General features: G+C 44.9%; 1 protein-coding gene across 3 annotated transcripts; it reads right to left on the bottom strand.

Annotated features, from left to right (window-relative positions):
* Nucleotides 1-36,083: 36,083 nt before the first annotated feature.
* Nucleotides 36,084-115,063, bottom strand: LOC309547115 (cell adhesion molecule CEACAM2-like). Of its 3 annotated transcripts, none has more exons than XM_082246903.1 (8): nucleotides 114,973-115,063; nucleotides 99,843-100,160; nucleotides 98,081-98,332; nucleotides 75,304-75,540; nucleotides 73,152-73,415; nucleotides 53,563-53,826; nucleotides 46,345-46,596; nucleotides 36,084-36,574 (listed from the first exon to the last, which is right to left on the bottom strand). In XM_082246903.1, the coding sequence occupies exons 1-8, from the start codon at nucleotides 115,037-115,039 to the stop codon at nucleotides 36,447-36,449; spliced, it is 1,782 nt and encodes a 593-aa protein (XP_082103029.1). In that variant the 5' UTR covers nucleotides 115,040-115,063; the 3' UTR covers nucleotides 36,084-36,446. The 3 variants fall into 3 exon arrangements, with proteins under 3 accessions (XP_082103029.1, XP_082103030.1, XP_082103031.1); XM_082246904.1 differs by lacking the exon at nucleotides 114,973-115,063 and adding an exon at nucleotides 112,400-112,459; XM_082246905.1 differs by lacking the exon at nucleotides 46,345-46,596.
* Nucleotides 115,064-144,179: the final 29,116 nt, after the last annotated feature.

Below are 144,179 nucleotides of genomic sequence, written 5' to 3'. Positions count from 1 at the left end.
AGTGTATGGAGTACTGCCATGGGGGACATGTATCAATGCAAAACATTTTTTTTAAAACAATTGTTTTTACAGGAGCAGTGATTTTAATAATGCCTAAAGTGAAACAGTAAAAATGAAAAATTCCTTTAAATATCGTGCCTGGGGGGTCCCCTTAATGTGCCTGTAAAGTGTTGCATCTGTATGATGTATGGAGCCTGCTGCAGCAATACTGACATTTCTAAAGGAAAAAATGTCATTTAAACTTGCTTGCTGCTGAAATGTATTGTCGGCTCCCTACAGATAAAAAAACATTAAAAAAACGGCGTGGGGTCCCCCCCCCCCCGCAGTCCATACCAGGCCCTTTGGGTCTGATACAGTTTTTAGGGGGTACTTCACGCCCAAATTAAAAAACAAAAAGCAGTGTGGGGTCCCCCCAAAATCCATACCAGACCCTTATCCGAGCATGCAGCCTGGATGGGGGGGGCGAGCAGCCCCCCCTCCTGAACCATACCAGGCTGCTTGCCCTCAACATGGGGAGGGTGCTTTGGGGTGCCCCCCTTAGCACCTTGTCCCCATGTTGATGGGGACAAGGGCCTCTTCCCGTCAACCCTGGGTTGTGGTTGTGGGGTTCTGCAGGTGGGGGGGCTTATTAGAATCTGGAAGCTTTAACAAGAGGGCCCCCAGATCCCAGCCCCCCTATGTGAATGGGTACACCGTACACCTACCCATTCACCAAAAAAGTGTAAAAAAGAAAAAAACCACAGAACACAGTTTTTGACAAGTTCTTTATTAAAAAAAAAAAATGTATCCTCTGATGTAAATCCATCATCGCCCACCGACCTGAAAAATAGAAAACATTGAAAAAAATGTTCGCCTCTTCTGAGGCGTCTCGCCGTATGCCGTTCTTCAGCTTTGACAGCTGTTTTATAGGCAAGGGGTGGACCACCCGGTTACGTCACCCATTGGCATCGCCCCCTTCTGGCATCACATGATCTCATGTGTAGCACCACCCCCGTAGGAGCTGCTGATTATGTTATTGGGTCTACACCCTGCCTAACAACCCAGAGAATTGGCTCGAACCCTCCCTAGGCACAACTGACCCAGAATAGGACTGGAACACCAAATGACTACAGGAGAACACGACTTAGAATATTACACTTCAGCAAGTAATAATGACTTGTTACCTTTCTTCAATTGCAGTACTTCTGGATGACACAATGGGACAACACACAGGATTGCGTTAAGTTAAAGCTTAATTTACTATGTATCAGAAGGAACAAGTGAGATACAATGAAATATGGCTCCTTAAGAAGTTACTTGTACCAACTTAGAAAGATAAAAAAAAATACCCCCACACTCATGTATAATAAATGCTAGACACAGTACCAGACAGGTAGGCCTATCTGAGTCCCACATGCGGTTCCGCTGTTTCTTCTCTATATCTTCGCTAGCAAAGTTGGTGCACATGCGATTTGTAATCCATATTGAGGATGGATGATCAATAGAGAGAATAGCAGCAAACAGTTAGTAAACACCACAGGGTGTCTGTGCAGGCTTGGCGGTAAAACTTCTGTGGGAGATGTACTGGGCCACTCGGTATATTGCCTCCTACTACTCTAATGCCTCATACACACGCACCGATTGTCGGCCGAACGATCGGCCGTCTTTTGTCCAGTGCTGTCGTGTTGGTTGAAAAGTGCTCTAGACTGCACACAAATTTTGTCGGCCAACAACAACCAACTTCAGAAGTAATGTCATGTGATGGTTTACTTTCAGTGTGTTTTTTCTTCTCTGAGCATGCCCAGTCTTGCTCATCTGGCTTTTGTCGGCCGAAATCTGTACTGACTGACGAACAATCGGCCGTTCTGGTGTTGGCCTACAAAAATTTTATAGCATGCAGACCAGATTTTGTTCGGCCGAAAAGTCGCAGTCGGTTGTCGGAAGCATCATACTAACAAGCCGACAATCGGCCGATCGGACGTTGGCCGAACATTTACGGCCGACAATCGGTACGTGTGTACGAGGCATAAGGCTAACCCTGACTAAAGTTACTTCTTTGATAGATAGAGTCAGTTTTGGGCAGGTTCCCTTTCACCAACAGGATTTTCCCTCTGGAACTCTCCACTGCTGTCTTAGTCTCTGATCTCTGTCACCAGCCGTGCTAGGTGTTAGTGGTGGACGACTCCGGTCTCTGTCAAAGCATCGATGGGACCTCCAGGAAGGGTCTTCTACTGAAGATGAAACGTTTCCACTTAGTCACTTCAGGCCCAGGAGTTTTGGCCTAACATACAGCTTCAGTCCACAGCGCTGGCTTCTTGCTTGGCTCAGAGTGCAGTCCAGAGAGAGCGAGCCTGGCTCCTCCCTTCCTTTATAAAGCTTCCCCCAGAAGGCTGTGCGGTGAGGCAGTGCACCCTGGTACTCCCAGAGCATTATGGACGATGTAGTCTGTTAAACTTCCTGACAGGAAATCACATCACAGGAAAACCAAGAGCAGCTGCTGCAATGTGTCAATTTGGCCACTAGATGGAGCCGAGTTCCTTCCAAATGTCAAACAGTCATCTTTATGCATATGAACCACCGCAACACATGTGACATCAGAGGGGGCGGTGCCATCTGCCTCGCAGACCCCCACAACCACAGCCCAGGGTTGTCAGACAGAGGCCCTTGTCCCCATCAACATGGGGAAAAGGTGCTTTGGGGGGAACCCCAAAGAACCTTCCCCATGTTGAGGGCAAGCGGCCTGTAATGGTTAAGCAGCTGGGGGCGCTCGCTCGCCCCCCCCCCCCCCATCCTGGCCTGCCAGGCTGCATGCTTGGATAAGGGTCTGGCATAGATTTTGGGGGGGGGCCCAAGCCGTTTTCTTTTAAATTCTATCATAGGGTTCCCCTAACCATTTAAATGCTTAAATACAGGGCACTTTCACTCTCTTCCTGCCTAGACCAATTTTCAGCTTTCAGTGATCATTGGCATCTATGGGAAATATTGGTCAGTTTGGCATGACATTGCTTCCTGTCTTTAACATTGGCATCTATGGGAAATCTTGGTCAGCTTGGCATGGCACTGCTCACAAAATATAAATGACAGGGACACAAAACTTAGGGAGAATCGAGAGGGGACCCATGACCACAACATATCTATACATTTTAAAAGTGGGGTATTCCTTTACACTACACTGACTGTACTAAAATAACCCAACACACTATCCACTACCTACCTGCCTAACCTCTTTTGTCACACACTGTACACGGCTGCCATGTAAGCCCCCTTATATAGTGTGGGGTGTGGACTTAGCCCCTGAGCCATGGTTGGCTAAAGGCACCCTGCCTTTGGCCAATCATGGCTCTCACAGGACATTGTGCTGTGATTGGCCAAAGCATACAGGTCAGGTGTATGCTTTGGCCAATTACAAGCACTGAATGCACTGCAATCGCGCAGTGCATTATGGGGCACTCATTGCCGGGCGAACTTCCCGCCGAGTGCCCCAGGTGTTCGTGTGTTCAGCGAACACACAAACACCCGATGTTCTTGTCGAACTTACATTCGACTTGAACATCAAGCCCATCTCTACCTATTATTGGTATCTCTACTGCCTGCAGGGAGACACCTGCTGGTGGATGCCAGAACTACAACCTTCCAGGTCCTGACAGTTTATTTTTTTACCTACTATTGATTGATCACACGTTGTGTCTGCAGTTGGTAGTGTCATGACTGATCGATTACCCTATGTCCATGTATTTATTCACGTGTGAGTGATAATGTGTTGAAACACATCTATTCCCTTCATTGCTCTGCTTGCTTCTGTCTGTGTCAGATCTAACTACTGTGTAGTTCTCAACTGCAGAGCACAAGACTGAGCGTTCAGAGGATTGTGGGATATATAGTTTCTTCACAGGAAGTTTCAGTTCTCACACTACAGCCAGAAGTCATGCATTAACTTGTCATGCCTCATGTCTTATGTCTAAAGACAGACAGACAGACAGAAACTTCTGACATCAGAATTTGATTTACTTTACTATAGGCGGTGTGTACAGGACAACACATGACACCATAAAACTAGAGGGCAACACATGACACCATGCGCCAAAGTACATCTTATGAATGACACCATGAAACTACATAATCAATGCACCTTTTATAGTGAAAGGGCTGGGGCATACATAAGCCCTGATTAGTGGCCATTCTTACCCTGCCAACCAGAGTTCAAAGGTCAGGCATGGCATTATGGAAACTTTAAAATTTGGGTCAGGTAAATTTCCACATAATTTCCCCGGAACTACAAACATTGAACCTGCAGGATTCTCTGTGAACTTACTGGAGCCTCTAATCCAAACCTCATCCCTGCCCATGATGCTGAGAAAAACTTGAATCCAATATAGACCATGACAGCAGCATGTTAGTAGGACAGCAGATTACCCCTGGAGAAGAATGGGAGGAAGAGGACCTTTCTTTTTTTTTTTTTAATTCTTTATTGAAATATTCAAAGTTAACAAAAACAAATGTCATATATGGCAACATTAGATAGTGCAGTATAACAGAAACATAACTGACTGCAGGTCAGTGAGAAAAGCAGTATCGAACAAAGGACGTAGACAATCAGCATTTCAAAGGAGAAACAGTAAAAGGAGGACTTATGTAAACAAACATAGTGCGGTTACAATTCCCATCATCACAGAAAAAGAGGAAGAGGACCTTTCATCACAAGCATATTTGAGATGTTGAGAGGTGTGAGGATTGTGGTTTGATTGACTCACCAGATTTCATGTTGTTTTTGTCTATAAAATTCAGAGGAAACACGTCTTGTGGTGAAAAATCTTCTTCCTCTTTGAGTTCTTTATAACTTTCGTTCTCCTCACACAGACCTCACACGGACTGCAGCGATGTGTCTCCTCCATGTCTTCCTACTGTGAGCTCTTCTATATCCAGGCAGAGGTATGTATGAACATTTTAAAGAGGTGATAATACAGTATTAATATCAGAGTACATATCATGGATACCCCGACTGCAGCAATGTGCCCCCTCTGTGTCCTCCTCCTGTGGGCTCTTCTCTGCCCAGGCAGAGGGATGGATAAAACTCTAATTGATGAATGGAGGAGGATGGAAGGTGACAATGCTATCAATAGGGATGATCGAACGGTTCGGTTCGACCCGAACATTGGCTGTTCGAGGTTGGGCCGAATTACGAACTTTTTGCTGAAAAAGTTCGGAATTCGGCAACCAGAACCGACCAAAATGCAATGGTTCAGGAAATGGGCTTTAAAAGCCCGTGATTGGACCAGAACCATTAGTAAAAGCCAATTGAGGGGGCAGGAGAATGCTAGGAATGTGATTGGAGTGACTAGGGGGTCCCTAGGCCAATCATTAGTGAATACGCCCCCCAGTATATAAGATAGCCCCCGCCAAATTCCTAGCATTCTTATACAGGGACATGGAAGAGAGTGGAAGCAGTTCTGTGACTTCTGTTACAAAGTGTCATTTAGCAATTTTTAGTGTGAGGAAAGGGATATCTAGTGTAGTTAGGGTGCTATTTTTCACTATAGCTAGATTTAATTATTCCGCTTCTGTAGGGAAAGTGTTAAGTGTAAGGGGACCATAGTGTAGTGTAGGGTTAACTGACTGTGACTGCTATGGCAGGGTGACAAAACCCTTCCATAGCAGGGTGACCGCTATAGAGAAAAGATCGTTTCTCTTGTGTCACATTCAGTGCACTAATATGGCTTCGCCCCTGTCAGCATTCTTTTTGCTGCAGGCGTTGATAGTGCTTTTTTGAGGACATGTTTGGAGTCAGGCATGACATCTGAACATGTGTATAGGGGTATATATACACACACATGTATGTATATATACACCTGCACATATATAGGTGTGAAAGGAGCAGAACACTATACTTTCGCTAATAATTAACACTAATATGGCTCCGCTCCTAACACACCTATATATGTGTAAGTGTAAAATACATATAAGTGTGTATATATATATACCCCTATACAGAAGTTCAGATGTTTTGCCTGCCTCCAAAGAACCCAAAAAAATGCCCAAAAAAACACCTGCAAGAACAAACCTGGGCATTTTTTTTTTGGCGCTGCCATTTTTTTGGGTTCTTTGGAGGCAGGCAAAACATCTGAACTTTTGTATAGGGGTATATATATATATACACACACACTGATATGTATTTTACACTTACACATATATAGGTGTGTTAGGAGCGGAGCCATATTAGTGCTAATTATTTCATTAGCAAAAGTATAGTGTTCTGCTACTTTCACACCTATATATGTGTAGGTGTGTATATATACCCCTATACAGAAGTTCAGATGTCATGCCTGCCTCCAAAGAACCCAAAAAAATGCCCAAAAAAACGCCTGCAAGAACAAACCTGGGCATTTTTTTTTGGCGCTGGCATTTTTTTGGGTTCTTTGGAGGCAGGCAAAACATCTGAACTTCTGTATAGGGGTATATATACACACACACTGATATGTATATATACACATACACATATATAGGTGTGAAAGTAGCAGAACACTATACTTGCGCTAATTAAATAATTAACACCAATATGGCTCCGCTCCTATCACACCTATATATGTGTAAGTGTAAAATACATATCAGTGTGTGTATATATATACCCCTATACAGAAGTTCAGATGTTTTGCCTGCCTCCAAAGAACCCCAAAAAAATGCCAGCGCCAAAAAAAAAATGCCCAGGTTTGTTCTTGCAGGCATTTTTTGGGGCATTTTTTGGGGTTCTTTGGAGGCAGGCAAAACATCTGAACTTCTGTATAGGGGTATATATATATATACACACACACTTATATGTATTTTACACTTACACATATATAGGTGTGTTAGGAGCGGAGCCATATTAGTGCAAATGATTTCATTAGCAAAAGCATAGTGTTCTGCTACTTTCACACCTATATATGTGTATGGGTATATATACATATAAGTATGTGTGTATATATATATATATATACCCCTACACAGAAGTTCTGATGTTTTGCCTGCCTCTAATAACCCCCAAAAAATGCCCAAAAAAATGCTTGATACTAAACCGGCAAGGTGTGAAAATAGCGGAGCCATATCCCTGTTCTATAAGTGACAAAATACAAATGATCTTTTTTTCTGGTTCTGGACATGCTACAGAGCTGAAACTTCACAGGTACACTTTTTAGACCCCCAAGACACTAAATCCAAAGTCAAAATTAAAAAATCTCATTTTTTTTTTATCAATAATTGGCTCTCTATCAAAAATGACAATTTTTAAGAACTTTTTTTTTGTGTGATTAATAGTCCCTGGGGCATGACCCAGAACCCTAGGCACTTTTTAGGGGCATTTATTGGGTTTTAGGGCTTTAAAATGGTGTTTTTTTATTACCGAAGTTCGGGTCCCATTGATTTCAATGGGGTTCTGAAATCCGGGCCGAACTTTTGGGAAGTTCGGATGTTCTGGCCGAACCGAACTTTCGATCATCCCTAGTTATCAACACAGATGGGCAGTTGTATCCGCTCCTGCAGGGTGCTGCTAATTTCTTTAGTAGGAAAGATTTTACATTTGGAGCTCTACCATCCCCCGGCTATTCTGAGGATAGGACTTACAAACCTTCCCTTACATGGCTCCCCATCCATGGGGCATTTAGATGGGATTTCAGTCCATGCAGATATTAGACGTTAACTCAGACAAGAAAACATATGAAGTCATTGCCATGTGCTCAGTCTTAGTACATCCTATCTCCAGGCTTGGCCTGGGGGTGGGAATGCTCAGGTGCAGGAAAGGTTGGACCAGACCTCAAGCCTGGTTTATATAATTTTATAAATAAATGTCTTCTTGCAAACTAAGTTGTTGCAATATGAAGATAAAATTGACAGAAAACAGGAAATATGAAGTCACGTCCCCAATGTCGTATTTTTAAAATAATAGTGAATTATGTTTGCTACTTTTTTACCAAAAGTACTGAATTTTTCAGGATATATTTGAATAAATTGCGTTTTGTATTGTGTGAGGTTTCAGGATTGGTATAAAATAGTTACATCAGAATAACTTTTTTTAGGTTCTATCAAACCACCTGAAATTTTCATAATATGTTGGCATAGACAGAGTCTTGTATTGTGTGAAGTTTGGGGGAAATTGGTTACCGTTGAAGGTTTTTTTGTGCATTAAGCCACATTAAGCTTCCAAAAAATCAAGCCTAATGTCACTCCTTAGGCTTATGGGAAATCAAAATCCATGAAACTTCCAGGACAGGTTTGGGAAACTCAGAAGAGGGTTGTGCAAAGGTTAAAGACAAATGATTGAGGTTCAGGCACATTATGATACATTAAGCCAAATGTTTTAGGATTATAAAAAAAAATGGTTAAATATGAATAAAGTTTGATATGTTTTATCAAACAACCTGAATTTTTTGAAATATGTTAGAATAGACAGAGTCTTGTATTGTATGAAGTTTGGGGTAAATTGTTTAGCATCTAAGTTCTTTTTTGTATGTTAAACCACATTAAGCTCCCCAAAAAGCAAACTTAATATCAATAATTTTCCTTGAGGAAAAAAACAAATTCCAAACAACTGGAAGTTTTCACAATATGTTGTTATATGTGGAGTCTTCCATTGTCTGAAGTTTGGAGGAAATTGGTTAATAATTAACATTCTTTTGTGTACGTTAAACCACATTAAAGCGGTAGTGTCCCGCTTTTTTTGACTTTTACCTACAGGTAAGCCTATAATAAGGATTACCTGTAGGTACAATTAATATCTCCTAAACCGGCACGGTTTAGGAAATATTTGCAGTGCATGCAGCCACTCACGAGAGCGGCGCATGCGCTCTGAAGGTCCGGCGGACCTTCAGCTTCCCTTGCCGGGAGCTTGCCGGAAAATGACTCCCGCAAGCATGCACGGGAGTGATGTCATCGCGGCTCCGGCCAATCACAGCGCCGGAGCCGCCGAACCCGGAAGAGACGGCGAGGGATCATGGCAGCGCCCGCAGCGATGTCTGGGGGTCCGTGTCGGGGCTTCGTTCTGAGGTAAGTAATACATAATGAGCTAGTATGCGATGCCTTTGTCTTGCAGGTTTTTTTTTTTGTGTGTGTTTTTGGGTTTACAACCGCTTTAAGCTCCCAAAAAAAAAAAAAAAAAAACAAGTTTAACCACTTTACCCCCGGAGGATTTTGCTGTCTTACGTCCGGGCCACTTTTTGCGATTCGGCGCTGTGCGACTTTAACTGACAATTGCGCGGTCGTGGGACACCGTACCCAAACGAAATTTACGTCCTTTTTTTCCCACAAACAGAGCTTTCTTTTGGTGGTATTTGATCACCTGTGCGATTTTTACTTTTTGCGCTATAAACAAAAAAAGAGCGTTAATTTTGAAAAAAATAATAATATTTTTAACATTTTTTTATATGATATTCCCCCCCAAAAAAATGTAAAAATCTAAATTTTTTTACATTTTTGGCCAATTTGTTTTCTGCGACCTATGTTTGATAAAAAAAATCACAATAAGCGTATTTTGATTGGTTTGCGCAAAAGTTATTGCGTTTACTAACTAAGGGAAAGATTTCTGTCATTTTTGGTGGGTTTTTTTTAACGAGTTATGGCGGCGATCTGCGATTTTTTTGCGGGACTGCGACATTGCGGTGGACAGATCGGACCCCTAACTGACATTTTTGACACTTTTGGGGGTACCAGTGACATTACTGCAGTAATCAGTGCTATAAATATGCACTGTTACTGTAAAAATGACACTGGCAGGGAAGGGGTTAATTTTATTGGAGAGGGAGGGGTTAATGTATGCCTGGTGCTTACTGACCTGTGTGGGGGGAGGTGACTGAGTGACACAGGGACAGATCGCAGGTTCAGCTATGCTGAATCCTGCAATCTGTCACTCCTTGTCACTTAGGAGATCTGCCCGCTCTGTTTACACAAGCAGGCGGATCTCCACACTAGATTCCCTGACGATCGGGGAAGAGCAGCGGCGATCGCCGCCGCTCCTCCCCTGGCCCGACTCCCGCTGTGACTGAAAACAGCGGGAGCGCGCCTCCGGCGGTGAGCGAGCGCCGCCTACAGGGGGAGGAGTCCAGCGGCGTCGCTGGACGGGATCGTGCCACATTGCCGCAGTAGTGTCAATGTGGGCGGTCGTAAAGTGGTTAATGTCCCTCATATTTTTTGTGGGAAACCAAAATCCATGAAACTTCTAGGATAGGTTGGGGAAGTTGAGAATTGAGGTTGTGAAAAGTGTAAAGACGATTGATTGAGGTTTAGGCACATTATGATACATTAGGCTCTTGTTACATTAAGCTGTTCACATTTTAGGATTGTAAAAACTGGATGTGCGCGGGACGGATGGCAGCTTAGGCAAAGAGCTCCGCTCACCTCGGCCGAGATCACGGCGATAGGGGCCATATAAACTCCACATAATCTTCTTCTTCAATCACCCCCCGCCAGCGGAAGCATCTGTGCATGTCGTCCAGCAGAAAAAAGACTCCTCAAAAGTCCCGGAGAGCCCGGGAGAAGTTCAATATGGAGCAAGATGGCGCCGCCCTCCCCCCTGCACATGTTGGAAGCATTTCTCAATCATCAGTTCCTGCAACATCCTCAGCATCCACTCAAAACATTGAGTACCCTATTCATCTAACAAAGCATGATTTAGACAATAGCCTGGAGGCTATGTATACTAAACTCATTGCTAAATTCCAGACTGAGCTGCAGAAAACTGCAAACACTCTTCCACAGGAAATATCTGCACTAGAAGACAGAACCGACGGGCTAGAAACGAAACATGATGAGCTTTGCCTGGCATACAAAGAATTAAGCAGAGATCATGAAAAGTTAAATACAGAGTTTAATCAGTTGCAAGCCCACGTTGAGGATTTAGATAACCGCAACAGGCGGAACAATTTGAAGCTGAAAGGGATCCCAGAGTTCTATACAGAGCTCATACCCACAGCTAACCGGCTATTTAAATCCTTATTGCCTAATGTGAATGAATCCCAATTCGCATGCGACTGGATCCATCGAGCTCCACGTCCCAAACCCCCTGCTGATAAACCCCCAAGGGATATAATATTATGCATGAAAGACTTCATCACTAAGAAGGAAATTCTCAGGGCTGCAAGGAATAACCTAAACATTCTCATAGATGGCCATAAATTGCAAATCTTCCCAGATATCTCACAGGCGACACTGGAGAGGAGACGCAACCTGAAAGAAATCACCACTATATTGCAAATGGCCCATTTGCGCTATAAATGGGGGTTCCCCTTCAAGCTAATCATCTCCCATAATGGATCCACATATGTGATCACCAACATCCAGGAAGGTCGCGAAACCCTCATCAAATTGGGTCTGATGGATCTTTCCGCAATCCCCTCACCCCCCGACACCCAGACCTTCACCACTATGGCAAACCCCTGCCTCGAGGAAGGGACGCAGAAGAGGGCGTAATGACGTGGTCTAAAGATTCCTGATCAGACCTTCCATTATTGCTCCTCATAAGTTCTGAATCCTATCCACCACATCATTTAAAACCTGCTTTTTGATTTACTTTTTTCTAATTTTATATTTCTTCCTTCGCTACGAATGCTTTGCGGATGTTAAGCTCTCCTTGGAAAGCCTCTAAGACATTACTTATTTAAATCTTTCTCTTCTACCACATCGCCTTTTTCTTTTTTGATTGTTTCCTTTTGCAGAATGGCTATACATCATAACTCTCTAATCCATGGACGGTTGGCGACATCTTCTGGCCAATTTCAGTATGGCAAGGAACTCAACTCTCTTGTAGAAAATCTGTATCGTCTCTTCTACTCCTAAAATTATCTGCTGACACCTAGTGGCCTTTTTCAAATCTGCAAGTATAATTCACTTCACTGTAATGTATATGTGTATATGTGTATAAGTGCTGCCTGCTCTCAACCCTTTTTTTTTTTTTTTCTTTTTTTGAGAGTTCTCAGGAGTATCACATTGTGGTTATAGAAATCATACAACATAAGTCTGAATGTGTACCATTTTTATGCCACAATTGGGAGTAGTAGGGAAGAACCCCTCATAATTAATATTGTTCTGGGATACTTCCCCCCCCCCCTTTTTTTTTTTTTTCCCCCTCCTCCCCTTCTGTAAACATTCAGGTTTTCCAAGGTAATTTTATAACCAGACATTGCACTAAATTTAGTTCTCCGTGTTTTATATCCGAAATTACCAGTGGCCCTTAGAAACATAGAAACATAGAATGTGTCGGCAGATAAGAACCATTTGGCCCATCTAGTCTGCCCAATATATCTGAATCCTATGAATAGTCCCTGGCCCTATCTTATATGAAGGATAGCCTTATGCCTATCCCATGCATGCTTAAACTCCTTCACTGTATTTGCAGCTACCACTTCTGCAGGAAGGTTATTCCATGCATCCACTACTCTCTCAGTAAAGTAATACTTCCTCATATTACTTTTAAACCTTTGCCCCTCTAATTTAAAACTGTGTCCTCTTGTGGTAGTTTTTCTTCTTTTAAATATGCTCTCCTCCTTTACCGAGTTGATTCCCTTTATGTATTTAAAAGTTTCTATCATATCCCCTCTGTCTCTTCTTTCTTCCAAGCTATACATGTTAAGGTCCTTTAACCTTTCCTGGTAAGTTTTTTCCTGCAATCCATGTACTAGTTTAGTGGCTCTTCTCTGAACTCTCTCTAGAGTATCTATATCCTTCTGGAGATATGGCCTCCAGTACTGCGCACAAGTTAGAGTGGTCCTGCGCTTGTACATGTTGTACCCACTCAGTCGATTGACAGTCACCAGCCTTGATGGAAAGGTCTCCCCCTTGCTGGCTCCTGTGTGGAGACCTCTTCTTTTCCTCTTGTGCTGCTGGCTCTCGATCGCCTGTTTAGGAGGAATCTATCCTCCATTTTGGTTCATTTGTTATCAGTACCTTAATGTTTCACTGATCCATGATTCACTTAACTTGTTTAATTGTTTTTTCTATTGTATTTTTTTTTTTGTTTCAAGTTTGACTTCACATGCTCATACATGTCTTTATATCCTTTTATATCTAGAATGTGCATCTCGGTCGTGTGCTCAGGAAAGCCTCACCTGGTCACATGCGCTATTTACGCAGCACGACCGTGACCTCTGTTCTCATGATGCGCCCTTACTGGCTATGCAGCCCCTAGAAATTCTGACCATCCCTATTAGTATACTAAACATTTCTATCACCCTGAGTATTGTTAATATCAAAAACCCCACTTCAAAATGACCATTAGATTGATCTTGCATAATGTACAGGGATTTAATTCCCCCAATAAACGTAGGAAAGCTTTTCACCAGTATAAACGCCTTAATGCCAAAATTCTATTACTCCAAGAAACTCATTTTGCTGAAAACAATCACCCAAAATTTTTTTATAAAGCCTTCAATCAAGCCTTCTATACCACACATTCATCTAAAAATAGAGGCGTGGCAATATTTATTCATAATTCATTTCCATTTGAAGTCCAAGAGGTATGCAAGGACACCGAGAGTCGTTTTATGATTATTAAGGGCCGCATCATGGGAAAGGAGCTAACTATAGCTAAAGTTTATGCTCCTAACGGAGCCACTGTGCAATTCCTCTTGGATTTTTTTAATGAATTAGAAAAATACCACTCCTCCCACATAATTCTAACATTTTTCCCACAAACAGAGCTTTCTTTTGGTGGTATTTGATCACCTGTGTGATTTTTTGATCACGCGCTATAAACAAAAAAATAGCGTAAATTTTGCAAAAATAACAATATTTTTCACATTTTTTTATATGAAATTCTCCAAAAAAAATGTAAAAATCAAAATTTTTTAACATTTTAGGCCAATTTGTTTTATGCTACATATGTTTGGTAAAAAAAATTGCAAAAAGCGCATTTTGATTGGTTTGCGCAAAAGTTATTGCGTTTACTAACTAAGGGAAAGATTTTTGTCATTTTTGTTGTTTTTTTTTTAACGAGTAATGGCGGCGATCTGCGATTCTTTTTGCGGGACTGCGACATTGCGGCGGACAGATCGGACCCTTGACTGACATTTTTGACACTTTTGGGGTTACCAGTGACATTACTACAGTAATCAGTGCTATACATATGCACTGTTACTGTAAAAATGACACTGGCAGGGAAGGAGTTAACTTTATTTGAGAAGGAGGGGTTAAGTGTGTCCCTAGGGGCGTGCTTCTAACTGTGATTGGATGTGGCTACTGGTGTAAGAACAGAGATCAACGGTCCTACATAGTAGAACCGTATGATCTCCATTCTTACACAGGGGAGAATGACAGGCGGCTGTGTTTACATTAGCCGCCTGCCTTTTTCCCGCTCTAACGGACAATCGCGAGTGCCTGGCGGACATCGGGTCCACCGGGCACATGCGCAGGGGGTGGGCGTGCGCCTCCAGCGGGAGCGGGCGCGCTCCCTAGAGCCTCACAGGCTAGCGACGTAGACCTAGTCAGCCTTGTGAGGGGCTGACTGCCGACGTAAATCATCATTAGGCAGTCGGCAAGTGGATAAACGGCTTTGCAGCCCTATATGAAAATCCTAAAACAAGAATAAATATTCCAGGTTGCAATTCGTCTTTCTTCCAACTAGGTAGGGGAACCCGGCAAGGATGCCCCTTGTTGCCTCTTCTATTCGCCCTAGCTATCGAACCACTTTCTATAGCTATTAAAAGACACTCTGGAATTACAGGTTACAGTAAGGGCTCTGAAACATATAAACTGAGTCTATATGCCGATGACGCGTTAATGTATATACCAGACCCTTTCAGTTCAATACCCAATTTACTGACTGTATTAGACAATTTCGCAGCAGTCTCTGGACTTAACATTAATATGTCAAAATCTGTAGCATTACCAATCAACCTCTCTGAGTTAGACACCTTAAATCTGAAGCACCTTTTCCCGTTTGTCTGGGCCTCGGAAAAAATCTCTTATCTTGGAATTCAATTAAAGCGGAGTTCCGGGCACAGAAATCATTTTTCAATAAACATACCCCCGGGACAGTCAGGGTTGGTACATTCCACAATGGATAGCCTCTGATCTGTCCCGGTTTGCACTTACCTGCAAGAAGAAATACTCACTTATAAAATTTCTTCCACAGCGTTTCCATCTCTCTTGTGGGCAGCTGAAGCCGGCGCGGTCCTCTTCCGCGTCTTCTTCCGCGTCTTCTTCTCCCAGAATGCGCCTGCACCGGCCCCTCTCGTCACTTCCGATGCGGCGCCGCATTCCTACACAGCTTCTGGGCATGCCCAGAAGCTGTTTAGCAGGGGAATGTGGCGTCGCCCGGAAGTGACGAGCGGGGCCGGTGCCGTCGCATTGATTCCTGGGAGCGATGACGTTCAGCTCCCAGGAATCATCGCAAGCCCAGAAGTGACGGCGGAGCCGCGGCACAGAGGGAGGAAGTGAAGACTAGTTGAGTATATTCGATCTTCAATTACAAGGTGAGTAAATAAAAAAAAAACCTAACTATCCAATTCCTTTTCAGGTGAAGGGGAACAAGCGGACGGGCACAAAAAAAAATATCGATTTTGTGCCCGGAACTCCGCTTTGAGTACAATTCCCTTTTCCAGTCTAATTTTCCCCCTCTATTTACCAAAATACGTAATATGCTTCAAATATGGTCTTCCTATCAACTATCTTTTCTTGGCAAGATAACGACTATAAAAATGACCATACTCCCTAAATTCATATATCTATTCTGTGCACTACCCAATTTTCTCACCAAAGCTTATATTACCAAACTTCAGTCCGCTATAAATAAATTTATCTGGGGCAACAAGAAACCCAGATACGCTGCCAACATTTTATACCACCATCAACACTCTGGAGGTCTAGGCCTCCCTCATATTTGGACTTACTATATTTGCAGTAGACTGGCTCAAACTGCACATTGGCACAGTTGTTCCTCGAACCTGCCCTGGATAAACTTCGAGCAGAACTCAGTGACCCCTTATCACTTAGCAGGTCTATTATAGGACTCTTTGATCCCACTGCGCAAAATTTCCTCCAGAAACTCAATAGTTACAGACACCCTCAAATTTTGGAGATTTATTATCAAAAATGGCCTCTCATATCTTGTCCTCCTCCAGGCACTTCATTCCTAGGTGACCCCAGACTTCAGGAAGCATTTAACACCCCCGAAAGATTCACATGGTGGTCAGACAATAAATTGACCTCGATATATGACCTATATGATGGCGGTGTTTTCCACTCCTTTGATAAACTATTAAACATGAAAAGCATCCCTCTTTCTGAAAAAGCAAACTACGAACTGATTAAAAATTACTTTGAATCGTGTCACTCTAAGCCATCAGGATCTCCCCTTAACACTTTTGAACATTTATGTCTAAAAGATATCACAGGCAGGAGACATATCTCCACACTCTACACTTCTCTTAATGCAAGCGACACGAATGCAAAATTGAGTTATATGATCAAATGGGAATTGCAACTGCAAATTTCCCTGTCAACGGGGGACTGGCTAGCTATGTGGCTAAACCTACGTAAGGCCATTAAATCTCTAGGAGGTAGAGAAACTGCTATTAAAATATTTACGAGATGGTACTATACCCCCGAAAAATTAAATAGGTTCTACCCTGAGGTCTCCCCCAATTGTTTTAGGGGTTGTGACACTATAGGCTCTCTGAAACACATTTTTTGGGACTGCCCCAAAATCCAAAACACCTGGTCCGAGGTATTCCTTTTGATAGAGAAAGTAACAGGGGAAAAATTTCCCTTAAATTATATTCAATGCTTACTTTTTAACAATATCCCGGAAATCTCAACACAACTCACACGTCTGACACATACCATCTGTATTGCGATGTTATCACTAAACATTGGAAAGAAGTGGTAGTTCCTTTTCCTCGGGTTTTGGGTAGAATAGAGGATATCAGATTGATAGAGCAGTATCATCATTCTATCACAAACTCAAAGAAAATATTTGACCAAAAATGGTCCCCCTGGTACTTATATAAATGCTCCTTGATCACATAAACAAAATATTCTGTAATATCTGTCCGGTCAATAAGTAAGGGGTCACACCCACCTAATTAATAAATCCATCACCACTATAAACTCATGAGATGCTATGTACGGACACCTCCTCTTGAGTCGGAGGATCTGCCCGTAACAATAATTAATTCACGGATATTCCTATATATCCTTCCCTTAATTTTGATAATTATCTATTTTCTGAAATAATATATGTTGAGCAACAACTACTATATGCTTACTGTTACTGTTTGTTTTATGTATGTTTATTGTCTGTAAAATCTGTAAAATTGTACCTTCAAAATTATGTTACACCTTTTTTTTTTGCACTTGAGTATACTTTTAATAAACGTTTATAATAAAAAAAAAAAAAAGGATTGTAAAAACTGGTTTAATGTGAATAACCTTTGGATTGATTTACCAAATGACCTGAAATTGGCACAGACATTCTATGGAGGAGGAGTCTTCTATTGTGTGATGTTTGGGGGAAATTGATTTACATCTACATTTTATTTGTACATTAAGCCACATTAAGTTTCCCAAAAAAACAAGCTTAATGTCACTGATTTGCCTCATAGAAGACCAAAATCCAGGATAGGTTTTGGAAGTTGAAAACTTGGGTTATGCAAAGTTTCAAGGCAATTGATTATGGTTTAGGCACTTTATTACACATTCAGCTACATTAGGCCATTTTCACATGATATATTTTAGGATGTTCCGGACAGAGGGCTGGGGGGACAGAGGGCTGGGGGGGACAGAGGGCAGGGGGGGACAGAGGGCAGGGGGGACCAAGGGCTGGGGGGACCGAGGGCTGGGGGGACAGAGGGCTGGGGGGACAGAGGGCTGGGGGGACAGAGAGCTGGGGGGACAGAGGGCTGGGTGGACAGAGGGCTGGGGGAGACAGTGGACTGGGGGGGGGCAGAGGGCTTGGGGGGATCATCATTCCAACCTCTCCAGACATTTCTGGGATTTACTTAACCATTTCTGGACCAGAAGATTTTCCCCCTTAACCACTTCAGCCCCGGAAGATTTTACCCCCTTCCTGACCAGACCCCTTTTTTCAACTTGGCACTTCGTGACTTTAACTGACAATTGCGTGGTCATGCAATGTGGTACCCAAACAAAATTTATGTCCCTTTTTTCCCACAAACAGAGCTTTCTTTTGGTGGTATTTGATCACTTCTGAGCTTTTTATTTTTTGTGAAATTAATAAAAAAAAGCGAAAATTTTGAGAAAAAATTACATTTTCAACTTTGTCTTTTAAAAAATATCCAATATACTCAATTTATGTCATATATTTTGGCCAAAATGTATTTAGCTACATGTCTTTGACAAAAAAAATCTCAATGAGCGTATTTTTATTGGTTTGCGCAAAAGTTATACCGTCTACAAACTATGGTGTAAATACTGGAATTTACGCAGCTTTAATTTCTGACTGCCTATCTCATTTCATGAAGTGCTAAAATGGCAGGGCAGTACAACTCCCCCCCCCCCCAAATTTTTTTGAAAGTAAACATCCTAAGGAATTTCCTGAGAGGCATGTTGAGCTCATTGAATATTTCATTTTTTTTGTCACAGGTATTTGAAAAATGACAAAAAAAAAATAAAATTTTTTTTACACAAACTTGTCAATGAAATGATATATTGCTCACACATGCCATGAGTATATGTGTAATTACACCCCAAAATATATTCTGCTGCTTCTCCTGAGTACAGGGATACCGCATATGTGAGACTTCTTGAGAGCCTAGCTGTGTACGGGACCCCGAAAACCAATCCCCACCATCAGAATTTCAAAGGGCGTAAATTGCTCATTGCATTTTCTCACTACCTATACCACAAACCCCCCCCCCCCCACAAATTACCCCATTTTGCAAAGAAGACACCCCAAGATGTTTGCTGAGAGGCATGGTGAGTCCATGGAATATTTTATATTTTGCCACAAGTTTTGGGAAAATTGCAATTTTTTTTCATTTTTTTTAACACAATGTTGTCACTAAAAGATAAATTACTCACACATGACATGGGTATATGTAGAATGACACCCCAAAATACATTATCCTGCTTCTCCTGAGTATGGGAATACCCCATGTGTGAGACTTTTTGGGAGCCTAGCTGTGTACGGGACCCCGAAAACCAATCACCATCTTCAGGTTTTCTAATGGCGTACATTTTTGATTTTACTCCTCACTACCCATCACAGTTTCGAAGGCCCTGAAATTTCAAGATAGCACAACCCCCCCCCCCCCAAATGACCCCATTTTGGAAAGTAGACACCCCGAGCTATTTGCTGAGAGGCACCGGGAGTCCATGGAATATTTTATATTTTGCCACAAATTTCGGGAAAATTTAATTTTTTTTCTTTTATTTTTTTTTTTAACACAAAGTTGTCACTAAATGATAAATTGCTCACACTTGCCATGGGAATATGTGTAATGACACCCCAAAATACATTCTACTGCTTCCCCTGAGTACAGGGATACCCCATGTGTGAGACTTTATGGGAGCCTAGCTGTGTACAGGACCCCGAAAACCAATCAACACTCTCAGGTTTTCTAATGGCGTAAATTGTTCATGTCACCTCTGCACTACCTGTCACAGTTTCGGAGGCCCTAAAATTCCAAGATAGCCCAAAACCCCCCTCCAAATGACCCCATTTTGGAAAGTAGACACCCCAAGCTATTTGCTGAGAGGCATGGTGAGTCCATGGAATATTTTATATTTTGCCACAAGTTCTGGGAAAAAGATATATATATATTTTTTTTTTTTAAACAAAGTTGTCAGTAAATGATATATTGCTCACACATGCCATGGGTATATGTGAAATGACACCCCAAAATACATTTTACTGCTTCTCCTGAGTACAGGGATACCCCCATGTGTGAGACTTTTTTGCAGTGTAGCCGAGTACAGGACCCCGAAATCCAACCCCCACTTTCAGGCTTTCCAAGGGCGTAAATTGTTGATTTCACTCCTGACTACCTATCACAGTTTCCGAGGCCATGAAATGCCAAGACAGAACAACCCCCCCCCCCTCCCCCCAAATGACCCCTTTTCGGAACGTAGACACCCTAAGCTATTTGCAGAGAGGCATGTTGAGTGTTTTGCAGATCTCACTTTTTGTCACAAAGTTTTGAAAATTGAAAAAAAGAGGAAATAAAATGCATTTTCCTGTTTTTTCTTCATTTTCCCAAAAAAAATGAGAGCTGCAAAATACTCACCATGCCTCTCAGCAAATAGATTGGAGTGTCTACTTTGCAAAATGGGGTCATTTGGTGGGGGGGGGGGGGTTGTGCCATCTTGGCATTTCATGGACTTCAAAAGTGTGATAGGTAGTAAGGAGTGAGATCAACAATTTACGCCCTTAGAAAGCCAGAAGGTGCGGATTGGATTTCGGGGTCCTGTACGCGGCTAGACTGCCAAAAAGTCTCACACATGGGGTATCCCTGTACTTAGGAGAAGCAGCAGAATGTATTTTGGGGTGTCATTTCACATATACCCATGGCATGTGTGAGCAATACATCATTTACTGACAACTTTGTGTAAAAAAAAATAAATAATAATTTTCCCGAAACTTGTGGCAAAATATAAAATATTTCATGGACTCACCATGCCTCTCAGCTAATAGCTTGGAGTGTCTACTTTGCAAAATGGGGTCAATTGGGGGGGTTTTGTGCTATCTTGAAATTTCAGGGCCTCTGAAACTGTGACAGGTAGTCAGGGGTACAATCAGCAATTTACGTTATTAGAAAACCTGAAGTTGTGGATTGGTTTTCGGGGTCGCGTACACAGCTAGGCTGCCAAAAAGTCTCACATGTGGTATCCCTGTACTCAGGAGAAGCAACAGAATGTATTTTGGGGTGTCATTTCACATATTCCCATGGCATGCGTGAGCAATATATCATTTAGTGACAACTTTGTGTAAAAAAAAAAAAAACAAAAAAAAAAACAAATTGTCATCTTCCCGAAACTTAGGGCTAAATATAAAATACTCCATGGACTCAATATGCCTCTCAGCAAATAGCTTTGGGTGTCTACTTTCCAAAAAGGGGTCATTTGGGGGGGTGTTTGAACTGTCCCGGCATTTTATGCTCAATCTTAGCCACACATCACCCACTCTTCTAACCACTTGAAAACCAAGCCTTTTCTGTGAGTTTTTGTTTTCATGAAAAAACATTTTTTTTACTAGAAAATTACTTTGAACCCCCAAACATTATATATTTCTTGAAAGCAGAGGCCCTATAGAATAAAATGGTGGATGTTGCAAATTTATTTGTCACACAGTATTTGCGCACAGATTTTCCAAACGCAATTTCTGCGAAAAAAATAATTTTTTTTAAATTTATTGCACAAATACACTATATAATTCCAAATTGTTTGGTAAAATTTAAAAGATGATCTTATGCCGAGTACATAGATACCAAACATGACATGCTTTAAAAATTGTGCACGTCTGTGCAGCGGCAACAATCTACGTACATTTTTAAAAGCCTTTAAAAGTCTCTACAGGTTACCACTTTAGACTTACAGAGGAGGTCTACTGCAAGAATTACTGCACTCGAACTGGCGTTTGCGGCGATACCTCACATGCATGCTGCAATTGCTGTTTACATATGACACTAGACCAACGCTTGCGTGCGCCATTGCGCGCAAGCACGGGGGGACAGGGGGGGCTTGATTTTTTTTATTTATTTTTTATTTTGCTTTTTTATGTTATTTTGACACCTTTCATTTTTTTTTAAATCATTTTTATTGTTATCATAGTGAATTTAAATATCCCCTATGATAGCAATCTGTAGTGACAGGTACTCTTTTTTTAAAAAAAATTGGGGTCTTTTAGACTCTAGATCTCTCCTCTGACCTTAACACATCTGACCACACCAAAATTGGTGTTTTATAAAATACTTTCCCAATTTCCCAATGGCCCTGTTTATTTCTGGCAAAACAGAAGTCATGAAATGCTCGTAGCTTCCGGTATCTTAGGCCATAGAGATGATTGGAGCCATTCTCATCTCCAATCAGCTCTATGGTTAGATAATTGAACCACCGGCTGCACTCTCGGGTTAACCGGTGGGACAGGAGAGCCCGAGAAAAACCACGGAAGGCTGCGGAAGGCGGCGGTGGGGGGGGTGGCCCCTCCCACTGCATGTAAAAGCAGTCTAGCGGCCAATTACCTGCTAGGATTGCTTTTACATGTAAGCCGACCGCTGGCTGTAAAAAACGATACCAAGATGATGCCTAAATCTGCAGGCATCATCCTGGTATAACCACTCAAAGTCCAGCAACGTACCAGTACATTTCTGGTCCTTGTTTGGCATATAGTGTAGGTTTTTTTTTTTTTTTCATGCAGTCTGTGGGCTGAACAAAAAAAAGAGAACCTAACAGAAATCTCCGCAGGAAAATTGTGTAGTATTACACACCATTAACCGCCCAACAGCCAAACCCACTTCTTAATGATGGGTATACATGACAAAATTCCTTGTATACCTAATGGTTTTTTAACTGCAGTGGTGAAATCAGCTGATCACCACAGTGCTGCCATCAGAAGTATCCATATATGCTGAGCGCAAATGCTGTTTGTGTCAGAATATATAAAATCAGTGTGGCAGGTGATGAGTGTACCTGCAAGGCAAACTGGTTAACAATAGAATGAAAAACAATAACAAAGTACAGTAAAAGTACAGTAGGAAGAGTATAAGAACAGAAAAGTAACTCAAACAACAACTATTTTTGGCTTTTTTATTTTTATATTTTTTTTGTAATTTTTTTAACTTTTTATATATTTTTTTTAATTTTTTGTAATTTTTTTTGTAATTTTTTTTACACTTTTTTTTTTTGGAACTGCAACTTTCCAGGTTAGGGTCTCTCAAAATGTCGATAGCCATCAAACATCTTTCGATACCCTGTGTTAGTGAGTCCTAAACTGTGTCGTGCTGTACCCTACGCTAATACTCCACTAGTGTGTAGTAGCGTCAGAAACTTTCCCTGATGCAGAGACCAAGTTGGTCAGGACAGAAGGGACAATAAATCACACCTAAATCCGCACCTGCTACAGACACGACATCTTCTTTGGGGTCGTCTTTGGGTAGGGGTACTCGGGAGGACATGTGAAAAATGCCTCTCATGCAGCCGGCTCACTGCATCTGGAAGGGAAAGTTGGGCAGGAACACCTCCTGGATACAGGTAGGCATTGATGATCGCTTCCTGGAATTCTAGAAAGGATCCAGGTAATCCTGAAGCTTTGTATAGCACAAAGGCGTTCAGCATAGCCAATTGGAATAAATAAACAGATACTTTTTTGTACCAGCGTCTGGTTTACGGGCAACTAAATACGACACCAAAAGCTGGTCGTTAAGGTTGTAGTCGTGGACACAGAGGGGTTTCTCCATAACGCCAGTTGCCGTAGTAATTTGGACCGTCGTGTCTGCGTGAAGGGAGGACAGAGCGAAAACATTCCATGTATCCCTCCACTTCACTGCAAGCAATTTGTCCGTCTCCCCCCGACTAAGACGGGAATTTACAAGCCGTTGGGAAAGCCCCGGCAATTAGATCGCACAGTGCCACATGCGCCAATTTGTAATTCAAGAAGGTGACTAAATAGTGACACGCTTGTGTAAAAGTTGTCCACGTACAATTGGTACCCCTTTCCGGATAAGGGTGACACCAAGTCCCAAACTATCTTGCCGCTGCTCCCTATGTAGTCTGGGCAGTTGGGGGGCTCCACAGAGCTATCTTTTCCCTCATAAACCTGGAAACTAACTGTATAGCCTGTGGCCCTGTCACACAGCTTGTACAGCTTGACCCCATATCTGGCACGCTTGCAGGGGAGGTACTGTTTCAAGCCGGCCAGTAAACTTAATCAGGGACTCGTCAACGCAGACAACTTGTTGGGGGGTAAACAAGGCTGCAAACCGCTGATTGAAGTGGTCTATGAGGGGCCGAATTTTGTGGAGCCGATAATATTCATGGTCTCCCCTAGGACGACAGATTTCATTGTCGTTGAAATCCATAAATCGCAGAATTTGCTCGTACCTCGCCCTTGACATGGAGGCAGAGTACACGTGCATATGGTGAAGTGGGCTAGTGGACCAATATAGCCGCAATTCACTCTTTTTGGTTATGCCCATGTTGAGGGAAAGGCCCAGAAAGATTTTAAAATCGGGAACCATTAAAGGTTTCCAGCCAAATGGTCTGGCAAGGGGCGAATTTGGGTTGGCGGCGATAAATTGTTGTGCATATAAATTTGATTGATCCACAATAGATCTGAAAAGATCTTCCGTGAAGAACAGCTCATAAAAATTCAGGGGCATAAACTTGGCTGTTTCCAAATGGATTCCAGGTTGGGCAGTGAATGGGGGAAGTACGGGCACTGTAGTATCAGTGGGTTGCCAATTGGGATATGCCAGCGCATCAGGGAGGGCACTATGGGCTCTATGGGCCTGTCTTCGAATATGTGGTGGCTGCGGCCCACTACTTGTGCTAGCCACCGCACCAGCTTCAACTGCACTTATGGGACTCGCAACGTAACCAAGTGTTACTGCAGTGTTGGTTGTACTAGGCCCAGGGTGTACTAGGCCGCTGGCACTTGCCAGGCCACCAGAAGGCTGAGCGGCACTAGTACTGGCACTCTGCTCCATATGAGCACACTGCGATCTCTGCATCTCAACAACTCCAGAATGGGGTCGGGTACGCCTGGTTCTAACAGGGACCCATCCGTCGTCAGAGCTGTCTGTCATCGAGCTTTCTTCAGGTTCATATACTGACCCTGATTCTGCCAGTGAGGCTTCCCCATCGCTCTCATCTGACATGGTCAGTATCCTGTAGGCCTCTGCACTACCGTACCACCGTTTGGACATTTTGGTAACTAAATTTACCGGTACAGTAGTGTGACTCACAGGTAAAAAAAGCACCTGGTTGTCAAGGACTATTTCAACCGCTACCAAAAAAAAACTGCTAATGCTAGCAGGGATCAGGCCTGACTCTTCTAACACAGCGGTTTTTTGTGTTGTGTTTTTTTGTAAGTGATAGTAATCTATTGATTACTACACTTACCTAGGTGGGGTGGGCAGGGCAGAGGGGTTAAACGCAGGTGCTGGCAGGAATCAGTGCTGATCGTGCAAACACCGCGTTTTGGGAACCCTAAACTATGGGGACGCTAGTATAGTTCTGATCAGATCAGATATTGATCTGTTCAAACACTATACTAGTAATGAAAGTGTATGTGTGCGTATGTGTGTGGTAATCAAGGGGTTATTTCTAACTATGCCCCGGGGATCTGCGCTATCTTAGACTGACGCTAACACTAGCTAATGTCACCTGTGTCACTAATAATAGTGATCAGAAAAAAAAACTGTACACTATAAAAGTGACACTGTGACAGGGCAATGAAGGGGTTAACTGGGGGTGATCAGGGGGTTAAATCTTTATTGGGGGGGTGGCGGGGACCCTAAACCTCCTTGGGACAGAAAATAATTTGCTAGCGCTAACTCAAGTCACAATCACACTAATACAAAAATACAGTAAACCACTATATACCTGTATATAGTGTGCAATGTGACAGGGGGGAAGGGGTTAACTGGGGGTGATCAGGGGGTTAAATCTTTACTGGGGGGGTGTTGGTTATCCAAACCCTAAAAGGAAGGGCTGCAAGCGCTAAACCTGGTCACAAATCACACTGATACAGGTATATAGGAAATTGCTATATACTGTATGCAGTGTGTGTTGTGACAGGGGGTGTAGGGGTTAACTGTGGGTGATCAGGGGGTTAAATCTTTATTGGGGGGTTGGCAGGGACCCTAAACACCCTTGGGACAGAAACGAACTCGCTAGCGCTAACTCAAGTCACAATCACACTAATACAAAATACAGTAAAACACTATATTACCTGTATATTAGTGTGCAATATGACAGGGGGGAGGTGTTAACTGGGGGTGATCAGGGGGGGATCTGGGGGTTAAATCTTTATTGGGGGTGGCGGGTATCCTAAGTATAAAAGGAAGGGCTGCAAGAGCTAAACCTGGTCACAAGTCACACTTATACGGGTATATAGGAAACTGCTATATATTGTATACAGTGTGTGTTGTGACAGGGGGTGTAGGGGTTAACTGGGGGGGGGCATTGGGGGTTAAATGTGCCTATCTAAGTGTGTGTGGGTGTGCTTGGTGCAGTACTCACAGTTTAGATCCGCTCTCTCCTCTCGATGAATTCAAAAAGGATTTGGGGAGGGGAGAGCTGGTCTTTTCTGTGCCTGTGTTTACATTTCACAGATCAGTATCTGATTGGGCAGGACCGATCAACAGGTCCAGGCCAAAAATCATTGGCCTGGACCTGATGACTGATCGGTTCTGAACCCAATCAGACCATCAGCGGTGCCGGGGGCACGTGGGAGCGCGCCCCAGAGCGGCAGGAACGAGCGACGTAGACCTACGTCGGTTTGCCTGTAGGGGGCTGACTGGCGCAGTAAATAGTCGTGCGGCGGTCGGCAAGTGGTTAATAAAACCCCACTTACAGTCCGCAGCAAATGGCAACAACTTATCCCTGATTTGTCAGATGAGGATTGGGAGGAGACGTGCTCCTCTCATCTCTCATTTTCCCCAGCAGTTTACAATACACTGATTCATCTCTACATGTTACATCAATCCTATTTGGCTCCGGTTCGGCTGCACGCCATGCACCGACTGCCAGTGTTCTGTCAGAAAACCCTACCCCATCAGATTTCCCTACCTACGTCATTTCCGGTGCGGGTTCGTCATGCACCAGCTGTAGCCGCATCACACGTCCTACTGCGCATGCGCGGAATAAGTAGGGAATTTTGACATTATTGTAAGGAGTGAGGCACAAGTCCTACTGCACATGAGCGGGCGCATGCGCACCAACGGATCCGGCAGCGGCATCTCTTATAACAAACATACATCTGATCTCCATGGCCCACACTGCGCCGAGCTGACAATGGGACAATCCTATTCCCTATGCACACGCCCACTGTCTCATTGTCGGGTCGGCGCAGTGTGGGGCATGGAGATCGGATTGTCGGGTCAGTTTTTTTTTTTCGGCGCTCCTGTTGAGTGGCTTGTTTAATTGTACCACAAGTTTTATCTCCTTTAAGAAAAAGAGTTTAACCGCTTGCCGACCGCCGCACAACTATATACTGCGGCGGTCAGCCCCTCACAGGCAGGGGTAGGGGTACGTCACTAGCCTGTGAGGCTCTGGGGAGCGAGAGCGCGCCCCCGGCGGCGGCACGCTCCCGCGCGGTCACGGACCCCCCCGTGCGTGTGACCGACGGACCCGATGTCCGCCGGTCACTCAGCGATCGTCGGGGGAGAGGGAGAAAGTCAGGCGGCTAGTGTAAACAAGCCGCCTGTCATTCTCCCCTGTGTAGAAACTGTGATCACACGGTTCTACTATGTAGGACCGTTGATCACTGTTTCTACAGCTCAACAGACAGCCATTCACAGTAGAAAGCACGCCCCTAGGGGCACACACAGCCCCTCCCTCTCCAATAAAGTTAACCCCTTCACTGCCAGTGTATTTTTACAGTAACAGTGCCTATGTATAGCACTGATTACTGTAGAAATGTCACTGGTAACCCCAAAAGTGTCAAAAATGTCAGTCAAGGGTCCGATCTGTCCGCCGCAATGTAGCAGTACCGCAAAAAAAATCGCAGATCGCCGCCATTATGCGTTAAAAAAAAACACCAAAAATGACAGAAATCTTTCCCTTTGTTAGTAAACGCGATAACTTTTGCGCAAACCAATAAAAATACGCTTTTTGTGATTTTTTTTACCAAACATATGTAGCATAAAACAAATTTTTGCCGAAAATGTTAAAAAATTTAGATTTTTACATTTTTTGGGGGGAATTTCATATAAAAAAATGTGAAAAATATTGTTATTTTTGCAAAATTGACGCTGTTTTTTTGTTTATAGCGCATGATCAAAAAATCGCACAGGTGATCAAATACCACCAACAGAAAGCTCTGTTTGTGGGAAAAAAAGGACGTCAAATTTGTTTAGGTACAGCGTCGCACGACCGCGCAATTGTCCGTTAAAGTCACGCAGTGCCGAATCGCAAAATACCCCCTGGTCTTTTAGCAGCCAAATCCTCCGGGGCTTAAGTGGTTAAAAAAAAAAAAAGAAAAGAATAGAAAATAAAAAAACATTAGAATACAATAAAATAGAAAGCATATAACCGTCTTCCAAAATTCGAATGTCGAAAAAAATAACTTAAATTCTAATAGAATAGAAATTAATAGAATATAAAAGAAAAGAAAAGAATGGAATGGAATAAAAAAACAACAATAGAATTGAATAAAATAGAAAGAATATAACCTTTTTCTGAAAATTGAATTCTGAATAGAATAAATTGGAATTTAAAAAAAAAATAGATTATAATAGAATAGAAAAGCTTAGAATAGTAAATAAAAGAACAGAACAGAATAAAACAATAGAACAGAAAGAATAGAATAGAATAGAAAAAAACAACAGAACAGAATAGAAAAAATAGAAAGAATATAACATAGAAAGAATATAACATCTTCAGAAATCAAATTTCAAATCGAATAGAAAAATAAGAATAGAGTAAAATAGAGAAAATAAAGGGATAGAATATTAAAAAAAATAGAATAGAATAGAAAATAAAAAAAAGGAATAGCATAGAAAAGAACAGAATAGAAAAAAAATAGAATAGAATAAAATTGAAAGATAACCGTCTTCCAAAATTTGCATGTCGAATAGAATAAATTTAAATAGAATAGATTAGAAAAGAATAGCATAAAAATGAATAGAATAGAAAATAAAAGGGCAGAATGGAATAGAAAAAAACAACAAAATAAAAATGAAATAGAAAGAAAATAACCGTCTTCTGAAATTCAAATAGAATACATTTGAATTTGAATAGAATAGATTAGAATAGAATAGAAAAGCTTAGAAAATAAAAGAATAGAATAGAATAGAAAAAGAATAACAGAACAAAAAGAATATAACAGTCTTCCAAAATTGTAATTTTTAATAGAATACATTTGAATTTGAATAGAATAGATTAGAATAGAATAGAAGAAAAGAATTGAATAGAAAATAAAAAAATAGAATAGAAAAAAACAACAGAATATAAAGAAATATAAAGAATATAATGTCTTCTGAAATTTGAATTTCGAATAGAATAAAATTGAATTTGAATAGAATAGATTATAATAGAATACAAAAGCTTAGAATAGAAAAGAAAATAATATAATAGAAAAAAAAACAGAACACAAATAATCAGAATACAACTATTTCCTGAAATTTGATTTTAGAATATAATAAATTTGAGTTTGAATAGAATAGATTATAATAGAATAGAAAAGCTTAGAATAGAAAAGAGAAGAATAGAGAAGAAAAACAATAGAATAGAATAAAACACAAAGAATGTAACCATCTTCTGAAATTCAAATTTAGAATAGAATAAATTTGAATTCAAATTTAATTCAAATTTTCTGAATTTTTTTATTAAATGTGACTGAATTTTGAAAATTTGATTCAAAGTCAAAAGGAAATAAACTAAATTACGAAAATGAATTGAGCACCAGTAAGCAGAGGTCCAGTCACCGACTTACCCATGTATGGCAGCAGTGGTAAGTGGTCTGTGATGCTGAGGCTAGAGGGGGGCTGGGAGCATCAGTTTGCTGGTCCAGCAGACTACCAGCCTTGTCCATTCTATCCTCCAGGTCAGGCTCCTCCTACTCCAAAGGTGCAAAGCGGTGGCAGGAAAATATAGTGTAGAGTGCGGTGGGTGGGAGTACAGACGCTGCATACTATGCTGATAATCTGTCACTGTGACCCCCACTGGGCCCAATAACAGTGGAGGGATCCATCAGCCAGCCCCGCCTCTGACTAGTACTACACTGACAGTAGTGCAGATCACTCCGCCACACACAGGTCGCTGTGCTGCCATTTGCTCTGAGGCGGCACCCCTGTGCACAGCAGCAGGGCAGTGACACTTCATATTTTAACAGGAATCTCTTGAGGCGTTCAGAACCCCCTGACCCCCCCTTATCTACACCCCTGAATGTAGTAAAAATGGGCTATACATAAAACTCCTTGCTTTTTGTACATTGGGCACCTTAAACCTTTAGCGTTCTGGTGACGATATGACCGGGGGCAGATCTTGGTGGGTGTAATACCCTCCTAGCACAGGAGGCAAGGTCAATTTAGTTGAATGTTTATTCTGGTCTGTTCAGGGTTTCACCGGCTGGAAGTTTGGTTGTTTCCCCCTGCCATTGGGAGAAGCTTCCAGAGCTTAGGGAGGGAGATTGAAATGACTGGCCTGAATATTTATCATGGCCTGGCCAATCCTTAGAGAGGAGTGTCCAGAAGGTGGCTGGGGTGGTCAGATAGTCTGAAGCCCTGGAAAGATTGTTCTCATTCCTCAGGAGGGTTCCAAGCCTTGGGGGGGGCTGCCCCTCTGAGGCAGCCTGAGGACTGTATAGCTGTTCTTTGAGATCTCAGCTGCTTCAGGGCTGAGGGCCTGGATTGATCTTCTGTGGAGCTAGATGTAGGGCTTCACCTTAAGGGATCTGGTGTGGAGAAGGATTGTCTACCATGTCTGGAGGTAGCTGGAAGGCGGCAGCTGTCCTAGGGGCTTGTAACCCTAAATTGATTCCTGGTGTCTGTGTGTGTTTGGGATATACTGTAAGTTCCAGAGATAGCTTGGACTGGGACGGCTCTCATAGGGTCTCAAAGTATTTGTCATTCCCCTGTCCATAGCAGAATTTGGGAGTGTCAGCCTAGAGAAGAGTGTCTTCCTGTTGCTTTACAGCATTTTGGAGTATCCCATGCCTTAACCCTTCTCCTATTTAAAGTTCTTCAAGCAATACATTTCAAAAAGAATTCTCCTAGACTGAGTTATCGGAGCCAAAGTGTATGGACCGGTGCTTGTGGTGGTGGGCGGCCTCTGTACTATTAGGGAAGGGCCAGCTATTACCAGCGGCCCCCAAGGGGGTAGCGCTAAACTCTTTCCCAAGTCCTCCCCGAGGACGAGGTGCTCCTTGTCTTCCTATATCTAGGCTGAAGTTCTGTCCTACCCCGGCCAGTCTCTGATTGGATGAAGTCAGACCAGTACAAAATACAATCCAATAGATGAACACAATAATGAGAACTCTTAATTTATTGAACTATTGAATTCATGTTTCTCATACTTTCCTGTACAAGCCATTGAAAAGAAAATCCACAGAAAGCAATTATATAAAACAAATAAAAAACAATATATATCGCAAAGCTTTATAAAATACATAAAATAAAATCTTCTGATTATTCAAACAAATAGCATAAAATTTAACCAAAAAATAACAATATTTATATTCCAAAGAAGCAGGAACTCCTAGTTACAGTGTAAATCCAGGAAGGGGGGGGGCAGTAGTCTAGGTGGGATACAATTAGAGGGATCACCAGAATTTCATCTGTGACGCATCGGAGATGTCATACAAGAAGATGGCAGGTAGTATGGGAGGAAGAAGGAGGGATTGTAAGACATGTAACCAATGCTGGGCGTCATACAAGAAGATGGCCGGTATTACTGGGGAACATGGAGAAATTGTAGGAAATGTAGACATGCTGAGAGCATACAAGAAGATGGTGGATAGTAGTAGGGAACATAGAGGGACTGAATAAAATACATACACCCTGAGGTCATACAAGAAGATGGTGGAGAACTGTAAGACATGTAGACTTGCTGAGGTCATACAAGAAGATGGTGGGTAGTATAGGGCAGTGGTCCTCAACCCTGGTTCTCAGGGCCCACTAACAGGCCAGGTTTGCAAGATAACTGAAATAAATCTCAGGTGATATAATTTGCTGCTCAGTGATTGCAGTACTCTAGTCTGCATCTCCCCAAGGTAATACTTAAAATCTGGCCTCTTAGTGGGTCCTCAGGACCGGAGTTGAGGACCACTGGTATAGGGCAAAAAAGGAAGGATAGTAGGAAATGTAGACATGCTAAGGGGGTACAAGAAGATGGTGGAGAACTGAAAGCTGAGGTCATACAAGAAGATGGTGGGCAGTATTGGAGGAAGAAGGAGGGATTGGAGGAAATGTAGACTTGCTGAGGTCATACAAGAAGACGGTGGGTAGTATAGGGCAAAAAAGGAAGGATTATAGGAAATGTAGACATGCTAAAGGGGGTACAAGAAGATGGTGGATAGTAGAGGAGAATATAGAGGGACTGAATAAAATGCATACACGTTGAGGTCATACAAGATGATGGTGGAGAACTGTAAGCTGAGGTCATACAAGAAGATGGCGGGTAGTATGGGAGGTAGAAGGAGGGATTGTAAGACATGTAACCAATGCTAGGGGTCATACAAGAAGATGGCGGGTAGTATGGGAGGAAGAAGGAGGGATTGTAAGACATGTAACCAATGCTGGGGGTCATACAAGAAGATGGCCGGTATTACTGGGGAACATGGAGAGATTGCAGGAATCGCAGGCATGCTGAGAGCATACAAGAAGATGGTGGATAGTAGTAGGGAACATAGAGGGACTGGATAAAATGCATACACCTTGAGGTCATACAAGAAGATGGTGGAGAACTGTAAGAAATGTAGACTTGCTAAGGTCATACTAGAAGACTCCGAAAAAGTAACTGAGTTAGTGACTGAGTTACATCAGTAAAAAGGTAACTAATTACCAGGGAAAGTAACTACTGCATTACTTTAAAAAAAATAATCAAATATGTCAAATAACTTATATGCCCCTTGTATGTGTGGTACCTGAGTGGTATTTGCTGGTGTATAGGGTGGGTGGGTAGGTGTATTTGGGGGTCAGCAGGTGTATAGGGTGGGTGGGTGGGTAGGTGTATATAGGGGTCAGTCAGTAAATAGGGTGGGTGCATAGGTGTATATAGGGGTCAGTGGGTGTATAGGGTGGGTAGGTGGTGGTGGCTGGTGGTGGTGTGGGGCACTGTGGGGGTCTGAGTCTTGAGTCCTCCTGTCTTGACTGTCTGTGAGTGAATTTTTTTTTTTTTTTTTGTTTTTTGGTACCTGTTGTGTTGCTGCTGCTGCTGCTGCAGTGCTGCCTGGCTTCTGGTGGTGGTGGTGGCTGGCTGCTGGTGGTGGTGGTGGCTGGCTGCTGGTGGTGGTGGTGGCTTGCTGCTGGTGGTGGTGCGTGGCCTGCCCAGGCACACTGGGGTCCGTCTGGCTCTGTCCTTCTCCTCCAGGCCTGTGCTCCTGCCTCTCTCTCTCATCGACTGAGGCCAGTGCTGCGGACAGCACCGGCCTCAGTCATAGAGGAGAGGAGGAATTACACTACTGCCATCTAGTGGCGGTAGATGTAATTGCGGTAACGCGGCCGAAGTAATTTCAACGGGATTACCATGAGGTAATAACGCCGTTTACTTAAACGCAGTTACTTCCATCACTGAAATTTAAAGGGTTAAAATCCACAAATGTTGCCCGTCATTTCAATGGCCAACATGGGGGTGGCTTACCTCTGGTTTTAGTGCAGGTTCTAGAGAGGGTCCGCGGTCCGTACACCATTTTTGGGGGGGGGGGGAGATGCTTTTCGACTCCTTTGCAAGAGGGAGGTGTTTTGGATTTTTAAGCTCTGAACCAGGCTGCCAAAGGAGTTACATTTTGAATGGGACGTCACACATTTTTATGAGTGACTTATTCTCAATTTTTTACATTTTTTACACAATTTATATACCCCCCCCCCCCTTTTGGGAGTCTTATTTCATCTAATTTCATCTACTTTTCTTTACCAACTTTCGTTCAATGTCCTGTCTGATCATCATTTTGATATTACTTTGATTAAAATTTCCTTTGGCTAGACTTTGAAGGATTCATGTATATTAGTTTGGCATTTACATATGTTCCTTTTACTACATATGTTCTGTTTATAATTTTAAAATGAATGTCTCAACCTACTTTTTAGGGACAAATGTGGGATATTTATAACTATATTTACATGTGTATCTAAGGATATACATGATTTGTGGCCTGTAACATTGATATAAACAATAATTATTAATTTTCCATTGCCATTGGAATGGGATCCTGTGCACAGCCGTGCTCTTGCCTATATTGGGTTATAGGGTGGTGTGCGTTGGCCCTCCCTGTGGAGATGTATATATATATATCCACAGTATATGTCGTTTAAAGTCTTTTCAGTGTTTTATGATTTGGGTCCGAAGGTTCTTTTTTTTTTTTTTCCTCTTTTTTTCTTCACATTTTGTGGCTATTTTTCTCTACTATATTACACATTTTGTGGTCATAGAGGATCTTTTGTCTGAGAGGCTTATGCATCTATTACGATGCCCAAAAATGTTTGTACGTTGTTTAACATTGTTGGGTTTATATGTATCGATTTATTTATGCAGTTCTCTAACTAGATTAAGACACGTGACATTTTGATTTTAATAGGCTGTTAGTTGATCCACTGTGGTCGGGGGGTGGGGGGGGGGTGGTGGTATAGCGGCAAAGATGTAGATCTTGGTGATTTCACTAATGATCTTCAGCTGCTGTTCCCCTTTATTAGCAGTTTTTCCATTCAGCCTATTTGGGGTTATGAGTAAGCGAGTGTAAACTCGGGAAACGCGTCAACCTTTTGTCCTTGTCCATGATGTTTTGATGTCCAGTTTTGGATCTACATTGGTGAATAAACTTCACATGTTCACTTATATCGGTGTGCGGTCATCACTTTGTGTTTGAGGGTAGTATTGGGGAACATGGAGGGACTGAATACAATGCATACACCCTGCAGTGATACAAGAATATGGAGGGTATTAGGGGGCAAAGAAGGAGGAATTGTAGGAAATGTAGACATGCTGAGGGCATACAAGAAGATGGTGGGTAGTATTGGGTAACATGGAGGGACTGAATACATTGCATACACCCTGAAGTCATACAAGAATATGGAGGGTATTAGAGGGCAAAGAAGGAGGAATTGTAGGAAATGTAGACATGCTGAGGGCATACAAGAAGATGGTGGGTAGTATTGGGGAATAATGAGGAATTGTAGGAAATGTAGACATGCTGAGGGCTTAGAAGAAGGTGTTGGGCAGTATTGGGGAATAATGAGGGATTGTAGGAAATGTAGACATGCTGAGATCATACAAGAAAATGTCAAATATTATTTGGGGAAAAAAAAGCACTGTAGGAAGTGTAGTCATGCTGAGGTCATACAAGAAGATCGCAGGGACCAAAAAGATCATGTAGGAAGTGTAGCCACGCTGAGGTCATACAAGTAGATGGCAGGTAGTATGGGGGAGCCAGGAGGGAATGTCGGAAATGCTAAAATCCTACAAGTAGGTGGATGAGAGTATTAAAGGGAGGGATTGTAGGGAAGGTAGATGCACTGAGATCATACAAGAAGTTGTTGGGTGGTATTGGAGAACAAGGGGGGATTATTGGAAATGTAGACACGCTGTGGTCATACAAGATAATGGCGGGGAAACAAGAAAGGATTGTAGGAAATGTAGACACGATGAGGTCATAGAAGAAGATGGTGGGTGGTATTGGAGAAAAAGGAGAGTTTGTGGGAAATGTAGACACACTGAGGTCCTTCAAGATAATGGTCGTATAGTACAGTAGTATTTAGGAAAGAGGAGAGATTGAAGGAAATTTAGACACTATGAGGTCATAGAAGAAGATGTGGGTAGAAGTAGGAGGGATTGGGGGAAATGTTGACACGCTGCAGTCAGACAAGAAGATGATGGGTAGTATTGGGGACAGAGGAGGGATTGAAGGAACTATAGACACACTGAGGTCATACAAGAAGGTGACGGGTAGTACTGGGGACAGAGGAGTGATTGAAGGAAATGTAGACACTATGAGGTCATAGAAGAAGATGTGGATAGAAGTAGGAGGGATTGGGGGAAATGTTGACACGCTGCAGTCATACAAGAAGATGAAGGGTAGTATTGGGGAAAGAGGAGTGATTGAAGGAACTATAGACACACTGAGGTCATACAAGAAGATGACGGGTAGTATTGGGGAAAGAGGAGTGATTGAAGGAACTATAGACACACTGAGGTCATACAAGAAGATGACGGGTAGTATTGGGGAAAGAGGAGTGATTGAAGGAACTATAGACACACTGAGGTCATACAAGAAGATGACGGGTAGTATTGGGGACAGAGGAGTGATTGAAGGAACTAGAGACACACTGAGGTCATACAAGAAGATGACAGGTAGTATTGTGGAAAGAGGTGGGTTTAAAGGAAATGTAGACATGTTGAGGTCATAGAAGAAGATGTGGGTAGAAGTAGGAGGGATTGTGGGAAATGTAGACACTCTGTGGTCATAGAAGAAGATGGTGGGTAGTATCGGGGAACTTGGAAGGGTTGTAGGAAACATTTATGTCTTCCATAGCCAGACGGAGGTGATAAAGGGATCGTTCTACGGTAGAAGTCTGTTCTGAAGACCCAGATCATTTTATATAAATCAAACACAGTTCTTGTGTCCTTGTTGTCTCGTGTTGGAAGTCTGATTGTCCCCCTGTGTCCTATGTGGAGACAGTCTAGGATTTCTTTTTCATACCACGTAGTATGTACCAATGGGCGATGAAGATGGGGGGCATTGTCACTAACAGAGCCACAGCGCCCCCAATTAGGGAATTCCTCAAACAGATGAAACACAAAGGCTTATCTACAAGAGACGGGAGAAATCGGAGTGTGAGATATTTTCAAAAGGTAATGTTTGTTCAGCTTCTATCTGTATTAGATGGACAATGACACCAGTCAGAACATGTTACATGTAGACTCACAATGAAGAAACACAAACTGGAAATTATGGACATTTATTTTATTAATCCATGGCAAGCTGGCACTCAGACTCCTTTTGTGCCAAGGCCAGCAATGTGAACCTTACATCCACTTCCCATTATATAACAACCTTCATTTTATCACACTCACCCCCTTTTCAATCCAGTGCTGACTCTACTGTTTGGTGGGTGTCCACCAGAACTTCTAGGGTTTCACCTGGAGTGCCAGTGCCACAACCCAACAGGACACAGCTCCAGTCTTCTGTGTCCCCTGAGCTTCTTAAGCTGCCAAGTGTTCACTGTACTGCCCCTCTGGTGACTCCACTGTAGCTATTTTTGCCCCATGACTCCAGTGATCCTGGAGCATTCTAGAGAGACCTCCATGACACCTGTGTCTCCACATAGAATCTGTTTTGCTCTACAGTTGTCTGGCTTACTACCTTTAGTACCATCTGGATAATCTACCCTCAAACCCATTCCTGAAATCACCAGGACTGCCTCCTCTCAATTAATATGGAACCCCACCCATGAAAAATTTACATCACAATTTCTGTTAAGTGATTGTAAAGTCTAAATGTTTTAGTTTAAATAAAAAAGAGGGTAAACTTACCTGCTTTGTTTATTAGTATTGCACAAGAGCGGTGTCTTACCTCCTCTTCTGTAGTCCCCCGCTGGCACTGTCTGCTCCTCTCCTCCTACAGGGGACCCCATAGCAAGCCGTGCAAAAACAGTCATGGCGAGGACAAAGGACGAGTGGCCAGTATTTCCTGTGGTCTCCCTACAGCTAAACATTTCCTCATTATTGGCCTATCATGCCTTGTTCTGCACTGTGTTGCTGTATGGAGGTGACCATCTTGGTACAGGCAGGGCTTTGCTTCCTCATTTCAAAACTGCCCCCAGATGTCCTCATGACTGGTGGGGAAATGATAGAGATGGAGGAAACAGAGACCCATAGAATGGATGAACCAGAACACATTGGCCCCCTAAAAGACGACGAAGGAAATTTGGCCGCAGAGGACAGAGAAAAGGCACAATTGTTAAATAATTTCTTCTCTTCAGTCTTCACAAAAGAATGGGGGGGGGGGCTACACTAACCCAGCTTGTAAGGCCAAACTAAACAACACACCTCAGGAAGTACCGCCATGGCTAACAGAAGATAGACTTAGAACTAAACTAGAGAAACTTAACATAAATAAATCACCGGGACCGGATGGCTTGCACCCGAGGGTTCTTAAAGAGCTCAGCCGGGTGATTGCCAGACCATTATTCTTGATCTTTAAGGATAGTTTACAGACGGGTATGGTGCCAGCTGATTGGAAAAAAGCCAATGTGGTACCAATATTTAAAAAAGGGGCCGAGATATATCCCGGGTAACTATAGGCCGGTCAGCCTAACATCTGTAGTCTGCAAGATTTTGGAGGGGATGTTAAGGGACCACATACAAGACTTTAGTAATAAAAATGGTATTATTAGTAATAATCGGCATGGATTCATGAAAAATCGTTCTTGTCAAACCAATCTATAAACCTTCTATGATGAAGTGAGCTGCCACCTAGATAAAGGTAAGCCTGTGGATGTGGTGTATCTGGATAAAGGAAGGTCTGTGGATGTGGTGTATCTGGATAAAGGAAGGTCTGTGGATGTGGTGTATCTGGATAAAGGAAGGTCTGTGGATGTGGTGTATCTGGATAAAGGAAAGCCTGTGGATGTGGTGTATCTGGACTTTGCAAAGGCCTTTGACACCGTTCCCCACAAACGCTTACTGTACAAACTAAGGAAGGTAGGTATGGACCATAAGGTGAGTACCTGGATAGAGAACTGGCTCCAGGGGAAAGTCCAGAGGGTGGTGATAAATGGGGAGTACTCAGATTGGGCGGATGTGGAAAGTGGGGTCCCCCAAGGTTCTGTCCTGGGACCAATCCTGTTTAATTTATTCATAAATGATCTAGAGGAGGGGATATCTAGTAAAATCTCAGTATTTGCGGATGATACTAAATTAAGCATGCCAATATCTTCTATGCAGGATGTGGAAACCTTACAAGCGGACCTAAACAAAAATAATGGGGTGGGCAACTACATGGCAGATGAGGTTTAATGTTGAAAAATGTAAAGTAATGGGCATCAGAAACACGAAAGCAAGCTACTCACTTGGGGGGTAACCTCTGGGTGAGTCTAGGATGGAAAAGGACCTGGGGGTACTGGTAGACAACAGGCTTGGCAGTGGCATGCAATGCCAAGCCGCTGTAAGCAAAGCCAACAGAATACTGGGATGTATAAAAAAGGGGATTCACTCCAGAAATAAAGAGATTATTCTCCCTCTCTACAAGACTCTGGTCCGGCCACATCTGGAGTATGCTGTCCAGTTCTGGGCACCGGTCCTCAGGAAGGATGTGCTGGAACTGGAGAGAGTCCAGAGAAGGGCAACAAAAATAATTAGGGGAATGGAGGACATCAGCTATGAGGAAAGACTACAAGCACTGAACTTATTCTCTCTGGAGAAGAGACGATTGAGGGGGGATATGATATCAATGTACAAATACTGTACTGGTGACCCGAGCATAGGGAACAAACTATTCAGAGAAAGGGAATACAATAAGACACGTGGCCACTCACTAAAACTAGAGGAAAGGCGGTTTAACCTTAAAATACGCAGGGGGTTCTTCACTGTGAGAGCGGTAAGGATGTGGAATTCTCTTCCACAAGCAGTCGTATCAGCAGGGAGCATTGATAGTTTCAAAAAACTATTAGATGGGCACCTTAAAGCGGAGTTCCAGCCATTTACTCACCTGTCCAACGGTCCAGCGATGCGGCCACCGGAAGCCTCGATCCTCTCCCTCGGCGCCGGCATCACTGCTGTGGGCACCCGGCTGTTACAGTTTGCGGCTTCACAGCCGGGTACCCACTGCGCATGCGCGAGTCGCGCTGCGCGCCGTGATTGGCCGGCAATCTTCTGGGACCTCTGACGTGTCCCAGAAGATTGCAGGGAGGGAGGGGGAGAGAAGAAATTCCGCTCAGGGCGCCGCGGCGCTCCGAGCGGAAGTGGGAGCGGGTACCTGTCAAAACGAGGTACCCGCTCCCCCCCCCCAAAAAATGACATGCCAAATGTGGCATGTCGGGGGGTCAGGACTCCCTAAAGCGGAAGTTCCACTTTTGGGTGGAACTCCGCTTTAAAGACCACAACATACAGGGGGTATACAATGTACAACATACAGGGGGTATACAATGTACAACATACAGGGGGTATACAATGTACAACATACAGGGGGTACACAATGTACAACATACAGGGGTATACAATGTACAAGATACAGGGGTATACAATGTACAACATACAGGGGTATACAATGTACAACATACAGGGGGTATACAATGTACAACATACAGGGGGTATACAATGTACAACATACAGGGGGTACACAATGTACAACTTACAGGGGTATACAATGTACAACATACAGGGGTATACAATGTACAACATACAGGGGGTATACAATGTACAACATACAGGGGGTATACAATGTACAACATACAGGGGTATACAATGTACAACATACAGGGGTATTCAATGTATGATTAACAGTAGACACACACACACATCATAGGTTTAACTGGATGGACTGATGTCTTTTTTCAACCTCACAAGCTATGTAACTATGTAAGAAGCACTGAGATCCTTGCATGTGTAGCACCCTTGTCTTAATGCAAGGCTGCTGTTAAATTTAGTTTGCTGAGCCTTAACTAGCTTGGCTGTAATTATTCTGTGGTTAATTGGACTTCCCTTCTTAATCTGGTTTGACTGCGTTTCTCCCTTCTGTCAGTAGGTGGCACTGTTGCCTCTGACACTAGTGTGAGAATTACAGTTAAACAAACTGTTAATGTCCATGTGTCTCTCAGCCAATTACAGTGTCACTATGGCATTCTGGGAGATCTTATTTAAAGGATGGGAGGTCCAATAATCGCTCTCTTCCCGCCCGGACCCCCTTGGGGGAGGGTGTGTGCTGCTGTTTGCTGCTGACTAGGCCTGAAGCCTGAGGCCTGGTCAGATACCTGGGATTCTGCTGAGGAGAGCCAGCGACCCACATGGGAAAGATCATCCACAGACATCCAGTAACCTGTGTGAGTAACCTGCTTGTTTCTTATGGAGGACAGCTGTCCAGACAGTACAGACCACAAAAAGGGATTGTGTCTAGTGGAGAGAAGATGTCTCCCAGATCAATCTGAAGCTCATGGATACCTAATGATTCTCAAGGTCTGCTATCCTGTACTGCTTTCTGAATACCTGTCTTTTGCAATGGGAGTCTGCCTAATAGACTGTTCTTAAAGGGTGTCCTGGACCCTACCCCTCTCTCCCCCTGTTTATTCTTGTCCTGTTGAGAAGAAATAAACTATTCCTTTACTTCAGCATAAAAGTGACTGGCGCCCAGCATTTATTTTACCTGCATCACTACCCACCATGCCTGACAATCCACACCCACAGGAGGTATGTAGCCCCTCTCTGCCTCTGAAGGTCATCACTAGGCCCTAGGGGGTTCTGGGGGTCCGCTACACATGGTAGGGCCTCAGGTACAGCTTCCTCTCCAGAAATGAAAACAGTGAGCAGCACAGTAGTGATATCATCAAATCTCACTCCGAATCTAGAGATACCAACAGTCAGAGTCGGCACTGCCTTAGATGATATCACACTGCAGATATACATTGATAAAGCTCAGGGTACAGGAATGTCTAGGCCCAGGAAGTGACCTGATACAAAGAGTGCCTAGGCACAAGAAGTAACCAGCTAGTTCTCAGGAGTATTTGTAGACAAAATGTAGACTTTTTAGGGTACAGCTTGGACACAATTAACATTCCTAAATGTTCCTTATCAAATACCAAATCATCAGTTCAGGTTTACTTATCACAATGTGCATCAAACTTCATCATGGTAACTGCAACACTGACTGTGTATAAGAAATATCACTTCTCACAATCATGGGATACACCCCATTCAAAATGTAAGCTGAATAGGATAGGGTGAGTGTGGAGAAGGACGGGGAGCAGAGTGTGAGTGTGGGGAAGGACGGGGAGCAGAGTATGAGTGTGAGGAAGGACGGGGAGCAGAGTGTGAGTGTGAGGAAGGACGGGGAGCAGAGTGTGAGTGTGGGGAAGGACGGGGAGCAGAGTGTGAGTGTGGGGAAGGACGGGGAGCAGAGTGTGAGTGTGAGGAAGGACAGGGAGCAGAGTGTGAGTGTGGAGAAGGACGGGGAGCAGAGTGTGAGTGTGGGGAAGGACAGGGAGCAGAGTATGAGTGTGAGGAAGGACGGGGAGCAGAGTGTGAGTGTGAGGAAGGACAGGGAGCAGAGTGTGAGTGTGGGGAAGGTCGGGGAGCAGAGTGTGAGTGTGGGGAAGGACGGGGAGCAGAGTGTGAGTGTGAGGAAGGACGGGGAGCAGAGTGTGAGTGTGAGGAAGGACGGGGAGCAGAGTGTGAGTGTGGGGAAGGACGGGGAGCAGAGTGTGAGTGTGGAGAAGGACGGGGAGCAGAGTGTGAGTGTGGGGAAGGACAGGGAGCAGAGTATGAGTGTGAGGAAGGACGGGGAGCAGAGTGTGAGTGTGAGGAAGGACGGGGAGCAGAGTGTGAGTGTGGGGAAGGACAGGGAGCAGAGTGTGAGTGTGGGGAAGGACGGGGAGCAGAGTGTGAGTGTGGGGAAGGACGGGGAGCAGAGTGTGAGTGTGAGGAAGGACGGGGAGCAGAGTGTGAGTGTGAGGAAGGACGGGGAGCAGAGTGTGAGTGTGAGGAAGGACGGGGAGCAGAGTGTGAGTGTGAGGAAGGACGGGGAGCAGAGTGTGAGTGTGGGGAAGGACGGGGAGCAGAGTGTGAGTGTGAGGAAGGACGGGGAGCAGAGTGTGAGTGTAGGGAAGGTCGGGGAGCAGAGTGTATGTGTGGGGAAGGACGGGGAGCAGAGTGTGGGGAAGGACAGGGAGCAGAGTGTGAGTGTGGGGAAGGACGGGGAGCAGAGTGTGAGTGTGAGGAAGGACGGGGAGCAGAGTGTGAGTGTGGGGAAGGACGGGGAGCAGAGTGTGAGTATGGGGAAGGTCGGGGAGCAGAGTATGAGTGTGAGGAAGGACAGGGAGCAGAGTGTGAGTGTGGGGAAGGTCGGGGAGCAGAGTATGAGTGTGAGGAAGGACAGGGAGCAGAGTGTGAGTGTGGGGAAGGACGGGGAGCAGAGTGTGAGTGTGAGGAAGGACAGGGAGCAGAGTGTGAGTGTGGGGAAGGTCGGGGAGCAGAGTATGAGTGTGAGGAAGGACAGGGAGCAGAGTGTGAGTGTGGGGAAGGTCGGGGAGCAGAGTATGAGTGTGAGGAAGGACAGGGAGCAGGGTGTGAGTGTGGGGAAGGTCGGGGAGCAGAGTATGAGTGTGAGGAAGGACAGGGAGCAGAGTGTGAGTGTGGGGAAGGTCGGGGAGCAGAGTATGAGTGTGAGGAAGGACAGGGAGCAGAGTGTGAGTGTGGGGAAGGTCGGGGAGCAGAGTATGAGTGTGAGGAAGGACAGGGAGCAGAGTGTGAGTGTGGGGAAGGACGGGGAGCAGAGTGTGAGTGTGAGGAAGGACAGGGAGCAGAGTGTGAGTGTGGGGAAGGTCGGGGAGCAGAGTATGAGTGTGAGGAAGGACAGGGAGCAGAGTGTGAGTGTGGGGAAGGACGGGGAGCAGAGTGTGAGTGTGAGGAAGGACAGGGAGCAGAGTGTGAGTGTGGGGAAGGTCGGGGAGCAGAGTATGAGTGTGAGGAAGGACGGGGAGCAGAGTGTGAGTGTGGGGAAGGTCGGGGAGCAGAGTATGAGTGTGAGGAAGGACAGGGAGCAGAGTGTGAGTGTGGGGAAGGTCGGGGAGCAGAGTATGAGTGTGAGGAAGGACAGGGAGCAGAGTGTGAGTGTGGGGAAGGACGGGGAGCAGAGTGTGAGTGTGAGGAAGGACAGGGAGCAGAGTGTGAGTGTGGGGAAGGTCGGGGAGCAGAGTATGAGTGTGAGGAAGGACAGGGAGCAGAGTGTGAGTGTGGGGAAGGACGGGGAGCAGAGTGTGAGTGTGAGGAAGGACGGGGAGCAGAGTGTGAGTGTAGGGAAGGTCGGGGAGCAGAGTGTGAGTGTGGGGAAGGACGGGGAGCAGAGTGTGAGTGTGGGGAAGGACGGCGAGCAGAGTGTGAGTGTGGGGAAGGTCGGGGAGCAGAGTGTGAGTGTGGGGAAGGACGGGGAGCAGAGTGTGAGTGTGGGGAATGACGGGGAGCAGAGTGTGAGTGTGGGGAAGGACGGGGAGCAGAGTGTGAGCGTGAGGAAAGACGGGGAGCAGAGTGTGAGCGTGGGGAAGGACGGGGAGCAGAGTGTGAGTGTGGGGAAGGACGGGGAGCAGAGTGTGAGTGTGAGGAAGGACGGGGAGCAGAGTGTGAGTGTGGGGAAGGACGGGGAGCAGAGTGTGAGTTTGGGGAAGGACAGGGAGCAGAGTGTGAGGAAGGACGGGGAGCAGAGTGTGAGTGTGGGGAAGGATGGGGAGCAGAGTGTGAGTGTGGGGAAGGACGGGGAGCAGAGTGTGAGTGTGGGGAAGTACAGGGAGCAGAGTGTGAGTGTGGGGAAGGACAGGGAGCAGAGTGTGAGTGTGGGGAAGGACGGGGAGCAGAGTGTGAGTGTGGGGAAGGACAGGGAGCAGAGTGTGAGTGTGGGGAAGTACGGGGAGCAGAGTGTGAGTGTGGGGAAGGACGGGGAGCAGAGTGTGAGTGTGGGGAAGGACGGGGAGCAGAGTGTGAGTGTGGAGAAGGACGGGGAGCAGAGTGTGAGTGTGTGTTAGGACTGGGAGCAGAGTGTGAGTGTGGAGAAGGACGGGGAGCAGAGTGTGAGTGTGGGGAATGACGGGTAGCAGAGTGTGAGTGTGGAGAAGGACGGGGAGCAGAGTGTGAGTGTGGGGAAGGACGGGGAGCAGAGTGTGAGTGTGGAGAAGGACGGAGAGCAGAGTGTGAGTGTGGGGAAGGACTGGGAGCAGAGTGTGAGTGTGGGGAATGACGGGGAGCAGAGTGTGAGTGTGGAGAAGGACGGGGAGCAGAGTGTGAGTGTGAGGAAGGACAGGGAGCAGAGTGTGAGTGTGGGGAAGGTCGGGGAGCAGAGTATGAGTGTGAGGAAGGACAGGGAGCAGAGTGTGAGTGTGGGGAAGGACGGGGAGCAGAGTGTGAGTGTGAGGAAGGACAGGGAGCAGAGTGTGAGTGTAGGGAAGGTCGGGGAGCAGAGTGTGAGTGTGGGGAAGGACGGGGAGCAGAGTGTGAGTGTGGGGAAGGACGGGGAGCAGAGTGTGAGTGTGGGGAAGGTCGGGGAGCAGAGTGTGAGTGTGGGGAAGGACGGGGAGCAGAGTGTGAGTGTGGGGAAGGACGGGGAGCAGAGTGTGAGTGTGGGGAAGGACGGGGAGCAGAGTGTGAGCGTGAGGAAAGACGGGGAGCAGAGTGTGAGCGTGGGGAAGGACGGGGAGCAGAGTGTGAGTGTGGGGAAGGACGGGGAGCAGAGTGTGAGTGTGAGGAAGGACGGGGAGCAGAGTGTGAGTGTGGGGAAGGACGGGGAGCAGAGTGTGAGTTTGGGGAAGGACAGGGAGCAGAGTGTGAGGAAGGACGGGGAGCAGAGTGTGAGTGTGGGGAAGGATGGGGAGCAGAGTGTGAGTGTGGGGAAGGACGGGGAGCAGAGTGTGAGTGTGGGGAAGTACAGGGAGCAGAGTGTGAGTGTGGGGAAGGACAGGGAGCAGAGTGTGAGTGTGGGGAAGGACGGGGAGCAGAGTGTGAGTGTGGGGAAGGACAGGGAGCAGAGTGTGAGTGTGGGGAAGTACGGGGAGCAGAGTGTGAGTGTGGGGAAGGACGGGGAGCAGAGTGTGAGTGTGGGGAAGGACGGGGAGCAGAGTGTGAGTGTGGAGAAGGACGGGGAGCAGAGTGTGAGTGTGTGTTAGGACTGGGAGCAGAGTGTGAGTGTGGAGAAGGACGGGGAGCAGAGTGTGAGTGTGGGGAATGACGGGGAGCAGAGTGTGAGTGTGGAGAAGGACGGGGAGCAGAGTGTGAGTGTGGGGAAGGACTGGGAGCAGAGTGTGAGTGTGGAGAAGGACGGAGAGCAGAGTGTGAGTGTGGGGAAGGACAGGGAGCAGAGTGTGAGTGTGGAGAAGGACGGGGAGCAGAGTGTGAGTGTGTGTTAGGACTGGGAGCAGAGTGTGAGTGTGGAGAAGGACGGAGAGCAGAGTGTGAGTGTGGAGAAGGACGGGGAATAGAGTGTGAGTGTGGGGAAGGACGGGGAGCAGAGTGTGAGTGTGGAGAAGGACGGAGAGCAGAGTGTGAGTGTGGGGAAGGACTGGGAGCAGAGTGTGAGTGTGGAGAAGGACAAGGAGCAAAGTGTGAGTGTGGGGAAGGACTGGGAGCAGAGTGTGAGTGTGGAGAAGGACGGAGAGCAGAGTGTGAGTGTGGGGAAGGACTGGGAGCAGAGTGTGAGTGTGGAGAAGGACAAGGAGCAAAGTGTGAGTGTGGGGAAGGACTGGGAGCAGAGTGTGAGTGTGGGGAAGGACAGGGAGCAGAGTGTGAGTGTGGGGAAGGACGGGGAGCAGAGTGTGAGTGTGGGGAAGGACAGAGATCACAGTATGTGTGGGGAAGGACAGGGAGGAGAGGTCACTCTCTACTCACCTGGGCAGGAGATTTGGGTGATGTTACTCTTTTTGATACTCAGTGAGTTTTGTACAGAACAGCTGACATTCATTGGGACAGTCTTGAAATCTTCTTTAGTGAAGGAGATATTACGGGAGTGATTTCCATTAAATAATTTCCCATTCACTGTCCAGTTATAAGTGACTTCCTGACCCTTCTCTACCACACAGGAGGCACTGGCACTTCCAGTATTTTGGCAAGAGAAGATCACCATGGGTGTAGAGGGTGGAGCTGAAAAGAAATTGAGGAAACTTACAAAAGGGGAGATGATGAGAAAAGAGAAGAGGAGAAGAAAGGAAATAAAGGTAAAAACAGAAGAGTGCAGAGGCGAGGAGAGGGGAAGAAAGGGGTGAGAGGAGCAAAGTATTGGGAAGGATGAGCAATAATAATGTTACTGCTAGGAAGAAGACAAATTATGCAGTGAGAATGGGGAAGGACAGGGATTAGAGTGTGAATGTGAATAAGGATAAGAGATAGGGCTCAGGTTTTTTGCATTGCATGGTTTGCATGGTATGGGCTTGCTCAGTGTTCATGGATATGCCAAACTATTTGGCTCTTTCACCCACCCAAACCTTTTGATGGAAGCAGCAATTGATTTATTTGTGGTATTACTACCGCGAATAAATGACAAGTTTCTGCTATGCAGGCTGATAGCGTTGTTGGTTGCCAAGGTGCAGGCGGCTGCTGGTGTCCTAACAACCGCTATCCATCTACATGCTGATGGGCATCCCGGGTGAGGTAAGTGTCCATATATGGTCAAGAGCATATTTGTACATAGACATCTGCCAGCTTGTAGTCCCTATGTTGATGTTCAGCTTTGGAGGAGTTTGTCAGGATATGTACCCCTTTTTCATTCATGTAAAAGTCAGCTGAAAATCTGGGATCCCCTTTATTTTATGATTCCCCCCCCCCCCCACATAGCCCTACATCCAGCCAGGGATGTGGGGAAGAATCCCTTATCCTCAGAAACATGGGGACAAGGTGCTATGCTGGGGGGCCCCCCTACCAAGGAACCCTTCATATGAGTGAAGAAATGTCACCAGCACATCACAAAGCTTTATTTTCATTGTCACATGGTAAACATAAGGCAATGTTTTGGAGCCATGCAAGGCCCCTTTATCAGGCAAGTCACTTGCCTGGCGAACTGGGCCCTACGGGGCCCTGAAATTTTGCCTTATGTTTACTACGTGACTTTGAAAATAAAATCTTTGGACCCATTTTGAGGAATCCTTGGTGTGCTGGTAACATTTTTTTACTGGGACTGTCTACGGTTCCTAGCTTGTGGTCAATACAGCACCCAGTAATACTGAATAGCCATTCCCAGGAATGTGTGCATGGGGAATATTATGTTTATTTCTCTATGTTGAGGGCATTTGGCCTTGAATTGTTCAGGGGGAGCACACTCACTGCTGCTCCCTTTCTTAGTCAGCCAGGCTACATGCTTGGATAAGGATTTTGTGTGGTGCTTATTTTTTAGCTGAGGGTATTTTGGGTTTTCAGTGAGATTCTTCCAGTTTTAACTGCTACTGATTTGTTCTGGTCAAATCCTCAGGTCCACTATATTCTGGACTTCTTACAGATCACCCTGAATATTGAACTGAACGTCATCTCTCTGAAAGCACAGATCTCTGCACTCCTCAAAATCTTTGGGTCTGGTATAGGATTTAAGGGGTCCCCACTCTATTTTCCACTTAATTTCCTGATCCTCATCAATAAGGGTCTGGAATTGTATGGAATTTTAGGGGAAACTCTAGGATAAAGGTCTTGTATGGATGTTAAATGATGTCATGGCAGCTTCGTTTACCTAGCGAATGAAGTGACCGGGCTATGTCAATTAATGGTAATTTAGATGGTACTTGCGGAATAACCCAATTGCAGCATGCAGGGGGGTAGTCTCTGCCCTTGCCTTTACCCCAGAGGACCCTACTCTCAGAAACTTGAGGCTGACCCAGGTCATGTGATCTATTTTGTGCTCCTCATAGAACCTAAAAAAGATGTTCTACAGTATGCAAGCAACTTCCCTTAACTTGCTGCTGAAAAGTTGTAGCAATTCCACCTGTTGACTGAACAAGCCTTGGTTCTCTCTTCTTCTCCATCTCAGGATTAGGGATGATCGAACGGTTCGGGTCGACCATCGGTTCGACCCGAACATTGACTGTTCGAGGTTCAGCCAAATTCCGAACTTTTTGCGGAAAAAGTTCGGAATTCGGCAACCAGAACCGACCAAAATGCAATGGGACAGGAACTGGGCTTTAAAAGCCCGTGATTGGACTAGAAACATTAGTAAAAGCCAATTGAGGGGGCAGGAGGATGCTAGGAATGTGATTGGAGTGACTAGGGGGTCCAGAGGCCAATCATTAGTGAATACGCCCCCCCAGTATATAAGATAGCCCCGCCAAATCTCTAACACTGTAAGACAGGGGCCGTGGAAGAGAGTGGAAGCAGTTCTGTTACTCCTGCTGCTCCAGTATCATTTAGTAATTATTAGTGTGAGGAAAGGGATATCTAGTGTAGTTAGGGTACTATATACCACTATAGTTAGATTCAATAGTCTAGTTTCTGTAGGGAAAGTGTTACATGTCAGGGTGACCGTAGTGTAGTGTAGGGTGAACTGACTCTGACTGCTATGCCAGGGTGACCGAACTCATCCATGTCAGGGTGACCGCCATAGAAAAAAGATTTTTTGTATTAGAATTGCAGTAGAGCAGGGTAGTGGCTCCGCTACTTTTACACCTGGCCGTTTTTGTTGCAGGCGTTTATTATGCATTTTTTGGACGTCTTTGGAGGCAGGCATAACATCTGAACTTCTGTATAGGGGTATATACACACACACACATATATGTATATATACACATACACACATATAGGTGTAATAGGAGCGGAGCCACATTCCTTCAAATGATTTAATTAGCGCATGGATAGGATTTCGCTCCTTTCACACCTATATGTGAGTATGTGTATATATACATATATGTGTGTGTGTATATATACCCCTACACAGAAGTTCAGATGTCATGCCTGCCTCCAAAGACACCCAAAAAATGCCCAATGAATGCCTGAAACAAAAACGCCCAAGTGTGAAAATAGCGGAGCCACATCCCTGCTCTACTAAAAATTCTAATAAAAAATATCTTTCTTTTCTGGTTCTGGACATGCTACAGAGCTGAAACTTCACAGGTACACTTTTTAGACCCCCCAGACACTAAATCCAAAGAAATCTCATTTTTTTTTTCAATAATTTTTTCAATAATTGGCTCTCTATCAAAAACGACAATTTTTAAGAACTTTTTTTGTGTGATTAATAGTCCCTGGGGCATGACCCAGAACCCTAGGCACTTTTTAGGGGCATTTATTGGGTTTTAGGGCTTCAAAAAGGTGTTTTTTGATTACCGAAGTTCGGGTCCCATTGACTTCAATGGGGTTCTGGAATCCGGACCCGAACTTTCGGGAAGTTCGGGTGTTCTGGTCGAACTGAACTTTTCAAAAGTTCGATCATCCCTACTCAGGATTAGCGCCTCTATCTCTTAGACAAGATCTTTTGCTGCAGGGTACAATACTGCCCACTTGTATATCTTGCTTTTAGTTAATGGTATAGTCCTTGAGAGGGAAAGGCTAACTAGTCTTGGCTGTTTCTCTAAACTGATATCTATACTCCCAGATGATTGAGCAACCAGCCTAGTTTACTTTGGGTTTTCAGTGAGATTCTTCCAGTTTTAACTGCTACTGATTTGTTCTGGTCAAATCCTCAGGTCCACTACATTCTGGACTTCTTACAGATCACCCTGAATATTGAACTGAACTTCATCTCTCTGAAAGTACAGATCTCTGCACTCCCGGCCTTCTTCAATGTCTTGCTAGGGATTCGCCCAATTCCTTAACGAGGAACTGCATCTTATTGGGATTTATCACTCATTGTGAAGTTCCTTTTCCAGCTCCAGATTGCATTTCTTTCAGTCTAGTATAAGAAAAGACTGATCTCTGAAGACGGCCTTTCTAATGGCTATCACCTCAGCCAGGAAGTTTGCTGAGCTCAGTATTGGGTTACGAGGGAGCTGTGTTTTTAAGTTCAGCCCAGTCTGAGAAGGGCTCATTCCCTTGCTGGGATGTAATCCAAAGTGGTTTAAGCATCCCTTAAAGCGGAGTTCCACCCATTTTTAATACATTGGATTACATCGATGTATGTAATCCCCTTTAAAACGAATTTTACCAATGCAAACTTTTTTCTTTTTTTTTTTGCTAGTAAATACCTTATTTTCTTGTTTATTCCTCCTCTCCTCACTTCCGGGTCCGATCGGCGATTACGTCATTCGGCGATTCGCAGTGTGTGCTGGGATGTATTCCATGCCAGAAATCTTGCAGTATTACCCAGGAGCTGAGCTGTACTGTGTGTATTGAGGCCGTTCTCTTCCCCGCCTTCGCCCCGCCTCCTCTCAGTGAGTTGTACTTTATGTATTGTATTCAGGCCGTTCTCTGCCCCGCCTCCTCTCGGGGTGGAGGCGGGGCAGGTCACGGCATCAATACACACAGTACAGCTCAGCTCCTGGGTAATACTGCGAGATTTCTGGCATGGAATACATCCCTGCACACACTGCGAATCGCCGAATGACGTCATCGCTGATCGGACCCGGAAGTGAGGAGAGGAGGAATAAACAAGAAAATAAGGTATTTACTAGCAAAAAAAAAAAAAGTTTCCATTGGTAAAAGTCATTTTAAAGGGGATTACATACATTTAAAGTTACGAAAATGGGTGGAACTCCACTTTAAGAAAGAAATGCACACGTGGAAAGACTAAGGGTGACCTGTTCCATCTGCTGGATGTCAGGAGGTTACTTTCAATGTACTCAGAAGCTTCATCTTCTATTAGGGATTTAGACCATCTCTTTCACCTTCCCTGGCAGAATAAGAGAGAAGAAAACATCATGTAGAATCATCTCTGGATGGATCATGCTGGTTTGCTAATGAGCTTATAGGACTAAAGGCTTGACTTCTCCAGAAGCAATGACAACAAACTTAACCAAAAGTGTGTGGACTTTGTAGACTCCTTGTCATGGAGCACCAGAAGTAACTGTAGGGTGATGGCATGGTCTTTCACTTGTACCTTTATGGCTCACTAGACACTTTCTCTTTTCTGCATCCCACTCTTGTCTGTGGTGACTTATTGCCCATTCATGAGCTGCCATGGAATTAGTCAGGATAATGGAAATTCCTAGTCAAATACTTACCTCAATTTTCCTTTCTTTATTAACTCAATGGCAACCTAGGATCTCTCCCAGTTTGAAAAGTAGGCTAGTTATTGAACATGTGGTCTGTACCAGTCTCAAATGTATGAGAGTGGGGTGCTACGGAGCAGGAGCCAGGGTAGAGACTACCCATTCATATGCTGCCATTGAGTTAATCAGGGAACAAAAATTACAAAAGAGAATTTTCCATTTTATTTACTTTGTAAATGTCACCTATGCTGCAGAACATTTTGCAGATGAGCCACTTCACAGGCAGGTTTAAAGGTACCCCTCCAAGCATGTTATTTAAAGGAATTTTGTATCTTTAAAATGTTGCACCTTAATCCTAATAGGAACTGTTGAACAGTATTTTTTTTTTTTTTTACATTGCCACATGCCCCCCTGGCAGGGCCCTTTGTTTGACAACCCCTTGCCTATTAACCCTGAAAATGTAAAGAATTAATTTTCAAGACTCACCCCCCATTGACCTCAATGAGGTTCATATCAAATTTTACTTAGACGTGTTGGCTGGACCTGCCCCTGAATCAATTCCAAGCAGATTGCCATGGTCCAGGGTCAGGCTCGGAGATCAGAAGCTATGCCAGTAGAGAGGCTCCCACCAACCAGCAGGATAAGTACACAAGCAGATCACCCTGGTGGATGCCGTGCCCCCCCCCCCCAAGGTGTGGGGCCTGTGCACTAACTGGTGTTCACCAGACCTCCCGATGGTGGAGATCAGTTTAGCTGTGTGTTTGTGTGTTAGTACCAGGTCGTGATCCTCAAGATCGCCGCACCAGGAGGTGAGCAACCCAGGGTCCAGTAGCAGATATAGCAGGTAGGGTCAAGCAGAAGAGTAGTCAGTAAACAAGCCAAAGGTCAGTAAAAAGTAGTTGAAGGTTGGGATCAAGCGGGAGTATATTTTTAGGAACAAGCCAAAAGTCAGTAACAAATAGAAGTGGAGATAAGGACAGCTGCATGTACGGGAAGGAGCAAGATATCAGCTGGAGAGAGCACAATAATCTGGCCATCAGGAAGGGCAGAGACATGGCTTAAGTGTAGAAGTTCAAGAGGGGAGCAAAGAGTTCAAGGTTCACAGAAACAAGAGACAAGGCCAGATTGTCCAAAAAGATGAGACAGGGAGCTGTCCAGCGAAAAGTGCTATGGCCAGACACCACAGAGTTTGCAGGTTCACATCTGGACCTGATACAGATTCACCCATTACTAGTAAGGATAGGGTAAAAAGTGTGAGTATGGAAAAGGACAGTTATCATCCTTTGAGCATGGGGAAGAACAGAGAGTAAGAGGAAAAATGTGACTGTAAGGATGAATAGGGAAGAGTGTGGGGAAGGACAGGGAACCAAGGGAAAGGGTGGGGAAGGACAGGGAACTGAGGGGGAGGGTGGAGAAGGACAGGGAACTGTTGAAGAGCATGGGGAAGGAAAGGGAATTGATGAAGAGCATGGGGAAGGACAGAAAACTGATGAAGAGCATGGGGAAGGAAAGGGAACTGAGGGAGAGTGTGAGGAAGGACAGGGAACTGAGGGAGAATGTGAGGAAAGACAGGGAACTGAGGGAGAGCGTGGTGAAGGACATGTAACTAAAGAAGAGGGTGAGGAAGGTCAGGGAACTGAGCAAAAGTATAGGGAAGGACAAGGAACTGAGGAAGATCATAGGAAAGGACAGGGAATGGAGGGAGAGAGTGGGGAAGGACAGGGAACTGTGGAAGAGTGTGGGGAAAGACAGGGAACTGATGAAGAGAGTGGGGAAGGATAGGGAACTGAGGGAGAGTGTGGGGAAGGACAGGGAACTGAGGGAGACCATGGGGAAGGACTGGGAACCGTGGTAGAGTGTGAGGAAGGACAGGGAACTGAGGGAGAGTGTGAGGAAGGACAGGGAACCGTGGTATAGTGTGGGGAAGGACAGGGAACACAGTGTGAGTGTGGGGAAGGACAGGGAACAGAGGTCACTCTCTACTCACCTAGGCAGAAAATGTTGGTGTTGTTGCTCTCTTTCTTGCTCATTGAGTTATTTACAGAACAGCTGACATTCACAGGGCCAGAGATGAATTCTTCATTAATAATGGTGATATTACGGGAGTGATTTCCATGAAGAAATTTCCCATTTACTGTCCAGTTATAAGATAAATCCTCATTCTCCTCCTCATTCTCCTCTAACACACAGTAGACACTGGCACTTCCATTATCATTGCAAGAGGCATTCACACGGAGTGCAGAGAGGGGATCTGAGGAGACATCCAACACATTTACCTTACAGGCTGCATCCTATAAACACATTATATGTCCATCACCTGCTGTCTGGATCTTAGTATGTGATAACCAGTACCTGGCTTGTTGGATCGGAGCCAAGGTCACATATGGATAGAGCTCTTTAATGATTGGCACAGTTTCTCCATCATCAATGCTATCACATGTTGTCCAAAGGCTTGTGGATCGGGAGTCTGTACTACTGGACCTTGGGAAGTTTGATGATATTTCAGACTTAATCCCACCTCTAATTGTGGAGACTTGGGTGGCAATGTATTGAAAAATCTCCTGATATCTTGCCTGAGAGAGGTTCAGACTCGACTTCAGGCTTCCTGGGTTCCAATGATTTGTAGTCTCACTTAGCAACATCATATAACGATATTCTTTAAACCAAAACTCCTAACCATGTGATCAGAGTAAGTCACCACACTGAATTGTCCCCAAAATCTATAGAGGATCAGTAGCTCTTTTTTTGCAGTAAAATCGCCATCATCCATCCTCTATAGCAGGAGGCTCCAAACTTTTTAAACAAAGGGCCAGTTTATTGTCCTTCAGATTTTAGGGGGGCCGGACTGGGTAGTAGCAAATTGGGGGTAGAAATTGTCCTGGTATTAGGGGAAGGAATATCACACCCGTCGTGGGTGGCCCAATCCTAAGATTTAGTGGGAGCAATAGTGTCCCATCATTGGTGTCAGTGGGGGGAATAGTGCCCCATCGCTGGAGTCAGTGGGAGGAATAGTGCCCCATCATTGGTGTCAGTGGGAGGAATAGTGACCCCATCATTGGTGTCAGTGGGAGAAATAGTGAACCATCATTTGTCAGTTTGAGGAATAGTGCCCCATCACTGGAGTCAGTGGGAGGACTAGTGACCCATCATTGGTGTCAGTGGGAGGAATAGTGCCCCATCACTGGTGTCAGTGGGAGGACAAGTGTCCCATCATTGGTGTCAGTGGGAAGAATAGTGCCCCATCATTGGTGTCAGTGGAAGGAATAATTCCCCATCGCTGGAGTCAGTGGGAGGACTAGTGACCCATCATTAGTGTCAGTGGGAGGAATAGTGTCCCATCACTGGTGTCAGTGGGAGGACAAGTGTCCCATCATTGGTGTCAGTGGGAAGAATAGTGCCCCATCATTGGTGTCAGTGGGAGGAATAGTGCCCCATCATTCAGCTTCGGGTGTGGCTGCAGGAAGGTTCTCTGGCTGTGTGTCTGGAGCTGCTCCAGGTGATTTCTGTGAGAGGGGAGTTCGGTAAAATCTCTCCCAGCCCTGCTGGCCCCTATCTGGGGAGGCCATGCAGGCCAGCAGGGCCTCTCCTGCTGGAAGCTCTGAACCATCCCCTGGGCAGCTGGATGACATACCTGCTCCTGGACAAGCCATGGCTGGGGATCTCTCTGCCCCTGGTGAGGATGAGGATACCGAGTCCATTCGGGAGCGAGTGGTGGCCGGGATCAAGGTCCTGAATAGGGAGAGAGACCAGCTCTACAAACTGAGAGCGGAGTTGAAGCGTCTGCGAAAGCAACGTGAAGGTTTGCACAGCCGCAGCCGTGGATCTATGGATTCGGAAATCCAGTTGGCAAAGGTCCGGGTTCAACACCAGGAAACCATTGTGGCCATGATGGAAGGTAAAGAGGGGCCCTTTAAGGAAAAGTTTTGCAATGACCGGAGATTTGCAAGGATGGCAAAGATGGAGGTGGAGGAGGAGACCCCCAGTTCTGACCCCCTGACCCCCCAAGGTGAGGTAAGCAACCCGTTGCCTTCTCAGGGCTCAGGAGGCATGCTGACAGTGATCCAGGCAGTGGAGTCTCCATTACGGGCGGATCAGCTGGTGTTTGGTGAGGAGAACTTTCCTGATAATGTGCCTGATAAGGTAAAGCCTAGCAAGTCCCAAGTGACTGATAACACTATTTTTGTGCCATTTAACACCTTGGCTAATGCTGATGTTTTGCCCAATGACACCCAGGCTGGTAATTTCATATCCAGCAATATTTCAGCAGCTGATGTTTCCTTGCAGGAAAAACTGCGTTTAAAAAATGACATTGCAGCAAAGGAACTACAAGAGCCAGAGAAACCAATTAACCCCCCTTTTGCTGAGTCAAAGGCTGTTTGTCCAGTCACAGCTGCTGTCTCTATACTGCAGCATCAGGCCACCTGTGGTACTACAGCAGAAACTGTGATAGTGAATACTGATTGTTCTGACATTTCTTCCAACACAGGTGTTCTGAATAATCCTACTAATGTGTGTTTAATGGACAATCCTGCTGGCTCAGTACAAGAAGTTAATAATAAGGATAATAATAATAATGTACCAGCTAAAGTTACATCAGTGTGGGGTCTTGGCCCTGATAAGCCCTCTTTTGCTCAGGTGGTACGCTCTGCTCCTGGTAATATTATTAGGCCAGGGATGCAGCCAATGAGGAACCCTGCTTCCAGGCAGAGATTAACACCACAAACTGCCACTTTGAGCACCCCTGGTTCCGGTCTTGGGTCTCTGGCTTCTGCTGGGGGTCCAAGACGTAATGTCGTTATACTTAAATGGGAAGGTGGTGCAGTCTCTCCAGCACGGCGTGTGGTGGTGGATATGATTTTGGAGATGGGCTTTGGGGCGAATGACCTTTATGCCCTAATACACGTAGCTGGGAGCCGGGAGTACACAATCAGCTTCACCAGGCCAGAGGGTCTTGACCTGTTCTGGGAACGATATGAAGCTCGGTGCAGGTCAAGACCCGAATGGGAAGATCTGGCACCAGTTGCTGTTTCGCAGAGATCAACGGTTAAAAAAATAACCATCATTCTCACTAACGAGAGTGTTCCTGCTCGGGACTTAGAGGTCTGGTTAAGGAACTATGGTGAGGTTTTGACAACACCAAATAAAATTCTTGATGAACGTGGTATATGGACTGGGGGTTGGTCAGTAACGGTCAGGTTGGCCAGGGATGGGAATGTTGTCCGTCACCTGCCCTCCTCGGCTTTCATAGGAAGGGATAGGATGACTGTTTTTTATCCTGGTCAGCCAAAGCTATGTCACCGCTGTGGAGAAAAGGGGCATTTTAGCTCCTCCTGTTCAGCCTTAATATGTTCGGTATGTCGGGGACAGGGTCATGTGGCCAGGGACTGCACCCAGGCGATAAGGTGCAACCTGTGCCTGCGCCTTGGCCACCCCTACAGCCGATGTCCGGAGGCCTGGCACAATATGGAGAAGGAGGTAGTAGATGATCTGTTGAGGCTGGACGGGATGGAGGATGAGGCCCCTGGTGTACCATCTTCCCCTGCGGTGACTGACTCCCCTGGTCCTGTTCAGGATCCCTCCCCAGTTTCTGTGGCAAACCCTCCTGTGTCTGTAGGTATTCCTTCTGTGGCTGTCTCTGTGTCCCCCCAGCCTACTGTACCCGCTCCTCTTGTGTCAGAACCTTCCAAGTCTGTGCCCCCTGAGTCAGTCTTGCCCCATGAGTCTCCTAGGTCTGACTTAAAGGAAGGTCCCCCCCCACCCGGAGTGGTGGGATGTGCCAAAAAGGGTGCTGCTGCTTCTTCTGTAAAGAAGTCTTCTGCAAAGACTTTGAAGAAGAAAACAAGAGATGAAAACATCTTGGAGTCTGACCTGCAGTACCTGGAGGAGAGAAGGAAGGTTGTGAGGCGGAAGAGACAGGCGGTGAGGACGGAGCAGGAAGCCCCAGTGTCTGTCCCCAACCGTTCTAGGGCTTCTGCATGGGATATTTCCTCATCTGGAGCTTCCTCTGAACAAAATTCAGACTCAGAAATGGAGTTGGAGGAGGCCTCAAGAAAGAGAGAGGCTTCTGGTGATGAGCAGCAGAGGGGAGCTAAGAAGCAATCCACCCAATAACCCAAATGGCGGTTCCCCCTCCGTTAAAAGTGGTGACAATAAATGTCGCCAGTATTAAGTCAGTAAGAGCTCGTTCTATGGCCTTCTTTTTGTTCAGCCAATTAGATGCTGAAATTTTATTTTTGCAAGAGACTAGGCTCACCTCCTTGGCAGATATTCATATGGCCAAGAGAGAGTGGAGGTATGGTCCATCTTACTGGTCTCTTGCGGCCGAGCCTTACGGCGGGGTGGCGGTGTTGTTTAAAACCGGCATGGTAACTGTCCGGCGGGTTATTGAGGTGGAGATTGGGAGATGTATGGTCTTAGACGTTCTTGTGGGAGGGCAGGACCTGCGCCTAATTAATATATATGGGCCGCACACAAAGTGGGACAGGAAATGCCTTTTTACAAGGATCAAGCCATTTCTTTTTACATCCCGGCAAGTGGTTTTTGGAGGTGACTTTAATACTGTGACTAGGCCCAAGGACAGGAAGGACTTCAATGACAGGCTGGGATATGATAGCGTTTTTTTAAATAGTATGGTTAGGGATGCTGGTCTTGTGGATGTGCACATTAAGCACCTTCCGGATGACACAGGGTTCACCTTTCATCGAGGTAATAGTCAGAGTAGGATAGATAGGTTTTTTTTGAAGGAGGCCTCTGCTTTCTCACCCCCAGTGGTGCAGGCAGTGGAGTTCTCTGATCACTGTATGCTATCTGTGGTCTTGAATGCTTCAGACTTCCCTCAGAGGGGCAAAGGCATCTGGAGATTAAATTCGACTCTCCTTGAGGAAGAACATGTTAGACAATCCTTTGAGGAATTCTTTCAGGCACAGGTGACCATCCTGGACTTTTGTAGCAGCAAGGCTGAGTGGTGGGAGCTGACCAAAAAGAGGATTGCTGGATTCTTCAGGGGCCTAGCCAATAAAAAACAGTTTAATAGATACATGACCTACCAACGTTTGCGGAGGAAGCTGGATATTCTTGTCTCGAGAGGAGGAGATCCTGGGGCAATCTCTGAAGTGAAAATCCTCCTCAGGAAGTATCAATATGACCGGCATACCTCTTTGGTTCTGGAGAGGGACTATGGGAAATACCACTCGCCTGACCCTTACCAGAACTGCAAACAGGGTGTAGCTGTTAAGATGGTCGTTGGCCTTAAGGATAGTACAGGTTCCTTGACAAAGTCCAGGTCAGGGATCCTGGAGGTCGTGAGGTCTTTTTATGCTGAACTTCTTGGGAGGAAAGAGCTTGATCGGGACAAGATGGAAAGCTTTTTGGACTCTACTCCAGGTCTAAATGGTGGAGATGTCCCTTTGATGAATTTGACCGAAGAGATCACAGTTGAAGAGGTGACGAGGGCAATTGAACAGCTTGCCATCAAGAAGTCACCTGGATGGTCTGACGGCTGAGTTTTACAAAGCCTTTAAGTCTATTCTGGCCCCACATTTGGTAGAGGTTTTTAACAGTTGTCTTGCTGAGGGGGTGCTTCCCCCTTCCATGAGACACTCAGCTGTGATTCTTCTTTCAAAAGGTAAAGATCCTTCGATGATTGAGAATTGGCGCCCCATCAGCCTTCTCAATGTCGATAGAAAGGTGCTGGCGAAGATACTTTTCTGGCGCCTATCGGCAGTAGCAGAGTCTTTGCTTTCTCGCCATCAGCACTGTTCGATCCAGGGTAGGAGCACCTTCACAGCGGTTTTAGCTGTCCGGGAGGCCTTGGAGCAGTGCAGGGCTGCAGGCTGGGGAAAGTATCTACTGGCATTGGATCAGGCAAAGGCTTTCGATCGTGTCAATCATGAGTACCTGTGGTTGCTCTTTAGTAAGTACGGTCTGCCGGGTGGTTTTGTCAATTGGTTAAAAGTTTTGTATAAGGGGGCAGAAAGCTTCCCTCTTGTTAATGGTTGGGTTGGACAGTCCTTTGAGGTTGGTTCTGGGGTGCGCCAGGGTTGTCCCCTGAGTCCCCTGCTCTATGTTTTTGCAATCGACCCCTTCATCAGGAGGCTAGAGTGCAGCATGTTGTGTGGGGTACCAGTGGGAATCCCGGGTGAGCCGCCTTTGAGGGTTGTTGCCTATGCGGATGATGTGTCAGTGATTGTCACTGGGACAGATGAAGCGGAGGAGGTGGTCTCTTTGACATCACGGTACTCTGAAGCATCAGGCTCCAAGATCAATCAGGAAAAGAGTGAAGTTTTTTGGATGGGAAAGGAAGGTGAGGGGTTTGATCTCCCGGACACCTTTCCAGTGCCCCAGGAAAAAATTAAGATATTAGGCATTGAATTTGGACCTGGCGATTATGGCCTCAAAAACTGGGAAGGCAGGCTGGAAGTTGCCAATACTAAAGTGGTCAGCTGGAAGAGATGGAAGTTATCTCTGAGGGAAAGGGTTGATCTGATTAAGACTTACCTGATACCGATCTTCTTGTATGTCAGCCCTGTCTGCATCTTGCCAGTGTCTCTCTATGCTAGGATCTATAGTGTGTTCTTCCAGATGCTCTGGGGGAACAGACTGAACCCCATCAAGAGGAATGTCACCTATCTATCCAGGAGGGAGGGTGGCTTAGGTATGGTCAACCCCGTTCTTTTCTTTTCACTGCTATTTCTTAAGTTTAATATTGGTAGTATGCTTGCAGTGGAACCTCCTGGATGGGCAGGCTTGTTTAGATCTTGGTTTAGGCCTTTTCTGCGACTTTGGGAAGAAGGTGGCCAAGTGAAGAATCTCAGGGGTCATCGTGGTCAGCTTCCAGCCTATGTCGCTCCCTGTCTGAAGTTGCTGCGGCAGTGGCGACTGTCGGCTGAAGATCTCAGATCCGCTCCGAGGAAAGTCCTTATGAGCCGAGTCTTGAGCGAAGTCTTTCATGACCCACTGGCCTTAAGGGATTGCCCAGGCCCAATTTTGAGGGAAGGGTTAAGATTGATTAATTTGGCTAGAGTCCCCCTTAAATTCAGGGATCTGGCCTGGTTGTGCTTCCACGGGAGGCTCTATGTTCGGGGCAATTTGAAATTCCGCAGTGGGGTGGATCGTGGTTGTCCTCGGGAGGAATGTACAGGTGAGGAGGAGACTATGGACCATTTTCTGCTTCGTTGCCCTTTTAACATAGAGGTATACAAACAGGTGGGGCGGGCCCTCTGTGTTCCTTTCCTCTCCAGGCTGGGTTATGCTGAGTGGGTGTATGGAGCATTCAATACTGGTGGGGGATTTGGTTTGGATACACTTTTTTTAGTTAGTTTAGTAGTCCGTTATTACACATGGAACGCACGGTGTCAGGTCACCCTTCGGCGTAAAATCCTTCCTGTTCAGGTGGTGGTGTGTGACATTCTGCATGAGGTGGGGAAGATTCGGGCGCTTGAGAGAGACAAGTGGGGTCAGAGGGCTTGGTTGAAGGCGTGGAGGGGTTTCAAACCTCCCTGACTGCCAGGAGTCTCTTTCCCGGGTGTGGCTTTCTGTCTCTTATCACCCTAGATTTTTTCTTAATGCTTAGTTTTTGATAAATGGCTGCATACATAGGTGATGGGTTGTGCCTCTTAGGCCCTCTCTGCTGCTTTATGTAAATAGTTTTCTAAAAATGTTGGAAGTGGATTATGTATATATTGTATATATTCTGCACATGGATGTGTATTCCTTTGTTTTCGGTTGGAATATTGTACTATAGTTCTGTTTTTTACTTTTGTATAAAATATGTTGCTTGATTCTTTTCAATAAAAGATCAATAGTGCCCCATCATTGGTGTCAGTGGGAGGAATAGTGCCTCATCATTGGTGTCAGTGGGAGGAATAGTGTCCCATCATTGGTATCAGTGGGAGGAATAGTGCCCCATCATTGGTATCAGTGGTAGAAATAATGCCCCATCATTGGTGTCAGTGGGAGGAATAGTGCCCCATCATTGGTGTCAGTGGGAGGAATAGTGTCCCATCATTGGTATCAGTGGGAGGAATAGTGCCCCATCATTGGTATCAGTGGTAGAAATAATGCCCCATCATTGGTGTCAGTGGTAGAAATAGTGCCTCATTGTTGATGTCAGTGGGCGGAATAGATCCCCATAGTTGATGTCAGTTTAAACAATAGTGCTCCATTATTGGTGTCAATGGGAGAAATAATGCCCCGTTGTTGATGTCACCACCAGGAATTATGCCCCACTGTTGGTGTCAGTGGAAACAAATAGTGTCTTGTATCATTGGGAGGAAAAGTAACCCAAGGGCCAGATAAAGGCGAGCAAAGGCCGCATCCAGCCCCCGGGCCACAATTTGGCAACCACTGCTCTATAGAGATGAGCTTCAGGTTCATTCCGAACACACTGGGATCACATGACATAATTGACTAAAAATGGTCAACCCACGTCATCCAGAAGACTTTGTTTATAAAAGCTGTCCTCCACTGGACCTGTCATTCGGAGGGAGTGAAGTAAGGGGTACAGAAGTGTGTCGTTGGTCAGGGTTTTTTCTTTCAGTGGGTTGGCAGGAATCGGGCACCATGGGTGACATGGATCTACATCATTGGACAATGTGATTGACATTGTAGGACTTTATTTTGATTAAAGGTCAAACACTGTGCCTGTTATACACTTTACTATGGACCACTTACTCATTCACATAGGAGAAAAGGTGGTTTCTGGATGGTCCTTATTGTTAACCACTTGCCGACCAGCCATCACAGATATATACGGCAGCAGGTCGACAGGATCCCACAAAACGCCGTACCTGTAGGTACCTTGCCCACCCTATTTCCAGTCTGTACTTCTTTCCTTAATAAGGTCTACCTTATCCAGAGCGCCCTATCACCAACAATTTATTCTGTCTGCTAGAATGTCTGTGAAGGGTTCTCATTTATCCAGGTCACGGTATATCTAGTAGTAGGTAGTCACAATCAAATGCTGTGATGTTGGAGATGTTTCTTCAGTTTTACTGAAAGATCAACAACTGCCATGACACATTTTATGGTGGTTAAATTAAGGTGTCTTTGTACCTAATATAGATATAAATACTGGGGTTGGTTCTTGACACTCATTTGAACTGAAGAAGTGGTTTGGAAAAGCTATGAAATGTCTTCAACATTACAGAATAAGTCCCCTTAGATGTGACCAACTACCACTACTGTAGATATAGGAGCTAGAAGTTTTCTGATAAATTTATTTCCAGGAAATTTTTAGGCCAGCAATGACCAACCTAGGAGGAGTGAATGCAATGTGACAGTTACAGCTGCTGAACCCAACCCCACTTTCAGGAACATCATGTCAACCATCAGACATCACAGTGTACATGCACCTCCACCTCAAACATTGACTCAAAGCAGACTATTTAAAGTCCAGCATGACTTGTGATCTGAGATGCTGAACTCGTGTTTGATCTTTGTTACTGATCCAGCTTCTGTTGGACCTGCTTTGGATTTGTCTGCCAACGGTTGCTGAATGGTTCCTGTTATATTCTCTGTGTTGTGAGAGACACAGGACTCTGATCTGGAACAACGGATGTTTATTCAGGACTCTCTGTACACTCCAGCATGCATTACAGGACAGCTCTACATATCAATACATCTCTACATGTGTCTCCAAGATGGCCACTCTGCCCCTTGACCCTTGTCATCACTCCTGGGTGGAGCCAGCCTTAATGTGACAGTACATGTGAAACCCTTCAGGTATAACATCTTCCATCCATCCCTAAAAAAACAAAAAAAAAAAAAAAACACAACAAAACGAGAACAGGCATAAAGCAGTAACTCATCATTGTCCCATACAGTCCTCAAACTCAGGAGATTTCCATGGCTTCTTCCGCGTCCGGATGTGAGAACAACTTCCAGGGACGCTACGGGGAGAACATGGCAGCGGATCACTTTCGGTGGGCCCGTCGAAAGTCTCGTAACCGCTCTTGCATTTGAAACCAGTCAGGAGGGCGACAGTGTCGTTGAGGACGGACACCCAGGGCCTCGGGGCCGGAGGAAGCAGGGCTGGCCGGAATGGACACCGGCGGGGCCAAGAGGGGATCCCCTATCTCAGAGGGTGAACAGACCTCTGGACCAGGGCTGGAGGGCTCTGTTGGAGCTGAGTTCAAAAGTTCAGAGTCTCCCCAAGCATCAGTCTCAATGCCTCCTGATCCGGTAGGAGCAGATCCTTGAGACACTGGAGGTGCAGCCGATGTCAGGGATTCGGGCAGCTGAGAACGAGGACGCAATTGGTCCGCATGCCTTCTGCAAATGGAACCATCTTCCAGGCAGACACTATACATTTTGGGTCCCAAAGTCTCTGCGACGATAGCAGGAAGCCAAGGAGTGTTGGAAGCGCCATAAGATCAAGCCCATACCTTTTGCTGGGCTGCCGTACATGTTCCTGGACCGTTTGAGGGCGGAGCATATCCAAAACAGTCCATGGCTGCCGACCCAAAAGAAGTTCAGCTGGAGTTTTCCCAGTAGTTGCATGTGGTGTGTTTCTGTAAGCAGAAAGGAAGGAGTCCAGCTGCTGGGGTGACAGGGACTGTTGTTTACTTGTAGCCACAGTAGCTTTGAAATAGCGTTTGAAGGTCTGTACAAACATTTCTGCTTGACCATTTGTAGCCGGGTGGTAAGGTGCGGTCAACTTGTGTTTGATGTTGTGGGCAGTCAGGAAACTCTGAAACTCCTGGCTTGTGAACTGTGCACCGTTGTCTGTGACAATTTCTCTGGGGTATCCAAACGTAGCAGCGAGATGTAACAGTATGGAAATCGTCGCCTTAGTCGTTGGCTGGGTAACAGGAATGACCTCAGGCCACTTTGAATGGGCATCAATAATGATCAAAAAGGTGTGTCCTCTGATCGGGCCTGCAAAGTCCAAGTGTAGGCGAAACCAGGGGACCGTGGGCCAAGTCCAGGGCTGGACGCACCCTCGAGGAGGGTCTCTTGCAGTTTGTGCACATCCAGCACACGCATTCACATATGTCGTGATATCTGAGTCTAGGTTCTGCCACCACACATAGCCTCGGGCCTTTTGTTTCATACATGTGCCCCCGGGATGACCAGTATGTAGCAAGTCCAGAATGTGTCTCCGGAGGGTCTGTGGAATGATCACTCGGTCTCCCCATAAAACACAGTTGCCAGCCACAGTTAATTCCAGACGCCTACGGAAGTAAGGTTCATAATCCTGTGTGACAGTTGCAGGCCAACCGTACCGTACCCAGGAGAGTATTGTCTGAAGGAAGGTATCCTTGGCTGTATGGGTTGCTACTTCCCCGGAAGACAGAAAGGACAGGCTGGTGTAACGACAGGTGGAGAAGAGTCTGTTAATGTCCTTGTCAGCCGGGACATGGGGTCCGCATTAGCATTGGCATCATGGCTGCGATACTGGATTTTGTAGCTATATGCTCCCAAGAATAGGGCATAGCTTTGAAGACGGGCCACAGTCATCTGGGAGATGCCTTTGTCAGGGCTAAAGATCTGAAGGAGTGGTTTATGATCAGTCAGTATGGTGAATTCCCTACCATACAGGTAAAGATGAAACTTCTTAATTGCCCATATGAGCGCCAGAGCCTCTTTGTCAATGTGAGAGTAATTGCTTTCTGCTTTTGTCAAGGACCTGGAGGCGAATGCCACAGGTTTCTCTGACCCATCTGGTAAAACGTGAGATAGTACAGCCCCTAGACCATAGGGTGAGGCATCACAAGCCAAGGTGAGAGGCCTTTGGAGGTCATAGTGCACGAGCATGCATGATGCCAACAGCTTTCGCTTAGAAACTTCAAAAGCACGTTGGCATGCAGCCAACCAGTTCCATCTGGAGTGTTTCTCCAAAAGCTTGTTCAACGAAAACAAAGTGTGTGCTAGATTCAGCAGGAATTTGTGGTAATAGTTCAGCAAGCCCAGGTATGATCGCAGCTGTTGGACGTTGGTTGGGGCTGGAGCTTTTACTAAAGCATCAACTTTGGCTCTTGGAGTCTGGCCAACACAAGCTCCACGTTACGCTTGTGTTCCTGGTCCGTCAGGCCCGTGATGAGCATGTCATCTAACAGGCACTGTGTGAAAGGAATGTCCACCAAAATCTCATCCATTTTGCGTTGCCAAATGGCTGGGGCGGAGGCTACACCAAACACCATCCGATTGTATTCATACAGTCCCTTGTGAGTGTTGATGGTTAGAAACTTACGGGACGAAGGGTCGACCTCAAACTGTAAATAAGCTTGCCTGAGATCAAGCTTGGTGAACTTTTGACCTCCTGCAAGAGAGGCAAAAATGTCATCTACTCTGGGTAGGGGATACTGGTCTATCTCCAGTTGAGAATTTAGTGCCATGCGGAAATCGCCACAAATGCGTAAGTCCCCATTCGCTTTCTTTACTGGTACAACTGGTGATGCCCACTCGCTGTGCTCTACCTTTGAGATGACACCTTGTTCCTCCAGTTAGTTCAGCTTCCACACCTGCTCGGAGTGCGAAAGGTAGCGTCCGAGCTTTGAAGAACCTAGGCTGGGCATTGGGTTTCAGCCTGAGTCTCACACAGTCATGCTTTATTTTTCCCAAATGGTGATCAAAGACTTGCGGGAATCGCTGTTTCAGGGATTCCACCCATCCCTCGTTATCTCTTGATGTGATGGTCACAGTGTTGCAGGGGTTAATGGCGATGTCTGGCATGCCAAAGTGAGCAATCCAGTCTCTCCCAAAGAGAGGGGGCCCCCCATGTTCTAGGATATATAATGGCATTCTCTTCGTCTGACCCTTGTAGGATACCTGTACTTTCACGTAACCCAGTGGGTGGAGTATCTGCTTTGAGTATGTCTGCAGTTTAATTGGTGTTGGACGGACAGTTGTTCGGATCAGAAGTTTTCTCCATTGTTTCTGGGTGATAACTGAAACTGCTGCTCCTATGTCTACATCAATCTTGAGTTTCTTTCCTTCCACGGTTACCTCTACAGTCATTGCTGAGGGTGCTGAATGCATATGATGTATGTCCAATCTGTGGAGCACTTCCTCATCCTCTGATTCAGATGATGATTTATATCTTCCCACCATATATGCCTTTGTCCTGGTGTTCAGAGGTTGTTTATTTCGCACCTTCTTACTACGGCAGACTCGTTTCAGATGGCCTGCCTTTCCACAATTATGACAGAGCTGATCCTTAAACCGGCAGACTTTGTGATCATGGTCTGTATTCCCACAACGGTAGCAAGCTGACTCCCGGCTTGGTGAGAGTCTATATTTACCGTTAGCTGCAGTTGGCTTGACTGCTGTTCTGAAAACTTCCTCTTTAACCTCTTCCCTTCTGCTCTGGGGGTTCAATGCCTCTGTATCTTTCACAGCCATTTCCATCACTGAAGCTATCTCAATTGCCTTTGTAAGGGTAAGATCTTTCTCTGTTAACAGTCTCTTTTGGCTAGACTCACTACTTAGTCCCATGACAAACTTATCCCTCAGTACAGTCGGTAAATACTCCCCAAAAGAACAGGTTGAGGCTAGTCTGCGAAGGGCGAGCACATAAGCCTTAATATCTTCACCCGGCTGCTGCTGCCGCTGATAGAACCTGAATCTTTCTGCAATCTCAAGTGGTTTAGGCTGGAAGTGATTTCCTAACAGTGTCAGGAGCTCTGCCAAAGTCTTAGTTGCTGGTTTTTCAGGGAAAAGGAGATCCCTAAGCTTGTCATATGTCCTAGCACCAACCAGTGTCAGAAATACTGCTACTTGCCTGTCGCCTGGGATGGCATTTGCACAGAAATATTGTTCTAATCTTTCAATCCAGGAGCTCCACGATGTCTGTTCTCCATCAAATTCACTTAATGTCCCGATCAATGACATTTTCCTGCTGGGCTCTGTGGGTGTTTGTATCCAGCTGACAATCCAGAGTTTTTTTTCTTCCTTTCCTTTCTCACACGGATAGTAACCTTGTAAATCCCATCCTCGTCGCCACTGTTATAGTCTCCGTGTTGTGAGAGACACAGGACTCTGGTCTGGAACAACGGTTGTTTATTCCGGACTCTCTGTACAGCATTACAGGACAGCTCTGCATATCAATACATCTCTACATGTGTCTCCAAGATGGCCACTCTGCCCCTTGACCCTTGTCATCACTCCTGGGTGGAGCCAGCCTTAAAGTGACAGTACATGTGAAACCCTTCAGGTATAACAGTTCCTCAGTAGAAGTCTGTGCCGACGAAACGCGTCAGCGCGTGAGCACGCGGCCATTCTGTCGATACCGAGGACATCCCAGGAGTTCCCTTGATAACGCCATTTTGAGTCCGGGCAATATCGCGAGTAGGTGGCTGGATCACCCGTACCGTGCGGCTCAGTGGGGACAACGTTAGCAGTGGGAGGACCGGGATATTGTCCTTGGATATGGTTTCTGCCTAACTACATCTTATCCCATGTGAGTGTGATTTTATTATTATCAATAAAGTTTGGTGTGTACATATTACGCTATGGGTCCCTGTCGTTCTCTTTCTATGTGAGAGGAGAGGAGGTGCTGTCCATTATTCTACCAGCTGGAGTTGAGTCCTAAGGGGATCGCCATCAGAGAGTGGAGGATCACTGGTTGAATAAAGCGCTATACCCAAGCGTTAAGGGTACGTGTTCACTCTAAAGATGGGGAGCACAGCGGTGTGGTGAAGGATCTTGGTGGTTGCTGTGTGATCAGTAAAGAAGACCCTGTAGTATACGTCTTGTCTTTACTACATACATCAAGTTTCCCATGCACCCTGGTCTCTGCATGACTCCACCTTGAGAACTTTATGGACTTTAATGAACATTTTGTCCTTTAGAATCCACTTGCTCAATATATTGTGCCTAATATATTAATAGCCATATATTCGTAGCCTTTGATAAAGAGGCTGTATTTAGCGCTGCTAGTGCTTATATGGGCCGTTGCTCTTGTACGCACCTGTTTTTGGATATTGATAAAATATAGCGGCTGCTTGTTGAGGATATTGGCTTATGAGATCCCACACCTTGCAGAGTTGCCAGGTGTTGAGTGTTTAATCCATTGAGCATTGTATAACACATAAGCGCTGAGTGGGTGGGATAAGGAATTGCTGTTTCTTTCTTACTCTGTTTGTGAACGGTTGCTGAATGTTTCCAATATTGGTCATTAAAGGTAATCCAAGGGTCCCACACCTTCAGGAACTTGGAGTGGGTATCTATGAGAATAGACACAAGCTTTTTAATGCACCATGATTCCCACAAGACGCTGTTTACCCTCAGAAAATTAGCGCCTTAGCTATAATTTGCCATGCTGCCAGAAGACAAACTCCACCAGCTTCCTCTGGGCTTTAGTTAAGGATGGAATGGACTTATGTACCCTCTTCCAAGCACTGAAACATAGTGATACCTTCATAATCTGCTCCATCAGTTGTTTCCAACATATTCCTCCTTTCTACAAAATGTGCAACCTAAGAAGACCAAACGGCACTGGGCACTGACTTTTCATCAAAAGTCATCAGCTTAGCTTTTCACTCCATCTCTAACCACTCCCCCTGGTCACTGACTTATGCAGAGTGCAGTGGCACATGACTGTCACAGGAAGGACAAAGGGTTCTTTGAGTCAAGGGCTGTGATTGACTTCCTGACTTCAACTTCGCTATGTAGTGCGAGAAGCAAAATTTGGGCACCCAATGGAGGAATATTGGGATCTCTGGGGATGGACTATAGTAGAGTTTTTGTTCACTTGAAGAGGAAGAGTTCATATTTCACATCCATTTCTGTAAACATTGGCGAAGGAAAGTGTCTATTTTACCCACTTAAGCCCCGGAGGATTTGGCTGCTCAAAGACCAGGGCCTATTTTGCGATTCGGCACTGCGTGACTTAAACGGACAATTGGGCGGTCGTGCGATGCTGTACCCAAATGAAATCGACTTACTTTTTTTCCCACAAACAGAGCTTTCTTTTGGTGGTATTTAGTCACCTGTGCGATTTTTACTTTTTGCGCTATAAACAAAAAAGGAGCGACAATTTTGAAAAAATAACAATATTTTTCACATTTTTTTTATATGAAATTCTTAAAAAAATGTAAAAATCAAAATTTTTTAACATTTTAGGCCAATTTGTTTTCTGCTACATATTTTTGGTAAAAAAAAAAAAATCGCAATAAGCGTATTTTGATTGGTTTGCGCAAACGTTATTGCGTTTACTAACTACAGGAAAGATTTATGTCATTTTTATTGTTTTTTTTTTTTTTAATTAGTAATGGCGGCGATCTGCGATTTTTTTTTTGCGGACTGCGATATTGCGGCGGACAGATCGAACCCCTGACTGACATTTTCAACACTTTTGGGAGTACCAGTGACATTACTACAGTAATCAGTGCTATAAATATGCACTGTTACTGTAAAAATGACACTGGCAGGGAAGGGGTTAACTTTATTAGTGATCAAGGGGTTAAGTGTGTCCCTAGGGGCGTGATTCTAACTGTCAAGGGGCGTGGCTTGTGATGTAACCAAAGAGACATACGATCCTACATAGCAGGATCGTATAGTCTCTGCAGTTACACCAGGGAGAATGACAGGCGGCTTTGTTTACATCACCCGCTTGCCTTTCTCCCTCTCCAGCAGGAGATCGCGAGTGACGGCGGACATCGGAGCCGCCGGTCACTCGCGCGGGGATGTCAGGGAACGAGTGGGGGCGGGAGCGCGCCTCCGGCGGTGCGTGCTTGCCCCCTAGAGGCTTGTGGGCGAGTAACGTACCGGTACGTCACTTTGCCCAGGAGGGGCTGACCGCCGCAGTATATGTACTTGCGGCGGTCGGCAAGTGGTTAAAGCCCAACTTGTGCTGCATTGGCTATGTGGGTGATTTTTTTTTTATAGCTTATATATAAGTGAATTGTTAAATTTTAGTGACATGTGTTGTTTTTAGAAGCTAGGTCTCCCTCATTGATATGCTAATGAACCTGTTGGGTTGCATCGTGGAAGTGAGGGAAAGCACTTTTAACAAGCCGTGTGCTCAGAAACAAAGGAGGGACAGTTTTTTTGGAGGACTTTGGAGACACAAGCAGTCTGGAAGATCCTGGATTCTGGAAGATAACTCCATCACCAGGAAGAAAGACTCAAGTTAGGTAGATGTTTAGTATGTCTATCACAGACAGTCCATTGTACATGCTTGTTTTGTAGAAAGGATAGTCAGCTTGTGTATGTGTATATTTTGTAATTTTTTGTATTTGTAAGGTAAACCAGATTTCTACCACCAAAAGGCCAGTGCTGACTTGTGCTCATACTTGTGCACTTTGCACACATGCTAATATTTAGCCCAGTGAAAGACCAATTGTCACTTCGGCATTACCAGTTCATCGTGCACATATTTGTGCGCGACCGCGAATGCGTGCGCACACACGTGCACATACCAATTAGCACTTGGCGCCCAGTGGCCTATTTAAACTGCTCTATTACTGTGAGGAGTTGATGAATGGTCTTCAGCTTGTTCCTGTGTTCCTGAGACCTGATTTGTTGTTTCTCCTTATCCGTGTATGACCCGACTTGCCTTTGCCTCTGCCTGTGCTCCAGCTCTGTTACCCACTACTCCGACCTTGGCTTGCTTACTGAATCTGATCTGCCTGCTGACCTTGTACCGCACTGCCCGGCTGTTAACGGCCTTGGCCTATCTTCTGGACTTGCTTGCCTGCTGATTCGGTACCTCACTGCCGCTGACTGCTGTTTGTCTCCCGGTTGTACTCGCATCCCACACTCTGGTGCCAAGCTGCTACTGCATCTAATAGCAGCTTGGATGCTACTGGATGCACTGGAATATGTTGGAAACAACTGATGGAGAAGATGCGACTATCAACTCTACCCACCTACAGAGTGGACATCACCAGCCAGCTGCTACGGCACTCGTGCCACTCCTTGCCTTTACACACTCTGTTCCTACCTTCAGGAGTGTTAGGCGGGAGGTGCAAGAGAGGCCTCCACAACATTCCAGTCTTCACCAGGTACGTGATAGTATGCTATGAATTGTTTTCCCTGCAGTTGCATGTGCAGACTTGTTGTTTCGTAAAGCATAATAACATATTACAGAGGTTTTTAGGCTTCCTTAGGTTTACGGTAAGAACCAATAAAATACAAACTCAAAACACATCTCCAGACAAATATTTATACCCTCCTTCCCCCTAACTCACATGTATCAAACACAAGGCCCGTAGGCTGAATTCTCCCCCCAGGCCATTTCATGCAGCCCTCGCACCTCCCCTGCAGCTGCGGCACCCCCTTGTCTCTGACCCCACCGTGTCTCAGTAGTTGGCAGCAAAGAGGACAGAACTCCTTTGCCAGATCCTGCTCTTCTCTGTGCAGCTGCAGAAAGGCTCATCTCCCCCCCCCCACCTTTCCAGCAGTTCACAGCAGAGAGGAGAGCAACACCACCTTGCCTCTGCCTCCCCTGGTCTCAGCATTCAGCAGACTCTGGAAGCTGACTCAAGCCCTCCCCTGGTCCTCTTCCAGACCCTGCATTTTTTTCTTCCCAGATCCACCCGCTTCTTCTCTAGCAGCACAAGGTAAGCTGGCGCATTGTGAATAAGGAAGGGTGGGTGACTCTTGACTTCTGATGGAAGGGGGGGGGGGTCTTGACATCTCATGTAAGGGTGTAAGGGGGCGTGGGGTGTTCTGGACATCTAATCTTACAAATATAACCGAACCCTTGAGGGCAACCATAATGCCCGCAATGAAATAGAGTTTGAGACCCCTGCCCGAACCTATCTCACAGGCTTTTTACTTTTTCGTGTAAGGCAAAATACTGCATACTCACCTTATTAGGCTTTTCCACTGGATGGAACTGAACGGTTCGGCTCGCTTTTGAGCTTTTCCACTGTTGGTACCACATGGTATGGTGTAGGTACGGTACGGTACGGCGGCGCTTTTCCACTACATGTAACCGAACGGTACGGCTCTCTAAAACGGTACCACCTCGATTGTGGTTCCAAGAGGTACCATACTGGTACCATATCCCACAATCCTTTGCATGCAGTCACTACTAGCCACTGATTGGTCAGAGAATCGTTGTTATCCCGAGCCGGTACTTGCAGTGGAAAAGTGCCATTAGTCTGCTGACTCGTCTCTCATCAGCATTGATTCCAGGTGCGACCGCTAGCCCAGCACTGCAGACGTGCCCACACCATCCAGTTCCCAACGATCCGCTCAAACTATCATCACTCCTATTCTGGATCCTGAGAGGACAGCCAATGGGAAGTGTCCAGGTAATGCAGGTAGTGACGTGGACACCTGGAAAGGGACCCCACTTCTTGAAAACTGAATAACAGAGAAGACTCAGGACTGGAATGCCATTGGACTTTATCTTTGGGTGAGTAAAAAGGGCATTTAGATATTTTTTTTTCTAATGCCATCAATGAGGAAGAAGGGAATGGTGGGGGGAGTGGGGGGGCTTATACTTACCAGGAGATTATCTTTCACCCTAATTTAACCTTCACCCAAAACCCAACCCAACCATATCCTGGAACCTAACTCAGTCCTGAGCCTGCAAGCCGAGACAATGAAACCTCAGTACTGTGCAATAACGATGAGGAACAGCACACTGATATATCCGGGGTAAAGGACACACACAGCTCTCACCTGGACAAGGGTCTTGCGTCTCATTGGTGTATCTCTCACTGATGTTGTTCTTTGCTGTACAGTTGATACTCCAGGAATCGGGAGGTGACACCCAAGGTACAGTGACACGGACGGTCCGCTCTGAGCTGGTGACATTATATATCTCCAATTCTCCATTCACAGTCAGGTAGATGGAGGTGTCAGTCCCCTTCTCCACCTCGCAGGAGATCTCAGCACTGCCATTCCGGAAACACCTAACATCCAGGACAGGTTTTGATACCGGAACTGAGAGGCACAGAGATGGGGGAGAAGTCAGTATCTTTGTCAGAAACTAAGAACTGATTTTAGGTTTCTCACATCATAATATGAATAAGGCACACTCAGAGACAGATAAACTGGATCCACCAAACTGGAACTGGCCAATCTGGTGAATCCATGGAGGCTGGATGTCCAGTTCCATCCACTTCATGAACTGAACAAAGATCTGCTCAGTAAAGGTGCCGGCTCTCCCTCCCACTCAGTGATGGTCACATCTATACCATCATGGCACGGACCACCCATAAGGCCATGCACTAGATCTATATATCCTAGGCGTGGCTATTGTCCAACCACTAAGTGGAGGAGGAACAGTGAAGGAAAACCTAATGGTCACCATTGATTTTCACTGAACAAATCACCAAGCTGTCCATTTATTTGAATTTTAGAAGACAGCTATATTCTTTATATTTTATTCTATTCTCTTTAAAATGTTATGTTTGAAATGTAAACATTCTATTCTGTTCTAAACCAGAATTTCGGAAGACAGCTATATTCTTTCTATTTTATTTTATTCTATAAAAAAATCCAAATTTCAAAATTCAAACTTCTGTAGACGGCTATATTCTTTCTTTTTAATTCTATTCTATTTCAAATTTGAATTTTGGGAAGACAGCTATATTCTTTCTATTTTATTCTATTTAATTCAAAATTTGAATTAAAAAAATCAAATTTCAAAAGATGGCTATATCTTTTCTATTTTTTTTATTCTATTCTATTCCAAATTAAAACTTGGCTATATTCTTTCTCTTTTATTCTATTCTATTCTATTTGAAATTAAAATTTCGGAAGATGGATTTATTCTTTCTATTTTATCCAATTTTATACAAAATTCAAATTTTTGAAGACAGCTATATTCTTTCTGTTTGATTCTATTCTATTTGAAATTTGAATTTCAGAAGACGGTTACATTATTTCTACTTTATTCTATTCAAAATTCGAATTTTGAAATGTAAATTTCAAAATTCAAATTTCAGAAGATTGCTATATTTTTTCTTTTCTATGCTGTTAAAAATTAGAATTTTGGAAGATGGCATATTCTTTCTATTTTATTCTCTTCTATTAAAAATTTGAATTTTGCAAGATGGCTATATTCTTTCTATTTTATTCTATTTTATTAAAAATTTGAATTTGGGAAAAATGGCTATATTCTTTCTATTTTATTCTATTTTATTAAAAATTAGAATTTTGGAAGATGGCATATTCTTTCTATTTTATTCTCTTCTATTAAAAATTAAAATTTTGCAAGATGGCTATATTCTTTCTATTTTATTCTATTCCATTCAAAATTTGAATTTTGGAAGATGGCTATATTCTTTCTATTTTATTCTATTCCATTCAAAATTTGAATTTAAAAAATCTAATTTCAGAAGATGGCTATATTCTTTTTATTTTTTACTATTTTATTCAATATTCAAATTTCGGAAAACAGATATATTCTTACTATTTGATTCTATTCCATTTGAAATTTGAATTTCAGAAGATGGGAGTGAAAGACAGATACTTAAGGGACACTGAGAATATGATTTGGATTACTTCAAATGGGAGAGTAATATTTATCAACAATATCTCTGAATAACTATGAAGATTTAATCTCACTTTACACTGTGAGACCTATAGCCTGTTGCAATGAAGTCTGTGACTCCTAAATAATCATAGCAATGCTCAGATGTGTATTCCATGTACTTCAATGTAGGAGGTGGACAGACTGTCACTGGCATTTGGAATCATTGAAGTTCGTTACTATTGTGATTCGGAAATGTGGATACACCTGAATCCATTTTTATTGAAAATTCTGTCTGAATTTCGATTTGTAACTAAATGAATGGCACCTGTCCCGTCTCTGTCTCTCACTCACCTGCACAGGAGATGTTGATGGGTTTAGTTAGATTACTGATCCCATTGGTGACATTACAGCGGAGGGTTCCGGAGACCGGAGGAGGAAGAGCTACCCAGCTGTATGAGGACTTTAATGACTTTAATTCTCCATTTAAATACCAAGAATAACGCGGATCCGATCCTTTCACCGAACATTCAACCAATGCGCTGCCATTCGGGTGACAGGTGTAGTTCACAGCGATGTCAGAGAGGGGGGCTGGGGGAACAGAATTCAGGAATATGATTGGTCAGAGTAATGACATAGAAACTGAGACATCACAATAGTCCTAAGGAAATATGGAGGCTTCCAGGGTTACCCTCTCCTTATGAAAGTACCAGTTATCAGTCATACATGCGGGAATCATCTCCACATCCAAGGTTGGATTCAACTTCTGTGTCTTATGGAAGAGTTAAGCTGCCTGTGGATGGTGCAAAGTCAGCAGATGACCACACTGTCTAAATAGTCTGGGTCTGAGGAGGTGTGTCCATACATTTCACACAATTATAGTGGCAACGTTTGAAATGTTTGCACCATCAGTATAGGTGAGGGGTGATCAAAGTTCTGTTCTCAGAAGATTTGGCAATACCCATTCAATAATCCGCTAAACCTGAGCATATTGTTGAACCCTGAAGGAGCCAAATCTGGGACCTGGGAACTGGGCAATGGGATGAGGGACCCAATGCAAAAAACATTTTTTTTTTAAATTAACGTTCAGTGGGGAGAAGGACCTTCCAAGTGACATAAATACTGAAATACACAATTCCAACAAGTTGTGCACCTGTGCAATGTGTGACATTTAAAACAAAAGCAGCCGAATGACAGATCCTTCCTCTGCTGGGTTCTGATTGTAAACAAAGCATCCTCAGGATCCCAGGTGATGTCACTGACCACAATTCGGACAATGATATCCCGGACAATGATATCCCGGACAATGATATCCCGGACAGTGATATCCCGGACAGTGATATCCCAGACAATGATATCCCAGACAATGATATCCCAGACAATGATATCCAGGACTAGTGTTGAGCGAACACGGACTGTATTATTCGTGTTCGTACCGAATAATTGGATTTTTTGTACCCGAACACGGACACGGACACTTTACTGTATGTTCGGGTAAAAATCCGTGTTCGGTCGTTTTATTTCCGGGTTTTGCATGCTTTGGCGCTCTTTTCATGGCGGGCTTTCAACAGCCAATCAACAATCGTTTAACTGGTGTGCCTTAAGCCATCCCAGCCATGCCTGCAAATGTCTCAGTAGCTGTGATTGGCCGTCTGAAGCATGTGACCAAGTCTTTATAAGTTCGAGGCAGCCGCAGCGGCGTCATTATGCTGCTTAGATTCAGGGACAGAGCACACATCAACGTGCTGGCTGCTGATTAGGGAAAGATAGGCAGGAAAAAACCATTTGTGTCCGGATAGAATTGAGGGACAGGTCGGAGTGTTTAGGCAGGGCGAGTTGTAGGCATTTTAGGGATAGAGTCTGCTGAATTATATAGGGTCAGTGTCTTCTACAAACTACAATCGATATTGCTGTGTGGGGGGTGGGGTCTGCACTCAATCCTGATCTACGATCTCTTCTCAATCCTGTTAGGGACAGAGTCTGCTGAATTTTAGGGAAACTGTGTTCTACAAACTACAATCGATATTGCTGTGTGGTGTGGGATTGGAGATAGGCAGGTGTCAGTGATCCACATCCATTTTTCTGTGTGTGAGCTGCAGTGAACACAATCTTTTTGGGCTGCAGTGAACACAATCTTTTTGGGCTGCAGTGAACACAATCTTTTTGGGCTGCAGTGAACACAATCTTTTTGGGCTGCAGTGAACACAATCTTTTTGGGCTGCAGTGAACACAATCTTTTTGGGGTGCAGTGAACAAAATCTTTTTGGGGTGCAGTGAACACAATCCTTTTTGGTGTGCAGTGAACACAATCTTTGTGGGGTGCAGTGAACAAAATCCTTTGTGGGGTGCAGTGAACACAATCTTTTTGGGGTGCAGTGAACAAAATCCTTTTTGGGGTGCAGTGAACAACATCCTTTTTGGGGTGCAGTGAACACAATCTTTTTGGGGTGCAGTGAACAAAATCCTTTGTGGGGTGCAGTGAACACAATCTTTTTGGGGTGCAGTGAACACAATCTTTTTGGGGTGGAGTGAACAACATCCTTTTTGGGGTGCAGTGAACAAAATCCTTTTTGGGGTGCAGTGAACAAAATCATTTTTGGGGTGCAGTGAACACAATCTTTTTGGGGTGCAGTGAACACAATCTTTGTGGGGTGCAGTGAACACAATCTTTTTGGGGTGGAGTGAACAACATCCTTTTTGGGGTGCAGTGAACAACATCCTTTTTGGGGTGCAGTGAACACAATCTTTTTGGGGTGCAGTGAACACAATCTTTGTGGGGTACAGTGAACAGAATCTTTGTGGGGTGCAGTGAACACAATCTTTGGGGGGTACAGTGAACACAATCTTTGTGAGGTGCAGTGAACACAATCTTTGTGGGGTGCAGTGAACACAATCATTGTGGGGTGCAGTGAACTCAATCTTTGTGGGGTACAGTGAACACAATCTCATACTGAAGGTTTGAGGGTGCTGCCTGTTCCATACTCCCCCTACTCCTCATCTAGCCTTTTAGGGGTACAAACAATAGTAATTGGGGCCTAGTGTGGTTGTGTACGTGTGATATACATACACTTTTTTGGGATCATATTTTCTATTCCGCTATTTAATCAAAAACCTCTGGGGATCAGTTAAATTGGGGGATAGTCTGTGTTGGTACGTGTGAGAGAGATCCACCTTTCCAAGTTGTTGGGGTTCATCTCATACTTCTGAAGGTTTGAGGGTGCTGCCTGTTCCATACCCCCCCTACTCCTCATCTAGCCTTTTAGGGGTACAAACAATAGTAATTGGGGCCTAGTGTGGTTGTGTACGTGTGATATACATACACTTTTTTGGGATCATATTTTCTATTCCGCTATTTAATCAAAAACCTTTGGGGATCAGTTAAATTGGGGGATAGTCTGTGTTGGTACGTGTGAGAGAGATCCACCTTTCCAAGTTGTTGGGGTTCATCTCATACTTCTGAAGGTTTGAGGGTGCTGCCTGTTCCATACTCCCCCTACTCCTAGCCTTTTAGGGGTACAAACAATAGTAATTGGGGCCTAGTGTGGTTGTGTACGTGTGATATACATACACTTTTTTTGGATCATATTTTCTATTCCGCTATTTAATCAAAAACCTTTGGGGATCAGTTAAATTGGGGGATAGTCTGTGTTGGTACGTGTGAGAGAGATCCACCTTTCCAAGTTGTTGGGGTTCATCTCATACTTCTGAAGGTTTGAGGGTGCTGCCTGTTCCATACTCCCCCTACTCCTCATCTAGCCTTTTAGGGGTACAAACAATAGTAATTGGGGCCCAGTGTGGTTGTGTACGTGTGATATACATACACTTTTTTGGGATCATATTTTCTATTCCGCTATTTAATCAAAAACCTTTGGGGATCAGTTAAATTGGGGGATAGTCTGTGTCGGTACGTGTGAGAGAGATCCACCTTTCCAAGTTGTTGGGGTTCATCTCATACTTCTGAAGGTTTGAGGGTGCTGCCTGTTCCATACCCCCCCTACTCCTCATCTAGCCTTTTAGGGGTACAAACAATAGTAATTGGGGCCTAGTGTGGTTGTGTACGTGCGAGATACATACACTTTTTTTGATCATATTTCCTACTCCGCTATTCAATAAAAACCTTTGAGGATCAATTGAATTGCGGGATAGTCTGTGTCGGTACGTGTGAGAGAGATCCACCTTTCCAAGTTGTTGGGGTTCATCTCATACTTCTGAAGGTTTGAGGGTGCTGCCTGTTCCATACTCCCCCTACTCCTCATCTAGCCTTTTAGGGGTACAAACAATAGTAATTGGGGCCCAGTGTGGTTGTGTACGTGTGATATACATACACTTTTTTGGGATCATATTTTCTATTCCGCTATTTAATCAAAAACCTTTGGGGATCAGTTAAATTGGGGGATAGTCTGTGTCGGTACGTGTGAGAGAGATCCACCTTTCCAAGTTGTTGGGGTTCATCTCATACTTCTGAAGGTTTGAGGGTGCTGCCTGTTCCATACCCCCCCTACTCCTCATCTAGCCTTTTAGGGGTACAAACAATAGTAATTGGGGCCTAGTGTGGTTGTGTACGTGCGAGATACATACACTTTTTTTGATCATATTTCCTATTCCGCTATTCAATAAAAACCTTTGAGGATCAATTGAATTGCGGGATAGTCTGTGTCGGTACGTGTGAGAGAGATCCACCTTTCCAAGTTGTTGGGGTTCATCTCATACTTCTGAAGGTTTGAGGGTGCTGCCTGTTCCATACTCCCCCTACTCCTCATCTAGCCTTTTAGGGGTACAAACAATAGTAATTGGGGCCCAGTGTGGTTGTGTACGTGTGATATACATACACTTTTTTTGGATCATATTTTCTATTCCGCTATTTAATTTAACTGGGCCTCCATGCGAGACCTGTGTGCCTTGTTGCGCTGTTTTGAGTACTCCACCAACATGGCCAGTGGCAATGACGCCGTTCTCAGCTTAACTATCCCACTTCCATGCCTCCTTGAAAAAACAATTCGGGCGATGATGGAAGAGGATGTGGCACAGGATGAGGAGGAGGAGGAGGATGAAGAGGTAACATTTCCAAGGCTTTCAGGGCAGTCATTCGCAAGGGGCTCCGAGGGTGGGTTCCTGCACACGCAAACGCCAGGGACGCAATTGTCCAGCAGGGGCACAGTTCTGGAGGATGAGGAGGATGAGGAGGAGGAGGAGCTGGAGGAGGAGATGGAACCATGTTCACAGCAGGGTGGCACCCAGGCCAGCTCATGGCCATCACTGGTGCGTGGCTGGGGGGATACAGAGGACACGGACGATACACCTCCCACAGAGGACAGCCTTTCGTTGCCTCTGGGCAGCCTGGCACACATGAGCGATTACATGCTGCAGTGTCTCCACAACGACCGCCGAGTTGCCCACATTCTAACTTGTGCTGATTACTGGGTGGCCACGCTGCTGGATCCCCGTTACAAGGACAACGTACCGTCCTTAATTCACTCACTGGAGCGCGATCGCAAGATGCGCGAGTACAAGCGCACGCTGGTAGACGCCATGCTGCTGGCATTCCCATCTGACAGCGGGGCCACAGTGGAAGCACAAGGCAGAGGAGGAGGAGGAGGAGGTCGCCAACGCAACCAGGGCACCGCCAGCACCTCAGAAGGCAGGGTTAGCATGGCCGAAATGTGGAAAAGCTTTGTCAGCACGCCACAACAAACAGCAGCACCAGCAGCTCAGATGGAACGTCTTAGCAGGAGGCAGCATTTTACCAACATGGTGGAGCAGTATGTGTGCACACGCCTACATGTAGTGAATGACGGGTCTGCCCCCTTCAACTTCTGGGTCTCCAAATTGGGCACATGGCTTGAGCTTGCCCTTTACGCCTTGGAGGTGCTGGCGTGCCCTGCAGCCAGTGTATTATCTGAACGGGTATTTAGCACGGCTGGGGGCGTTATAACAGACAAGCGCAGCCGCCTGTCCAGAGACAATGTGGACAAGCTCACGTTCATTAAAATGAACCAGGCATGGATCCCACGGGACTTTTCCGTACCTTATGCAGAATAGCAATGGATACCGACCTTACCCACCCATTGTTCCATTTTTGCTCTTTCTCACTCTTTTGGGGTGTACCCTCATTTAAAATTTTTGAAAAGAAGCAGTGTTGGCTACCTCGTCCTCCTCCTCAGGGCCAGATTAATGTAGGGGCTATTGGAGCTGCAGCTCCAGGCCCCTACCTTTTATATAGGCCCCGGGTTGGCCATATTCACTGTTACCGCTCTTCTGTCACTTGTAAACACAGAAGTCTGGCTTCTATGCTCGCTTCCCCAGGCAGCACCCTCAGAACCTCCCCACACAGCGTGAAGGCCGGACAAGGAGGGACAGTTGGCGATGCATGGATGTGTTTATGGGCTTCAGAGACAGCATCCCATGTTGAATTAGGCATGCATGGCTGCACCCTTCCTCCTCTGGGTGCATGGCAAGGCACGGCCCTTAAGGCCCTTCAAAATCCTCAGCACCAAGCCCATGATGCTGTTAATCCGGCCCTGGTCCTCCTCCACCGCCGCTTCCACCTACACCGCCCATAGGTGTGCGCAGCCTATTGCATTAAGGTGTGCACCCCAAAGTTGAAATACACATGCATGTGTTTGCCAGCAGGGAGAGTAATGTATCGGGGCCATGTACCTGTAGGCAAGGAGAAATAGAGCAGAGCAGGTCCCAGGGAGATCTTTCCCATCTCCTCACTGGCAATGCTATGTGCCCTAGGTGATTAGGGTGTGCCCAGGCACACCCAGCACACCCTGTGCGCACGCCTATGTCACCGCTAGGCTTGTGACGGTATCAGATTTTCATGCTGCGATTAATTGATTAAGGTTTTGCCACGGTATACGGTATTATCACGGTATTCTATTATTAAATTTAAATTATTAAATTTCCACCTCACTTCAATTTCATTGCTGAATTTAGGGGCTTTGGTTCACTTATGCACATTATTATATAGTCAGTCAGTACAGACTCTGTGAACCAGGCCTAAAATAGGTCATCAAGCAGTGTCTGGCCTAACTGGTGATAACTGGTCCTGGCGCTCGGCTCCGATCCGATGGCCTGGTCATTAAGAGGGCAAATCCTTGTGGTCAAGAAGTGGTTAAACCTGAAGGAGGTGTTGTTTATAAATTACTTTACTATTGCTTTAGGCCTGGTTCACATGTATGCGGGTTGGTGGTTCACATTTGCACAGGCATAGCAGCCCATTGATTTGAATGGGCTGCTATGCCCTCATTTTCCGCAGAAAAAAGGTGCATGCAGCATTTTTTTAAAATTCAGTGGCCTTGAAATCCATCCTGCTTTTGCACCATGCGACTAACCTGCAGTTCCTGCTCTGGCAAGCTTTCTGCATTTTTTGTATACGTGGGCACGGCATTTAAAAATAAACAGTTTGCGTGTGCAGCAACGGCAGGTAAGTCGCATGGTGCAAAAGAAGGATGGATTTCATGGCCACTGCATTTTTTTAAATTCTGCATGCACCTTTTTTCAGCTGAAAACGCAGGCATAGCAGCTCAAGCCCATTCACATCAATGGGCTGCTATGCCTGTGCAAATGTGGGCCCCCAACCCGCATACATGTGAACCAGGCCTAAAGCAATAGTAAAGTCATTAATTGGTTAAACCTGCAGGAGGACCGGTGTTTTTATCTATTAATGACTTTACTATTGCTTTAGGCCTGGTTCACATGTATGCGACTTGGGGGCCCACATTTGCACAGGCATAGCAGCCCATTGATGTGAATGGGCTTGAGCTGCTATGCCTGCGTTTTCAGCTGAAAAAAGGTGCATGCAGAATTTAAAAAAATGCAGTGGCCATGAAATCCATCCTTCTTTTGCACCATGCGACTTACCTGCCGTTGCTGCACACGCAAACTGTTTATTTTTAAATGCCGTGCCCACGTATACAAAAAATGCAGAAAGCTTGCCAGAGCAGGAACTGCAGGTTAGTCGCATGGTGCAAAAGCAGGATGGATTTCAAGGCCACTGAATTTAAAAAAAATGCTGCATGCACCTTTTTTCTGCGGAAAATGAGGGCATAGCAGCCCGTTCAAATCAATGGGCTGCTATGCCTGTGCAAATGTGGGCCGCCAACCCGCATACATGTGAACCGCCAACCCGCATACATGTGAACCACCAACCCGCATACATGTGAACCAGGCCTAAAGCAATAGTAAAGTCATTAATAGATAAAAACACCGGTCCTCCTGCAGGTTTAACCACTTCTGGATCGCAAGGATTTGCCCCTTTAAAGACCAGGCCATCGGATCAGAGCGCCAGGACCAGTCATCACCAGGTAGGCCAGACACTGCTTGATGGCTATATAATAATGTAATGTGGGCTGCTAGGCGTGTGTGTGTGTATATATATATTTATTAGAGCTGCACGATTCTGGCCAAAATGAGAATCACGATTTTTTAGCTTGGAATAAAGATCACGATTCTCTCACGATTCTCTGTGTAACAAAAAAAAAAAAAATTGGGATAACTTTACTGTTACGTTTTTTTTTTTTTTTTTATTCATTAAAGTCTAATCATTGCGTTTGAAAGACTGCTGCGCAAATACAGTGTGACATAAAATATTACAACAATCGCCATTTTATTCTGTAGGGTCTCTGCTAAAAAAATATATAAAATGTTTGGGGGTTCTAAGTACTTTTCTAGCAAAAAAAAAACTGATTTTAACTTGCAAGCTGCAAGTGTCAGAAAAAGATCCAGTCTTTAAGAGGTTAAACTTCCTTTCTCCCTGGCAGAGGGAAGGAAAAGATACAAATGTAATCATTTTTGTTTATAGTTAGGAGACTTAATGCTGAAAGGTGTTAGCTGAGTGAGTGAATGAGTCATCCAGCTCACTGAAATGTATCAATTCACAAGTCAGGCAGACTTGACAGAGAAACTCGGTATTTTAAAAATGCCACAATAACAATACCGTGGCTATGCAATACCGCGATATATCGAATTACCGAAAACCGGCATATGTCTAGTCACCGCCACATCCACCACCACCTCAACCTCCCTCCTACTCCATATGGGCCTCGTCCTTCAGAGATGAAGAAGAACATTGTTTTATTTTTCTGTTTTTTTTTGTTGTTTTAAGTTATTTCCCTATCCACATTTGTTTGCAGAGCACTTGCCATGCTCTTAATTACGTTTTGCTGCCATTTGCAGCACTCTAGCCCTTTCCTTTGGTGTTTTAGAGCCATTTTAGTGCCTTAAAGTTCGGGTCCCCATTGACTTCAATGGGGTTCGGTGTCCGGGAAAAGTTCGGTAAAAGTCCGGGACACGGACCCGGACTTTCTTTTAAAGTTCGGCCGAACCCGTCGAACACGGACATCTAGGTGTTCGCTCAACCCTATCCAGGACAATGATATCCCGGACAATGATATCCCGGACAATGATATCCCGGATAATGATATTCCGGACAATGATATCCCGGACAATGATATCCGGGACAATGATATCCCGGACAGTGATATCCCGGACAATCAGTGGCGGCCGGTGCATAGGGGGCGCCAGGGCGCCGCCCCCCCTGAAAAAAGGAAGAAAAAAAAAAAAAGATAAAAAAAAAAAAAAAGATTGCAAAACGAGCAATAAAGTTTGAAAAAAAAAAAAAAATTGCGTTCGCCGCCGCCGCCGCCAGCCGATGTGGAGGGGGTGGGGGGGTGGGGTTACCACCCAGAAGAGGCGCCGATTGGCTGCCTTCTGGGGGGCGTGGGGGGCGTAACCTGGGCGCAAGGCAGATTCCTTGGAAACCCCCACTTCGTGGATTCCTGGCTGTGATTGGTCCAGCCTCCAGCCTGGACCAATCACAGCATCCAGGACATCCAACGCTGACCCCGCTGACGTCACTCGCAGCAGTGGACCGGACCGCGGGCGATGGAATCGGGTGGACACCGGACGGGAGTGACGGCGGCACCGGAGAGGAGACCAGACCACCGGAGGTCATCTGCTGGAAGAAGACATCACCACCGGTGAGTCCTCGTGGTCCTCCTGTCAGTCCTCCATGACCATCCATCCAGCTTTTCCACCGCCATCCCCCTATGCTCTGCCTCATCCCATGAGTCATGGGATGAGGCAGAGCAGAGGGGGATGGTGGTGGAAAGGCTGGATGGATGGATGGTCATGGGATGAGGCAGAGCAGAGGGGGATGGCGGTGGAAAGGCTGGATGGATGGTCATCATGGGCCATGACCATCCATCCATCCATCCATCCAGCCTTTCCACCGCCATCCCCCTCTGCTCTGCCTCATCCCATGACCATCCATCCCACCGCCATCCCTTTGCCTGATCCCATCTCTCCCACTGCCATACCTCTGCAGGGGGCATGTATGCTGGTCACTACATTGAAAGGGGGCATGTACGCTGGTCACTACATTGAAAGGGGGCATGTACGCTGGTCACTACATTGAAAGGGGGCATGTACGCTGGTCACTGCATTGAAAGGGGGCATGTACGCTGGTCACTACATTGAAAGGGGGCATGTACGCTGGTCACTGCATTGAAAGGGGGCATGTACGCTGGTCACTGCATTGAAAGGGGGCATGTACGCTGGTCACTACATTGAAAGGGGGCATGTACGCTGGTCACTGCATTGAAAGGGGGCATGTACGCTGGTCACTGCATTGAAAGGGGGCATGTACGCTGGGCACTGCATTGAAAGGGGGCATGTACGCTGGTCACTGCATTGAAAGGGGGCATGTACGCTGGTCACTGCATTGAAAGGGGGCATGTACGCTGGTCACTGCATTGAAAGGGGGCATGTACGCTGGTCACTGCATTGAAAGGGGGCATGTACGCTGGTCACTACATTGAAAGGGGGCATGTACGCTGGTCACTGCATTGAAAGGGGGCATGTACGCTGGTCACTGCATTGAAAGGGGGCATGTACGCTGGTCACTGCATTGAAAGGGGGCATGTACGCTGGTCACTACATTGAAAGGGGGCATGTACGCTGGTCACTACATTGAAAGGGGGCATGTACGCTGGTCACTGCATTGAAAGGGGGCATGTACTGTGTGGTCTGTGCTAGGGGGTCTGTACTGTGGGGTTTGTACAAGGGGCCTGTACTGTGGGGTTTGTGCCACTCTGTCAGTGTATCCCATAATAGGGCCCCTGCTCCCTATTATGGGATATACTAGTACTGATGGAGCCCTTAATATGTGATATATTGGGAGAATTGGTTCACGCAAGCAAAATACAGGGGACAAAATGGGTGGGGTCTATAAGGGGTGTGGCTTCTGAGAAATGGGAGGGGCCAAAATAGAAGGGCGGGGTCTTGCGCCCCCCCATCTTAAAACTTCACCAGCCGCCACTGCGGACAATCATATCCCAGACAACGATATCCCGGACAACGATATCCCGGACAGTGATATCCCGGACAATGATATCCCGGACTATGACATCTGGGACAATGATATCCCGGACAATGATATCCCGGACAATGATATCCGGGATAATGATATCCCGGACAATGATATCCGGGATGATGATATCCCGGACAATGATATCCCGGACAATGATATCCCGGACAATGATATCCCGGACAGTGATATCCCGGACAGTGATATCCCGGACAGTGATATCCCGGACAATGATATCCCGGACAATGATATCCCGGACAAAGATATCCCGGACAGTGATATCCCAGACAATGATAACCCGGACAATGATATCCCGGACAATAATAACCCGGACAATGATATCCCGGACAATGATAACCCGGACAATGATATCCCGGACAGTGATATCCTGGACAATGATATCCCGGACAATGATATCCCAGACAATGATATCCGGGACAATGATATCCCAGACAATGATATCCCGGACAATGATATCCCAGACAGTGATATCTGGGACAATGATATCCCAGACAGTGATATCCGAGACAAGTGATATCCCAGACAATGATATACCAGACAATGATATCCGGGACAATGATATCCCAAACAATGATATCCCAGACAATGATATTCGGACAATGATATCCGGGACAATGATATCTGGGACAATGATATCCGGGACAATGATATCCCAGACAATGATATTCCAGACAATGATATTCGGACAATGATATCCAGGACAATTATATGCGGGACAATGATATCCCGGACAGTGATATCCCGGACAATGATATCCCAGACAGTGATATCCCGGACAATGATATCCGGGACAATGATATCTCGGGATAATGATATCCCGGACAATGATATCCCAGACAGTGATATCCCGGACAATGATATCCGGGACAATGATATCCCGGACAATGATATCCCAGACAATGATATCCCCTAGGTTCCTTGGCATTGTGTTTTACATTTCTGCAGCTCCGGGGAGCTTTCATTTGCAACAAAGTAATGGTGGGGCTGAAATGTTGCGACAGCCCTCATCATCATGGCGGATCATGATTGGAACTGGATCTACATCTTCATCGCTGGACAATGTGTTTGGCATAAGATTTTTCATTTATTTTTTCTTCTTTAGATTAAGCCCTTTTTCCTGCGGTGTGTATATTTATTCACTATTTCCATTTTCTGTGAATGAGGAACAATGTGTACTAATTTGGGATCGAACGATTATCAGCAATGCCAATATATCAGGGGCCGATATGCACTTTCCCCGATATATCGGAATCGGCCCCGGAGGTTACCGATATTGTCGATATTTGGGGAAAGTGCTTGTACCGGAGTGATGGCTGCAGCTAGAGGCATCACCCCGGTACCGGCGTTCATAGCCAACGGTCGGCTGTCTTGTAACGATATTTGATGTGGCTGAGAAGCCGCTCGGCTGTCATTACAAGGAGCGGGAGGGGACGTCCCCCCCCCTCCCACTGCTTTCTGCGGCTTGTCCAGGTCTCCCTGCATGGCTGCCGAAGACCCAATCAAAGCCGCATTTGGCTCTGATCGGGTCTCCGTGTAAAAACCCGGGAAGTGATGTCATGACCGGCGTCCATAGCTGATGTCATGACCTCACTTCCGGGTACTCGGCGCCAGATTAAAAAAAACTGGCAGCATTCAAAACAGCCAAACTCTACGTTTTGAATGCTTAAGTGCAAAGGAGGGGTTTGGAGTCTTTTAGACCCCCAGATCCCTCAACAACAGTACCTGTCAAGTAAAAAAAATAATTTTTTAAATGTACGAAAATATCGGCCGATACCAATATGCATTGGCCAAAATATCGGTATCGGCAACGAAAAAACGATATCGGTCGATCTCTAGTACTAATTACCTCTTACCCTTTCACATCGGAGTGCAGATATCTGTGGGCTGCCATAATTTATAGAGGGCTTCCAGGTACCAATAATTCCCCCCCCCCTCTCAGATCCCTACATCTACTACCATGACAATGATATCCCGGACAATGATATCCCGGACAGTGATATCCCGGACAATGATATCTCAGACAATGATATCTCAGACAATGATATCTCAGACAATGATATCCCGGACAATGATATCCTGGACAGTGATATCCCGGACAGTGATATCCCGGACAGTGATATCTGGGACAATGATATCCCAGACAGTGATATCCGGGACAGTGATATCCCGGACAATGACATCCGGGACAATGATATCCCGGACAATGATATCCCGGACAATGACATCTGGGACAATGATATCCCGGACAATGATATCCCGGACAATGATATCCAGGATAATGATATCCCGGACAATGATATCCGGGATAATGATATCCTGGACAATGATATCCCGGACAGTGATATCCCGGACAATGATATCCCGGACAGTGATATCCCGGACAATGATATCCCGGACAATGATATCTCGGGATAATGATATCCCGGACAATGATATCCCGGACAATGATATCCTGGACAGTGATATCCCGGACAAAGATATCCCGGACAGTGATAACCCAGACAATGATATCCCGGACATTGATATCTCGGGATAATGATATCCCGGACAATGATATCCCGGACAGTGATATCCCGGACAAAGATATCCCGGACAGTGATATCCCAGACAATGATATCCCAGACAGTGATATCCCGGACAATGATATCCCAGACAGTGATATCCGGGTCAATGATATCCCGGACAGTGATATCCCGGACAATGATATCCCAGACAGTGATATCCGGGACAAGTGATATCCCGGACAATGATATACCAGACAATGATATCCCAGACAATGATATCCCGGACAATGATATCCCGGACAATGATATCCCGGACAATGATATCCCGGACAATGATATCCCGGACAATGATATCCCAGACAGTGATATCCGGGACAATGATATCCCAGACAATGATATCCCGGACAATGATATCCCAGACAGTGATATCTGGGACAATGATATCCCAGACAATGATATCCCGGACAATGATATCCCGGACAGTGATATCCCGGACAATGATATCCCGGACAATGATATCCCAGACAGTGATATCCGGGACAATGATATCCCAGACAATGATATCCCGGACAATGATATCCCGGACAGTGATATCCCGGACAATGATATCCCGGACAATGATATCCCAGACAGTGATATCCGGGACAATGATATCCCAGACAATGATATCCCGGACAATGATATCCCAGACAGTGATATCTGGGACAATGATATCCCAGACAGTGATATCCGGGACAAGTGATATCCCGGACAATGATATACCGGACAATGATATCCGGGACAATGATATCCGGGACAATGATATCCCAAACAATGATATCCCAGACAATGATATTCGGACAATGATATCCAGGACAATGATATGCGGGACAATGATATCCCGGACAGTGATATCCCGGACAATGATATCCCGGACAATGATATCCCGGACAATGATATCCCCTAGGTTCCTTGGCATTGTGTTTTACATTCCTGCAGCTCCGGGGAGCTTTCATTTGCAACAAAGTAATGGTGGGGCTGAAATGTTGCGACAGCCCTCATCATCATGGCGGATCATGATTGGAACTGGATCTACATCTTCATCGCTGGACAATGTGTTTGGCATAGGATTTATTTCATTTATTTTTTCTTCTTTAGATTAAGCCCTTTTTCCTGCGGTGTGTATATTTATTCACTATTTCCATTTTCTGTGAATGAGGAACAATGTGTACTAATTTGTGATCGAACGATTATCAGCAATGCCAATATATCAGGGGCTGATATGCACTTTCCCCGATATATCGGAATCGGCCCCGGAGGTTACCGATATTGTCGATATTTGGGGAAAGTGCTTGTACCGGAGTGATGGCTGCAGCTAGAGGCATCACCCCGGTACCGGCGTTCATAGCCAACGGTCGGCTGTCTTGTAACGATATTTGATGTGGCTGAGAAGCCGCTCGGCTGTCATTACAAGGAGCGGGAGGGGACGTCCCCCCCCCTCCCACTGCTTTCTGCGGCTTGTCCAGGTCTCCCTGCATGGCTGCCGAAGACCCAATCAAAGCCGCATTTGGCTCTGATCGGGTCTCCGTGTAAAAACCCGGGAAGTGATGTCATGACCGGCGTCCATAGCTGATGTCATGACCTCACTTCCGGGTACTCGGCGCCAGATTAAAAAAAACTGGCAGCATTCAAAACAGCCAAACTCTACGTTTTGAATGCTTAAGTGCAAAGGAGGGGTTTGGAGTCTTTTAGACCCCCAGATCCCTCAACAACAGTACCTGTCAAGTAAAAAAAATAATTTTTTAAATGTACGAAAATATCGGCCGATACCAATATGCATTGGCCAAAATATCGGTATCGGCAACGAAAAAACGATATCGGTCGATCTCTAGTACTAATTACCTCTTACCCTTTCACATCGGAGTGCAGATATCTGTGGGCTGCCATAATTTATAGAGGGCTTCCAGGTACCAATAATTCCCCCCCCCCTCACAGATCCCTACATCTACTACCATGACAATGATATCCCGGACAATGATATCCCGGACAGTGATATCCCGGACAATGATATCTCAGACAATGATATCTCAGACAATGATATCTCAGACAATGATATCCCGGACAATGATATCCTGGACAGTGATATCCCGGACAGTGATATCCCGGACAGTGATATCTGGGACAATGATATCCCAGACAGTGATATCCGGGACAGTGATATCCCGGACAATGACATCCGGGACAATGATATCCCGGACAATGATATCCCGGACAATGACATCTGGGACAATGATATCCCGGACAATGATATCCCGGACAATGATATCCAGGATAATGATATCCCGGACAATGATATCCGGGATAATGATATCCTGGACAATGATATCCCGGACAGTGATATCCCGGACAATGATATCCCGGACAGTGATATCCCGGACAATGATATCCCGGACAATGATATCTCGGGATAATGATATCCCGGACAATGATATCCCGGACAATGATATCCCGGACAGTGATATCCCGGACAAAGATATCCCGGACAGTGATAACCCAGACAATGATATCCCGGACATTGATATCTCGGGATAATGATATCCCGGACAATGATATCCCGGACAGTGATATCCCGGACAAAGATATCCCGGACAGTGATATCCCAGACAATGATATCCCAGACAGTGATATCCCGGACAATGATATCCCAGACAGTGATATCCGGGTCAATGATATCCCGGACAGTGATATCCCGGACAATGATATCCCAGACAGTGATATCCGGGACAAGTGATATCCCGGACAATGATATACCAGACAATGATATCCCAGACAATGATATCCCGGACAATGATATCCCGGACAATGATATCCCGGACAATGATATCCCGGACAATGATATCCCGGACAATGATATCCCAGACAGTGATATCCGGGACAATGATATCCCAGACAATGATATCCCGGACAATGATATCCCAGACAGTGATATCTGGGACAATGATATCCCAGACAATGATATCCCGGACAATGATATCCCGGACAGTGATATCCCGGACAATGATATCCCGGACAATGATATCCCAGACAGTGATATCCGGGACAATGATATCCCAGACAATGATATCCCGGACAATGATATCCCGGACAGTGATATCCCGGACAATGATATCCCGGACAATGATATCCCAGACAGTGATATCCGGGACAATGATATCCCAGACAATGATATCCCGGACAATGATATCCCAGACAGTGATATCTGGGACAATGATATCCCAGACAGTGATATCCGGGACAAGTGATATCCCGGACAATGATATACCGGACAATGATATCCGGGACAATGATATCCGGGACAATGATATCCCAAACAATGATATCCCAGACAATGATATTCGGACAATGATATCCAGGACAATGATATGCGGGACAATGATATCCCGGACAGTGATATCCCGGACAATGATATCCCGGACAATGATATCCCGGACAATGATATCCCCTAGGTTCCTTGGCATTGTGTTTTACATTCCTGCAGCTCCGGGGAGCTTTCATTTGCAACAAAGTAATGGTGGGGCTGAAATGTTGCGACAGCCCTCATCATCATGGCGGATCATGATTGGAACTGGATCTACATCTTCATCGCTGGACAATGTGTTTGGCATAGGATTTATTTCATTTATTTTTTCTTCTTTAGATTAAGCCCTTTTTCCTGCGGTGTGTATATTTATTCACTATTTCCATTTTCTGTGAATGAGGAACAATGTGTACTATTTTGTGATCGAACGATTATCAGCAATGCCAATATATCAGGGGCTGATATGCACTTTCCCCGATATATCGGAATCGGCCCCGGAGGTTACCGATATTGTCGATATTTGGGGAAAGTGCTTGTACCGGAGTGATGGCTGCAGCTAGAGGCATCACCCCGGTACCGGCGTTCATAGCCAACGGTCGGCTGTCTTGTAACGATATTTGATGTGGCTGAGAAGCCGCTCGGCTGTCATTACAAGGAGCGGGAGGGGACGTCCCCCCCCCCTCCCACTGCTTTCTGCGGCTTGTCCAGGTCTCCCTGCATGGCTGCCGAAGACCCAATCAAAGCCGCATTTGGCTCTGATCGGGTCTCCGTGTAAAAACCCGGGAAGTGATGTCATGACCGGCGTCCATAGCTGATGTCATGACCTCACTTCCGGGTACTCGGCGCCAGATTAAAAAAAACTGGCAGCATTCAAAACAGCCAAACTCTACGTTTTGAATGCTTAAGTGCAAAGGAGGGGTTTGGAGTCTTTTAGACCCCCAGATCCCTCAACAACAGTACCTGTCAAGTAAAAAAAATAATTTTTTAAATGTACGAAAATATCGGCCGATACCAATATGCATTGGCCAAAATATCGGTATCGGCAATGAAAAAACGATATCGGTCGATCTCTAGTACTAATTACCTCTTACCCTTTCACATCGGAGTGCAGATATCTGTGGGCTGCCATAATTTATAGAGGGCTTCCAGGTACCAATAATTCCCCCCCCCCTCACAGATCCCTACATCTACTACCATGACAATGATATCCCGGACAATGATATCCCGGACAGTGATATCCCGGACAATGATATCTCAGACAATGATATCTCAGACAATGATATCTCAGACAATGATATCCCGGACAATGATATCCTGGACAGTGATATCCCGGACAGTGATATCCCGGACAGTGATATCTGGGACAATGATATCCCAGACAGTGATATCCGGGACAGTGATATCCCGGACAATGACATCCGGGACAATGATATCCCGGACAATGATATCCCGGACAATGACATCTGGGACAATGATATCCCGGACAATGATATCCCGGACAATGATATCCAGGATAATGATATCCCGGACAATGATATCCGGGATAATGATATCCTGGACAATGATATCCCGGACAGTGATATCCCAGACAATGATATCCCGGACAGTGATATCCCGGACAATGATATCCCGGACAATGATATCTCGGGATAATGATATCCCGGACAATGATATCCCGGACAATGATATCCCGGACAGTGATATCCCGGACAAAGATATCCCGGACAGTGATAACCCAGACAATGATATCCCGGACATTGATATCTCGGGATAATGATATCCCGGACAATGATATCCCGGACAGTGATATCCCGGACAAAGATATCCCGGACAGTGATATCCCAGACAATGATATCCCAGACAGTGATATCCCGGACAATGATATCCCAGACAGTGATATCCGGGTCAATGATATCCCGGACAGTGATATCCCGGACAATGATATCCCAGACAGTGATATCCGGGACAAGTGATATCCCGGACAATGATATACCAGACAATGATATCCCAGACAATGATATCCCGGACAATGATATCCCGGACAATGATATCCCGGACAATGATATCCCGGACAATGATATCCCGGACAATGATATCCCAGACAGTGATATCCGGGACAATGATATCCCAGACAATGATATCCCGGACAATGATATCCCAGACAGTGATATCTGGGACAATGATATCCCAGACAATGATATCCCGGACAATGATATCCCGGACAGTGATATCCCGGACAATGATATCCCGGACAATGATATCCCAGACAGTGATATCCGGGACAATGATATCCCAGACAATGATATCCCGGACAATGATATCCCGGACAGTGATATCCCGGACAATGATATCCCGGACAATGATATCCCAGACAGTGATATCCGGGACAATGATATCCCAGACAATGATATCCCGGACAATGATATCCCAGACAGTGATATCTGGGACAATGATATCCCAGACAGTGATATCCGGGACAAGTGATATCCCGGACAATGATATACCGGACAATGATATCCGGGACAATGATATCCGGGACAATGATATCCCAAACAATGATATCCCAGACAATGATATTCGGACAATGATATCCAGGACAATGATATGCGGGACAATGATATCCCGGACAGTGATATCCCGGACAATGATATCCCGGACAATGATATCCCGGACAATGATATCCCCTAGGTTCCTTGGCATTGTTTTTTACATTCCTGCAGCTCCGGGGAGCTTTCATTTGCAACAAAGTAATGGTGGGGCTGAAATGTTGCGACAGCCCTCATCATCATGGCGGATCATGATTGGAACTGGATCTACATCTTCATCGCTGGACAATGTGTTTGGCATAGGATTTATTTCATTTATTTTTTCTTCTTTAGATTAAGCCCTTTTTCCTGCGGTGTGTATATTTATTCACTATTTCCATTTTCTGTGAATGAGGAACAATGTGTACTAATTTGTGATCGAACGATTATCAGCAATGCCAATATATCAGGGGCTGATATGCACTTTCCCCGATATATCGGAATCGGCCCCGGAGGTTACCGATATTGTCGATATTTGGGGAAAGTGCTTGTACCGGAGTGATGGCTGCAGCTAGAGGCATCACCCCGGTACCGGCGTCCATAGCCGACGGTCGGCTGTCTTGTAACGATATTTGATGTGGCTGAGAAGCCGCTCGGCTGTCATTACAAGGAGCGGGAGGGGACGTCCCCCCCTCCCGCTGCTTTCCGTGGCTTGTCCGGGTCTCCCTGCATGGCCGCCGAAGACCCAATCAAAGCCGCATTCGGCTCTGATCGGGTCTCCGTGTAAAAACCCGGAAATGATGTCATGGCACTTTCGGGTACTCGGCACCAGATTAAAAAAACTGACAGCATTCAAAACAGCCAAAGTGCAGAGGAGGGGTTTGGAGTCTTTTAGACCCCAAGATCCCTCCACAAGAGTAGCTGTCAAGTAAAAAAAATTAATTTTTAAATGTAGGAAAATATCGGCCAATACCGATATGCATTGGCCAAAATATCGGCATCGGCAATGAAAAAACGATATCGGTTGATCTCTAGTACTAATTACCTCTTACCCTTTCACATCGGAGTGCAGATATTTGTGGGCTGCCATAATTTATAGGGGGCTTCCAGGTATCAATAATTCCCCCCCCCCCCCACAGATCCCTACATCTACTACCATGATAATGTCCCGCTGCTAGTCCTGTCATAAATGACAGCTTCCGGGTGTCGCTGAAATGGAAACAACAGCATCAGGGAAGCTGGGTGATGTCATATCAACAAATAGGGTCTTGATCAGACATTGTAAATAATGTCACCGTTGATCCCGATGGCTTGTTTACAAACAGAATGAAGCTAGCAGGGATCTGTCATTTAGTGATGTTAATGACACTGTTGTTGCAGTATATGATAGACTACCAGGTGGGGTTTGTTTACAAACAGAATGAAGCCGGGAGGGATCTGTCATTAATGGCTCGTTTCCACTGAGCTTTCTGGTACGGTTCGGTACGGTACGCTATTTATGCCGTTTCTATTGTGAATGGTACCCCAATTCCGAACCGTACCACTTTTTGGTACCCTTTCGTTGGGGTACCAAGCACATTAGTACCGTACCAACAGGGTGGAGCTACACTTTACAGAACTTTGTTTGGTTGACAGAGAATCGTCTATCACAGCTTTCCTGCTACACCACGCCTATCATGAAAGGGTACTATTGGCAGTGGAAACGCAAGGTGTACCGTTCCGAACCGAACCGTACCGTACCACTCAGTGGAAACGAGGCATTAGTGATGCTGGTGAGAATGCAGCCATATGACAGACTTCCAGGTGGGGTTTGTTTACAAAAAGAATGAAGCTGTCAGGAATCTTTCATTTAGTGATGTTAGTGACACTGCAGTTATAAGACAGGCTTCCAGGTGGGGTTTGTTTACAAAAAGTATAAAGCTGGCGGGGATCTGTCATTTAGTGATGCTGTGAGACTGCCATTATATGACAGGCTTCCAGGTAGGATTTGTTTACAAACACAATGAAGCCCGCAGGAATCTGTTATTTAGGCTGCATTCACATGTCAGCGTTTAGATCGCGGGCAGAACCGCCGCGGTTCCGCACGCGATCCGGAGATTATTGCAAATCGCGGGACGCCTAGCGTTGCCCGTTGATTTGCAATAGCCCCCCAAACGCCGAGCGATGTTGCCGCGATTTCCGCCTGCCGAAATCGCGGCAACATCGCGCAAACAAAATCGCGGGACGCAATACGCTCCAAAGAAGTACAAGAGCTTCTTTGGAGCGTATTGCGTCCCGCGATTTTGTTTGCGCGATGTTGCCGCGATTTCGGCAGGCGGAAATCGCGGCAACATCGCTCGGCGTTTGGGGGGCTATTGCAAATCAACGGGCAACGCTAGGCGTCCCGCGATTTGCAATAATCTCCGGATCGCGGGCGGAACCGCGGCGGTTCTGCCCGCGATCCAAACGATGACATGTGAATGCAGCCTTAGTGATGTTGGTAACACTGCCGTTATATGACAGACTTCCAGGTGATGTTTGTTTATAAATAGAATGAAGCCGGCAGGGATCTGTCATTTAGTGAGGTTAGTGATACCACTGCTAAATGATTGACTTCCAGGTGAACGTTGTTTACAAACATCAGACAGATTTTTGGGTGAGCAAACTGGACAAATCTGGTCACCTTGCTCACCTCCTTCCCCCAACATTAGATAGACTGGTTTTCACCACCCCATAGTTGACTATAACATACTCTAACCCTTTGCATCTATGTGCAGGTCACATAGGGGTTAATATTCAACTGTTCGCAAATCGTATACTAACACATGTCACTCTTACCTTCGACTAAGGAGATTATAGCGAAACTACGTTTATATGATGAACCACCAGAATTCGGATACGTTTTTCACATTTCACATCCTCAGAATTGCCTTGTCTTATGCTATCTGCCATGATTGCTCTTCTCCTCTTAGTTAAAGCGTGGGTTATTATAACCCAACTCATGTTCACTTTGTTACAAAATAAGATTGTTCTAGTCTAAATGTACAAGTTGCTTATAGTTACTGTGAACTCTGTTTTTCCATGTTCAATTTTTCAATAAAATTTATGGAAAAAAAAAAAGATAGACTGGTTTTGGGTCTTACTCATGTTTGACCTGATCCTGAAGCTGATCCCCAATCAGTACCATAATCTTGAGATAATTTATATGATGGCCATTAATAGAGCAGAGGTCACAACATAAATAATCTCAGGATTCTGAGTAAGGGGGCTCCGCATGTTGACCGTGTTTCATGTTACAACCTAAATATGAGTGTCACAGGAAAGAAGGACAGAAAAGTGGAGTTTTCTTTTAAATGTCTTTGTGCAGAATCCCCGGTCCTTGATCGCTCCTCACCTGGACAGGTGACCCCGGCTCTGCTCTCCTCTGACCGGCTGACCCCATTCTCCGCAGTACAGGTGACATTCCAGGGCCCTGGTGGTTCCACAATGGCTGTAATGTTATTGGCGGAAGCGGAATAATTCCCTTGGTCTCTTCCAATCACGGATAGACGGATATTCGGCTTAGTCCCCACCTCAACCCTGCAGGAGATCTCAGCGCTGCCATTTTGAAGACATGAGACATTGAGGATCGGAGCCGATACTGGAACTGAGAGAGACAATCATTTCCATTGATAAGGTCCAATATATACACAGCATGCCCATCCCCCATCCTTACCTATAAACGGGTGTGCAGACATCTTCCTGGAGACTGGAGGAGATAGATTGTGTCTGTGTGCACGTCTCCCACAAACACTAAATCACCCCACTAACATTGTACTTCAATGTGAGAGACAGGCTCTCCCTATTGTCTGTGTATTGAGGTGTGATGTGGATTCTGTTAAGCCTGTCTGTCCCATTGTTAAGTGTTAATGAACTCACATATTGTTTCTGTCCAGATGGCTAGATAATTAGTTCAGGTTAATTCTATTTCTATATACAATTTCATCTGCATATGATAATGTAATCAGGTAACCCCTGACCTATGTGGGGTAATTTGATCAGGAGGGGGTGTGCTCATGTGTATCTAAATTGAGTGTGAAACTGTTCAATAAAGGAGAAGGTTCCAGTACAAGCTAAGTTGTCGGCTAGCTTTGTATGGGAGCGGCTGGAATATCTGATATCTATGTTCAAGACCGAAGGAAGCCGTATACTGACGGAAGCCCACAAGCACAGTGTGGGTCGTGGTTCCGTTACAACCCCCATACACAGTGCTATACAATCTTATCTGGATGATCTGCTCTAAGAACATTGTATATTGTACATGGCTACTGCTGTGTGAGAGATATTCTATACATTGTAATACAAAGTGGATGATACAAAACAGGGTGGGAGGAGTTCCCTCTAAAGGAGACCCCTGCCCAGTGGTTCTTGTTGGATTCCTCTGGGATGAAGAGTCTCTGGAGCTGTATATGCCCCGTGCTGGGAATCCCCCAACATCTGTACAGGGGGGAAGGGGGGAAGGGGGGAGGATTTCCCCACTCAGGTGAAGGATGAGATCTTCATACCCAATCTGTTTCCAGCTGGAGATCCACCATTGTCCCCCAACCATCAGCAGAATTCCCACCATCCAGTTCGGCTGCATGGAGTCCTCATAGTGAGAGAGGGAAATGAGCTCAGAGGGGAGGGGCTGCCCACAGAGACCAATCAGAATTCTTTGTTTCTTCTAATGAGAGGTAGACCTGATTGGTTGCTGTTGGCAGATGCTCCACCCTCCGATGTCGATTAATCAGCTCCTCCCTGTAAACTGAACTCCAACCTTCAGTGGACAGGTGGCTCTGCCCAGGTCAGAGGTCAGCCTGAGGGTCGGAGCCCCAACTGGGGCCACTAAAATTCCTTCCGAGGTCTCCAGATTGCAGCATTGTCAGTGTGTGTATTGGGTATCTGCCATCAATGGTCACATCTAACACGTGGGGACCCCGAGCAGAAGGAACGGCACAGTTCAGGATGGCTGAGCACTGCAGGTGTGAACCCACAGGGAATGGTGGGGGTGGGGCAGTAAGCAGAGGACATTGTACATACGTCTCTCCCAGATCTTCTACTATATAATGTATGGATATAAAGACACGGAGCGGGGAGGACACTGCTAGGACTGGAGGTGGGGATTGGATGGGACTTACCTTCTACATGGACGGTGTAATAATCTGTCTGTATATTGTGTCCTGTAGAGTTGTGTATATCCACAGTGTATCCCCCGTCATTGTACAGAGTCACATTGTCTATGATCAGACTTCCATTCTCTGATATCCTTAAATTGGTGATGTTCTCAAATGTAGTCAGATTACAATTCTTGTGTCTGGCTATTCTGATAGAGTTATATTTCCACTCATACTGGTCACATTTCTCTGTATCTGTATGGTTGAGGGTGAGATGGCGTCTGATGGGGAGGAGAAGGTCAGATCCCGGCCGGGTGAAGATGTCCTCCTGAACACCAATTCCTGCACAGACAGAATACAGATCCCAGTCAGGTCACAGTGTACACTCCCCTCCCCCTCTCCCCAGGCACCCAGAAATATTCAGATTAGATTTGCGAGAGTGCTGCGCTATCCCTTTAAAAGAATGACATAAACATGAACAGATATAAATATGAAAAATAATGTGAAATACAACCAAACTTTAATACAATAAAGTATTCAACCAATGACCTGTGGAATGGCTTCTAATTTCCAGCTATTGAAAAGCAAATTATATTATGACCCATCACATTATATTATTACCTTCTCATTAAAGAAAAAAACATCCTTTATTGTAAAAATACCAACAATAATAATAAATAATCATGTAGAACACAGATACACCTTTAAAAAAAACGTTTCATCAAGTGGTCATTACTGGGAATGCCCTTCGCCATACTGGTCATATTAACCACTTCTGGACCGGAAAGGATTTCCCCCTTAAAGACCAGGCCGTATTTTGCGATTCGGCACTGTGTGACTTTAACGGACAATTGCGCGTTCGTGCGACGCTGTACCCAAATAAAATTGATGTCCTTTTTTTCCCACAAACAGAGCTTTCTTTTGGTGCAGAAATTTTTATTTTGCGCTATAAGCAAAAAAAGATTGACAATTCTGAAAAAAAAAAAATTCACTTTCTGCTATATAACATTCCCAAAAAAAAAATGTTAAATCAAAATTTTTAACATTTTAGGCCAATTTGTTTTCTGCTACATATTTTTGGTAAAAAAAATCGCAATAAGCGTATTTTGATTGGTTTTCACAAAAGTTATCCTGTCTACAAACTACGGGAAAGATTTATGTCATTTTTATTTTATTTTTTTAGTAATGGCGGCGATCTGTGATTTTTAGCGGGACTGCGACATTGCGGCAGACAGATCGGACCCCTAACTGACATTTTTGACACTTTTGGGTGGACCAGTGACATTACTACAGTAATCAGTGCTATACATATGCACTGTCACTGTAATAATGACACTGGCAGGGAAGGGGTTAACACTGTGGGTGATCAAGGGGTTAAATGTGAGCCTAGGGGAGTGATTCTAACTGGGGGGGCGTGGCTTGTGAAATGACCATAGAGACCTTTGTTCCTATATAGAAGGAGCTCTGTGATCATTCCAGGGAGAAGAACGGTCAGCTGTGTTAACAACATCCGACCGTCCTTCTCTCTCAGCGGGCAGCAATCACGTGTGTCAGGCGGCAATCGGAGCTGCCTCCCCCCGATCGGCTTCCCCTCTGACAAGCGTGGGCGGGAGTGCACCGCCGCCATCGCACGCTCATCCCCTAGCTGCCTGCGCGCAACCGACGTATACCTACGGCGGTTTGCACAGGAGCGGTTGCCTGCCTCAGTATAACTGCAGTGGGTGGTCGTAAAGTGGTTAAAAATAATAAAAAATGTATCTAAATGTAATAATGGAAGGAATAAACCTTGCTAAATCTGCTGTATCCGTTACAATGTATTATCATAGAATAAAAATCAAATCAAAACAAATGTACAACATGATACATATCATCAACTAATATTTATAAAACAATTTTAACTATTATTTATTCTTCATAGCAACACTAAACTCAATTTTTTCTCTTTTGCATTAAATGTTCTAAAATATCAAATATACCACGGTTCTGTTTTTTTTTTTGTCTTTTACTGTTTTCAGGATTTATTTTAGTCCTATACACTCTATCCTATCCTTGACTGATGCACTTCACTGCTACTAATATAGAAGGAGCAGTGCTACTGTCTCTGGTCACATTCTCTGCTCTATGCAGGGCCTCCGATAAGACAGTACAGCCAGCCCTCTTGTACTCATCAGTTCATAAAGGGGACCTGGGCACCTTCTGAGCAGGAGGGCTGTACCGTCTTATTACAGACCCCAATCCTCTTTTGTCTCCTTTTGCAACGCTGCCAGCTTCTCCTCTTCTTTCTCCCTCTAGCTGCACTGCAAGAGGATTGGTTCTAGCACATGGGCTGCAAGAGGATTGATTCTAGCACATGGGCTGAAAGAGGATTGTTTCTAGCACATAGGCTGCAAGAGGATTGGTTCTAGCACATGGGTTGCAAGAGGATTGGTTCTAGCACTTGGGCTGCAAGAGGATTGGTTCTAGCACATGAGCTGCAAGAGGATTGGTTCTAGCACATGGGCTGCAAGAGGATTGGTTCTAGCACATGGGTTGCAAGAGGATTGGTTCTAGCACATGGGTTGCAAGAGGATTGGTTCTAGCACTTGGGCTGCAAGAGGATTGGTTCTAGCACATGGGCTGAAAGAGGATTGTTTCTAGCACATGGGCTGCAAGAGGATTGGTTCTAGCACATGGGTTGCAAGAGGATTGGTTCTAGCACTTGGGCTGCAAGAGGATTGGTTCTAGCACATGGGCTGCCAGAGGATTGGTTCTAGCACATGGGTTGCAAGAGGATTGGGTCTAGCACTTGGGCTGCAAGAGGATTGATTCTAGCACATGGGCTGAAAGAGGATTGTTTCTAGCACATGGGCTGCAAGAGGATTGGTTCTAGCACATGGGTTGCAAGAGGATTGGTTCTAGCACTTGGGCTGCAAGAGGATTGGTTCTAGCACATGGGCTGCAAGAGGATTGGTTCTACCGCATGGGCTGCAAGAGGATTGGTTCTAGCGCATGGACCTCAAGAGGCTTGGTTCTAGCTCTTGGGCTGCAAGAGGATTGGTTCTAGTGCATGGGCTGCAAGAGAATTGGTTCTAGCGCATGGGCTGCAAGAGAATTGGTTCTAGCACATGGGCTGCAAGAGGATTGGTTCTAGCACATGGGCTGCAAGAGGATTGGTTCTACCGCATGGGCTGCAAGAGGATTGGTTCTAGCGCATGGACCTCAAGAGGCTTGGTTCTACTGCATGGGCTGCAAGAGGATTGGTTCTAGCGCATGGGCTGCAAGAGGATGGGTTCTAACGCATGGGCTGCAAGAGGATTGGTTTCAACGCATGAGCTGCAAGAGGATGGGTTCTAACGCATGGGCTGCAAGAGAATTGGTTCTAGCGCATGGGCTGCAAGAGAATTGGTTCTAGCACATGGGCTGCAAGAGGATTGGTTCTAGCACATGGGCTGCAAGAGGATTGGTTCTACCGCATGGGCTGCAAGAGGATTGGTTCTAGCGCATGGACCTCAAGAGGCTTGGTTCTACTGCATGGGCTGCAAGAGGATTGGTTCTAGCGCATGGGCTGCAAGAGGATGGGTTCTAACGCATGGGCTGCAAGAGGATTGGTTTCAACGCATGAGCTGCAAGAGGATGGGTTCTAACGCATGGGCTGCAAGAGGATTGGTTCTAGCACATGGGCTGCAAGAGGATTGGTTCTAGCACATGGGCTGCAAGAGGATTGGTTCTAGTGCATGGGCTGCAAAAGGATTGATTCTAATGCATGGGCTGCAAGAGGATGGGTTCTAACGCATGGGCTGCAAGAGGATTGGTTCTAACACATGGGCTGCAAGAGGATGGGTTCTAGCGCACAGGCTGCAAGAGGATGGGTTCTAACGCATGGGCTGCAAGAGGAGTAAGTTTGAGTAGGTGGGAGATTCTCAGGAGCAACCTCTCCCTAGCCACGTACAAATCCTGGGGTTTCTGGGGAATGAAAACCATCCCTTGAAGATTGCTGTATGTTATCCTCTACATCCATGCTACCACAATCCTCCTCCTCTTCCTCCTCCTCCTCCTCCTCCTCTTCCTCCTGTGTGTTTTGTGGCCCCACAGGAATAGTATCTGCATGAAAGGGGCCTTGTGAGGAAAGGAAGTCCTCCTTTTCCTCCCACTGTTCTGCCTCAAATGCCCTGTCCATGATTCCACACAGCATGTGCTCCAGCAGGAAGACTAGAGGGATAGTGTCACTGATGCATGCATTGTCCTGGCTCACCGTCCTTGTGGCCTCCTCAAATGGTGACAGGACAGTGCATGTATCCTTTATCAGCAGCCCCTGGGGTAGTGAAAAGAATCCAGACTCCTCTGACCCTGTCCTTATGCTATACTCACACAGGTACTCATTGATGGCCCTCTGCTGCGTGTGCAGCCGCTGCAGCATTGCCAATGTTGAGTTTCACCTGGTGGGCATGTCACAAATGAGGCGGTTGGTGGGCAGGTTTAATTTCTGTTCAATGTCAGCCAGTCGAGTACTGGCATTGTATGACCACCGGAAATGGCCACAGACTTTTCTGGCCTGCCTTTAGAAGATCTTGTAAGTACGGGTACCTGTTCAAGAAATTCTGCACCCCCAAATTCAGGACATGTGCCAAGCATGGAACATGTGTCAAGTGTCCCTGTTGGAAGGCAGAGAGAAGGTTGGTGCCATTGTCGCATACAACCATTTCTGGCTCAAGCTGCCGTGGCATCAACCACCTCTGAGCCTGCCCCTGCAGAGCTGGCAGAGTCTCTGCCCCAGTGTGGCTCCGGTTCCTAGACAGACCAACTGAAGCACTGCATGACATCTTTTAGCCTGACTGCTTGCGTAGCCCCTTGAGCACTTAGGGAGCACTGTTGCTTCAGAGGAGAATTCAGCAGAAGAGGCCATAGAAGAAGAAGAAGAGGGGGTGGAGCAGACAGATGTGGCAGAATCATCACTAATTTTTTTGAGGCTTGAGGCATGGTGGCAGAACAAGCTCCAGCACAGAACCCTGTCCTGTGTCCTTCCCAGCTGCCAGCAGAGCTACCCAGTGCGCCGTGTAGGAAATGTAACATCCCTGACCATGCCTGCTGGACCAAGAGTCAGCAGTAATGTGCACCTTCCTGCTGACCGCTCTGTCCAACGAGGCCAAAACATTGCCTTCCACATGATGATACAGAGCTGGTATGGCCTTATATGAAAATACATTTATTTTTGGAACCTGCCACTGGGGTACAGCACATTCTGCAAATTCATGAAAAGGGGCAGAGTCTACCAGATGAAAAGCCAGCAGTTGTAGTGCTAGCAATTTGCATCATCCATCTCAGTGCAGGTTTTTGAGAAGACTTGCAGTATAGTAGGGGTAGAGATCCCAGATGAGGAGCAAGGAGAAGTCTGCATTTTCTTATGATGTGGGTCTTTCAGGTGCTGTTGCCAACAGACTGCATGGCAGGTTATCATATGTCTTGTCAAGCATGTGGTGCCCAAGCAGCTGGTGTTCTGGCCGCGCTTGATCCGCTTCAAACAGAGAATGCAAACAACAACGCTGCGGTCTGCTGCACATGTGTTGAAAAGAGCCCACACCAATGAACTTTTGGAAGTCAGCGGGGAGATAGCAGCTCCCTGCACCTGTGGAGCTCTGTGGTGTGTTGCAATTGGGTGGCTGCCCTTAAGCCGGCCTCTGGAGGACATCCTGCCTCATTGGAGTTGTGCCGCCTCTTCCTCCTCCTCACTTTCCTCCTATATTCTCTCAGGCACCCAAGTAAAGTCAGTGACTTCATCATCCCCTCCCTCCTCGACACTGGAGCAAACTTGGCAGTATGCTGCAGCTGGGGGAACATAACTGCTAGTTTCCTGTCTGTCATTGTCACCCCCTCTCTCTAGGCTCACGTTATTCCCTTTCTCAACCTTGGAACCAACATCTAAGCATTTAAATTGCTGTGCATCCTCCAGGATCATGTAGCTGACACTATGATTGAATAATTCAGCTGACTCCTCTGTGCACGATGTTGGGGCTACGAAAGGAGTAGCTATGGACAAGGAGCCTGTGGAACAGGCTGCTTTGGCAGCTGCGGTGGAAGGCAAATTAGTATGAGCCTGGCTGACAGAGGATGAGGAGGATGAGGACAGCTTAGTTATCCACTCCACCAACTCTACTGCAAGTTGTGGCTCAATAACACAGCCAGCACCGGGAAAAAAAGGAATAGTGTGCCCCGCCTGCAGAGGATGCACCATGTCCGCGACCACCACCTTTCACCGTAGACACAGAGGCTTCTTGCCCTCTTTTAGTGGCCTGTGAACGTCTGCCTCTCCTATAAACCATTTTATTATAGTATATTTTTTAATAAAGAAAAACTTAATAAAGCCCCCCCAAAAAAACTCTGCTGATGTAGAAGGAATAACACCTACGATGCAAAAGGGGGGGGACAGTAATTATTCCCTAAGTAAAAATGGTTGCTGCTGCGCAACAAAAAAACCCTGCTAATGCAAAAGGATGCAGAAGGGGGGACAGCAATTATACCCTAAATATTATTAGTGCTGCTGTGCCACGATAAAAAAATTAAAATAAAAACACCTACTGCTGACGCAGAAGGAATAGCACCTGCAATGCAGAAGGGGGGACAGCAATTATGCCCTAAATATTATTAGTGCTGCTGTGCCACAAAAAAAACCCACTGCTGACACAGAAGGAATACTGTGTTTCCCCGAAAGTAAGCTCTACCCTGAAAATAAGACCTAGTCTGATTATCGGGGAGGGCTGCAATATAAGCCCTACCCTGAAAGTAAGCCCTAGTTGAAATCCTTGTAAAATCATGTAATCTGTGCTGTAAAAAGTATTATATAATGTGCAGTACTCCTCCCCCTGGCTGTATGTAACATGATAATACCTGTGATGGTGTTCACCATCACTGGAATTTAAGGACAGATGGGTTGAATTGCTTCATATTTGTCAGCAAGGTCAATTGTCCCCTTTGCCATGAGGTTTCTGAGCAGGAAGTACACTCCTATTATGGTCATCCCAGGAAGTTCTGAAGAGACGGTCGGTCAGAAAAGGACTTCCGTCTAACTTTTTAACCCCTGGAGGGATTTCTATGATTTTTGGTTATGTTTGCATTTGAAGTATGCTGATTCTGAAAATGTAAGTTTTATTTGAATGTGATGAATATTTTAGAAGTTATGAAAATGTTGCTTACTGCCTGAGGTGGCTATTGTCAGGTGTGCTAATGACCGCACCTGTTGTCTGCTAAGGGAGGTATTGACACAGAGTAATGTGTATTGAGGGCTCGTTAGGGAACCATTGTTCTGTGTCTGACTATTATGTACATTGATTGCCCCCTGGGGCTTCTGTCTTCTTGCATTGGTCAAGCAATCTGACCAATCACTACTGACTCATTTTCAAGCCCTCATTTGCATGTCTGGCGAGGACCTGAATGGAGACTGCAGGTACTTTACAATTGACCAATAGGAAAGCGGTTGTTGGGTGCAGGATGTTCCAAATTCTGTATAAAAGTGTGCCGTGTTCTTCCAATAAATGGTCTTCCTGTTTGAACTTACATACAGCTTGCTTGGTGTTTGTTCTAATGGATTCCGGACGGCACATAGCTGTAGTTCGGATCCCGGATCCTTGGTTGACCGAACCATCAGACGTTGTGATCTGCAAGCTGACTTACTAGAAACAGAGGAGTGTCGGGAGAGCAGACAGAGCGAGCAAGGGTCTCGTCACATTGGTTGGCAGCGGTGGGATTTGCTCTCCAGTTACCGGGACACTCCAAACCACCACAGTCAATGACCATCTATGCAGCATGCAGGAGAGCCACGCTGAAAGACTTACTTGAGAGCCGCAGAGGGACCGGTGGGACAAAGAACAAGGCCCCCTGATCAGTGAGCTAGCCAAGATGGATCAGAGGGAGGGTGATGCAGGACCCCGGTCACTTGAAGACTTGTTTCAGCAACGAGTTCGAGAGCGGTTGGCATTATATGGTGCTAACCCATCAGAGACCGCCATACAGAATGCCATTAGAGACATCCAGCTGCAGGATGAGCGGCAAGAGAGAGAACGAGAGCGGCAGCATGAGCAGAGAATGGCAGAAATACAGCAATCAGAGAAAACGCCTAAAGATGCAGCGTCCCCATATGAGGAGGAGTTTCACTGGAGGTTGCAGCAACACTTGGTCCAACAGGATGAGCCTGGATCAGAGGAAGCCATACTGGACTGGAGAGATTTCACTCGAAAGGAAATGTGGTATGAGGCCTTAGAGGATGTGCAGTGGAGGCAGAGAGAGAACCTTCCCAGCGAAGAACAGCGGTTCCAGGTATACGTTGCCCTGCGGTTACCTTTCCTAGGACAGCAACCCCGGGATGAGTGGGTGACGGAGCTAAGGAACCTGATTTGGAAGGAGATGTGGCTGGATGAAGCTTACCGGGCACTAAAGTGGTACGCCACCAGCTACAACCACTGGATGGCTGATGACAATATGCCGGAAGGTGAGGACTATAGTGGCCCGGGCTTGCTGTGGATGGCCTTTGAGGAGAGGGACTTTGGATGTCCAGCAGAGTTTCGGCGCTGGGAAATCCAGGACACCAGGGAAGCCCTACTGGGTCTCCCCAAAGCGAATGACCTGGGGTCAGACCTGATTAATCTGGTCAGGATGGAGTGGGAACTGGAGCAGGACTACCAATGCCTGATCTGCTCCATTCCACCCCAATCTACCCTGCAAGCAGAGCCGGAGTCCTGGGTGGCAGATCCAGACCCACAACCCTTCAGTTGGAGAGACAGTACAGACTGGTGGTACTGGGAAGACCCACCGATGGCAGGTGGAGATGGGACCGAGGTCTCTCTACCGGCCCTACAGGGAGGCTGGGCAGCCGGCCCAGGTCCCCAGCTACAGCAGGAGTTACCGGGAGCTGAAGGTGTCATCTTTCCTTCAGAGCAGCAGTGTACCTTCCAGGGAGAGGAGACCACTAATCCTTCTCCCCAACCACAGGGAGACAACAGCCCCACACCCCTACACCAGGAATATACATGGGAATGCGGAGGGGTTATCCCGACAGACAGACCTAGAACCTTAAGACTACTTTTCCAACATCCTCGAGTTGACCCGTTCGGGGTCCCACTGTGGCTGTTGGACTGTTTACCCGGGGGAAGATATGTGATGGTGTTCACCATCACTGGAATTTAAGGACAGATGGGTTGAATTGCTTCATATTTGTCAGCAAGGTCAATTGTCCCCTTTGCCATGAGGTTTCTGAGCAGGAAGTACACTCCTATTATGGTCATCCCAGGAAGTTCTGAAGAGACGGTCGGTCAGAAAAGGACTTCCGTCTAACTTTTTAACCCCTGGAGGGATTTCTATGATTTTTGGTTATGTTTGCATTTGAAGTATGCTGATTCTGAAAATGTAAGTTTTATTTGAATGTGATGAATATTTTAGAAGTTATGAAAATGTTGCTTACTGCCTGAGGTGGCTATTGTCAGGTGTGCTAATGACCGCACCTGTTGTCTGCTAAGGGAGGTATTGACACAGAGTAATGTGTATTGAGGGCTCGTTAGGGAACCATTGTTCTGTGTCTGACTATTATGTACATTGATTGCCCCCTGGGGCTTCTGTCTTCTTGCATTGGTCAAGCTATCTGACCAATCACTACTGACTAATTTTCAAGCCCTCATTTGCATGTCTGGAGAGGACCTGAATGGAGACTGCAGGTACTTTACAATTGACCAATAGGAAAGCGGTTGTTGGGTGCAGGATGTTCCAAATTCTGTATAAAAGTGTGCCGTGTTCTTCCAATAAATGGTCTTCCTGTTTGAACTTACATATAGCTTGCTTGGTGTTTGTTCTAATGGATTCCGGACGGCACATAGCTGTAGTTCGGATCCCAGATCCTTGGTTGACCGAACCATCAGACGTTGTGATCTGCAAGATGACTTACTAGAAACAGAGGAGTGTCGGGAGAGCAGACAGAGCGAGCAAGGGTCTCGTCACAATACCTTATTTACAGTGCCGGTGCTCGTGTCACTCGTCGGAGCTCTCCTCCTCCTCCCTGCTGATGTCAATGGCCCCTCCCCCTGCAGTGCTCTGAGCAAGGCTGACGTCAGCGGGGATACCGGCATCTCCCTCGGCAGTGCTCGGAGTGGGAAAGAAGAGCTCTGGCGGGTCATGCAAACGCCCAGCAATGCTGTAAATAAGGTATTTTCTATAACATTACATAAAGACACACACTGCACAATATATAATCCATTTACAGAGTAGATTAAATGATTTTACAAGAACTTTACCTAGAGTTTGTTTTGGAGATTACAGTGATGTTGACTCCTTTACTGACGGGGAGGGAGAGGGGCAGAAAAGACAGGGCACAAATAAGACATCCGCCAAAAAATAAGCCCTAATGCATTTTTTTGTACCTAAAATGAATATAAGACCTGGGCTTATTTTTGGGGAAACACTGTAGCACCTGCGATGCAGGAGGGGGGACAGCAATTATGCCCTAAAAATGTTTAGTGCTAACTGGCTGGAGGATTTGACTGCCCAGCATAGGTGTGAGTGATACAAAAAGGTTTGGGGTTTCTGGAACATGTTTATCCTCTCTGATCGGGGTAAGGCCTTGATGTTTCCACAAAGCCCAGCTGGTGATGTGTAAAATTTTCTATGACAATCTGCTTTTCCTACACAGGTGGAGTCGATCCATTCCTTCCCTTTACCCACTCTTTCCTCCCTTTTTTTTCCTTCCCTCTTCTCCCTCCCCCCCCCCTTTTTTTTTTTCCTTTTTTTTTCTTCTTGTTCTTTTCGTACCTGGCCTTCTTTCTTTCTTACTTTTCCTTCCTGATCTTCAGTCCTAGTGAAAAAGTAGTCAGGAACTGATGGAAGTTTTTCTATTGCTGATTTGTCTTATAGACGGTGGTGCCTCGGTACCGGGTATTACTCAAGTGGCTGAGGGTGTGCCGTCTGGGACCATCTTTGAGGCCTGCATTGCCACGTCTTATATATTGGCCTTTCTAAGTGGTTAATGTGTATTGTTGTACTCTACTTTTCCAGATTGGATGTATACGCACTTTATTTGTGACATTGTTTGCACTGTTTGCGGATGTTGTTTCACTGTTTCTGACTTTCTAAATAAACATATTTGAAAAAAAAATTTTTAGTGCTGCTGTGCACCAAAAAAAAAACCCCACTGCTGACGCAGAAGGAATAGCACCTGTGATGCAGAAGGCGGGACAGCAATTATGCCCTAAATATTATTAGTGCTGCTGTGCCATAAAAAAATTCAAAAACCCACTGCTGGCACAGAAGGAATAGCAACTGAAATGCAGAAGGGGGAACAGCAATTATGCCCTAAATATTATTAGTGCTGCTGTGCCATTAAAAAAATTCAAAATACAAAAACCCACTGCTGGCAAAGAAGGAATAGCACCTGAAATGCAGAAGGGGGGACAGCAATTAAGCCCTAAATATTATTAGCGCTGCTGTGCCATGAAAAAAATTCAAAATACAAAAACCCACTGCTGGCAAAGAAGGAATAGCACCTGAAATGCAGAAGGGTGGACAGCAATTATGCCCTGAATATTATCAGTGCTGGGCCACGAAAACAATTAAAAAAAAAACACTGCTGACTGCGAACGCAGAAGGAATAGCACCTGTGATACAGAAGGGGGAAAGCAATTATATCCTAAATATTATTAGTCCTGCTGTGCCACAAAAAAAAAAAACCCACTGCTGATGTAGAAGGAATAACACCTACGACACAAAAGGGGGGACAGCAATTATGCCCTAAAAAAATTAGTGCTGCTGCACCACAACAAAAAAATACTGATGACACAAAAGTAATAGGACCTGCAACACAGAAGGGGGAGTACTAATATTGCAGCAACAGAACTTGATGCTGCAAAAAAAAATAAAAAATTGAAATGAAAAAAAATATATATATACTGTATATATATATATATAAATATATATATCAATGAAAAAAATGGGAGCAGTTGGGTGACACAGACGTGTTCTATACACCAACACTTAAGTGGCCCCACTGCAGTGTGTTACACAAGAATCAGCACAGCACTACACTGCACTGCACTACACTGACGGCACTAAACTGACTGCACTACACTGTGTTACACAGGAATCAGCCCTACACTACACTGCACTGACTGCATTAAATATGAAAGCACAATCCACTAACTACCTCCCTAATCTACACTCCTATCTCCACTAACACACTATACTTCGGCTGCCATGTAAGCAGCCTTAATAAGTGTTGAGCGTGGACTTAGCCCCTGAGCCATGATTGGCTAAAGGCACCCTGCCTTTGGCCAATCATGGCTCTGACAGGACATTGTGCTGTGATTGGCTGAAGCATACAGGTCAGGTGCATAGTTTGGCCAATCACAAGCACTTAATGCACTGCAATCGTGCAGTGCATTATAGGGTGCTCATCAGCGGGCGAACATCCTGCTGAGCGCCCCAGGTGTTCGTGTGTTCAGCAAACACATGAACACCTGATGTTCAAGCCGAACTTATGTTTGACTCGAACATCAAGCCAATCACTATCTATGATATGTACTCTGTCTGATAATAATTCTGTATTATCACCTCTTTATAATGTTCTTACATACCTGTGCCTGGACAGAGAAGAGCCCACAGGAGGAGGACACAGAGGGGGCACATTGTTGCATTCGGGGTATCTATGATATGTACTCTGTCTGATAATAATACTGTATTATCACCTCTTTATAATGTTCATACATCCCTCTGCCTGGACAGAGAAGAGCCCACAGGAGGAGGACACAGAGGAGGCACATTTCTGCAGTCGGGGTATGTATGATATGTACTCTGTCTGATAATAATACTGTATTATCATTACTGTATTATAATGTTCAGCAAACACATGAACACCTGATGTTCAAGCCGAACTTATGTTTGACTCGAACATCAAGCCAATCACTATCTATGATATGTACTCTGTCTGATAATAATTCTGTATTATCACCTCTTTATAATGTTCTTACATACCTGTGCCTGGACAGAGAAGAGCCCACAGGAGGAGGACACAGAGGGGGCACATTGTTGCATTCGGGGTATCTATGATATGTACTCTGTCTGATAATAATACTGTATTATCACCTCTTTATAATATTCATACATCCCTCTGCCTGGACAGAGAAGAGCCCACAGGAGCAGTGTTAATTTTGGCAGCAAATTTCAATTTAGTTTTAGTCTTAAGCCCCGTACACACGTACCGATGGTCGGCTTACAAATGTTCCTCTTTTCTCCCCGGGATGTCGGTGTCTGCTGAAAAGTGCAAAGACAGCACAAGGACAGCACAAGAATTTTGTCCGCCGACTGCAGAAGTGATGTCATGTAATGGTTAACTTTCCCTGTGTTTTCTATTTTCTGAGCATGCCCAGTCTTGCAAATCTGCGGTCTGTCGGCCGAATTGTGTACTGACAGGCGAACAATCGTCCGTTCTGGTGTCGGCATACAAATATTTTCATGTTTGCACGAAAGACTTTTGTCCGCGGATTGTGCGCAGACATCTGTCGGAGGCACCATACTAACACGCGTACAATCGGCAGATCCTTCGTCCACCGACGTTTGTATGCCGACGATCGGTACGTGTGTACGGGCCTTTAGTCTTAGGACTAAAATGGCATTTTAGTTTTAGTCCTATTTTAGTCTTCTGCAAGTGTTTTAGTTTTAGTCGTATTTAGTCGACTAAAACTCCAGTATATTTTAGTCGACTAAAACGCCCTACATTTTAGTCGACTAAAACTCATTTTAGTCATCTATAATCAAATGGGTGTAGTTCAATTGTAATTTGTAATGCATTATTTAAGCATTTCTCTACAATTTCCAAACTCATTATATACTACTGCTGGTCCTGGAGTGAAAAATCTAATATGTTATTATTTATGCTTTGAGCATGCACCAGTGTTAATTTTTGGCAGCAAATTTCAATTTAGTTTTAGTTATAGTCTTTTGACTAAAATGCCATTTTAGTTTTAGTCGTATTTTAGTCTTAAGACTAAAATGCCATTTTAGTTTTAGTCGTATTTTAGTCATCTGAATTGTGTTAGTCGACGAAAACGTTTTAGTCTGTTTTAGTCGACGAAATTAACACTGCACAGGAGGAGGTCACAGAGGAAGCACATTGTTGCAGTCGGGGTATCTATGATATGTACTCTGTATGATAATGTAGTTAGGTAGGTGCTAGGTAAAAGCATCTATTGCTCCTGCTGCTTAACAGGGGAGCCTGATCTATTAGTTTTCCTGTTACATGTTTCCAGGTGTGATTTACTGGGTCTGAGGGAGTGTCCCCACTGCATCCAATGAGGGAGCTTGTTGGACAGTGGAGGAAACCCAGCCAGTGACGCAACAGCTTTTGTGAGAGTCCCAGTGGGAGGGCATTCTTGCAATGCATCCTTGGATTGCACATAAAAGCAGAGGGGGCATGTGACAGAGGTTCTTTGGCAGGAAGCAGAGTCCCCGGAGGAGGTGGATGGCTGGTCTCTCCTCCTGCAGGTGTGAGGAAGGTGGTTCAGGCAGTCGGCCTAGTGAACCAGGTGTGGAGCTGAGCTTCAGAGGATCCAGAGTGCTGACAGTGGAGCTGGTGGCAGAGTCTCTCAGGAAAAACAGTGTCGTGAGTACTTTGGGATTTGCCACAGGGTCTGCCTAGGAGAGGGGACCACTCCAGAGAAGTCGGGGGATCAGGGAGCTAGCTCACACAGGAAGTTTGACAGTAAAGAGGGTGCCGTGTAGTTGACCCTGAAGAATAGGAATAAAGGGGGTGCCAGGAAGGTCCCTGAAGATTGTTCTGCAGTACAGTACAGTTTACCTCAGGAAGTTCACTCAATTCTATTTCACTGCTTATGACAAGGTGAAGCAGTGGCCTAGCCGTGACTAGCGTTATACAGTGCTACTCAGCATTACTCAGTCATCCCAGCCAATTGTGCATAGTTATACAAGTTGGAGTATCCCACTCATTCCCTTCTCCTACCCAAGTTCTAAATAAAAACGGAAAAACCAAAGTTACTGGACTGTTTTCTGACTGAGCTAAACACTTGGGAAAATGTCATGCTGTTGCTAATAGTAACCCAGGGGAACCCGTAACCAGAAGCTTCCAAGGGAGTAGTGCTACAATAATAATAATAAAACTGTATTATCACCTCTTTATAATGTTCTTACATACCTGTGCCTGGACAGAAAAGAGCCCACAGGAGGAGGACACAGAGGGGGCACATTGCTGCAGTCATCATATTGGGTCTGTGTGAGAAAAGAGAAATGACAAAGAAAATTAGCAGGAGGATTTGGTATTTCCTCATTTCACACAATTGTACACTAGATGAGAAATCACAATCAGCTCAATGTCCAATAAACAATTGCTGCACCCAGAACTGAGAATTCAGTATTTTTGAGAGAGGTAAACCATCTAAAACTATCACTTCTGTTTTCCAGGACATTATTGTTGACATCTCTGTGCCGAGTTTGTGGGTCCTCACACCTGATATGCCCATTATAAGGAGTTTTGGGCATTCTTGCTGGAATATTTTAGGTTGTATTGGAGATAAAGCAACAGATTGAGTTGGACTTTCCCAAGGTAGGCAGAAACATCCAGAATCTCATGTATGGAACAGTCTTGGGAACTCTGAAATGGAAATCTGACACAGAAGACAATTCCCCCAATCCAGGATAATACTGTCCTCTCCACTTTCAAGGAAAGGATACACCACCCATATTCAGAATATCCACACAGAGCTTCCAGCTAAAATTATCTCAATGCTAAACATGCATCTGTACAAAATGTTTCAAATCACTGATCTTCACCACTTTTATTGGAACATGTGAGTGGATTTTAATAATAAAGCCTTGTGATTACGTTATTACGCTATGGCTTTTTCCACTTTTGTTTTATTCATGGATTCATATTGAGCTGCCGCTGACCCTGGGAAATTAATTATACAGCCCCTGAACTGGTGTGCTGGATACGTGCTATATTGCCAGAGTTTTGGTAAGTTTATGACCTTAAGGGAATGGAGGCACTTTCTCACGCGGTGTGGTGGACGGCAGTTTTCCGGATTGGATTTTATTATATGAACTTTCTTGAACTGTTGATTTCCCATTTGTTATACCTCACCAACACTGGGTTATTTATGCGCCGCATGTCTTTCTCATCCTTGGGAGTTGGACTATTTTATATATCTTAATCATTTTTTTTTTTAAAGATATTTTTATTATTTTCAAAACACAGAACACAAAAAAAAAATCCATCAACAAACAGTACCAAAGAACAAGAAAAACCCTCAATCATCCAGGATTGAGCGAATACAACTGTTAGTGCTGGCGCTCCCAGGTCCCCCCCTCCCCTTTACAGAGTAACGATATGATCAGTGGTAATGGATACAATAAAAATAACTCATAGTCATACAATCTTAATCATTTTTAATGCTGGCTAGCATCAGTGCATTTTATTATAGATCAGAGTGTTATTTTCCCTGCTTCTGTGTTTATTTGCCGAGGCGCCGTGGTAGGTTTCATCTATAGGGGGCAGAGATTAGATGTTCCTATCTTTTGTGACTTTACAGACCTCATTGGTCAGGACCCCACACCAACCACACTCAACTAACACAAAAACCAAAAGAGAAAAAATACCTTCAACCCAAAAGCTGGACCATACAGATAACACAGTGGAGAAAACCACATTCTCCAAGATGGACACTAGGACAACCCCAAAGGAGAGACATGGAGGAGATTAGGAACACCTTTAGCACTTTGCACATAAAACTGATATGACTGGACTAAAAAAACACCATAGAAAACAAGAAGTAGTCTGAATCCACTTTGTCCCATGGAACTAGGCTTACTAAAATGCATGTACAATATATTGAAAGTACAACAGCATTTACTGTGAACTATTTATAAGCAGTATACCTATCTATACCAGCAGGTGGCACTGCAGTGTCAGTGTAGTGTACATGTATCCATGATATGAGAGGAAGTATTATCTACAGTATCTCAGTGTATGTATTTGTATACTGTTTCCTATTCCATGTTAAGCTGTGTTGTTTATCCTCCATGAAATAAAGGTATTCTCTGCATGCAAGAAGCTTCCAGCACACCTTTTCAATACTCTGCCAACAGGTTATGGGCCCAGGCACTGGAGAGAATACTACAAGTCAGTGAATACTGTATACAAGCTGCTAAACAGTGGCAAGCGGTTCAGATGTGAAGTTTGCAATGCCAATTGCCAGCTGTGGAAGTTCAAGCTAGAAATGCTTCTCAGCAAGGACGATTTGTGGCAAGTGCTTAATACACACAGACCCACAAAAGGAGAGACGGAGGAATAGGATAGAAGAGACAGACAGGCAAAATCGACTATAAGCTTGCTAGTAGAAGATAACCAGCTTATCCACATAAGAACAGAGAAAACGGCCAAAGGTAAATGGACTTCATTACAAAAACTGCATGAGCATTCAAGCCTAAACAACAATCTGTTCCTGCTAGAAAGCTGTATAGGATGAGACTAAAAGAAGGCCAGCAAATTTGTGACCCCATGAAAGCTATGCTAGAAATCATGGAGCAGCTGCGTGCCATCGGAGAGGACTTAAAGATAACCATATTGGTGCCCTGCTCCTCTGTAGCCTTTCAGAGACCTATACTGCTCTTATTAACGCTTTAGAAACCAAACCCGAGCAGGAGCTAATGCTAGAATATGTCCAAGGCAAATTAATTGTTAAATATGACAGAAGGAAAGAGAATACGCACCATGATGACAAAGCTCTTAAGATGCACAAAGCACAACAAAGAAAGCAGAGCCTGTTTTCGCTGTAAAAGGACCGGTCACTTAAAAAAGGACTGTTCAGGGGCGTGGCTGACTGGAGAGGAAGATGGCTGCATAGGTGCAGAGCTCTCACACAGCGCGGCACACCGGAGCATATTACAGCAGCACAGAGCCTCGTTTTACAGCGGCATTTGTCCCCTGAGCATCGGGCAATACCAAGCATGTCATCTAGGAAGAGGAAAGAGAAATGCCGACCTGGCAAGAATTCTTCTCCCAGCTGTGGGCTCTGGGGAAGTCAACATGGTGCCGGCATTAATGTCAGTGATATCATGGCGCTCCCTGATATTGGTGGGTGGCACGAGGTAGGGGGGGATTATGGAGTGGTGGAGAAAATGTTCCAAAGGGTGGTGGAAGGGGGGGGCCCACGTTCAGGGGCTGCCAGCTGGAGCAAGGAGGGGCATAATCTTTTTTGCATCAGGTAAACAGGAAGAGTCTCTAGAGACATGGCAGTGGGCCATGGTGAGTCCACAAGTAGACATATATGGAAATAAGGCTTGGAAAATAATACATTTAAAAAATTAAAAATTAAAAATAAATACAACAGTGGAAAGAAAGAAATGGAGGTAAAAATAAAAAAGAGAATAAAAGGATGGGAGTAAAGATGCCAAGAGTCCTCCGCTGCCGCTCAACCCACGGACAGGCTGCTATACAACAGCCTCCACGCAGATAGACCGGCACCCCGCCACCCTCCTTCCCCACACTATACTTAGGAGAAAAAGATGGATGACCCTGTTTATCCATTGTACCTGTCCACGCTTACCTCAGAGTAAGTTACTACTTTTTTTATGTGCAATAAATCTTATGCCACACTAACCTGGCGCCGCTCTCTTCTGCTTTTAACACGGTGCCGGTGCTCTATCAGAAAACCCTACCCCATCAGATTTCCCTACCTACGTCATTTCCGGTGCAGGCTCGTCATGCACCAGCTGTAGCCGCGTCACACGTCCTATTCCGCATGCGCGGAATAGGTAGGGAATTTTGATAACATCATAAGGGGGTGAGGCAAAAGTCCTACTGCGCATGAGCGGGCGCATGCGCACCAACGGATCAGGTAGCGCCTTCTCTTATAACAAACATCCATCCGATCTCCATGGCATACACTGCGCCGAGCCGACAATGGGACAATCCTATTTCCTACCTACACGCCCACTGTCTCATTGTCGGGTCGGCGCAGTGATAGGAATGGAGATCGGATTGTCGGGTCGCTGCAGTGTTGGCTCGGCGCAGTGTCGGGTCAGCGCAGTGTGGGCCATGGAGATCGGATGGATGTTTGTTATCAGAGATCCCGCTGCCCGACCCGTTGGTGCGCATGCACACTAGGACTTTTGCCTGACCCTTACGATGTTATCAAATGGCACTTTTCCACTGCAAGTACCTGCTCGGCTCTACTTGGCCCTGCTTGGCCTGGTTTACTTTTCCACTGCTGGTACCGCATGGTACGGTTTTGGAACGGTTCGGTACGGTTTGGTATGGTTTGCTTTTCCACTAAAGTAGTACTAAAGTTAAGTGGGTGGGATAACAACGATTCTCTGACCAATCAGTGGCTAGTAGTGACTGCATGCAAAGGATTGTGGGACATGGTACCGGTATGGTAGCCCTTGGAACTACAATCGAGGTGGTACTGTTTTAGAGAGCCTGTACCGTTCGGTTCCATGTAGTGGAAAAGCGCCGTTGTACCGCACCGAACCGTTCCTACACCGTATCATGCGGTACCAGCAGTGGAAAAGCACAAAACTGAGCCGAACCGTTCGATTCCATGCAGTGGAAAAGCGCTAAAAATTCCCTATCTATTCTGCGCATGCGCTGTAGGACTTGTGATGCGGCTACAGTTGATTCATGACGAAGCCACAGCTGATCCGCAACCGGAAATGACGGAGGTATGGAATTCTGATAGGGTATGGTATTCTGACAGAACACCGGCAGCTCTCCTGGCTCAGCACATGGCCAGGGACAGGAGCAGGGCTCCGCTCCCAGGCATTCCACCTTCCACAGCCACGATTCTGGGAACAGACAAAGATCACAACAGATCTCTTCAGCTACATCAAGCCCAGCAAAGACAAAGCAGAATCTGCACAATTGGAGGTGAGTGCCCTTAGCTCCTCACTAGATGACACCCAAGAATTACAAGATTCCATCTCAGAATTCCCCACTACAAACCAACCTGTTCTTGATACAACACTAAAAGACATGTTAATCTCTCTACGCAGCACATTACATTCTGATATAGTGACACTGACCCAGCAGTTTAAAACAGAAGTCAATGCTCTAAGTGACATTGTGTCACATATTGAAACTAAAATGGAGGAATTTGCATCTACATTTAATGAGATGGTTGACGCTCACAATGACAGGAAGGATGATTTGCACTGGATCAAATCAAAACTTGTGGACTTGGAGGATAGATCCGGGCGCAACAACATTAAAATACGGGGTATCCCAGAGTCCGTGAGACCCCCAGAAAAAGAGTACTTCACTAACATCTTAAAAGAGTCACTTCAAGAATCTCCACTGGAAGATCTGCTTATAGAGCGAATACATAGGCTGCCAAACCCTAAACATTTGAATGAATAAAATTGATAGGGTGGGCTAAGTTAAAATAATGGCAGCAACTAGGATTCCAACCTTGTAGAATAAATAGAATAATAAAAAAATAAACTAGTGCGCTCAATAAAGTAAACATGGAAATAAATTCATAGCAATAAACCCGAAACATTTGACACAACATCTTCCCAGAGATACGCTTGTAAGGGCCCATTTTTACCATACCAAAGAAAAGCTAATGACGGCTGCTAGAAACAAGGAGCGACTACCACAAAGTCTACAAAATGTGGCATTCTTGGCAGATCTCTCAGTATATACTATGCAACAAAGGAGAAAGCTTGCAACCGCTGTTGTGGAAATTTAATTGTGAACATTTCTTTAGTTAAATAGTCATAATGTCTCCCAGTGGCGGTTTTTACCGATAATCGCTATTCACAGTGATTATCGCTTTAACTGTCATTGCAGGAAAGACTTGTTAGTGAAAACCTTCCATTGGATGAGATGGCACAATACTAGTAGCAAAGAGAGTCCATCGCACAGATCTATATCCGCAATTCGGGGCCCCGTACTGCGGAGATATATTTGTGATATGGAAATTCTTATTTTACCAAGATTAATAGATGGCACCTTTTAATCACATTCGATCCGTGTGACTGAGACTGCTGCTATTATCTTATGCAGATAAAACCTCATCAACTGGAACAGTTAGAATGGTTACTATTAAATTTGGTTTATATATATGAATCATGTTTGATTAGATCCACTAACAGGTATGAGTCCATGTTTATGGATTGACATGGATGAACGATGGAAAGCCATGTGCTACAGTTGGGATTCCCTTTGTTGGGCCGTGTCCATGCATGGACATGTACTCTACAGTTTCTATTGTACTTTTTGAATGTATACATGTTCTGTGATTGGTGGTTTTGGAGCCACTCCCTGTAAGCCCCTTTTGTTAAATAAACCTGCTGTGTCTTGGAGGGGGCAGTCACACAGGAACCCTCCAGATAGCATCGAATTGACTACAGCAAGCATGTCTGTTCATTTCCTTGCTGCCGAGCGCTTGGCTAACCTTATACAAAAGAGCTGTACATTGTACTTTTCAGTACAAGGGTTTAATGGTGTTTGGTGCGTATTAATTTTCAGCGCACTGAGCGGGTTTCTATGGTCCAAGCCTTATTCATTTCCACGACGCCATTACCAAACCTCTACATTACCACGGCATATCCTATCGCTGGGTCTACCCGGCTAAACTACTGATAATCAAAGATGGGGAATCATACGCCATTACATCGGTGATAGAGGGTATACGCCTACTATGTGAATGGAGCATTCTAGATCCTCAAAGTCCAGGCCCGACCATTTCTTCAGGATCCCCAAGGGCGTCACATAATGGATCTGACATAGAAGCAGGCTGACTCTGTGCGCAATCCACAACCACAACAGATCCTGCTCTGGTGAGCCCATGAAATATGATTACCACTAGATATTTGACCCCCCGTTACACTTGCGGTAATTCTTCTGCTCAGATTCTATCACGAATCATCAATTTTCTTTACTTTTTTTATCTCTATATGCTTTGTTTTTTTTATAAATGTTGTTTGAGTAAGTCTTGACTGAACTGTTTGTGCAGTTGTGTTCCTTTCAGGATTTTTGCTACAAAGCGGACCCTGTGCGTTTCCAGTATTCCATTGTTCCTGAGACATAAGGTTTAAGACAGCCACCTTTGAAAATCTCCATATTCGCTCAAATTACAGGTACAAACTTACCTGTCATTAACATTGAATTTCAATCAAATACTCCCACTGTACACCATCCTTTCTCTGCTGTTTCACTATGGCTTTTACCATATCATCCTTTAACGTCAAAGGGCTCAATAGTCCAGCTAAGCGACATATGACCTGGAGAGAAACATGAAATCTACGCTGTGATGTTCTCACACCTTTCCTCTCTCAAGCCACCATCTTTTCATCATCGCTACTTTCCACACATTTACCTCTCCAATGCCCCTAAGAAAGAGGTGTAGCCATTGCAATTAAAGATACAGTCTCGTTCAAACAACTGGACACAGTCCTTGACGACTTGGGAAGATATATAATTCTAATTTGCAAATTACAAAACAACTATACACCTTGGTCAATATATATCTACCAAACCCGAAACAACTTTCATTTCTCAGGAAATTGTGGAAGAAAGTCAATAACTTGCGTCAAGGACACTTAATTATGTGTGACTATTACAATGCAATTCCCGACAAAGATCTGGTCTGGATTTATCTTCCTCACAACCATCTCACAGTTACAGAGCCACCTTGGCACATTTTATCCCTATGTCTAATTTATTTTATGTTTGGCGATGCCAACACGCCTCAGAGGAGGACTTTACCTTTTATTCAAATGTACATCATTCTTATTCTAGGATAGATCCTTTTCTAGTGGACAAATTTCTGCTACAAAATGTGACTGTGACTGTACTCACCGTCACTGGGAGTGAAAGACAGATACTTAAGGGACACTGATAATATGGTGTGGATAACTTCAAATGTGACAGTAATATTTATCGGCTATATATCTCAACAAACTTGTGAAGACTGCTTCACACAGTAAGACTTATAACAGATGCTAATATCATAAGCTCAACCACCTGTCTTCCACACATCGTTGAATATGCTGATATACTCACCTGTTATATAAAATGGGTTCTGTGTTTACACTTCTGATAATGTGTATTGTATTTCAATGTCAGAGATGGACAGTCTGTCACTGGTGGTCTCTTCCTACTGTCTGTGTATTGAGGTGTGATGTGGATTCTGTTAAGCCTGTCTGTCCCATTGTTAATTGTTAATGAACTCATATATTGTTTCTGTCCAGATGGCTAGATAATTAGTTCAGGTTAATTCTATTTCTGTATACAATTTCATATGCATATGATACCTTTTTTGATGCCAGTCTTTAATGCTGCTGCTAGAAAAGCGTCATTCCCCTCTGAAATATTGTCTACTACTATTGTTTCGTTACCTAATCAACCAAAACAACATTTTAGACCGATTTCACTATTAAATGTTGATGTGAAAATATATGCCAAATTACTAGTAAACAGGTTAGCTAGATTAATGCCTTCACTGGTGAAACAAGACCAGGTTGGTTTCCTCTCAGGCCGTAAGGCACCTGATGCGACCAGACAAATGATCAATCTTATTCATTTAATGGAAAGATCAAAGAACCTTCTCTGCTTCTGGCCTTAGATGCGGAGAAGGCCTTTGATCGTATACATTGGGGTTACTTATCCAGAGTATTGGACAAACTTGGGCACACAGGCCAAATTCACTCGCCAATCTTAGCATTATATTCTGATCCTTCGGCACATGTGTTCACAGAGGGAATGTATTCCATTGCCTTTCCAAAAAACCAATGGCACTAGACAGGGGTGTCCTCTGTCACCCCTAATCTTTGCCTTGTTGATGGAGCCCCTGGCCGAAAGGATTAGAACTCATCCAGATATTCAAGGAATATTATTGGGTAGCCAACAGCATACCATCACACTATTTGCGGATGATGTTATATTATCACTTTCCAACCCACTCAGCTCACTCCCTGCTGTATATGAAATACTCAACGCCTTTAATAGGGTATCTTAGTCCAAAATCAATGCCTCCAAGTCCAACATAATGGGTATTTTGATTGACAATACAACTAAAAACCCTGCAATGTAGATTTCCCTTCCAATGGAATGAAGATTCCTTACAATACCTGGGAATTAGGTTGACCCAGTCCACAGGTTGCCTATTCAAAATGAATTTCCCTCCATCTATAATACAATCCAGCAAGAACTGACTCGATTTAAAAAATTCTTTCTCTCCTGGTCAGGCAGACTAACGGCATACAAAATGATTTTACTACCTAAAATATTATACTACCCTCATACACTACCTATTCATGTACCTGACACCCTTGTCTCTAATTTACAATCATAGTTGACCACATTCATATGGGCAGATCATAAAGCTCGCTGCTAATTCCAAATTCTGGTGAAGCACAAATCAGCAGGAGGCATGGGCATTCCTCACATAAAAGATTATTAAATTGCAACCTTACTCGACCAGATTAAATACTGGTTCCTACTGGCCCACCCAAAACAGTGGAGTATACTGGAACATGAATGGGCACAAACAGAAACTCTTAGCTCCTTATTACTGGCCGATGATCAAACAGATGTAGGACCATATTCTGACCATCCAACTATTACGGCAAGTCTACAAGCCTGGTGCTACTTTCACAAATACTATGACACTAAAGGGAAATGCAAAACAATTCAGATACCTCTTCATTCACTGAAACATTTATCAGCAGACATTTCTTTCACTAATTGGTCAGTTAGAGGCCTAAACACAATAGATGATGTCATGAACAATGGCCTTTTGACTTCCTTTAAATTTTGTCCGTAAAAGACTCATTACCATCTAGTGATTCCTTTTTTTACAATAGACTATCATCAATTTTAAGAAATATGTTGGAAGTACAACAGCATGTACTGTGAACCACAGTATATATAAGCATTATACCTATCTATACCAGCAGGTGGCACTGCAGTGTCAGTGTAGTGTACATGTATCTATGATATGAGAGGAAGTATTATTTGTCTCAGTATATGTATTTGTATGCTCCTGTTTTCTGTTCCATGTAAAGCTGTGTTCTGTTTATCCTCTATGAAAGTAAAGGTATTCTCTGCATGCAAGAAGCTTCCAGCGCATCATTTCAATACTCTGCCAACACAATAGCGGCCAACATTGTGGACACCTATGAAAAATTTTATGTTTACCAGTCTTCAGCTCCAGTAGAAAAAAAAAGGGGTTTTGTAAATATGTTGCCCCAGGAGGTTCTCATTCCACCACTACTATAGGAGAGACTGCAAACATATGATACAGAGCAGCTGGTGTTTTACATGACAGCAGATTGCAAGCCCACAAAAAGCCAAGCTCTCAGCGACCGCATATGTGTGTGTATATATATATATATATATATATATATATATATTGTGAGGGATTAGCTCGGTGGCGGGTGTGGATGACCCCTTGGGGGGTTCGTTACATAGGGAGATAGCCGAGAAGTGGTTGCAAACAACTTTGTATGGTTTTATTCTTGCAATTTTCTTCACACAAGTGCAAGCATCAAAAACATCATACTTCAAAATAAACATAAAATAAAATAAATCCTTGCCACTGTGGGCGGCTACCTTCTCACACACAGGAACCTACCTAAGGAGTCTGTCCCCAACCTACTGTTGGGCAGACTTTGCTGATCCTACAGCAGACCATCAATAGTTCATTTATTTTCTCTTCACATAGAAAACATCCATTGGTTTTTCTCTTCACATAGAAAATGTTCATTGACCTCTTCACATAGAAAACATCCATTGGTTTTTCTCTTCACATAGAAAACAATCCATGACCTCACCTTGAGAAGTCTTCAGTCCCTTTACCCTCCTCAGCGCACATCGCATCAGGAGGCTTTCCTCTCCCATGTTCACACAGCGTCATGAGGCACACATCGGACTGTTCTCCTCTACCCACACAGCGTCAGGAGGCAGCAATCAATAGACTTCCTCTGGACAAATTATAGAGGCATTAATTTCCTCATTCTGAATAGCTGAATGTTTTTCAACTTCCTGCTGACTACCTCTGCAGCCGACACCCTATAGTAATTGGCGAATTGTCTAAACCAAGCACACATGTATCTCCTGTCTGTGACAACATCCACAGATTTACCTGACTTCCTGTCACATACCCCCCCCCCCCCTCTTGTTTCAACCCTAGGGTTGGGACACAGATTTCCAGGCACGCATGTGTCAGGCACTGCTCTTGACTCTCACTGATAAGCCTCCTAGTATCTTCCCAAGTAATGTTCAGTCCATTTGATTCTTTGTCTGCTTCAGCTGCCAGAGATACATCCTTCTGAGCAATCTGCTTTGCTTTTTCATTCAGCCACTGTCTTTCATGCTGATATGAATTTATTTCCCTCCCCGGTTCATTAACAACTGCTAACCTTTGTTGAAATGCTTGTAGGGTTGGCTCTTTCTTTAAGTCCGTTAGCTTGTCTATATACACTTGTTTTGGCTGATCCTCTCCATCTTCATATAGCCAATTCTCTGTATCTTCAAGCTTCAGGATGAAACTGTTTCTGTCATCTTCATTGACAGATTTCTCATAAATGTCAGACAGCTTGTCCCTCATCTCATATACACATTCCTCAACTGCATTTTTGGCATAATTTCGCTCCTTCTCAAGTTTGTCCTGCATAACCATCTGTCCTATCCGCCATGGAGGACCGTGATCCATAGGCAACTCAATTGTGCTAGTCTTAATGTCTTCAACATTCTTGAGCCGCCTCTCTCTGCAATCAATAAATGATTTCCACAAAACTTTGAGAACCTCTGCTTCACTTGGCTTTGTTCCAAGGAATGTCTGTACTTTATCAACTTTCCTTCCACCATCATATGGGTCAAAGGTAACACAGTCTATTACAGGTTTCTTCAATGCACTTTCTGCTATTGCACTACTTTTCCCTTGTAGCTCCTTTAGTATTTCCTTGATTTGGTTGAATTGCATATCTGCTGAACCATTTGACCGCTCAAGGTCACCTAGTTCCTTTTCTTTATCTGAACTCCACATGGAATATATCTCAAGATCACGATCAAACTTCTGCCACCTGTCTTTCACCAGTTCCATTTTGGAAATATTCCCTGAAAGGCACTTATTTATTTGCTTCATGTTTTCACCAACAGCCTTAGTTTTCTCCACTAGGTGGTGTTTGCTTTTTTCTCCAAGCTTTATATCCCTTGCCTTAGTTTTCTCCACTAGGTGGTGTTTGCTTTTTTCTCCAAGCTTTATATTACTTGCCGTCTTCACTAGACTTTCAGCCTGAACTGAGAAATCATCACATTTCTTACACAGCTCCTTTGTTTGCTGAAGTTCTAATGATACATTTTCCAGTGCTTGAAGTTTTTGAACGAACTGTTTATTCCAGAGGGGTGATTCAAGCAACATGTCATCAAATTTCTGATGCTCACTCAGGACAGACCCCAAAACACTGATCCTTTTATAAACTGCATCAGGCCCACTATCCCCTCTTTGGGACAGATCCTCTGTTGCCTGTAATTCCTCTTCAAGTTCTTCCAACTGAATCTTCATCTCTTCTACTTGGTGTTCTAAGGCTCGCTTAGACTTTTCTAGCTCCTGAGCGCTTTTCCCAACATCATCCTTGGAGCTGACCAAATCTTCCATCTCTGTACGCAGCTGTTTGTTAACTCTTTCTAGTTCATCCCTAAGCTCTAGAGCTTCTTCCAAGGAGCGAGCCAAGAACAGGGCTTTGCTCTCTTTATCACGTGCCTCCGCTTCTGCATGGTCGCGTTCTTCTGCATATTTTGCAGACACAGTCTTCTCCTCACCAAGCATCTGATCAAACTTATTTTTCACATCTTCAACATTCTCTAATGAACCAACGCTTTCTTCCATGCGTTTTTTCATATCCGCTATCTGAGCTTGCAATGTTGCGACTTGCTCTGATAGGTTTTTCTTTGCTTCCTCCTCCTCTTTTAATTGCTCCAGGATGCCATTTTTCTCATCTTCCATTTGTTTGAGCTTTGTGCTAAAACTCAGCCTTTGACATCTCTCTTCCTGTAAGAGTTCCTGCGTGTCTTGCAGCTGCGATTCCAAGATAGAGAAATCTTTGGCAATTTCTCTAGATTTGCTGTCTGCTTGAGAAAGCTGATTTGTAACATTGTCCAACTCAACCTGCAGTCAGTTTGCCTTCTCTGACAGCTTAACACACAATCAGTCACCTTCTGATACCTTGACTTGCGATTCCTGCAGCTGTGCCTCTACTTTTTTTCTCTTGTGTTCAGAATCTCCTTTTCCCTGCATAAGAGCCTTCACCTCATTGGCTAGTTTCTGGGAATGAGACTGTAATTTTCCACACAGGCTTCTTTCTTCTTTAGCTGCTGCTGGACACGTTGGGTTTCAGCTTTCCAACTTTCACAGTCTGTACGTAATTCATCTACCACATTGCTGAAAGTGGTGAGCTCATACACAGTACTCAGTAATTTAGCCTCTCTCTCATTTTTCTCCTTGTAGCTGAGAGACAATGTCGTTTTCAGAGAGACATTCTGTTCCTGCACATCCTGCAGGTCTATTTTTGTAGCTTCCAAAGACTGAAGACTTTTTTCCAGCTGATTACGCAACTCCAACATATCACCCATACTTTGCTTCTGCAAAGTCTGAACTTCAATTTCCTTTTCCATGAGGATGGTATCTTTCTCCATTATAGTCTCTCTACGTTTTTGTAACTCGGAAAAAAGAAGAGCAGTGGATTCTTCCCACTGTAACACCTGAGCCTGCAAGTTTCTATGCTCCATCGTAAGCAACTCCAGGGCTTGTTCCTTTTCTTCCATTTTCCGTTGCAAGGCATCCAACTCAGCCCTGCACACATACTCGGTTTTCTCCAAACCGATGGCCTCCATTTGCTGCTGGCGTCTCTGTTTCCAGCCTGCCATGCTCTCTTGGTGAGCCTTTTGTTGAGCTGCAAAGCTCCGCTGAAAATCCGCATTTGCCCCAGTGTTGCTAGGGACAACAACCTTTCTCTTGAGCAGACTCTGTTCAGGCATGGATGGGGCTCGTTCAGGCGGTAACATCCCCTCCATCCATAGAATTCGTTCTCTCATTTCAGTTATCTTTGCTTCTTTCAGGCGTTTTGACCGTCCCATCTTCAATTACTCCTCAATACATTTTTCACAGTCCAGCAAAAATTTTGAGACCACTGTCTCTTTAAAGCAAGTAGCTTTTCTCTCTCTTGCAGGATCTCCTTTCCTGCACACACGGTTTGTGCAGTCTCATGCACCAGACAAAACAAAGTCCATTAAAAATTTTGAGACCACTGTCTCTTTAAAACAAGTAGTTTTTCTCTCTTTCAGGATCTTCTCTCCTGCACACACAGATTGTGCAATCTCATGCACCAGACAAGGTTCATAGAACAGATGCACTTCTTTGCAGGGATCTCTGCTTCTGCCCAATGCATACCTCCACCATATGTGAGGGATTAGCTCGGTGGCGGGTGTGGATGACCCCTTGGGGGGGGTTTGTTACACAGGGAGATAGCCGAGAAGTGGTTGCAAACAACTTTGTATGGTTTTATTCTTGCAATTTTCTTCACACAAGTGCAAGCATCAAAAACATCATACTTCAAAATAAACATAAAATAAAATAAACCCTTGCCACTGTGGGCGGCTACCTTCTCACACACCGGAACCTACCTAGGGAGTCTGTCCCCATCCTACTGTTGGGCAGACTTTGCTGATCCTACAGCAGACACTCAATAGTCCATTTATTTTCTCTTCACATAGAAAACATCCATTGGTTTTTCTCTTCACATAGAAAACAATCCATGACCTCACCTTGAGAAGTCTTCAGTCCCTTTACCCTCCTCAGCGCACATCGCTTCAGGAGGCTTTCCTCTCCCATGCTCACACAGCATCAGGAGGCATACATCGGACTGTCTTCCTCTACCGACACAGCGTCAGGAGGCAGCAATCAATAGACTTCCTCTGGACAAATTATAGAGGCCTTAATTAACTCATTCTGAATAGCTGAATGTTTTTCAACTTCCTGCTGGCTACCTCTGCAGCCGACACCCTATAGTAATTGGAGAATTGTCTAAACCAAGCAGAAGTGTATCTCCCATCTGTGACAACACTCACAGATTTACCTGACTTCCTGTCACAATATATATATATATATATATTTTTTTTTAACATACTGTCACCAGAGTAAGTGCAGTGTCACTATAGTGGCACACCAGTACAAAGTCACCAGACCAGTGTAATCAGTCAGTATCCCTAATCACTGCCACACCAGTCATATTATCCTTGATCACCTCCACACAAGTTACAGTGTCCCTGATCACCACCACACCAGTTACAGTGTCCCTGATCACCTCCACACCAGTTACAGTGTCCCGATCACCTCCACACCAGTTACAGTGTCCCCGATCACCTCCACACCAGTTACAGTGTCCCTGATCACCTCCACACCAGTTACAGTGTCCCCGATCACCTCCACACCAGTTACAGTGTCCCTGATCACCACCACACCAGTTACAGTGTCCCTGATCACCTCCACACCAGTTACAGTGTCCCCGATCCCCTCCACACCAGTTACAGTGTCCCTGATCAATGCCACACCAGTTACAGTGTCCCTGATCACCACCACACCAGTTACAGCGTCCCTGATCACCTCCACACCAGTTACAGTGTCCCTGATCACCTCCACACCAGTTACAGTGTCCCTGATCACCGCCACACCAGTTACAGTGTCCCTGATCACCTCCACACCAGTTACAGTGTCCCTGATCACCTCCACAACAGGTACAGTGTCCCTGAACACCGCCACACCAGTTAAAGTGTCCCTGATCACCACCACACAAATTACAGTGTCCCTGATCACCACCACACCAGTTACAGTGTCCCTGATCACCTACACACCAGGTACAGTGTCCCTGATCACCTCCACACCAGTTACAGTGTCCCCGATCACCTCCACACCAGTTACAGTGTCCCTGATCACCCCCACACCGGTCACAGTGTCCCTGATCACCACCACACCGGTCACAGTGTCCCTGATCACCACCACACCAGTCACAGTGTCCCTGATCACCACCACACCAGTTACAGTGTCCCTGATCCCCTCCACTCCAGTTACAGTGTCCCTGATCACCACCACACCAGTTAAAGTGTACCTGATCACCTCCACACCAGGTACAGTGTCCCTGATCACCCCCACACCGGTCACAGTGTCCCTGATCACCACCACACTAGTCACAGTGTCCCTGATCACCACACACCAGTCACAGTGTCCCTGATCACCACCACACCAGTCACAGTGTCCCTGATCACCTCCACTCCAGTTACAGTGTCCCTGATCACCACCACACCAGTTACAGTGTCCCTGATCACCACCACACCAGTTACAGTGTCCCTGATCACCACTACACCAGTTACAGTGTGCCTGATCACCTCCACACCAGGTACAGTGTCCCTGATCACCACCACACCAGTTACAGTGTCCCTAATCACCTCCACACCAGTTACAGTGTCCCTGATCACCACCACACCAGTTACAGTGTCCCTGATCACCTCCACAACAGGTACAGTGTCCCTGATCCCTGCCACACCAGTTACAATGTCCCTGATCCCCACCACTCCAGTTAAAGTGTCCCTAGTCACCACTACACAAGTTACAGTGTCCCTGAAGACTGCCACACCAGTTAAAGTGTCCCTGATCACTGCCACACAAATTACAGTGTCCCTGATCACCAACACACCAGTTACAGGATCCCTGATCACTACAACACCAGTTACAGGGTCCCTGATCACCGCCACACCAGTTACAGTGTCCCTGATCACCATCACACCAGTTACAGTGTCCCTGATCACCGCCACACCAGTTACAGTGTCCCTGATCACCATCACACCAGTTACAGTGTCCCTGATCACCGCCACACCAGTTACAGTGTCCCTGATCACCATCACACCAGTTACAGTGTCCCTGATCACCGCCACACCAGTTACAGTGTCCCTGATCACCATTACACCAGTTACAGTGTCCCTGATCACCTCCACACCAGTTACAGTGTCCCTGAAGACTGCCACACCAGTTACAGTGTCCCTGAAGACTGCCACACCAGTTAAAGTGTCCCTGATCACTGCCACACAAATTACAGTGTCCCTGATCACTGCCACACCAGTTACAGTGTCCCTGATCACCATCACACCAGTTACAGTGTCCCTGATCACCGCCACACCAGTTACAGTGTCCCTGATCACCATCACTCCAGTTACAGTGTCCCTGATCACCGCCACACCAGTTACAGTGTCCCTCATCACCATCACACCAGTTACAGTGTCCCTGATCCCCGCCACACCAGTTACAGTGTCCCTGATCACCGCCACACCAGTTACAGTGTCTCTGATCACCTCCACACCAGTTACAGTGTCCCTGATCCCCTCCACACCAGTTACAGTGTCACCTGATCACCAACACATCTCCTTATTCCACTGACTACATTCCTGCAAGACACCAGGTCAGTGAACATGGCATTTCTGGGGTCAGCCACATACTAGTAGGCTAGGCTTTCTTGGCTTATAGGAACTGGGACTTCTATAGGTGATGCTACACTAAGCTATATCCCCTGACCACTTGTATAGAGGAGACTATTACTGTACATCGGTTTTTCACACAATTGGTTGATTTATGTGTAACACAAGATACAATGTCCTGTATATTTTTAGCCCAGACACTGAAAAATTCTAACGCGTGGTATCTCTATACTGGGGAGGAGTAGCAAAATGTGGTTTAGGGTGTGATTCTTCACATGCTATGTGTGAGACATATCTTTTTAAATTAACAACTTTGTGTGAAAAAAATATTTTTCATTTTCTTTCTACATTTTTTTTCAAATATAATTTTTATTAAAGTTTTCGGGTGAGACAGCATATTCCAGAAAAAGAAAAACATAAAAAAGAACACAACCATTGAACAAGATATAACTTATTCACGTAAATTCCTACATCATCTGTTTATTACACAGCTAATTCCGACAATACTCCTCCCACCCTTTCTTCTTTATTTCTATAACTCAAATCAACCCCCAAAAATAAACAAAAAAAAAGAAACAAACAAAAAAAAAAGAGGGAAAGAATAGGGGAGGGGGGGAGGGGGAGGAAGGGGGGGGGGGAAGGAAGGTAGGTAAGGATTACCTCCTCCCTTTCTTTCCGCATTATCTTTTTATTTATTTATTTTATTACTCAAGAGTCTATTAAATCTTCTTCCAGCCTATCTATCCCATTATTTAATGCTAAAAACCTATCCCAGGCACCCCATGTTTCTGTATATTTTTCCCTTTTATGTTGGCCTGTCAGAACTGGATCTTCCATTTTGTTTATTTCTTCTATTTTACGAATCCAACAATTAATTGTTGGAGGCTCCTGTTTTTCCACTTAAGAGGGATACAGGCTCTAGCTGCGTTTGCTATGTGGCATAATAAAGATCTCCTATTTTTCTTCCCTGGGATCACGCTCAGCTGTAAAAGGAAGAACCCCGGATCTTCCGGTATCTCTATTTCTGAAAACTTTTGCATTACTTCTCTAACTTTTCCCCAGTAATCTGATAATTTAGGGCACGACCAAAAATGTGTATTAATGTGTCCTCTTCCACCGAGCATCGCCAACATCTATCGGAATTATTTATCACTATTTTATGTAATTTATATGGTGTATAATACCACCTTGTCAGAATTTTAAAATTTAATTCTTGAAATTTAGTACATATTGTGAGGGGATTAGCTCGGTGGCGGGTGGGGATGACCCCTTTGGGGGGTTCGTTACACAGGGAGATAGCCGAGAAGTGGTTGCAAACAACAGTTTGGTTTATTCATGCAATTTTCTTCACACAAGTGCAAGCGTCAAAAACATCCAAAATAAAATAAAACACAAAATAAATCCTTGCCACTGTGGGCGGCTACCTTCTCACACACAGGAACCTACCTAAGGAAGTCTGTCCCCAACCTACTGTTGGGCAGACTTTGCTGATCCTACAGCAGACAATCAATAGTCCATGTTTTATCTCTTCACACAACAAATGTCCATTGAACATGTCCCTTTTCTCTTCACATTGAACATGTCCCTTTTCTCTTCACATTGAACATGTCCCTTTTCTCTTCACATAGAAATAGTTAATTTATTTCTTTTCACATAGAAACAATCCCAGACCTCACCTTGAGTAGTCTTCAGTCTTAATTCGTTTTCCCTTCACACAGGAAATGTCCATTGGTTTCTTTTCACATAGAAACAATCCAAGACCTCACCTTGAGTATTCTTCACACTTTTTACCCTCCTCAGTGCACATCGCTTCAGGAGGCATTCCTTCTCCCATGCTCACACAGCGTCGGGAGGCACACATCTGACTGTCCTCCTCTACTCACACAGCGTCAGGAGGCAGCAATCAATAGGACTTCCTCTGGACAAATTATAGAGGCCTTAATTTCCTCATTCTGAATAGCTGAATGGTTTTCAACTTCTTTACACCTTCCTGCTGCCTTTGCAGCCGACACCCTATAGTAATTGGTGAATTGTCTTACCCAACAGGTAAATCTGTGGATGTGACAACATCCACAGATTTACCTGACTTGCTGTCACATACCCCCCCTCTTGTTTCAACCCTAGGGTTGGGACACAGTTTTCCAGGCACGCATGTGTCAGGCACTGCTCTTGACTCTCACTGATAAGCCTCCTAGTATCTTCAAGCTTCAGGATGAAACTGTTTCTGTCATCTTCATTGACAGATTTCTCATAAATGTCAGACAACTTGTCCCTCATCTCATATACACATTCTTCAACTGCATTTTTGGCATCATTTCGCTCCTTCTCAAGTTTGTCCTGCATAACCGTCTGTCCTATCCGCTACGGAGGACCGTGATCCATAGGCAACTCAGTTGTGCTAGTCTTAAAGTCTTCAACATTCTGGAGCCGCCTCTCTCTGTAATCAATAAATGATTTCCACAAAACTTTGAGAACCTCTGCTTTACTTGGCTTTGTTCCAAGAAATGCCTTCTTGAGCTTGGCTTGCTCTAAGATGCTGTGCAGAAGGCCTTCCATTTGTGACAACAGGCTTTCACACATTTCTTCAAAGTGACCCCTGTTCATTTTTCCAGCGACCTCATCAACTTTCCTTCCACCAACATATGGGTCAAAAGCAACAACACAGTCTATTACAGATTTCTTCAATGCACTTTCTGCTATTGCACTACTTTTCCCTTGTAGCTCCTTTAGTATTTCCTTGATTTGCATATCTGCTGAACTATTTGACCGCTCAAGGTCACCTAGTTCCTTTTCTTTATCTGAACTCCACATGGAATGTATCTCAAGATCACGATCAAACTTCTGCCACCTGTCTTTCACCAGTTCCATTTTGGAAATATTCCCTGAAAGGCACTTATTCATTAGCTTCACATTTTCACCAACAGTCTTAGTTTTCTCCACTAGGTGGTGTTTGCTTTTTTCTCCAAGCTTTATATCACTTGCCTTAGTTTTCTCCACTAGGTGGTGTTTAATCCAGAGGGGTGATTCAAACAACATGTCATCAAATTTCTGATACTCACTCAGGACAGACCCCAAAACACTGATCCTTTTATAAACTGCATCAGGCACACTATCCCCTCTTTGGGACAGATCCTCTGTTGCCTGTAATTCCTCCTCAATTTCTTCCAACTGAATCTTCATTTCTTCTACTTGTTGTTCTAAGGCTCGCTTAGACTTTTCTAGCTCCTGAGCGCTTTTCCCAACATCATCCTTGGAGCTGACCAAATCTTCCATTTCTGTACACAGCTGTTTGTTAACTCTTTCTAGTTCAACCTTACACTCTAGAGCTTCCTCCAAGGAGCGAGCCAAGAACAGGGCTTTGCTCACTTTATCACGCGCCTCCGTTTCTGCACTGTCGCGTTCTTCTGCATATTTTGCAGACACAGTCTTCTCACCAAGCATCTGATCAAACTTCTTTTTTACATCTTCAACATTCTCTAATGAACCAACGCTTTCTTCCATGCGTTTTTTCATATCCGCTATCTGAGCTTGCAATGTTGCGACTTGCTCTGATAGGTTTTTCTTTGCTTCCTCCTCCTCTTTTAATTGTTCCAGGATGCCATTTTTCTCATCTTCCATTTGTTTGAGTTTTGTGCTAAAATTCATCCTTTGTAAGAGGATGTTTGTTTGTTTGTTCCTGAGTGTCTTGCAGCTGCGATTCCAAGATAGAGAACTCTTTGGCAATTTCTCTAGATTTTCTGTCTGCTTGAGAAAGCTGATTTGTGACATGTCCAACTCAACCTGCAGTTGGTTTGCCTTCTCTGACAGCTTAGCACACAATCGGTCACCTTCTGACACCTTGACTTGCGATTCCTGCAGCTGTGCCTCTACTTTTTCCCTCTTGTGTTCAGAATCTCCTTTTCCCTGCATAAGAGCCTTCACCTCATTGGCTAGTTTCTGGGAATGAGACTGTAATTCTGCAACACAGGCTTTTTTTTTCTGCTGCTGGAAACGTTGGGCTTCATCTTTCCAACTTTCACAGTCTGTACGTAATTCATCTACCACATTGCTCAAAGTGGTGAGCTCATACACAGTACTCAGTAATTTAGCCTCTCTCTCATTTTTCTCCTTGTAGCTGAGAGACAAGGTAGTTTTCAGAGAGACATTTTGTTCCTGCGCCTCCTGCAGGTCTATTTTTGTAGCTTCCAAAGACTGAAGACTTTTTGCCAGCTGATTACGCAACTCCAACATATCACCCATACTTTGCTCCTGCAAAGTCTTAACTTCAATTTCCTTCTCCATGAGGATGATATCTTTCTCCATTATAGTCTCTCTACGTTTTTGCAACTCGGAAGAAAGAAGAGCAGTGGATTCTTCCCACTGTAACACTTGAGTCTGCAAGTTTCTATGCTCCATCCTAAGCAACTCCAGGGCTTGTTCCTTTTCTTCCATTTTCCATTGCAAGGCATCCAACTAAGCCCTGCACACATACTTGGTTTTTTCCAAACCGATGGCCTCCATTGGCTGCTGGCGTCTCTGTTTCCAGCCTGCCATGCTCTCTTGGTGAGCCTTTTGTTGAGCTGCAAAGCTCCGCTGAAAATCCGCATTTGCCTGCAGTTGAGCTGCATTGGCCTGCTGCTGTTTTACATTCGATATAATCAGTTGTTTCAGCATCTCCTCCATTTTGGGTTTACTTTCCATCTGAGAACACTGCGTCTCCATAACACCAGTGTTGCTAGGGACAACAACCTTTCTCTTTAGCAGATTCTGTTCAGGCATGGATGGGGCTCGTTCAGGCGGTAACATCCCCTCCATCCATAGAATTCGGTCTCTCATTTCAGCTATCTTTGCTTCTTTCAGGCGTTTTGACCGCCCCATCTTCATTAACTCCACAATAAATTTTTCACAGTCCAGCAAAAATTTTGAGACCACTGTCTCTTTAAAGCAAGTAGCTTTTCTCTCTCTTGCAGGATCTCCTTTCCTGCACACACAGTTTGTGCAGTCTCATGCACCAGACAAAACAAAGTCCATCAAAAATTTTGAGACCACTGTCTCTTTAAAACAAGTAGTTTTTCTCTCTTTCAGGATCTTCTTTCCTGCACACACAGATTGTGCAATCTTATACACCAGACAAAGTTCATAGAACATATGCACTTCTTTGCAGGGATCTCTGCTTCTGCCCAATGCATACCTCCACCATATGTGGTGGATTTAGCTCGGTGGCAGGTATGGATGACCCCTTGGGGGGTTTGTTACATAGGGAGATAGCCGAGAAGTGGTTGCAAACAACAGTTTGGTTTATTCTTGCAATTTTCTTCACACAAGTGCAAGCCTCAAAACATCAAAATAAAACACAAAATAAATCCTTGCCACTGTGGGCGGCTACCTTCTCACACACAGGAACATACCTAAGGAGTCTGTCCCCAACCTACTGTTGGGCAGACTTTGCTGATCCTACAGCAGACACTCAATAGTCCATGTTTTTTCTCTTCACACAACAAATGTCCATTGAACATGTCCCTTTTCTCTTCACATTGAAGGCACACATCTGACTGTCCTCCTCTCCCCAGCTCACACAGCGTCAGGAGGCAGCAATCAATAGACTTCCTCTGGACAAATTATAGAGGCCTTAATTTCCTCATTCTGAACAGCTGAAGGTCTGTTCAACGTCCTTAGACAGTTCTGGCTACCTCTGCAGCCGACACCCTATAGTAATTGGTGAATTTTCTAAACCAGGTGAAAATGTATCTCCTGTCTGTGACTACATCCACAGATTTACCTGACTTCCTGTCACAATATATATATATATATACAGTGGCGGCTGGTGCCTGTCACAACATATATATATATATATATATATATATTGTGACAGGAAGTCAGGTAAATCTGTGGATGTAAAAAATTATGGCTTGCGGCCAATCAGGAAGCGCGTATCGGACACGCTTCCTGATTGGCCAGGAGGAGGATCGGTGTGACAAAAGTGAATTTTCATTCGCTATTGTCACACAATGGGTGGGCTCGGGACGCACTGCTCTGCGCCCCGGGTCCACCCTTTGCATCACCCTATTAGAGCCTCTGGCTCTAATCAGGTGATGCCAAGTAAAAAAAAATCGCCATTGAACTCCATGCGTCCGGCGCCCCTGCATGCAGATTAGGGGGCCGGACACATGGATGGGGGGGCGGTGCCCCTGCGCCCGGCATACAACAGCCGCCACTGTACATATATATATATATATATATATATATATATATATATATATATATATATTGTGCAGCAATCCCTGTGGACTTTTTCTCTTATATATATATAGCCTGTGGGATGGCTTGATTGCTTTGCACACGACCTTAACAAACCATTGCTGTTGTGCTGCTCACCAACCTTTTGAATATATATATATATATATATATATATATATATATATATATATATATATTTGTTTGTTTTTTTGTTTTTTTTACATACTGTCACCAGAGTAAGTGCAGTGTCACTGTAGTGACACACTAGTACAAAGTCACCACACCAGTGTTGTCAGTCAGTATTCCTAATCACCATCACACCAGTCATATTATCCCTGATCACCTCCACACCAGTTACAGTGTCCCTGATCACCACCACACCAGTTACAGGATCCTTGACCACCGTCATACCAGTTACAGTGTCCCTAATCACCGCCACACCAGTTACAGTGTCCCTGATCACCGTCACACCAGTTACAGTGTCCCCGATCACCTCCACACCAGTTACAGTGTGCCTGATCACCATCACACCAGTTACAGTGTCCCTGATCACTACCACACCAGTTACAGTGTCCCTGATCACCTCCACACCAGTTACAGTGTCCCTGATCACCTCCACACCAGTTACAGTGTCCCTGATCACCATCACATCTACTCATCCCACTGACTACATTCCTATAAGACACCAGGTCAGTGAACATGGCATTTCTGGGGTCAGCAAAATACTAGTAGGCTAGGCTTGCTTGGCTTATAGGAACTGGGACTTCTAGGTGACGCTACACTAAGCTATGTTCCCTGACCACTTGTATAGAGGAGACTATTACTGTACATCGGTTTTGACACAAATGGTTGATTTGTGTGTTACACAAGATACAACGTCCGGTATATAATCAGCCGCGACACTGAGAAATTCTCACGCGTGGTATCTCTATACTGGGGACTCGGGAGGAGTAGCAGAATGTGTTTTAGGGTGTGATTCTTTGTATTTACATGCTATGTGTGAGAAATATCTTTTTAAATTAACAACTTTGTGTAAAAAAATATTTTTTCATTTTCTTTCTACCTTTTTCAAATCTTCTGGAAATGAAAGCGGTTGTAAACCCGAAAAAAAATAAATAAAAAAAAAAACTGCAAGACAAAGGCATAATCAGCTAGTATGCATCGCATATTAGCTCATTATGTATTACTTACCTTAGAACGAAGCCCTGACACGGACCCCGCAAAAGTAGGCATACACACTAGGTTTTTAAGTATTATAATATTGTATTTTATATATTTTATATCAATTTTATTCATGTAATAATATAGAAGCCTTCCTGTTCAAATAGCATTAAGACAAATAATATATTTAATGCATCCACTAGATGGCGATATTTAAATGGTATATTTTAAATGCATATGTATGTTTTATAGAATTTAGAATAATAATCTTATAATTTTATATAATTTTATGTGATTGAAATGTTTGAAGTGTTAAGAGTTGTTTTGAAAAGCATCACAATTTTATAAGTTTGCAAACAATAACATTGGTTGCTATGGGAAGTAACAACCCGGAAGTCATTTACTAGCCAGTTTATATAGATCCGATTTTATTTAAATTGAGATAGAACCCTATATATATATATGTATATATATATATATATATATATATATATATATATATATATATATATATATATATATATATATATATATATGATTTGATATAGATATTTTTAAAGCAATCAATAACATATACTCATATATATCTTTAAAGCAATTAATAACGTATATTCAAAACATATTTTTTAAGGAAATAAGGTAAATTTTAACTTTATCGAATTAAATAAGACATTTTTTTTTTTTTATAATAGTGTCTTTTTCACTCTCTGTGTTCGAATTATGGCCCAGCTAAGTCCAAAATAGATTGCATACAATAAAAGTTAAAATAATAATGCTGTGAGCCAATAGAATCAGAGAGAGCGATATATCAAGCCCCTGTACTGGGTCAACAGAGACTGCCTGATGACGCTAGTACAAGCGAAATGCATTGTGGTCTCTGCTAAACCCGGAAGTTGAGAGTAATAGTAACGTCACCTCCTATCGCATTGGAACGCACGCCGGACCGCTGCCACGCTACAAGGGTAAACTAGGAAGGATATCGGAGAGTATCAGGAAACTGCAGCCCTGATCCCACTACTACCCATAGCAACCGATGGGCATTGCCCTGTGCCAGGTGGGCACTAAAATAAGTAAGCAGCCACTTTTTATGTTTTGATGTAATATAAAATAAATACATTATTACATTATTTTTGGCTTCTTATCTGTCTCCCTGCATATGGGCTTAATATACCCAGATGAGGTAACTAATGGAGGAGTGAGGAGAAGGAGTATATTATTATTTCTTCCAAATCATCCTTTTGTTGGAAACCATAAAAATAATCAAGGTGGAGTGAAGGTGAGCCTATGGTGTGATCCACCTAAGGAAATAGGATCACAGGCATTTGAGGTCTGTGTGACCTACCAGGATCTGGTAAGAGGCATTGATTACCACCCTTATTCACCGGAGCCCCTGATCCATAGGAAATCAATTCCTACACTATTTTGCATGAACTGTCTGCATCACAGCCCGCTATTCAAGCACCTTTCAAGCACTATATTTATATTTATACAATTGTTTGTCAATTTATTTATTCACAGAGCAATATATTTATATGTTTAATATTGGAATTTTTTGAAGATATAATAAGTGTATTTGCTATTAACAAGCACCTTAGGCTCCATTCACACTAAGGCAACTTGTCAGCCTGACAAGTCGCGGTCTCTCGCGGTCCATTGACCGCTACAGGACCCATTCTAATAGAATCGACACAAGTCGCTCTGACTTAGAAAAAGGGTCCTGTGCTTCTTCGGGGCGACCTCGGAGCAACTTGCATAGACATTCATTATATGAAGTCCATGTAGGTCACGCCGAAGTCGCGGTGCACGCGACTTGTGAAGTCGCCCCCGAAGTCATGCCACTTCAGTGTGAATGCGGTCTAACAGTAATTTATTGCACTGTCCAGCACTTTATACATTTTATTGCACAGTACACTTTCTTGTCACTAGCACTTCACTATTTTAAAATTTATAGTGATTTTGTTGATGAAAATTAGCATTGTTATTTTGTTTTGTATAATTTCAAATACTTAGTCCCCGTTCACACTAAGGCGACCTGTGAGGCGACCTGGTCGCCTCACAGGTCGCCGTAGGTCGCCTCCCAAAGGGAAGCTGCAGACCCGTTCTAATAGGAGCCACACAAGTCGCTTCCGACTTAGAAAAAGGGTCCGGAGCTTCTTTGGGGCGACCAGGAGGCGACCGCCATAGACTTCAATGTTATGAAGTCCGTGGCGGTCGCTCCGAGGTCGCGGCGCGCTGCTCGCACTGCGACCTCGGAGGTTGCGGTGCGAAGTAGCGTCGCCCCTATGTGAACGGGGCCTTAAAGTAATATTTTTCACAATAGAAACAAGAGCTAGCACTCTGAATTTTATATATTTTTTTTCGCTACATTTGCACAACAGAACTAGCACTCTATTATTATTATTATTTTTCATAATAAACATCCAGGGTCACCACCAACGCCTTTTTACCATTTTATCCAGTTTAGTTATTGTAATTGTATAATTAAAGGGGCAGCAGGTTACAGTACTGTTTATCCACTTTACCGCTGCTCACTAGAGCTCTACTGCGGCAAAATGGTTAGTTCCCGTCCAGCGATGTAGACCTACGTCGCCAGACATTCCCCTCTCCGCCCTGTGTCACTCAGTCCCCTCCCCCCACACACGTCAGTAAGCACCAGGCATACATTAACCCCTCCCTCTCCAATAAAATTAACCCCTTCCCTGCCAGTGTCATTTTTACAGTAACAGTGCATATGTATAGCACTGATTACTGCAGTAATGTCACTGGTACCCCCAAAAAAACACCAAAAACAACAGAAATCTTTCTCTAAGTTAGTAAACGCAATAACTTTTGCGCAAACCAATCAAAATACGCTTATTGCGATTTTTATTACCAAAAATATGTAGCAGGAAACAAATTGGCCTAAAATGATAAAAAATTTAGATTTTTACATTTTTTGGGGGGGGGATTTCATATAAAAAAAGTGTGAAAAATATTGTTATTTTTTCAAAATTTTCGCTCTCTTTTTGTTTATAGCGCAAAAAGTAAAAATCGCACAGGTGATCAAATACCACCAAAAGAAAGCTCTGTTTGTGGGAAAAAAGGGACGTAAATTTTGTTTGGGTACGGCGTTGCATGACCGCGCAATTGTCAGTTAAAGTCGCACAGTGCCAAATCGCAAAAAGTGGCCTGGACGTAAGACAGCAAAATCCTCCGGTGGTAAAGTGGTTAACCTCTAAGAAGCAGGCGCCTTCACACAAATTTACAGATTTATGTCATATTTGGTCTCCAGCAAATTGTAATTTCACCCCGATAAACAATGTGCTGATTTCTGAAATTTAAAACCTTGTTATATGACAATATAGATGTACATAGGATGGATGGTTTTAGGGGAACGCCCACCGGGTATAACGAAATATTCCATCACACCTATAACACACTCTTCAGATATTTTGGTTGGATGGAATTCTACAACAATCTTTCCGGGGACAGGAAAATGCTCTTATATTAGTAATTGTGAGCTCTCGTTTTACCCTCAGAACTGCTAAGGAACACCAAGAGTCATTTATGGGGGCCAGCGACTCCCGCAGCATCAAATGGGACTCAATCTTCAATTGATCCAAACTCTGCACTGTACCGGGACCCGGCGGATTCTACTTAAAGCAGAACTTCTCTCTCTCAATCACCATGGACTATTTGTAATCCTCACACTGCTAGCATTATAAATAGATAGGAAAGTAGATCATAATTCTTTATTTTAAACTTTTACATTTCCTTAGTTACTTCCTGGTTTCTGGTCTAGGCACATTATGTCACACATCCCAGGAGTCTTCAGGAGGGGAGGAGGGGTTTTCTTCGCTAAGCACACCCTCCTGCCTGCATGCCTGAGCCAAGGGCTGATGGATTCCAGTAGGTAAATGCTAAATGAATCATCTACCCTTACTCAAAATGCTAGAAATGCTAGGGGGGGGGGGGGGGTTCAAAGTGATTTCTCAGCAAACTAAAGCATAGAGACATGGCTGGATGGAGACATGGATGGATGGATGGATGGATGGTGGAGTTTACTGTGAATATTAAAAATGAATTAAATAGCGTGTTTTTTTAGTTTGTGGTTCTCAGATGCCGTGTACTTCTGCTTTTATGTATTTTCATTTTTGAAACTTTTTTAGTTACTTAAGTTCCTTATATCTGTTTTTGTAAAATATATATATATTTTGTAAAAATTTCCTGTGCTGCTTTTTTTATTTATTTATTTGTTATTTTTTTGTAATTAAAACAATATTTAAAAAGAATATTAAAAATGGGTTAAATTGTGCTTTTGGTTTTTTTCGTTTTTTTTTTTTTAGTTTGTGGTGCTCAGATCTAGTGTAGTTCTGCTTTAAGTATTTTCGCTTTTGAAACCTTTTTTTTTTATTTGCTTATGTTCCTTAAGTCTGTTTTTGTAATATAAATTCTGTAAATGTTTTCTGTGCTGTTTTTTTCTGTAATTAAAACAATATTTGAAAAGAAAATTAAAA

The sequence above is a fragment of the Pelophylax lessonae genome (assembly GCF_965119305.1).
Source record: "Pelophylax lessonae genome assembly, chromosome: 2".
Taxonomy (NCBI): domain Eukaryota; kingdom Metazoa; phylum Chordata; class Amphibia; order Anura; family Ranidae; genus Pelophylax; species Pelophylax lessonae.
Note: the sequence above shows the minus strand (reverse complement) of the source record. Positions and strands in the feature narration are given on the sequence as shown.

Coding starts and splice junctions, on each gene's coding strand:
- LOC309547115 (XM_082246903.1), bottom strand. CDS start 115,039: ATGATGACTGCAGCAATGTGCCCCCTCTGTGTCCTCCTCCTGTGGGCT. Junction 73,416..75,303: donor CATCAACATCTCCTGTGCAG/GTGAGTGAGAGA, acceptor TGTGCCTCTCAG/TTCCGGTATCAAAACCTGTC. Junction 53,827..73,151: donor GACGCAAGACCCTTGTCCAG/GTGAGAGCTGTG, acceptor ATGTCTCCTCAG/ATCCCCTCTCTGCACTCCGT.